Genomic DNA, 144,179 nt, shown 5'->3' on the forward strand with positions numbered 1-144,179 from the left:
GAGTTTTTCTGCAGGAACATTTTTAACACGTCTGGGGAATAATCTGAAGTGGCCCTATGAGGCCAATGCAGGGAAAACTGGTGGAGAAAGCTTACCTTTTTCCTTTCATATTTGTAAAACAAACTCTTTCCACTGCTAACATTCTAGTGCCCATCTTCCTGGCAGCTGCAAAAGAAAGTAGAGGAGTGGGAGGGGGAGATGAGTGGGGAGGAGGAGTGGGAAGAGGAGAGAGGGGGAAGGAGAGGAGAACAAATGGGGCGAAACTCTAAATAAATAATAGGTAGGCAGGTTAACCCATGATAGGTTAAATAATACCTAAATCTATTAAATTAAAAACAAATTTTTAAAAATTGGATATAAATTATACTATTTTAAAATTAGACTTGAAATGGGATATATTAAAAGCTAAAAGCAGTAAGAAAAAAGGCAGTTAAGATTAGGGCTAACTATTCCAAAATCAAAATTAGGAGTTGAAAGCAAGTAAAACAAAATAAATATTTAGAATGTTTTAAATGGCTAAGGGCTAGTGAAGTAAGAGATGAAACTTTTGAAATGGAGAGCTATAAAATTAAGATGGAGCTAAAGCCCAAATGATAAAAAGAAACAATTTAAGGTAAATATAATTTTAAAAATGAAAGAAGGCAAGAAAAAAGGGAACATTGTAAAAGCTAAAACTAAAACAACAACCTTCCTGCCAGGCTAAGCAAAGAAAACTAAGAATGAGGAAGTTGTTTGGGCAGCCAGGCTTTTCTTACCCTTATGAAAGTCTCCCCCTGAGGTACATTCCTGGGAGCAGCTTTTTTAGTTTAGATATTTATTCATTTATGCATCTCCATTCATTTATTCCACAAATATTTATTTATTTGTGTCAAGACCTGGGAATTCAGTGGTGTGAGTCAAATAGATAAGGACTTTGCCCTCAAGAAGTTTACATTCCAGTGGCAGTAGACTGAGGAGATTAAGGAGAAAATACAGACAATAAACGTATGATTACACAAATAAATAAATAACTACATGCTGTGATGAGAGATATAAAGAAAGAGTCGGGGGTGCTGTGTGGGCCTCCGAAAAGACCATTGTTAGGATGCTGAAAGATGGTCAAGTGGGTGGTCATCAGTGAAGTCTTCCCTGATTACATGATGCTTGCCCTGAGATCTGAAGGATAAATTAGGATTTAACTGAGTCAAAACCCGGGTGGAGGCAGCCAATGTAATTCAAGGCCCCCATACAGGAAAACTTTGGTACATTTGAGGAACTCAATTAAGGCTGAGGCTGGAGCAGACAGAGCCAGCAAGGGAGAAGTGTAAGATGCGGTGGAGAGGATGGGGAGGGCCAAATTAAGAATTCTGGTTCTTATCCTAGAAGCAAGGGGAAGCCATTTGTTCATTTGCTTCATGGCACTTAAAACAACTCAAAATTGTTTCCTCCATTTGTGTTAAAATTTTCTTTGTTTGTGGTGGTGGTGGTGGTGGGTCCTCTGCTTTCCCTTTTTTGCAGGGGCCATGACAGTCTTGTGTATTATTGTATTCTAGGGACCTACACAATTGAGAATCAAATATTTTGAATGAACGAATAGCTAATAATTCTGGTGGAGCCACACCCAAAGTTCAGGTCATCTCCAAAACCTATGTTTCTTCCAGGATGTGATATTACTCCAACAATTTGCTTTGAGATCTATTTGCTCATGAAAAATAGTAGTATTAGAGGTCTCTCAATGCTTTTGTTTTCCTTAACTTAGCAACTCAGCTTCTGGAGCGTTGGTTACATCGTATGATTTTGAGAATTGAGTTCTGGTTTCCTTCCATGATGGTAGATAAATGTCATTACTAGTTATAGGTGACAAATTGTGCCAGTGGAGTGAGGAGTTTATTATTGCACAACCATGTGTCCTGACAATTCTTTTCCTGCAGAACTAATACATGCAGTGACAAATTGCTTTCCCACTAGCAATTTTCACAAGTCTCAGAGAAATCTTAGTAACACCTAGATTCTTATTAAATTGTCCCCAAGCAGTGCCACACCTATTTGACACTTGGAGCAGGTAAGTTTTTAATGCCCCTCTCTTTTATAAGACAAGGTCATGATTAGTAATAGTCATGTAATGACCTGGAAAGTTAATTATTTTCTCAATTTATTTTGGAACAATTAACAATTTAAAAAGAATAAATTCCAAATTAAGAATATTATTTAAAATTCAGTGAATGTTTTCACTCATGAACTAAAATTTGCAGTAACTAAATAAAAATATTACACCTCACAGTTTGTATTCTTTATTACTAGGCTTTAAATTTTAAATACAAATATACCCTCAGAGTCACCCAGAATGTCAGAACTGAAGTAACTCAAATTTGATTTGTCTTTATAATCTCTGTGCTATGATTGCTTACTGCAAATCTATTGTTCAAATGCAGGCATATATATTACCACAAAGACTGGAAACACAAGATGAACTTGAAGGTTAACTTATTCAGAAATGTTTGGATTTTATTCTCACAAGACTTTCAATAGCTGAATCTACAATAAGTGGAGGGAGAGGGGCGCAACTGCATAACAGTGAGTTCTGTGAATTAACCTCCAAGGAAAATAGAATGTTTTTAAAGGATAAGTAGTAAAAAATGTGTTAATTTGAAGCTCACACTTATTTTCTTAAATTCAGCAGTAGCTACAGTAATTGTTTAGAACTTAAAACTAACAAAAGATTTCTTTGGAGAAGAGTATTTTATCACTGACGTTGCTTAGAATTGCCAGCACATGATAATAAAAAGCAGACCAACTTGTTGAATTTGTTAGTCAAATTATTATTGTTACTAAATTCTCTATTAAAAATGTACCCCTTTATTGGTTGCACCTCAGGAAGACTGTCCCCACAACTTTATTCTTGATATGCCACTACTCCCCAGGACTATAACAATTAAAACAACAATAAAACCCCATCAGAAATATTATGAGTTAGGTAAGAAACCAAGGGCTCAGAGACTCTGGAGCTTCCCTGTCATCCAACAATGTGTTTACTGGCCACCTGCTGTGAGCAGACTCAGTATTGAATGACAGGCATAGAAAAGCCTTACCTTCTTTCATGAAATGTACCCACAAGATTCCATACATCTTTTCAATACATTTTTAAGGTTTTTCCTCATCAATAACCTAAACTTTTTCTTGAAGTAGACATTGAATGAAGATAGAACATGAGATGGAACCTTATCCTAAGTGTGATGGTTAGGTTCATGTGTCAACTTGGCCAGGTAATGGTGACCAGTTGTTTGGTCAAGCAGGTACTAGCCTTGTGACAGTTTGAATTTGGTGAATCCCAAAAAGAGATTATGTTCTTAAACCAATCTATTCCTGCAGGTGTTGTACCCTTTGATTGCATTAGATTCACTTTAGATCACTTGATTATAATGCTTTGATTGGACTACGTTGGTAAGATATGACTCAGGTTGAGTCTCTATTCTCTTGTTAGGTCTTACATAACCCTGCAATGTGACAGAGGAATTTTTGGTCCTGCAATGTGAGAGACAAATCAAGGATTACTAGCAGCCAAAGCTTAAGCCCAAAGCCCTGAAAGGCTGGGCCCATGGAGCAGCTCAAGGCTGAAGAGATGAACCATATGCCTGATAGGTCACGGCTGAACTTGGGAAGAGAGCAGAGCAGCTGAGACTGAGAATGGAGGCCTGGAAAGAGACAAGCCATATGCCTGGTGGCCCACAGCTGAGCTCCAGGAGATGGTAGATTCTGGAGGGGAAGGCAGGGACCTTGACATTGATCTCCAGTCTTCTTTGCCATGTAGCAGGACCCCAGGATCACCAGTAGCTGGCTTTGGTGAGAAAATACCTCTGCTGATGCCTTGATTTGGACATTTTGTGGACTTTGGACTGTAAGTTTTACCCTAAATAAAATCCCCATTATAAAAGCCAACCCATTTCTGATGTTTTACAATGGAAGCCCTTTGGCAAACTAAGACAGGACTGATTTTTACTGTGAGGACATTCTGTGGACTTAATTCATCAGTATATTGATTGCATCTGTGGCTGATTATACCTACAATCAACTGAGGAGATTGCTGTGAGCCATGAGAGATGTCTCATCCAATCAGTTGAAGGCATTAAAAAGGGGAGCAATGATTTCAGCAGTCAGGAGAGAGAAATCCGTGTCAACCTCAGCGGCCAGCTTCTGGGGAATTCATCAAAAATCTTCATCAGAATTCCCAGCTTATAGTCTGCCTACAGAATTAGGATTTGTGCATCTCCACAGTCAGCATAGTCATGGGAGACCATTTTATAAAATCTCATAACATTTACAGGTATCTCCTTCTATTTCCCTAGAGAACCCTCAGTAATACAATGAGGATCCATGAGAGTTCAAACACTCAGGCACTAATATTTAGAAGAGAAATCAAAAGTAGAAATGAGAAATGGTTTTCAGAACTGTGCTGAGAAGAGTAATTGAGGGTAATCACATCACCCCAGTTGCTTCTAGGATCAGAGGAAAGGGAGATGGTACCACCATGTAATATGGTTTACATGGAAAAAGACATTATATGGTCTATGTAACTAATTTATTAATAAACAAATAACTGAATAGCCAAATAAATGCCATAACCCATATAAAATGCTTAGAACAGCACCATACACAGAGTAGGACAGCTGAGTAAACATTAACTGTTAGTACAATGGGTTATCATCATCATCATTATTACCATTATTATGAGTCTCATTGGAAAGGGCATGGGCACAAGGAAGCCATAAATTGGGACCCACAATGCATTTGACCACACTGGTAGACAGCAGTTCTTTAGTGCTGTCACCTTGAATAAATATGGATTTTCTTGCTAAGGAGGGGAGGGAGAATGGGTGCTAGGGTGATCAACTAGCCACATCTGCCACATCAGGGATTACACCACCGGTGAGGACAAACATTTCACCCCCAGGGACAGGGAGAGCTGCTCTGAATCAGACTCTACTTCTCACCAGTGGTATGCACTTGTTTAGATTATTTTACTTTTCTAAGTCTCAATTTCCACACATGAAAATGGAGATAATATAATAATAATGCTTAGCTGGTAGAGTTGTTTTGAGAATTAAATAAGATATAATGCAGGTACCATGACACCTGGCCCTTGGTAGGCACCCATTAAATATTGGTTATTACTATGCACTCAACCTGGTTGAATTTTTTTTTTAATGTAAAAAACTTTATTTTTAAAGAGGTTTTGAATTACAAAAAATGTTACATTGAAATTATAAGGGATTCCTGTGTACCCCCCTCCCTCTCACACATCATCCCCTATTTTTTAAAAATGTCTGGCCGAACTTTTTGGTGTTTGTTTTTTGTCCGGATTAAATGATTCATCTTTTCCAAAATTTAGCAAAAAGAATCATACCCTAGAAAACAAAAGTCATTTCATAGTGAGGTACAATTATCTAAGAAGGTCACTTTTAAAGATATTTCAGTATAACTTTTTATCCAAAGGTGCAGAAACAAATTTTTGTCATCTGTCTCAGTGCTGTCACTTACTTTTCTCCCTTTTGTACAACTGGGCTATTGCACCCAAATTAATGCCACTAAAAGGAACAGCTGACAAGTGCCACTGTTGTTTCACATGGTATTTGACAACATCGTGGTTTCATTTTTCCACCTCCTGCCAAGCTGAAAAATCCTCAGAATTCTTCCTTTGTTTTATTCCAACTTTGGTATTTATAAATATGAGAAGAGACCTAGTGAAGATTCAAGGTGTTTTCAGTTTCCTAAGGCTGCTGCAATGCAGTACCACAAACTGGATGTTTCAAAACACCAGAATTTATTGTTTCATAGTTCTGACGGCACGAAGCCTGAAATCAAGATGTCACCAGGACCATTCTCCATTACTTCTGGACCAGGGGGTACTTTTAGGCCCTGGAACCCTACCAAGTCCCAATATTGACATAGGCTTCCACCCAAGTCTATCACTAGCCATATGACTTCCATCACTGAGAAAGCACAACCCCGGTAACCTGTAGGGACCAGGTGGGTCTATAGATCAGTAAAACTGGTCAGGTATTGCACGGGGCAAATTAAATAACCATCACCCTGCAGCCCTGAATGGTTATTGCTCTGCCAAACTATCGACTCCAGGTTTCCAGCTCTCCACTTTCCCAAAAGAAGCTAGAAGTCCTGATTGTTTTTTATGTTTGTGAGATCTCCTTGTTTTTGTTTGTTTGTTTGTTTGTTTTTTTCAATCTTTATAACTAACTCGTATTTTAACCAAGACCATGCAGGCCAGGTTTGGCCTGTGAGGTGCCAGTCTGCAAGTGATTCATAGCAATCTCTCTGTGCCATACATGTACACAAAATGATACTGAAATACTGTTCCATCAGCAGAAGGAGGAAGCTTTTCTAGACAGAGCCTAGGGTCCCTTCAGACTCTAACATCTTTGTGAGTCAATGAAGGGAGAACTTGGTGCAGAAATGGGCCATGGACTATTTCCTGTCTTTCAAGTAAGAATGAGGAAGTTGTTTTAAGGGGGGAAAAAAGAGGAAGAAATGGACATGAGAAACCAGCTTGTACTATCAGCTCCCCCTGTTACCCTTCACCCAAGTTTAAATCCAGATCTTTTGCAGTTCCCCTGGAATGGAGGTTCACCATCTCCCAAGCTCTCTAAGGTATTGGTAAAATACTCCTGCCTCTTCTCCCGCTTCTCCTCTCCCTAGAGCTCCTGAGTGTCTCCATAAGAGTTCCAGAAAGCTGATCTTGCCCCAGATTAGTTGAGAATACTCTAAAAGTCATCCTCTATGGTGTGTTAGTCCAATTTATTTAATGCACTTGCTTTTTCGTGAGGAAGTCATGGGTTTGTTCCAGTTGACAATGCCCTGTTTCATGGACACAGAAAGCTCACCTCTCTCACCAGCCATGTCTAAAGTAGGGTCTATCCAGAGAAAGTGCATGAAGACACAAATCCATCATCACTACCAGGGAAACCACTAGACATGGCTTTGTCACCATTCTGATCTCTGTCCTTTGGAGCTGAGCTCTGTGTCACTGGTTAAAAGAAAAACCCTAATCACTTCTCAAAGTATGAGGATGTTAGAATGAAACTCTCTCTGACTCTGTTCAAATGAGAGAACATTAGGATAGACATCAGATAGCAAACTGTACCCCACACTAGTACATTTAAAAGCAAATGTTGGGGAGCCAGTATAGCTCAGTGGTTAAGCACTGCCTTCCCACATACAATGTCCTGGGTTGAATCCCTGGCCCCAGTATATCAAAAAGAAACAAATGTTAAAAAAATAATAAATAGTAGATGAATTGTATGCTTTAGTAATACATATCAATAAAATTGATTTGTTTAAAAAAAATAAACAGTAGATGAGTTGTATGATTTATTAATAATATGAGTATCAATAAAATTGATTTGTTTAAAATAAATAAATAAAAAGCCAATGTCTCCAAGAATCTGTTCTAAAATCCTTGAATGGCTCCAATAGATCAAGAATACAACAGGAGCAAGAGAGCATAGAAGGGTGAGATTGGGGGGGAAGATATCTTTAGATGGGGGTGAGTGGGTGTAGTGGATATGATTTAATGCCCCTTCGCACTCGCTTGACCAGCTCTGCATCTGTCCTCTCCCCTTCCAGCAGCTAAGAGGTTTGTCCAGTAACAATGGTCAGCTGGCCCCTTTTCTGGAGAGTTGCCCTCAACCAGACAGCACCTGGGAGGCAACACGACTTTGTTCCTGTAGCCTAGCAAACTTTGGCCCAACTGCAAGGATATTTAAAAAACTGAACTCCTTGCCTTGAAGGTGGGACTATCTTTGTGGTGCAATTTGGGCTGTAGAGTTTTGCCTCTGGGATCAGATTGAAGCTAATCTCCAGCTCGAGTTATATTTTTGCCTAACTCCATCCTCCCAGTTTGTCCTGTTTTCTTCACTCCTTGTCTAATGAGAACACTTCCCCAATAAATCACTTAAACAAGAGTGCCCATTTCAGGCTCTTCTTCTAGGGAGACTGATCTAATACAGTGGAGATGCTCCTTTTAGCCAGTGTGTGATGATGGAAACTTGAAGCAACTACATGGAGAACTATGAAATGTGCTTCCTGCAATCAGGAGACTCAGAGGACTGGGGAAGATAAAGAGGACTGTGGTTGGTTTCTGGCTCTCACCCTGGAGATGGAGAGGCAACTGCATCACTGGTGAAGACAGGAGGGTCTGCCATGTACAGATGGGTCTGAATGTTTCCTTTGGACCAATGTGGGCCAAGAAGAAGAGCAGTGTGGGGTCTTCTTGGTTCAATAGAGCTGCTGGAAGTGGCACAGAAACCTCAACTAAAAGAAGCCAGAGTGTACTTTGGGATAAGAAAGTTGTCACAAATGACTACCCAGAGCAGAGATCAGTCCCCCTAGGTCAAGGGAATTGCAAATGCAAGAGATCTAGCAAGGAACCTCTGGGGAAACCATGAAAATCTCCAACCAGAGAAAGAATCAACTGCTACCTCCTGCTAGCCCCAATCTGGGACCACAGCTTTAACCTTTGCCAGTCTCAGCCAGGTAACACTTGTCATATTCCCTTCCTTTTCTTACTTCTTCCTTCTTTGATCCCAATCAGAGAGAAGAGACAAGTAGAACAAGTGAGCTGGGATAAAAGAGAGAACAGAAGACCCCCTAATCCTTCCCCAGTTTTCACAAATTAACCCTGACTTCAAGTGTGACATTTCAACTATTAAGTGATACTGAATATATTAAGTTTGTAAAATAAGACTGTTTTACAACTGAAAATGACTAACGCTGAGAGGAACCAGAAGATTCATGGGTCTACCCAAGACTTTATAAAAGGACATGGGAAGTTTATCCCTACTGAAGAGAGTTTAAAGTAAAGGTGGGGGAATGGGTATAGCTCAGTGGCTGAGAGCCTGCTTCTCATATACGAGGTCCCTGGTTCAATCCCTGATACTGCCTAAAAAAGTGAAGGAGGGAGACAGAAATAATGTTTGGATCCCATCCCATTCCACAGGCCATGCTTTTATAACATATGGTTCCATAACACAGAGCAGCAGTGACTTCCCACTGCTTCCCTAAGAGAAGCCCTGAGCCCATTGTCAGCTGCATCATCAGCCCTGGTTCCTAAGATAAAAATGTCTATTGGACAAGGATCTGAAACACCACATTCTCAAACTTTTTGACTGGCAAAATGCCAGATGACTCAGAGCTGTATAATATAACTAAATGAGTCATATCACCTCTCTATGTGCTCTGTATTAATTTGATTTCTTAAAATGGTGGTGACCTTCGTCCATGGTCCAGGTTGGAAATGAGTGTTCATTCATTCATTGCATTACTAAACACCTACCAGGTACTGAAAATTAAAAAATAGTGAGTGAAACACTGACAGCTTGCAATGATACAATTTGCTATATACTCTTCTTTTAGTACAGAGCAGCTAATGATTCTAATAGAGGTGATTGACAAACTAAGGCTTGATCAGGGACTGCTTAAATGGGTGGCTCTCAACTTCAAAGACACACTGGAATCACCTGGGAGGCTTTAAAAATACCATGTTCCAACCCTGAGAGATTCTGACTTATTGGTCTAGGCTGCTGCCTGGATATAAGGATTTTTTTTAAAACTCCCCAGATAATTCTAATGTGCAGCCTAGATTGTGTAACATCAGCCTTAGAGAAACATAACAATGCTAAGTACTAAGGTATTAAGAGGATAATAAGTATATCAAAATTTTATTTTTATATGAATATTTTAGTAGAAATTCTCATTTTTTGAAATGAAAGTCAATGGTGTTTTATCATATACGCATGAGCCTTTTGCAGTCTTCTGTATTTCAAGTGGAATTAATTAAAAAACATGACATATGTTATCACCCATCAGAGAACAAAACTTTTTTCAATTATCATTATAGTGGATTACCTACTTGCACTTTTATGTAAAATCTATTTCTGCCAAGTTGCTTCGGTTTTGGCCTAGTCTATAAAAACTTATTTCCTGCATTAAAATGCTGAGTAGAAACGAAATGACATATCTAGTAATAAGTAATAACTAGTCCCTTGATTTTTCTTAGGAACTTCAAAATCCCTGATTCAATAGCAAAGGATATTTTCAAAAATCAAATCAATAACATACAAGATGCCAAAACATTCAGATTAATTCCTCAGACAGCTTTTGGTGTCAGTAAAGGAAAGGAAAGTGGAAAAAATTCCAACAAGATTTTATATGGATTCACTATATGTTTTTGTTTTTAAAACTTTACTTGTATTAGAGCTAATGGTGGAATGTTATTCAGTAATAACTTCTGGGTCCGTCATTAGTCATTAATTTATTTTACTATCTAGAGACAAATGTTCAGTGTGGAACAGAACCAGATACTTTATGTTATCTCATGAAGCAAATTGTTTAAGTTAAGACATGCACAAAGGCTGTCATATACGAGTGATTTTTGCCTATTCCATCGGTTAAATTTAGAAGTGAGGGTGGAGTAGGAAATGAGCATAGACTGTTTTCCTTTTTATACCATTACATGCTTTGTTTTCAGTCTATTTTCTTAAATTCCCTACATCAATTCCTACCCTCCCATCTCTCTCTCTTTTTAAAGTAGTCTTTTTTTATATTTTTGGGGGGATTCACAGCCTTTCCCTTTATTAATCAATCTGCCTTCTCATAATAACAGGCCTATCAATCTACTTAGTTCATTTATCCATTCCTTAATCCACCATTTGTGCTATGGCAATTAATTCTATTCTAGTTAATTGTTATACCACAGATAATGGCTTGTGTCATCAGAACTTTGAAAAGAAAGGACACCTTGATTTCCTTATTGATAGATTGAGTGGGTTGTTTCATATTTCAACTTTCTTTGAGCAACATCTCATCATCAACAGGATAACTTCTTAGTTGTAATAAAACGAAAATCTTGTGTCTCTGGGTGGTCCCTCTTCATCTCCTTCCTTCCTCTCCTCATCCCCCATCAGTCTCTTTCACCAGGTGTCTGGGAACCTGCTCTAAAGCAGAGTCAAATACTGAGCCACATTCGGAGGCTGGAGAATCAGAGTCATAAACTCAGATTCTAATACTATATTTTCTATTCCTTCCATTCTTCTAATTTGCCTTTTCTTCTTTTTTACTCCCATTGTCTTGCTCTTTTCCTTATTTTTCTCCTCTTTCTTCCTCTTTCACCCTTCCCCTGTGCTTAACCTGTGTTCATGACCAGATGTCCCTAAGCATTGTTGATTGTCACCAGTAGCGTTCTGAATGGCCCCAATGCCCTCTGGAGAGGTGCTAAGCCAGTGAGTGTCTCTCAGCTCAGAACAGTGGAGGGCTGTGATGGTTAAAGAGGGAAGTCCTGAAAGTGTCAGGGGTTCCAGGTGAGTCCTATACTGTGGATTTTCTTTATGGTGGTCTGTAAGCCAGTTTCAAAAATGAATACCCCAAAATGTTTGGGGCATTGGAGATGAAGAGTAGAGCCACTCGAGTTAACTATTTTGAAATGGACAAAATTAAATCGGATGTGTATCAGAACAAAAATAACATACGGAGTTTCCCTGTCTTTTCCTTTTACCTCCTGCGCCAAAGAAAATTCTAGGTTGATATATTTGTCTTCCCACTCTTCCTCCCTGGTGGGTCCTCACCTTTTCAATGGAGAACAGGAAAAGGAGAAAGGAGAAGAGCAACAGAAACACAGGGAAGAATTTTCTCAAGACTTAATAGGATGAGATGCAGCAGTAGCAGCTGCAAGTTGGGAGAAATGTGTACAGGAAAGTCAGAGGAGTTTAATACCCGTCTTTGTGGTTTCGACATTTTCTTCAAAGTATTCATGACATGCAATGAAAGAACTTGAATTACTTAAAAATTATCATTTGTTTGCTGGACTAGATTTCTTTGATCCTGACACTGCCCTGCAGCTGCATAGGGTGACGTCTCTATAAGCTTAACAAAGTTTGTTAAAACAACTAAAGGACTCTGACTTCTGGTCTCGTTGTTGAAACTCAGTCTTGTTCCATTATCATTACACCTTGAATAATCCATAGTGTCATCAGGCCTGGGACAAGGAGATATTTACAGGAAAATAAATGGTTCTTTGGTTGACTCTTATCCATGAGGCCTTCAGCACACAGGGTTCTAGTTGTTTCTTATTCATCAAAAGTGGAAACAGTTTTTTTTAAATGATTCCTCCAGAAAAATCTAATGATCCTACAGTGAAAGAGCTATTTTCATACAACTTCACTCATCTATCATTATACAAGTTAAAAATCAGAGGAAAAAAAAATGTTTTTAAACATGGCTGGCTGTCACAAATCTTTTTTTTGGTCATTAAATGTTATAAAAATTGATATTGTATATTATGTTCTTTAGTCAAATGTTTTGTCATTGAAAGGCCAATTTCCAAATATTTTCCATGGTGTGGCTTCAAAAGAATGCAACTATCTTCTACCTTGGGAATAAGTTGGGATAACTAATATCGGTGAATTAGGTCTTCCAGATTGACCCTAACAGTTGTTCCCCTTCACACCCCAGGTTTAGGCAAGTCTAGAGCCCTGGTGGGAGCCTAGTTTCATGAGTGACCACAGAGCTTCTTAGAAAATAACTTATCCTAAGGCCTGAAGGAGCAGATGTGTTTGGATTTGCAGAAAGTGGACAAATTCAGAGGGGAGGGGTGATTCTGAGTTTCACTCAGTATCTATTACTAATATTTAACTTTGGGCTCCAGCCTGAGTCCTAGAGCAAGAGGAAATTTAAAAAGAAAAGAATATGAATTTTGGTGATCTAAGACTCTTCTGAAACTGACATTATGTTGGGATTCACTTTACGGGAAGTTTTGGATCACAGAGTGGTTCAACAATGGCAGCGGAGGAATACTGATATGGGATGTTATTGACAGGATATATATGGTTGACAGGGAGTTATACAGGGCATATGCCAAGGGTATATGGTAATGTCTATATATACTCATAGTGGAAACAATTAATAAGAACAGCTAGGGGGGTACTGGGCTCCTGGCCGGGGGGTCACTGTTGTGGGCCCTGGGAGAGCAGCGGCAATCCTCCAGGTGCAACGGCAAGAACCAGGAAGGAAGGAGGGCCCAACAGTGGGCTCTTGATACTAATGGCTACACTTTTGAGCCTATGCACCTGCAATAAGAACAAGGCCTAGAGTAGCATTGTGCCTGGGGGTTTCCTCCTGACAGCCTTCATGTTACTCAAATGTGGCCACTCTCACAGCCAAACTCAGCGTGTAGATGTGATGCATTCCCCCCAGCGTGGGACACGACACCCGGGGATGAGCCTCCCTGGCACCGAGGGATCACTACCACATACCAGCTGAAGAAGCAACTAGAAAATGACCTTGAATTAAAGATTCAATGCGGAACAGCAGAATATACCTGTCTACATATAATAACATGACTTCGGGAAGCGGTTTGACCTAATGTAAGGGGGAAATGGAAAGGAGAAATGAGATTATAAGGCTGTGAGTCTCTAAAAAAGAGTCTGGAGGTTGTCAGAAGGAATACCCCTATGTACAACTGAACAGAGTCTAAGAGACAGATAAGGTAGATACAACCCCAGGTATTGGTTCTTTTGAGGGATAAAGAGACCCACGGGTTCTATGGTCATGGCAGAAGGGGTTCACTGCCATGACAGATGGCCCTTCTTTGGAGCTGGTGTTTCTGCATGATGGAAATGGACTCAGAGGGGATCTCTTTTCACAAGACTTGCATGCTACTTTATTGGAATTGTAGTTGGTGCTGGGTTTAAGATATATGTAGGGGATTTGAATCTCTGGACTGATAATATGACACCCAGGCCCAGAGCCTCAACAGACTTCAGCTCCTACACTTTGACTTATTGGACTTACTCCACTCAGCTAACATGGAGTTGAAGAAGGTCAACCACCACAACATGGAGCCTAGAGTGTCTACAACTAGAAGCAGGAAGAGTGCATCCAGTATCCATGTGCAATCTAAGCCATCACTTGACATAGGTGTGCAATGGACACAACCAATCCAATGTCCACAGAGAAAATGTGGAATGGGTGTGGGAACGGTAGCCATGGTGGCTGCTGGGTGTGGGGAACGGGAGGAAGAGATGAGATGTGGAGGCGTTTTCGGGACGTGGAGTCGTCCTGGATAGTGCTTCACGGACAATTACGGGACACTGTAGATCCCCCCAGGGCCCACTGGATGGAACGTGAGAGAGTCTGGGCTATGATGTGGACCATTGACTATGGGGTGCAGTGATGCTCAGAGATGAACTTACCAGGTGCAATGGATGTATCACGATGATGGGAGAGAGTGTTGCTGTGGGGGGAGTGGGGGGCGGGGGCGGTGGGGTTGAATGGGACCTCATATATTTTTTTAATTGTAATTAAAAATAATAATAATAAATAAATATTAAAAAAAAAAAAAAAAAGAAAAGAAAAGAAATGAGTCATCAACTGAAAGAACTTTAGAAGAGTTATCAGCACTCTTGTGCACTATCCATTGCATTAACAATAACAGGAGGCAGTACCTGTGGCTCACACATCACAGCCCTTGACAACTGGCACCTGGAAATTCACTACAGACATTGATGGAGGTCAGAAGCAGTGGCGACACCTTTGGTTCTTTGGTAGAGGTAGCAAAGAAGGGAGACATCACACAGCAAGCCATTGGAGAAGAGAAAGAAAATGGTGGATGAAATGAGTAGCAGAAGGAGTGAGTCCTCTCAGAGCAACAATTTAAAAAATACTGGCATCATCCCATACTCTTTGTCTCTTGCACCCTAAATCCAATCCACCAACATATACTGTTGCTTTTCTTTAAAACATATCCAGAATCTGAACAGTCAGTGCGACAGTGTTAAAACATGTCAGACCAATTTACTCCTCTATTGCAAATGCACCAATGGATTCCTGTCTCACTGAGGAAGGGCAAATTTAGTAATGGTCTTCAAGTCAGTGCAGTGGACTTTAAGGGCTTACTGAATCTACTTACACCCCCACTACCCTACTTTAACGCTCAGAACTCCAGCCCCAGTGCATTTACAGTTCCCTCTGCCAGAACACTTCCCTGTTAAATAGCCACATAACTCACTCCTACTATCATTTTTAGACCTTTGTTCAAGAACTACCTTTTTTGTGAAATCTTTCTTGGCCACACTATTTAAAATCACAAAACCCTCCAAATCACACACTGTCCCCTTTCCTTGGTTTTTCTTTAGACTTTTATTTTGAAAGACTGAGTCACAGCTGGAACCCAGCAGAAAACAGGCCGTGAGACCCCGACCAAACCCCCCCCCCCCCCCCCCCCCCCCCGGAGGGAAAGCTGCTACTAAGCACAAAGCTGGAAAGACTCCACCGAGACCCTGGGCTCAAGAGGAAGCCCCAAATAACTCTAAACAAAGGCCTCCTGATTGGTCCCCTGAGATCTAACAGATGGGAATTATCAGGCAAACCAATCAAAACAGTCCCTCCCCAACATTAGGAAAGGGGAGGAGGAAAGGGCTTAAAAAGGCCAAACCTAGGGCCCCACACACGTTCTCAACTTGTAGCACTCCCGAACCTGTGTCTGGGGTGTGTACTTTTTTCTTTTCCCTTGTTTCTCAATAAAGAGTTTATTGCTACCCTATCGCGTGTCCTTAAATTCCTTTATATGACATAGCCAAGAACCCAGAACCCAGAGAACTCTGCTAACACTTTCAAAGTTACAGGACAGCTACAAAAATAATACAAACCCCATACGGAGAATTCCAACATACCCTTATCCCCCAAATATCCAGACCCACCGATTTTAATATTCTGCATTTGCCATATCATTGTACGTATCTATCCATTAATCTATCCATCTAGCTCTGTCCATCTATTTATCAATCCATTGATTAAGTATAGGTTGTATACATCTTGTTCCTTGAACAGTTAATACAGCCATGTACATTTCCTGAGACCAAGGATATTCAATTTTGTAAGTGCAGTTAAGAGTTTCATGAAATTTAACAGTGGTATAAAATTTACAGTCTATATTCCAATTTTTACTTATGTCCCCAAAATATTCTTTTAGACATTTTCTCCTTAATTATAAGATCCTGTCCAGTATCATGATTGTATTTAAATTACCTTTATCTCTTTAGTTGTTCCTTCTTTTCTGTTTTTTTTAAATTATGGGAACATATGTACAGCAAAAACTTTCCCATCTCAACAGCTTCCAAAAAGCATTCAGTGGGATTAGTCACATTCACAATTTTGCAGTACCCTCACCATCTTCTAATACTTTAATACCACTTCCCATCACCTCAAACAAAAACCATATACCTAGTATGCATTACATGACCATACCCTCTAATTTCTGTCTCTGTGAGCTTGCATTGAAGATTCTCCAGGGTGGTCCTCAGCTAGGTTCATTTGTGCTGTGTGGCAGAATAGATAGTCATACTGAACTAGGATAGGAAAGAAAAGAGGATTTATTTGCAGGTGGGATACCAGAGATGTATCTCAAATCAGACTCCTTGAACTGCAGAAATTCTAATATTTTATGCCATCGGGGTGCTAATGAGTAATTGGGTTCCTTCATTAATAAACATTAAGGGGTTGGACATGGCGGGGTAGATACCAAACCAGAGTGAGTTACAAAGTTACAATCATTATCAGAGATCAAGGTTCTGGGATAGGAAAATACAGAGTAGAGGTTGATCCTAAGATTTTCCATATGGATATTAAACAGGAGGATGGCGTGGTTATCACAATGGCAACTATACACAAGGGTGAGCCTAGTTCTGAAATAATCGTAAACAACGGTAAGTTCAGTCTAGAATAACCATCCCAATAATACACAAAGGAGAGGCTAAGCTTTGAAAAACCATAAACAAGGGTGAGGCCTGTTCAGTATGATGATCATAATAGCAGGTCCAGGCTAAATCCAACCAGTTTCAGTGATTCTAGATATTAACCTTTGACTATTCTATAAATTACTGGAAGTAAAAGGCACCTAAATAATGATTTAGTAATCATAATTATTTGTTAATTCTTAACCATTGGTCACAAAGTTTCAGTGCAATGCCTAATATTTAAGCTATACTAGGTTTTTCTAGCTCTACAGCATATTCTCCAGTATTTTCTTCGCAGTTACCATGGGCCTTAGATTTAACATCCTAAATCTCATTTGCTTAGATACCAACTTCAGCAGTGTGCACAAACCATGTTTCTATACCCTTCCATCCCCCCCACCTTTAGTTATTTGTCAATGTTTTCCTTTAGTTCTTTGAACATATTTAGGACCATTTTTAAAAAGACTTATTTATTTATTTATTCCCCCTCCGCCCCCCTCTTGTCTGCTCTCTGTGTCCATTCACTGTGTGTTCTTTCTGTGTCTGCTTGTATTTTCATTAGGCAGCTCCAGGAACTGATCCTGGGACCTTCAGGAATAGGAGGGAGGCGATTATTCTCTTACACCACCTCAGCTCCCTGTTCTGATACATCTTCTTATTGTCTTTCCTCTGTATCTATTGTTGCATCATCTTGCTGCGCCAACTCTCTGCATCGGCCGGCATTCCTGCATGGGGTGGCATTCCCGTGGGCCAGCATTCCACATGGGCCAGCTTGGTGTATGGGCCAGCTTGCCTTCACCAGGAGGCCCTGGGCATCAATCCTGGACCTCCTATATGGTAAATGGGAGCCCAACTGCTTGAGTCACATCCATTTCCCAGGACCATTTTTTAAAAGTCTTTGTCTGGTGTATCCTAGGTCTGGTCCTCCTCATTGGTGGTTTTTAATGCTTTAATATTCTTTGCTGGGTTATTACTTATTGTTTCTTCGTATGTGTTTTAACATTTTGTTTAAACCTGGATATTTTGATATTTTAATGTGTTATCACTGGAATTTGGATACTGAGACTCTGTTCCTACTAGTGTTATGACAGAGGTTTCTCTGTCTTTGCAGATTGACCTGTGCAAATGCTCTCTTTCAGAGTTTATCCATACCAGGAGTTCAGAGAATAGCTCCAGGCCAAAGTGCAGAGGTCATCCTGATCATTTCTACACATGTGTCTTCTTGTAGATGGTACTAGGAATTTCCCCTTTTACAGAGATAGGAATGTCTTCTGCTCTCTAGGAAACAGTTTCCTCATAGTCCTGGACCTGTACTGTATATACTACAGCCAGAAATCCCTTGTCCCAGGCAGTCACTTGACTGCTCTTCCACAGTGTCCTGTAGGAGAATTCTGTGAACTACCTACCCTTCATGTGCAAGGCAAGTTCCAGAATGGCAAGTCCTTCAGGTCACCACCAGACAGATTGGGCCAGACACACATGCTCCCACTACATGTACAAGGGTTGCTCTGCTCTCTCCATAGCCGTGACCAGGGATCTACACAGGAACATAGGCCAGCTCCAGACTGAGCCAGCAAGAGCTGAGTGAGGCTCCAGCCAGGGAACCATGAGATCTGACCTCTTTTAGGTAGTCTTTTTGTAGACTTTGTGCTCACATTGTTAATGCAGTCCTTTAACTGTTTTCTGGAGCTTTGAGAAAGGTATTTATGCCACTTCTTGTTTGTTCAAAGCTTCTATGAGGACATGAAGCCCTGAATTATCCTACTTTGGGGGTAGGACATCCCTGCTTTATTTTTATCCTTAGCATTCATCTTATAATGTTCTATATATTTGGCTTATTTGTTTGTTTATTCCTGTTTCTCTGCACACTTAAATGAAAGCTGCATGATGGGAAGGATGTTTGTATGTTTACTGTTGTTGCCCTTGTACTGGAATATCATATGGCATATAGTTGGCTCTCAATATTTGTTTAATGAATAATAATGATGATGTTAATTGAGCTCTTACTCTGTAGCAGGCACTCTTATCATTCACATATTATTTCATTTAATCCTTACAACAGCTTTTCAAAGTTGGGGTTTCAGGGGTCCCTAAGACCATGCCTAGATTCAGTGATTCACTCGGAGGACTCAAAGGTTGTAGCATATAGTCTAACTCAAGGCTAACATTTATCACAGTGAAAGGATACAAAGCAAAATCAGCAAAGGGAAAAGGCACATGGGGTGAAGTCTAGAGAAAACCAGGTACAAGCTTCTAAGAGTCCTCTCCTAGTGCAGTCACACAGAATGTGCTTAATTCTAGGAAAGCAGGTTTTCAGTAAATTTTTTTATTGGAACAGTTTAGGCACAGTGAGGCACTTTTATCATTTAAGGAATAGTAGTAACCCTTCCAAAAGCCAAGTTCCCAGAAACTGGTCAATGGCCAACCTTGCAAATAGAACTTTGTAATGATAGTCATCTCAGAGCTGCTGTATTAACTCTTCTGCAAAACAGGTATGCTTTTATAACCACTTTACATATGAGGAAAAAGAGTCTTAAATGAGTCAGCTGGTTACTCAGGTTGCAAGGGGTGGAAGTGAGATTTGAACACAGGTCTCTTTTGACTCTTGAGTCTGTGAATTAGCCTGTGCATTACAATATTCTGGGAGTTTTACAAAAGAAATTTGAGACAGACTATAGTTCTAGAACAACAGGTAGATATATTCTGAGAAGTGTTTGTTGTGCTTTTTTATTTATTTATTTTTTAATTTTGTTGTGTAGCTCTTTTACCTTGGTCTTGGGCAGCCTGGGCAATGAAGATCATATTAAATGAATGTAGGAAACTTTGTCATGAATGAGGAGAAAATGAAGGAACCAGTGTGTCATAGGTATAAATCCTCAGAAAATATCTAAAACTTAGAAGAGACCTTGGAGCCTTGATTTGTCCCAGATCTTGGAAGTAACAAAGTAAGTACAGGAAAACAGAACCTACTTTAAGGTGTTTTAAAGAGAAAGAAAGAAATCCAGGGAAATAGGAGTATGCAAAATGGTTGGTAGGACTGGAGAAGCCAAAGTCAAGAAGCTACCACTCACTGACTTTCAGATCATAAGGCACAATTGCAACCCACAGATCAGGAAACTACCAGAAATGCCTGCCAACTCCCAGTTGCCCAAAAGCCCTGAGGCTCTGAGGCTGGTGGTTATCAAAGGAAAGAGTTTGGCTGCTGCAAAAGTCCTATCTTCCAAACTTGCTGCTACTCCAATAGAGAAAGAATGCCCTTTGCCCCTCTTCACCTTCTACATTTTGCACAAATATAATTTGTTGGCAGAATATAATCATATTCAGAACTCTGGAGGCAAAGAAATCTGAAGAATATAGGTCCCAGGTTTCTAGCATCGTTGATACACGGGCCAGCATAGAAAGTGAGGGAATGAATACTGATGCCAGCAATGTTCAGTATGGTGGAGTTATATCACCAGAGTGATTTAAGAAGCCACATTAAGTTTTTCTGTTTGTTTCATTCTTTTCAACTCTTACCCATTGTCTCCTACAGGCTTCAGTTAAAGTTTGTGATAATTATCAGAAATGGGACAATTCCTGGTTTGGCTCCCACCATAACTGCCTTATCTGTCTCATGCCCTGGGCCTCCATGCACACATTTTCAAGGTCACATCATTTCACATTCTTGGGGGAAAAAACTTCTGATTTCCCTGATGCTCTATCTCCATCTTGGTTACAATGCTGACCAAGGCCATTTCTACTCAGACATCCCTCCACAAAAGTGCCAAATTGACTACAGGTTTCTTTCTTCTCTTGCTTGTGGATTCTGGCTTGAATGGTACATATTTTGAGGGCAGACGAGCAGGAATGTTAGCAGAAATATGGACTACACTGCCTTCCTCCTGAGTTTTGTCTGTAAAAGTTAGCTTGGACTCAGATAAAATGAAACAAAGGACAAGAGACTCACAGAGCACAAAAGCACATCTGTGTTTTCAAGTTACAGATTTAAAAAAAATCTGTTCTGACAAAAGAGATTCCTGAAAAAAAAAACAAAAAAAACCCAGCTCTTAGACTCTAAAAAGATTTCACTGGATTCACTTTGTGCTATCTGACAGCCCCACAATATGATGCTTCACTCATCATAGTCAACAAAGGAGATTGTGGGAACTGATTTTCCTGGTCTTGAGCTCCTCCTCCTCTTCATACTGGCTGTCTTTTGTTCACTTTGCTGTTTTTAGGTACAAAGTAGCTCAAATCCCTTACATTTTCTAAATGCAGACCACAAAATTGTGAGCAACACAAAGTTATGTAAGAAAAGAAAGTAAAAAGCAAATTATAAAGTTAAAGTGCAGGGCATCTGTGGATTTAATGTATTTCTTAATATGTAAAAACAATATGTCAAAATTGATTAAATATTTGTGTAATAACTGTCTCTAGGACCACATTTTAGGGTGAGTGGGTGACATTCTTAATGATACTCAAGCCCTCAAACTGTTCCTTTCCCTCCATCTTTCTTGGTGTAGAGGGTCGAAATGTGTCTCCTAAAAAGATATGCCCAATTCCTAACCCCCAGAACCTGTGAATGTGACCTTCTTTGGAAATAGGAACTTTGCAGATGTAATTAAGGATCTCAAGATGAGATTATGCCAGATACAGGGAGGGCTCTAAATCTAAGGACTGATGTCCTCCTAAAATTCAGAAAAGGAAAAGACACAGAGACACAGGAGAGGAGATGATGAAGACAGAGGCAGAGCCTGGATGGATATGTCTACAAGCCAAAGAATGCCAAGGACTGCCAGGCAGCCTTCCGAAGCCGAGACTAGGAGAGGAGCTCGGAATGGCTTCTCCCTCAGAACCTCCGAAAGGATCTGGCCCTTTCCACAAGTTGATTTTGGACTGTTAGCCTCCTCAACTGTGGGAGAAGAAATTGCTGTTGTTTTAACCACCCAGTCGGTGGTAATTTGTTACAGCAGCCGTGGGGAACTAGCACCCTTAGTGATTTTGCTCTTCTCCCATTGCTTGAGTTGACTCTGCTATACGCAGTACTGCTGCCTGCCGGGTCATTATAACAGGGGTTACCACACTTTCTCTGTAAAGGCCCAGATAGTAAAAAGATATTTTAGGATTTGTGCCTATGCGGTCTCTGTCACAACCATCTAGCTGCCCTTGTAGTACAAAGTTAGTGGGGGATAATATGTAAACAAACGGGTGTAGCTGTATTCTACTAAAACTTAATTTACAAAAACAGGTGGCAGGCCAAATTTGACCTATAGACCGCAGTCTGCTTCTGTGTGTTGTTATAAATTTGCATGACGGCTAGCTGGGATTTAGGGTTCTGCAAACAAGGGTAAAACATTCTTCCACCACCCTTTTCCCCTTATATAGGGGTACGTGTCCAGGATCATTTATAAAAGTAAGGTTTTGGCCTCTAGGAAGAATTTTGTCCTTGAGAACAAGGAATTAAAGTCCCCGATGAATAGTTTTTGTGTGTCTAAGGATTATGCTGATATATCAACATACACCTAACAGACTTTCACATGCTTTTTCCATTCTTGGAATATTTGCCCCCACCTCCTGCAACTGTGCCTAATTCACCTGTCGAATCTCAGCTTAACCATTACTTCCTGAAGAAAGACTTCTCTGACCAACACTCCTGAGAAAAGACCACAGAGTCAAATTTTAAAATATGGATTTGTTGTTTATTGAAATGTCCAGGAAATGACAAGAAAGAAGATTTACAAAGGGCTGGAAGCTGGGGACTGCCACGCCTTGACTGTAACACTCAGAACAATTAAAACAACCCCAATTTTTTCTCAAACCTCATCTTTAAGATCCACAGGGAAGGGAGTGCTTGTACTCAGCAGGAAACAAACTCAGTAGGAAACAAACTCAGTAGGGTATTACATTTGCAAAGAGATTCAAATGGACATTTTGAAAACAGAAGGAAGTCACAGTTGATAAAATTATATAGTATAAACCCTGGGGACCCTTCAGAGCCAAGAAAACGGTGCCCTACTTCCTCTTTAAGCTCCCTCTTGAATTTCCTCTTGGTACCTTTTGAAATTTGGTCCCAAGAGCCAGCTGACCCTGATAGCCAATCATGCCCCTAGTTCATTATATTTGATCCAATACAAAATAAAGCCCACCTACACTAATCCCACCCCTGCAAGATGGACAAACTCCTGTCCAATCAGTAGTAGTCAAGTGAACTTCCTTTTTATGGCTATAAAAATTGTCTGCCATTGCTGGAAGATGAAAGCTACTTTCGTTTTCACAAGTGATCAGGCTTGCTTGCTGCAGCAAAATAAAATGCCTTTGTCTACAAACTCAGCATTTTCTGTTTTTTGACACAGTGCACTTTCTGAAGTCTAAGAAAGACTCAAGAGACTATGTCATTAAAGAATGGTCATGGTGAATGTTCAAGGGAATAAAACATTAAGGATTTTTTTCATTGATTTTTAATTTTTAGAAAATATAACAAAAAGTTCTCTTGTTTATGGAGGAGCTAGCTTTACCCTCATAATGCATTCTTATATCACCCCATATTTTGTGTTCATAGTACTTATCAAAATTATGAATAAACAATACACATATAATTTTATGTTAATGACTTTCTTTTGAATTGTCTGTAAGCTCTGTAGGGGCAGGGACTGTCTTGCTCATTGCTTAGCAGTACCAGGCACATAGAGATGTTCAGTAAATATTTGATAGAGGAATAGATTAATTAATTATTAATTGATTAATTAGGAATTGTGATGGTTTCTCTTGCCCTATTGCAACTGAGTTAAGAATTAAGTGATTATGATTATGGAATCATTATATAGATTTTTAAAATTCTCCAGTATATTATAGAATAGCCAAAATTTAATACTGAAATTACTGAAACTGACTAGACTGACCTCACCCTGTTTATGGTCATTTCAAACTAGGCTCACAGCAGCCTAAATTAGCCTAAGCTGGGTTAGGTGGTGGCACTCAGCATGGCTCTGTCTCTGGCAGGATCTTGTTCTGGCTGGAGTCCAGACCAAAGAGCTTGACGCTAAGGCCATTCACGGGGTACAGGACTGGAACCAGGATGATGCGAGGGAAGGTACAGTTCACCAGCTCGAAGCGGCTCCACTGCCAGCACCTCCAGGAACATTGTGGCCAGCGCTTGCCCAGGCAGGTCCAAATGCTGCCACCAAATGGGAGGCAGCAGAAGCAGACGCCCTTGTCTTCACTCCCAGCCTGACTGAAGTAGCCTGGTCAACCATGTCTTCCAACGCTGGCACCATGTGGTGGGTATCCCAGATGCTGTATGGGACTCTGCAGTCTTTGGGGATCTGGCACACCCTCATGTATATCTGTTATTGTGATGATTATTCTAGACTGATCTTACGTTTGTAATATGGTCATTTCAAACTAGGACCTGCTATTTTGATGATTATTCCAGACTGGTCTTACCTTTGTTTATGATTGTTTCTATTGAAATGGTAACCACTCCACCCTCCTCTACTTGAAATCTATAAAAACCCTAACCTCCTCAAACTCGAGGTGACAGATTTTTAGGGCCTTAGGTCTTCTGAACTCCTTGCACTTTGTGCTAACAAATAAAACTCATATTTTGAAACCCTGGTGTCTCAGGAATTGGTCTTTGAAGTGCATTGGGTAAGAACCACTTTTGCTCCGCATCACTGTGACAACTAAGCAGTTAACTCTCTTATTGGATCTGATTCTTGAAATGGAATTGTTTTTAAAGACTCCCCTTTTTTTTTTTTTTTTAAAGATTTATTTTTATTTTTTATTTAATTCCCCTCCCCTCCCCCGGTTGTCTGTTTTCTGTGTCTTTTTGCTGCGTCTTGTTTCTTTGTCCGCTTCTGTTGTCGTCAGCGGCAGGGGAAGTGTGGGCGGCGCCATTCCTCGGCAGGCTGCTCCCTCCTTCGCGCTGGGCGGCTCTCCTTATGGGTGCACTCCTTGCGCATGGGTCTCCCCTACGCGGGGGACACCCCTGTGTAGCAGGGCACTCCTTGCACACATCAGCACTGCGCATGGGCCCGCTCCACATGGGTCAAGGAGGCCCGGGGCTTGAACCGCGGACCTCCCATGTGGTAGACGGATGCCCTAACCACTGGGCCAAATTCTGTTTCCCTAAAGACTCCCCTTAAAGCAGGGGTTCTTAACCTTTTTTGTTGTGCAGACCCCTTTGCCAGTCAAGTGAAACCACAGACCCCTTACTAAGTTCACACTATTCTGTATATTATTTAATAAATATATCACATCTGCACTAGCACATTGTCACAAGAATAATGCTTTTTTTTTCATTGTGGCGCATTCATTGCATTTGGTGAACACATTTTGGAGCACTGCTGCACCACATGGATTATAGTTTACATTGTAGTTTACACTCTCTCCCAGTATATTCAATGGGTTATGGTAGGATATATAATGCCCAGCATCTGTACCTGCAATATCATTTAGGACAACTCCAGGTCCCGGAAATACCCCCACATCGCATTTCCTCTCCCCTCTCCCTGCCCTCAGGAACTACTGTGGGCACTTTCTCCACATCAGTGCTACAATTTCTTCCATTCCTAGTCACAATAGTTCTATAGTAGAATACCAGTAAGTCTACTCTAATCCATATTTTATTCTTCCATCCTGTGGACCCTAGTGGTGATTGTCCGCTCCACCTCTAAATTGAGAGGGGGCTTAGATCCTACATGGTTGATGGATACAATTCTCCTCCTTGCAGTTGTAGGCACTCTTGGTTCCCTAGTGTGGTGGTTGACCATCTTCACATCCCTGTTAGCTGACCTGGGTAAGTCCAATGAACCGGAGAGTAGGAGTTGCAATTCTGCTGAGGCTCAGGGCCCGACTGGCACATGGCCAGTCCAGAGAGTCAAGTCTCCTGAGTATATACCAACCCCAACACCAACCACAGGTTCAGTAAAAGTGACAGAAGAAGCATATGTAGAAAGGTCGCATCTGAGTCCAACTCCATTATACACAGGAACTCAAATTCCAAAGTAGGGCCCACTAACAAAGCACTGAACTCCAGAGCTATCTGCCATGACTGTAGAACCTGTGTGTCTCTGTAGCCCTCAGCAGCACCAGTACCTGGGGTTGTATCTATTTTGGCTGTCTCTAGGATCCTGCTGAGATGTGCATAAGCATGACCCCTCTGATGTCCTCCCAACTCTTTTTTGAAGACTCTTAGCCATATAAACTCATTTGTCTTTACTATTTCCCCTTTTATTCAAGGTCTTTTTCTAGTTGCATCACCAGCTGGTCATTGATAGTAATCCCTCAGCCCCAGGGAGGCTCCTCCCTGGGAGTCATGTCCCACACTGGGGGGAAGATAATGCATTTACATTCTGAGTTTGGCTTAGAGAATGGCCACATTTGAGCATCATGGAGGCTCTCAGGAGGTAACTCTTAGGCACCCTGCAGCTCTAGGCCTAGTTGAAATTTCAGGCACAAAGGCTCATAAGCATAGTCATCAGTATCAAGGGCTCATCATTGGATTATCCTTCTTCACTGGTCTCTGCCTTTGCATTTGGGGAATTGTTGCTCTTTCATTGGGGAATGTGACAGAGCTTGCCTGGCTAGGAACTCAGCACTCCCTTAGTTGTTGTTTGTAACTGTAACTACTATGAAAATACCCAATGAATATCTGAAAATTTCTATATACCCTATATACGTGCCCTGGAGAATTCCCTCCCAACCATGCATCCCCCATCAATAACACCCCACACCTGTGTTCCTCTCCTGCCATAGTTGAACTCTGTGGTCCAAAACTTCTTTAAAAATTAAGCCTAATATATTGACAAATTCAATTAGTAGGAAAATGAAATAGTAATGATAGGTTTAAAGATGAGAAATAGAGTACATACCAATTTAGAAAAACTAAAATAAGTAAGAAAGAAATTGGGGTATTAAAAGATGAAAAATATCCTAAAACTTTGTTTTTGACATTTTGCCTTTCATCACTGTAATGGGTGCTGCCCTGTATGTGTAGTGGCAAGGCAATTTCTTTCAAGGAATAATGCTTTTTTGAATTTCAATTCAAGCTCACAGACCCCTTGTTAAGAACTCCTGCCTTAAAGCATCGTTTCTCAATTTTGGCACTACTGATGTTTTGGACCCTATAATCCTTAATTGTGGGGGCTGATCTGTGCATTGCAAGCTATTTAGGAGCATCCCTGGTCTCTAGGCACTACGTGCTATAGCATTCCTCTCCCACAGTTGTGACAACCAAAAATATCGCCAGACATTGCCAAATATCCCCTGGGGAACAAAACCACCCTCCATCCCCCCATACTTAAAAGAAGAAAAGAATCACAGGAGGTATTTCTTAATCTGGAACAAAAGACCCCTGTCAGAATAAAGACAAAAAGGAAACCATGGCTGAATGCTCTCAAAGCTATGTATCTGAGACAATCTTTGCTACACATTAAGAAAAAAAAATTACTATAATTAACCTATACTCTAAAAAAATTCTTGGTTCCTATACTTTGGTATTTTTATTATCTCTTGGTTCTTACTGAAAATACCTTTTACAAAATTCCAACACTATCTTGAACTAAGAGGAAAAGAAATTTTATTTTTGTGGTTCATCAGGATAGTTACCTCAGACAAGGACAGATGGGAACCCAGAAAAAAATCAGAAATGTGTCAGCTGAGCATGAGGCTCCTAGTTCACTTGGTTATCTTGATTCCTTGTGTTCAGGGGGAGATTCTGACCACCCCCTTCAGACGAGTAACAAACCAAGGTGACTGGAGCTACTGAGGTTAAGTTCTTCAGAAGGTAGGTGCTAGAAATTGCTTAGTAATTGGGTCAAGATTGATGTTTTCTCATTTTTGGGTCTTTTTAAATAAAGCATCAGGGAAAAGGGGTGTCTAGAAGGAATAGTGGTTTCTGATAAAGTGGGAAGATATATTTTTGCTTTAAAAATTAATTGCAGCACTTTCTACACCCTGGAGTAGCTGCAGAATTCATTTCTGTAGGAAACCTCCTCATTTGTTAAGAAATAGTGATGAATGAAGTTGCAAATTGGACATAAGCTAACACTCAAATGTACAAAGAACATGTAACTGTTTTTCATTGCAGACCTAATCCAAGGCATGAGCTCCTAGCCCACTGCATAGCAGTCGCATGTGGATGGGTGTGTATGGGGCAAATTAACTTCATAAATTTATGGTAATTTGACTTCAAATATTGTGTAAGCTAAACTTTCTGTCAATTAAAAATTTTACTTCCTATGAAAGCTGGAGTTCTCCTCTTCCTCCTTTCCCGCCAAATGACATCTGGTTGTAGAGGAAGGGTGGCATCTTCATGGCACTGGAGAAATGGGACTGGGGCTGGTCTGGTGCCTGCCCTTGTGCTGTCTCTACTGCAGGGCACCTGGCCCTGTCCTGGGGTGGCTGCTGGCTGGTGCCCGGAGAGGTAGGGTGGGTCTCATCTTCTGAGGGACCTGCTGGCAATGTCTGCAGAAGTCCTCAAATGGAGAACTCATGGTCTGTTCTCTTGGCTTGGTTAGGATTTTCCCCATGACTTGGCTCCACCTGCCCCTTGCTGGTTGCTGCCCAGCCATTGAAAGCCAAGCCACTAAGTCTATTTGTGCCCCACCCCACCTGAGTCCCCAGCAGCCACAGGGCTTCTTTCCCTCACAGCACACAGTGACTTCTTCTGGCAAGTTCCCCAGCCTGACCTTCAGCTGGTCCCTCTGGGCATTAGAGAACTTACAGATTCCTTATCTGCTATCATACACAGACCCTGAGGAGCCAAGAGCTCCACTTCAGGAGTGTATACCACCCTGCCTGGCAGTCTCCCTTAAGGGTTTCAATTAGAGAAAGAACAAAAGCCCTTTTATTTTCTTCTCTCCTCTTACCCATTGGATACACTTCCTTCCTCCAGGACTTTGGCAGGACATGCGTCTCACAGCCTCCTTTCACCACCTGCATTCACAATCTTTATCTCCCTTCTTTTTTCTATACCTCCCCTAGTTAGAGATGGGCTTTCAAGGCTTACTCACTTTCCACCCCCTTTGTAGCAGGGGCTTTTCTTATCCAAATTCCCCCACCTTAACTCCCCCCCCCAGAATAATTTAATTTTAGCCCACTGGGCTCTGTTCTTGATATGTTAATGATAGCTCAAGGAATTTAGAAAATCATATCCTCTCTGGGCAAAGACTGGCTTTAAAATGGATTATTTAGTTTGAGATAGCTTTGGAAGTCAAAAGTTGACTATTGAGTTCCCTTTGATCTTTGAATTCCTATTTCTACAAACGAAATCTGCCCAATGGCAAGCAGATGCCACTGGCAGAACACAGGCAAAGTCATGTATAAAAATTATAAAAGATAAAAGTGAGGTTATTAAATTCACTTAAAATGAGCACAAAATCAATCTCGTATGAAAGATGAGGCCCAGGGCCAGTGCTGTGGAATGGGAGATTGAGACAAGGAAGTAAGAGTGCTCAGCATTGTAAAGGGCTTTCTGTGGGGATAAGGGAATTTCTCTAAAGTAAAATGACTTCTGACCTCATCTGGACATACGTAAAACCTGGAACTTGTAGAAGAGAGGAAATGGGAAAAGGACCTAAGTCTTTGGGCGGCTTTGCAGCTCCTGCTTCTGAGATTTTCTGAGCTTTATCCCACATTGTCGCTATGCTGCAAGTGTGACCATTTGGAGAAAGCACATGAAGAGACCTGGAGGGAACGGAGAGACCCTGAGATGAAGCAAGAGGCCCAGCCAAACCCAGCCCTCCAGCCATCCCTGTCAAGGTGCCAGACCTGTGAGTGAGTCATTGGTTATTGCAGCCCTAGCCACATTGTGAGTGTGAAACCAAGTGAAATCGGGGTTCTCTGTCCAATGCACTTCAAAGTCCAATTCCTAAGACACCGTGGTTTCAAAGAGAGAAAGAATTTTTATTGCTAGCACATAACAAGAAGCTAAGATGCTCTAGCAGCCTAAAAATATGTCTCCCCGAACTACAGTAATTCTGGTAGTTTTATAGCATACAGGTTTAGTAGATTTATGCTTATGAGTAATTGGAATGGGGTTGACTCAGGTTCATTCATTAATAAACATTAAGGACTGTCTAGTGATCAAAAGACTTTAAAATTGTAAAACTTTAGGGGTGGGTACAAAACAGGGGTCAATGATAAGATCTTAAGATAAAGGTTATATTGCTTTATAATCATTATCAGCAATCAAGGAATCTGGATTCTAGTTCAGCAAGCTTCAGTAATTTCAGTTATTTACATTTACTTGTACTAGAAAGTAAAAAGTCATCTATATAATGAGTCATTAATCATTATCATTTGCTAATTCTTACCCCAGGTTACACCTGTACCTACGTTACAGAACCCAAGGCAGATTAGCCAAAGGAACTCCCCATTGAGCCCAGTCAACCCACAGAAGAATGAGATGGTGATTTAAGCCACTAATATTTGGTTATACAACAATTGATGTTTGAAACAGTAGGATATGGCCCAGGTTAGTTTAGTTGGCTCATTGTGTCAGGAAAAGATAGAAGTAGGATTGTGCACCAGCTGTTACAGCCTCCACCCAGCAGTGATGTGAAATTTCCACACATTTCTTTAGCCAAAGCTAGTCACACTGCCATTCCGAACCTCAGGAAGTTTTGTCCAAGAAGGCAAGGACATGGTGGGCATTAGTGATATCTACCACTCCACCTCTAGTCATAAGGGAGGCTGGGGGAATGGAGCAGGTTTGAATGGTTTGCTGAGCCCAATCATGAATCACTTTCTAGAGCTGGGCACACTGCAGCTCCCAACACAATCAGAATCCTATTGTCAGGGATGAAGGTGGACTAGATATTGGGCTTGGTACAGGTTGGAATGCATGAGTTTCAGAGAGATTGCAACAGCTGCCATCTGTACGCTCAAGCCCCATTAAGCCTGGCCTCACCCACCAAACTTTAGCTCTCTCAGCCCTCTCACTTTCAATCCATCTATTTGGAATTAGGGGTTGGGACACAGCTGGATAGGGAAAAGATGGAAAGAGAGGAGATTAGGAAAAGGAAAGAAAGAAGAGAAGGAATGGAGATAAAAGGTGACAGCTTGGTGTTCAGGAGTAAAACTAAAGAAAAAGCTTGAGTGATCTTGACTCTGACTTGAGCACTTTCAGAACCACTTAGAGGAAAAATAATTAATGCTCACACAAAAATGTCAAACAGAAAGACAAAATGAAAGGGAGCATTTCAAAGAAGTGTGAAGTGTGTGGCAGTCTGGACGGCCTGGTTGAAAGAGGAGAAACAAAGGTCTTGTCAAGTTGTGTTTTGAAGAACTCTTGGAGGAACAAATGGAACATTCTGATCTAAGACTGGCTTTAATTGATCTGCCATGTCCCTCTGCCTCTGCAGGACTCTAACGTAGGTGAGCTGCATGTCTCGCCTACCCCACTTCCTTCTGACATTCCCAACTCGGTTCACAGGTTCTTCCTTTTTGGTCAGAATTAAGTCCAAAATAGCAGCAACTCCGCTATTTCTAAACTAAGCAGAAGATGAAATTCTGGGAAAAAGTTTAACCATTTTCTAAGGACTTTTTTTCCCACATATTCCCCTTGTAAAAACTTTATTGTCCTCATTTTACTTAGTAGGAAACTGAAGCTTCTGAAGGTTAATTTATCCAAGGCCACATAGCACATCTGAAACCAGATATCTGTTTACTTTCAAGGTTCATTCAGTTAATCTCCAGGATACTCTGACTCTCAAGGATTTATTTGATGCATTGCTGTTATCTGAAACCAAGATGTCATAATTTTCTGGATAGCTCGGTCAGCATTTGTTGTCTGATTCAGGGATACAACCTCTATTTCCTACTTCTAATGGAACCGTCTTTAGTATCCTCCCACAATTGTATCATTTTTGCCTTCACTCTACTTATATTCTTATCCAAATGTTCTCCACTGTACACCCACTTAACAGTTACGGGTTTCTACATATGTGACTATCGGCTTGATATACAGCATTAATCTGTCTTCCTCCATCCTTGTCTGCTTCTCTTGGCAAGTTATGCCCATTCTTGGCCACAACCACTTATGATGATTTCCATTTTGCTAATCTTTGTGATACCTATAAGATGTTCTCCTCCCTTGAGTTGAGGCCTCAAGTTCACCTTGTTTTAACCCCTTCTGTGAAGTCTTTCTCTCTCCGTCCCCTCTAAATAGATCAGATTACTAGAAGCTCGATGGGAGACACCATGACCTCTCCCTGATTATTAGAGTCATTGCTCTTATATTTCCTGGTTCCTACACTCTCAACCTAGCTCCTGTTTCCTGCCTAGCCCTGTTGGTTGGTGATTTGGAGTTGTTCTCCCAATTTTATCTGTGTCTATGCTAATGACTGTTTTACTGAAGCATCTTTTGATAATGAGAACTGTTTGTTATGGGCCCAACAGGTGTCAGCTTCTGGGCTAAGTACTTCATACTTCTTACTGCACTTACTCCTTATGAGAACTCTTCCACATAAATGCTACTGCTGTTTTTGTTTTCCAAGAGGAAAGAGAGGCAGTAACAGTACTATGGATGCACTTAACACTCTAATTAAAGCTCTTACCTGGATACTTGAAGCTGGGCCAGGTGTTTTCCTTTTATTATTTAATCTGGTCCTCACAATAATCCCACAATTTATCTAGGAGCTAGATTCAAACTCAAGTCTCCTTTCCATCTACCCTGGCCTGCTTGCTGGTCCCACTTCGGGACCATTGTCCTAACTGTTCCCTCTGCCTAGAACAGTCTTTGCCTTATATCTACAAGGCTCCTCGCCTCACCTCTTCTGCTTCTTAGCTCTAATGTCCCTTGCCAGGGAGGTCTTCCCTAACATCCTATTTATTTATTTATTTACTTATTTACTTATTTTTAAAGATTTATTTATTTCTCTCCCCTTCTCCCCCCCACCACAGTTGTCTGTTTTCTGTGTTCATTTGCTGCATGTTCTTTGTCTGCTTCTGTTGTCAGCGGCATGGGAATCTGTGTTTCTTTTTGTTGTGTCATCTTGTGTCAGGTCTCTGTGTGTGCGGCACCATTCCTGGGCAGGCTGCACTTTATTTCGCGCTGGGCGGCTCTCCTTACGGGGCGCACTCCTTGCGTGTGGGGCTCCCCTGCGCAGGGACACCCCAGCGTGGCAGGGCACTCCTTGCGCGCATCAGCACTGCTCATGGGCCAGCTCCACAAGGGTCAAGGAGGCCTGGGGTTTGAACCGTGGACCTTCCATGTGGTAGACGGATGCCCTAACCACTGGGCCAACTCCGCTTCCCCCAACATCCTATTTAAATTGCACCCCACCCTCTGCTCTACCTCACCTCTTCCCAGCTTTATTTTTCTCTGTAGCACTTACTACTCTCTGACGTAATGACAGGACTTTTTGTCAGGTTTGCTCACTAATACATACAGATGCTCCATAAATATTAATTAAATGAATGAAAATCTGTCTGATTCCAAAGCCTATTCCCTTTTTACCACAATATGCTCAGATCCTTTGTATCTATCATAACTTCTTTTGCCTCTGGGTGACTTTATAATGCTAAAGAATTTTTAAAAATCAAGGTCTATATTCAGGATTATCTAGGAAAAGGGAAAATAAGCTTTCCTTATGCTGAATATTACAGAAGTATTAAAAATACAAACACACTGAAGTATCATGGTTGCCAGCAACCAATTGGCCACCAAAAATCTGGCTCTAGGGCCTTTTAACTCTATACCAGTGTCATGAGGCCAACCATATGAAAAGGTAAATTATGCCAATTAACAACTTTCATGCATAATTTTAAAATTAATTATAAAGATTTTAAGCTCCTTTAGAGGTAGAATCATATTTTCCTCATTTTACTATTTCACATAGCACATATTTCAGTGGTTGGCAAATATATTCTTTCCCCATTGGACTATAGCATGCATTAGGAAAGGGATTATTTCTCTTACGCTAAATAAAGTACCACAATCTAATATGTGCTTGGCACAAAATAGCATTCAACATCTATTTTTGGGGAAATATAAAAAGAACATTGACTTGAATGAATATTGACCTATGATCATTGAATTTAACGCAACATTTGGGTTCTTTAACTTTATTGTGAAATTATTATAAACAAGATATTGTGGATTAAAATTTTTTAATAAAAAGTTATCGATGACCCTAAGATGAAATTTTGAATTGGCTTTTTCCCCCCTATTCTATCTGTTTTAGTTCCCCAGAGTTACTATGACTAATACCAAACAATGGGTTGGCTTTAAGAATGAGCATTTATTGTCTCAGAGTTTCTGCAGCTATAAGTCTAAAATCAAGGTGCAGCAAGGCTGTGCTTTGTATCAGGAGACTGTGCTGAGAGACTGGTGTTCTGGTGCCGGCTTGCCACCATCCTTTGGTGTTCCTCAACTTGCATCTTTGTCCCGCATCCCATGTCCCTCTCTTTCCCCTTATGTCTCTCTAATGGTTTCCTCTGACTTCCTGCTTCTGGCATCTGTGTGGCCATCTCTGACTCTTGGCTTTTATAAGGCCTTCAGTAAGATGGATTAAATTTCACCTGATTCACTTGGGCCACAACTTAACTAAAAATAACGTCTTCAGGAAGTCCTGTTTGCAGTGAGTCCACACAGGAATATAGATTAAGATTAAGAACATGACTTTTGGGCACATAATTTAGGGTACCTACTTCGATCTACCACACCATCCTAATAAATCTTAGCAGAAAATGAGGGGATGGGCTAGAAGATCTTCTTTATATCCCTTTTAGTTTCATGTTCCTGTGGTTATCATTTGTGTGAGACAAAAGAATTCAGCCCAAATGGCTGGCCCAAATGACTTTTAATGAGAATAAACCACAAATAAAGGAAACTTTCTGTGATAGCCAGCTCACCAATGGCTTCCAGGGATCCCCCCTCCTGAGAGTCACACTCTGTGTAGTCTCCTTCCACTTTGTACCGGAGTTGGTCTGTGTGACCAATAATCTACAGCAGAAGTGATGGTATGCCACTTTCAAGATTAGGTTGTAAAAGTCACTAAAGACACTTGGGTACTTACATTCTCTCTTTCTCAGATCACTTGATCTGGGGGGAAAAAAGCTACTATGTCATGACCAACCCTGTGAAGAGAAGCCCACATATTGAGGAATTGAGAAATCTTGCCAACAGCCATGTGAATGAGCCTGAAAATAGATCTTCCAGCCTCCATCAAATTTCCATAAGACTGTAAGCCTGGCTGACAGTTTGATCATAACCTCCTGTACCAGAACCACCCAGCTAATCTACTCCTGGATTCCTGAACCTCAGAAACAACCTAAGATAATACATTTTTTGTTGTTTTACGTTGCTAAATTTTGGGATAATTTGTTACATAGCAATAGATAACTAATGGATTTTTTATTTTCCCCCCTCCTAGGGCACATGGCCAGTGTTAATTTTACCATTCCTGAAAATTATATAATTTGTTTGGTGACATATATTTGATAAGAAAAAACTAGTTAGTACAAGTATTTGCTTAGCCACCTGGTTTTAAAACTCAGCTTCACTAAAGCCACAACTTCAAAAAAATAAACAGGCTCGTTATTGCATGTAGTAGTGGTCACATTGTGATTTCCATCCCTACTGTTTTGAGGTTACATCTTGCCTTTGCCAAAGCTCCCTCCTTTCATGACTGTTCAATTGCTGTCATAGCCCCTGTTATGCTTTCTTACTTGGCCTATCTGTTAGCCAACTGATTGCTTTAATGGAAACATATTCATAATGCTTGTTTCTCTTTCAATACTTCATTAGTTCATGCTTTTTTTTTTTAGGATATCCTAGGGATTGAACCTAGGACCTGGTATGTGGGAAGCAGGCACTCAACCACTTGAGCTACATCTGCTCCCCCATTTATTCTTTATTTCATGACTTTGAAGACTGTTTTTATGTCTAAGAATTTTTAAAAATTAAAACTTTTGTGGAATTCAAGTGCTTTGGGCATTCTATGCCCCCTTAGAAGGTAACGTGCATAAAGTTCTTAGAATAGTTCCTGGCATATAAGTATACAATAAAACTGTTTCTCATATAGAAGCACAAATTGACATCCTATTATATAGATAAGGTGATGCTTAATGTGAGAATCTAATACCTGGAGAATAAATGGAGAAGAGCCATCCACTAATGCAGACTGGACTCCAGGATCCTCTGCTCTGAATGCCAAGTTCAGAATAGCTTCCTAATTTTAATCTAGGTCTTTCCATGGAAAGTATTTCCTCATCATCTGCCACATAGAATTGTGAATAGTTGTTCTCTCTTAAAAGCTTCCTGGTATGCCGAGAAAGGTCATCTCATAATGATATATTAGAAAATGGGGAAACGGACTTTGGCCCAGTGGTTAGGGCGTCCGTCTACCATATGGGAGGTCCGCGATTCAAACCCCGGGCCTCCTTGACCCGTGTGGAGCTGGCCATGCGCAGCGCTGATGCGCGCAAGGAGTGCCGTGCCATGCAAGGGTGTCCCCCGCGTGGGGGAGCCCCACGCGCAAGGAGTGCGCCCGTGAGGAAAGCCGCCCAGCGTGAAAAGAAAGTGCAGCCTGCCCAGGAATGGCGCCGCCCACACTTCCCGTGCCGCTGACGACAACAGAAGTGGACAAAGAAACAAGAAGCAGCAAATAGACACCAAGAACAGACAACCAGGGGAGGGGGGAAATTAAATAAATAAATAAATCTTTAAAAAAAAAAAAAAAAGGAAAATGACTCAAAACACCTCTGTGGACAGGAAAGATGATTAACATATTGCTGTGTCTTTGGGCAAACGTATTTTCTTGATTTAAAATTGCAAATTGCCACCCCATGCCTATAGGAAACCGTGTACATATCTTACCTGACATGAAAAGACATCAAACTGCATGTCAGAAGTTTCTTACAGTGAAGGGTCACAGGGACTGGTGGTGCAATCTAATCAATAACATAAATTCTGGTAAAACTAGAAATTTCTAGATTTACACAAAGCAAGCATGAGCAACAGCATAATTCTTCCTGATTTCTCTGATTCCAGGATTTTGAGGATTATACAAGAGGAGAGAGAAAGGAGAGAAACTGTATTGCCTTTAATCCCACACTTAGACAAGTCACGGGTATTAGGAACCCAAGAAGAACCAGGGTCCTTACCCTACAGGAAAAAGGAAAGAGAAGTGAACACAAAGCAAGAAGTCCTATATTTCAGGACTCACCAAGGAATAAGATGCTGAATAATATTTTCTGCTCCTAGCTTCCTTATACACCTTGTGTCTCTGATATGGATTCTTTCAGAAAAGGAATGGATTCACCCAGAAGAAATTTATTCCTAGATTCTATTTCTAGATTTTAACAGTTACAGCCAAATCTGATGCATTTATGGCCATTACCAGTTTTCTTGTACCAAAGGCATAATACTTCAAAAGTGAGTGTGCACAGTTATTTGTGGGTCAGACCTAGAGCCAATTAAGGCTTTGAAAAATGATACTTTCATGAATTGCAAACTATTTCCTCATGGTTTTACAAAGGAAATGGTAACATACAAAAAATTTAAATTTCATCATAATATTAGGGCAAGCTAAAGCAGTTATTGAGTGTTGTCCATCACACACTGAGAGAACAGTGATGGTGTTATTTATTCTTATTTTACCACCCATGAGAGAAAGATGTATCAATTTTCATGCTTTAAATAAGTCATTGAAAGTGATTACATTCCCATTTTTTCCTAGTGAAAAAGAAATAAGATTACTACTCCCATGCTAAATGTCAATAATAAGAGAGCATAAGGGTATAGGTCTTTTCTTTTTGAGGTAATGAATACGTTCTGAAATGTTTGTGGTGATGAATGTACAACTCTGTGATTATACTGAGAGCTATGATTGTAAACTTTGGATAGATTGAATGGTATGCGAATATATTTCAATAAAACTGCTTTAAAAAAGGAAAAAAGAAACAGACCTTTAAGAGCAAAAGATCTCTCCCAACTTCATAACAAGGAAACAAATAATGCCTCTTTCATAAATTAGCAGTTATCAAACTGTTTCTACTTGTACCCAAAACACATGTGACTTGTTTGATTCGGTTATCAGTTTCCTTTTTTTGATTTTCATAACAAGCCACCCATAAACGTAGTGGCTTAAGTCAATAACTGTTTTAAACTGGTAATTCTGTGGGTCCTGAGTCAGCAATTTGGGTTAGGCTCGCTGAGCAATACTTCTGGTCTTGGCTGGGCTCACTGTACTGGTTTGTGTCTTTTGTCCAGAAAATCCTGTTCTTAAAGTGAAACCATCCCTGTACCTGTAAACATACTCTAGATGGGACCTTTGATTAGATCACTTCAGTTAAGGGCCGTGGATTAGATTGCAGGACCCAGGATGGGTCTTAATCCTCTTACTAGAGTCCTTTAAAAATGGTGGACTAAAAAGCCACAGACACAGGAACAAAGCTGCAGAGACAGAGGCCAGAGGCTGGAACAGAAAGAGACCCCAACAGGCTGAGAGAGAGGGCTGTGGAGAGCAAGAAGCTGAAGAACAAGACCCAGAGGAGAGGAGAGAGACAAGCAGGCAGTGCCATGTGCCTGCTCACCCAGAGCTGAGCTTGGGGAGAATGTGAGCCTGGAAGAGAAGGCAGAGACCAGCAGAGCTGCCACTCTGTCTTACCACATGGCAGGAGTTCAGCATCACCAGCAGTGGAACTTTGGTGAGACAGCATCTCTGATGATGCCTTGATTTGGACATTTTCCCAGTCTCAGAATTGTAAGCTTTTAACTTAATATAGTCCTATTGTAAAAGTCAACCTATTTCTAGTATATTGATCCCAGCAGCTTTTAGCAAACTAAAACACTCACTAATGAGTCTATGGTCAGCTGCTGGATAGGTTAACTGGCTCTGCTTCTGGAGGTGCACTTGACTATGATGAGCTCAGGGACAACTTGTCACTGCTCCATGAGGTCATGTGACCTTAAGCAAGTTATCTAACCTCTCTGATCCTCTCTACTGGATCATTCTTATCAGCATATTCTCTAGAATCTACTCCAAAAGACTTCAGGCCACACCACTTTGCCCAAATTGTTCTTGTCAAGGTCACCAGTGATCTTTATATTGCTAAATCCAATGATCCATTTCCAATCCTTATCTTACCTACAGCTTTTGACATGTATCATCATCTACTTCTCCTTGAAACACTTCCTGTACTTGGCTTTCAGGCAGCATACTTTGCTGGTTGTCCACCTACCCAATTTGCTTCTCCTTATAAGTCTCCTTTACTGCCTCCTTCTCATCTTTTTAACATCTTACTACCAGAGTCCCTAAAGTTCAGTTCTTAGACCTCTTCTCTTCTCTATCTATACTGACCCCTTGGTGATCTCATCCAGTCTTTTGGTTTTATGTATCATTAATATGCTGATAACTCCCAAGTTTATATTACCAGTCTGGTCTTCCTCCCAAAAAGCCAGGCTTGTATATCCATCTGCCTTCCAACTATCTCCACTTGGATACTGGATTAGTTTACTATGGAGTCAGTTGCTACAACACTGTGTCATGGAACCACAAGCTCATAGACTCAACAGAAATTTTCAGCAAGTTGCCTAATTATTACATGCACAGCATAAAGTGTCCAGAAGGACAAATACCTTCTTTGTCATTATACGTCACAAAGCATCCAAAAGGGCAGAGGAGGAAGGCCTATCACAGCTGGTCTCCCAGGGTGGCTGAAACTGTTCCAGGTCAGGGTTGAGGGATGACAGCTCTCCATGCCTCACTTCACGCCAGAGAAGATAGACAAAAATATATCCCGTTTGAGTGTGCTTTTATCCACCTCAAGGGGTACTGTGAGGGCCCTGCCACTGAGAATTCCTGCCTTGATGAGCATCTGGGAGTACTTATTCCCAGTTTCCAGGTTTAAGGTCTGGCTCTTTTTCATTAGACTTAACATCTCCCCTGGCTGTTGAATGACATGCAATAGAAAAGAGCTGGAGGATGGCTGCTTGGAATGTGATCATGACTTCCCCAGAGAAGGAGGTAGGGGTAGGTGAGGTCTGGGTGACAACTGCTTAACAGGAGCTGGTGATTTCCCTAACATTTCCTATTACTGCTGTAACAAAGTACCACAGACTTGGTGGCTTGAAACTGGAGGTCTTAAGTCCAAAACGGGTCTCACTAGGCTAAAATCAAGGTGTCAGCTGGGTTGCATTTCCTTTTAGAGATTCTAGGGAAGAATCCATTTTCTTGCCTTTTCCAGCTTCTGGAGGCTATCCACATTTTTTGTCTTATGGCCCTCTTCTATCTCCAAATCCAGCAATGGCCTGTCAAGTCTTTCTCACATCACATCACTCTGACACTGATTCTTCTGTGTCTCTCTTCCACATTTAAAGACTCTTATAATTATTAAACCCATCCAAACAACCCAAGAAAATTACCCTAATTTAAGATTAGCTGATTAACAGCCTTAATTTCATCTGCTACCTTGATTCTTTCCTTTGCCTTTTTAATGTAACACATTCACAGGTTCCAGGGATTAGGACATTGACATTTTTGGGAGGCCAATTTCTGTCTAGCACAGTTGACTTAAACTTAACATATCAAAACTGAACTCTTGATCCTATTCTATTCCCAAGATTGCTCCTCTCCAAGTCTTCCCCACCTCAGTTAAAGCCAACTTCAACATTCCAGGTGGAAAGGCCAAAAAATCTGGAGTCCTCCTTACCCTTTTACTCTATTAGCAAATCCTTGGACTCCACCTTCGAAATAAACCAGACTCTGGCAATTCTTACCACCTCCACTGCAACCACTTTAGTTTAAATCTCACTCATTACTCTCCCAGGTTATTATGGCATAGGGAAAGCATTTAATAGGTGTTTCCTATTTTAAAAAAAAATTTATTGAAGTCTATCACTCATACATAAACATACATAAACAGTAAGTGTATAGTAATAGTTGTGAACTTACAAAACAAACACAAATAACATCATACAGGACTCTCATAACTCATCCTACCACCAATACCTTGTATTGTTGTTAAATATTTTTAACTAATGATTAATGAGCATTGTCAAAATATTACTACTAACCAAAGTATTTTCCCCCAACCCACCCCATTATTATTATCTTTATATTTTTTAAATATGACATACACAAACAATAAGTGTATACTAAAAGTTGTGAACTTATAAAGCAAATATGCATAACATTATACAAGGATCCCATATATCAACTGCCCACTAATGTCTTGTATTGTCGTGAGATTTTGTTACAAATTATTAAAGAATATTGTCAAAATCTTACTACTAATTATAGTCCTTCCTTACATTTGGTGTATTTCCCCCCAATCTACCCTATTATTATTTTTGAAATATATTTTTTTATGACAGAAGTTGTAAACTTATGAAACAACCATGCACGTGTGCAGAATTCCCAAACAACACCCCTCTATCAACACACCACACTGTGGTGGAACATATGTTAAAGATAAGATAATATTTTCTGCTTGTTGCCATGTCCATAGTGTTAATAGTACAATTTTAATATCCTTTCATTAATTGTAATGAAGGTACCACAAAATGCAAAGTGTTAACAGTAGGGGGGTATGGGAACACTAATTTTTCACATGATTTTTTGTAAACCTACAACTTCTCTAATTTAAAAAATATATATTTTTAAGTAGTCAACCCAAATCCCTACAATCCAAATGAATTGGGGCAAAGTATTTCAGTGTGTGTCACACACATGAGCTTGGTTCTGTGTTGAAGAGAACATTCCTGCCATTCCACTTAAGATTCACTTGGAGTAACTGCGATTGCTAACCACATATTTGATAAGGGTTTAATACACAGACTATATAAAAAGCTATTAAAACTCAATAGCAAAATTACAAGTAACCCAATTTAAAAATGGAAAAAGACTTGAATATACATTCCTCTGAAGAAGATTTACAAATGACCAATAAGCATATGAAAAGATAGTCAGCATCATTTGTCATCAGGCAAATGCAACTCAAAGTCACACAGAGAGGGAAACAGATGTGACTCAAGCAAGTGGGCTCCCATCTACCATATGGCCCATGCTGCATAGAGCAGGTGGCCTGTGCCATGGAGAGCTAGCACAGCAAGATGATGCAGAGGAGAAACAGTGATAGATGCAGCAGACCAGAGAGAGGTAGTGGCTCAAGCAATTGAGTACCTCTCTCCTATATGGGAGGTCCCGCTATTGGATCCTGATGCCTCCTAAAGAGAAAGATGAAAAGACAAGCAGACACTGAAGAACACACAGTGAGTGGACACAGAGCAGACAGCAAGCACAAACAACAACAGTGGGGAGGGGAAGTGGGGGTAGGGGAGTAAAAAGAAGTTTTTATAAACCAAAGATTTCTTAAGAAAAATCACAAAGATATCACTTCACATCCTCTAAGATGGTTATTATTATTTAAAAAATGTAAAATAACAAGTGAAATTAGAGAGAAATTGTAACCCTTATATATTGTTGGTGGCATTGTCAAGTGGTAACACTAGTGTGGAAACCAGTTTGGCAGCTCCTCAGAAGGTTGAACATAGAAATTACCATATGACCCAGCAATCTCACTTAGTATATACCCAAAGAATTGAAAGCAGGGACTTGAACAGATATTTCTATACCAGTGCTTATAACTGCATTATTCACAATAGCCAAAAGGTGGGAGCAACCCAAGTGTCCATCAGTGAATGAGCGGATAAACAAAATGTGGTATAAACACATAATGGGATACTATTCAGCAATAAGAAGGAATGAAGTTCTGATCCATGCCTCAACATGGATAAACCTCGAAGACACCAAGTTGAGTGAAATAAGCCAGACAAAAAAGAGAAGTATTTATGATCTGATTTACATGAAATAAATAAAATAAGAAAATTCATAGAGATAGATAGTAAATTACATCTTACCAAGAGACAGGGGTGGGTGAGGGGAGGGGGTGATTGCTTAATAGGTATAAAGTTTCTGTTTGAGGTGATAAAAAAAAGTACTGGGTATTGTTGATGGTAGCACAATATTGTGAATGTAATTAATACTACTGCCTTTTACAAAGGAAAGTTGGTAAGATAGGAAATTCTGAATTGTGTGTATTTTACTACAATAAAAAGTTTTAAAAAGAAAAAAGACCCACTTGGAAATGATTTCTTTTTTTCTGGAAAGTCATGTAATGTTTTCTGTTTCTGTTTTGTGTTTTGTTTTTTTTTAAATTCCTTTACCAAATGGTTCTGGGACAGCTTCACTGTTTTCTGGAGAAAAACAATAATGTTATTGCTTCTTGAACTGGAATGACCCACAGCAAAGAAAACCCACCTCAGTTGCCGTCACCACTAGACATAAAAAGGCTGCTTTGAAACTCTCCTGATGACAGTATTCATGTTGTTTCTAAGAAGCCTGACACAGGAAACCTTTTTTATTTTTAATTTTTAAATTTTAAACTTTTTATTTTGAAATACTTTCAAACTTACAGGATAGTTACAAAAATAAAGTACGGTGCATATGTAGAACTGCAATGTACCCTTTCCTTCCAGATACCCAGATCCATCAATTTTAACATTTTGCCACATTTGCCGTATCATTCCATCTATCTATACATCAATCTATAGATCTATTTATTTATCTATCCATCTGTCTATTTATCAATTCATTTTCTGAACTCTTGAGTGTAAGCTGAATACATCATATTCCTTGTACATTTAATACAGCCATGTCCATTTCCTAGGAAGAAGGATATTCACTTACATATCCCCCTTAAATGCAGTTATCAAGCTCTAGAAACTTAACATTGATATAAAGATTATAGCCTATATTCCAATTTTTTCATATGTCCCAATAATGTCCTTTCAAACCTTAGCTTCTCCCTTGTTAGAGCCACCCAGGATCATGCATTGCCTTTAATTGTCATTGTCCCTTTAGTTGCCCTCCCTCCCTGCTCGTAGCATCAGCTCGCTGTCTTGCTCGTCTTCTTTAGGAGGCACTGGGAACCTTCATTCTGTGCTTTGTTGTATCTTTCCTTATGTATTTCTTCTTGTGTAAAAAGTTTTATTTTAAAGAAAATTTTAAGAGTTGGAGGTCATAATGAGACAGCTGATTACATTTGATGATGGAAATTATTTCTTACGTTCTCAGTTCTGAATGTCTGAATTATTACATCTCAGAAAATCTTGTTCAAATGTTAAATTTCTTGCTAAGAGGATAAAGAAATAATGGATTTGGTATGAGGAGCTATGATTAGACTTTGAAACTTAAATCCTTTTCTATGAAATGTAAAACTTAGAACTTCTTCCCATCCCAATCTAAAGTCATTTTTTTACCACTAATCAACCACTTCTGAAACAGCCATGAAGTTCATTATCTTGTGTGGTGGACAACGTCCCAAGGACAGTATCTTTATGCCCCTAAATGATTCCCTAAGTCTGGCCATTCCACAATGTATTTCTATTGGTAGATTTCCTTAAGACCTTCCCACCAACTGTGGTACCTTCAGCACAGCACACCTTCAGCACAGGTTCATTCTATACTCAAATTTTTCAATCATAATGCTCATGTTATCATTTTTGTTAGGATAATAATAACAGGTATGGACAGTTCTCTTTCTCCAGTTTAAAACCAACTAAGTAAAGAAGAATGTAGATACAGATATACCAAAATATTTTATGAATAAAGGCAAATGTATTCAGTTCCTGTCCATGCAACCTATAATAACAAGGTATCTATGTTCTTGTTATTTCTTTTTCCAAATCAACAGTTTGGGACAAACATTGAGGATTCATTCATCCTCCATGGTGAGCCATCTTGTGATGCATTCTTATGAGTGTCGTGTATAGGAAGGAAAGAAGCATTCTTGCAGACCTGCAGATTAGCCACGTAGGGAGTGTACAGTGATGTCTATTGTCTTTTCCATCACCATGAAACTCAACTTAGGGCCATAACAGTTAATCTATACCAAAATATGCCTACAGAAAACCATTCGGATCTGCCACTGCAGGGAGGAAGTTATGAGAGAAGAGGAGGGGAAAGACTCAATGTCCTATGACAGAGTGTAGAGACTGTTGGCTGGAAAGACACAAGTGACACTTTCTGATAAATAATGAAAGGAAAACAAGAAAACAGGAACAATGCAAATGAAGCCATCCTTCTTAGGATGCCATGCCAAGCAGAAAGCCTCCAAAAGCTCCCCCAGTCATGAGAACATTCTTCTTCACAAATGAAGCTTTGCTTTTGACTTCAGTAGGTATTTGGTTGCTCTTATGGATTTTCAGCTGCTCCTTGGCTTTTTTCATACCCATCTCTACTCACTACTAGTCAAATTTGATGCACCCAGTATGGTTTACAAGACAGAGGAAAAAGAAATTCCACCTTCCAGAGCTGTTGCAGCCAACCTTCCAACCTTCTGGAATATGAAACCTGTGTACCATCCAGTGATACCTCCATATAACAGTTGTGTTGCCATGCTATACCTTTTTGGCAAAAGGACCAGATTCCTGCCCGAAGAGTTGCACCACCCTGGATGCTTTTTAGCCAATTCTACGAGGTCCAGTGATTCAAAGTTTTCTTGACTAGACGTGGCAATTTTGGAGAGCTCATCTCTCGAGGACAACTTCAGAGGTTTGGCATGGAGGCATGACACTGGAAATCTTTTAAGGGAGAAGCAGTTTGTGTCCTGTACTCAGGATCAATTAACTAAAATATTGCATATGCTACCTGCCCTGAAGTTTCCAGAAGCTAAAAGCTGAAGATCTACAAAAGTGATTTCACTGGAGATATAGAAGGAAACCAAAATGAATTGTAATGATGTCAGGTCAAGCCTGGCCCCCAAAAAATGTGGAACAACCAAAAGGAGGCTCCATTTCAGGGACCTACAGACAAAGGCCTGGCTAGAATTTGGTGGAGGAAGGGGAGGGAAGGCAGAGAGTTATAGCCAGAACAAAGGCAGGACTTACTCCACTGGTTGATGGAGTAAGTTAATAAAAAAGGGTGTTTGTAGTCCTGTGTCTCCCCCAATCATTGAAAAGGTACCACTTTGGAGAATTGCTTAGATTTGCCCCTATTATCCACTTTCTCCCTTCTACCATCAGCCCTCCTGCAAGGCCCCGTCAAGTGGAGACAAACAGGCCATAAACTAGAGAAGCCAAAAATTACTTGTTAAGACAAAAAGAAAACAAAGCAAAAAACCCCCTAAAGGTGCACCTAAAAAGTGAGTGGGCACATTCCTGAGCAGGATCGCTGTCTGTCCTGGAACTACTCCTCCTACATATCAGTAACTTCAAAGGAACATGTTTACAACCTTGCAAATCCCTACTTGGCTCTGTGCCTTCCTTGTCCTTACTCCACATACCCCCTTGAGTTCCCTGGGAGATGCAGAGCACTCTCTGAATGATCTGCAGCTGCTCAGGACCGACTCCTGGTTTGTAAATTTCCTAATAAACTATTACTATTGTGCTACATGGAATGGCCTTCTTCCTTTTTTGATTTTAAGCACCTTTGAAATTTGGGCGAATTTATCTGTAGGTTCATGGCCAGACAATGGATAAGTCAGCCAGGAGATGAGGAAAAAAACAAGCAAACAGGTTAATGGGAATCTGTGGGGCAAATCCCAGGGTGGCCAACTTCAAGTACAAAAGTAACCAGAGACCCCAATGACCCTTAGGAAGAGATCATTGCTCAGAAGTAAACAGTAATGAGGGGGTCTATAATTAGCACTATACTCACAAATATGTGTCCCAGAAACTTAAATCTTTGGTCTGTTCATATGCTGGTTGAGCCCTGAATCTCAGCAGAGTTGCAGCACCTACTCTCCCACTCATTGGACTCTCCCAGGTCAACTAACAATGCGACAATGATGGACAACACACATTCCAAAAAACAGAGTGTCTACAACTGCAAGCAAAACAGTTCCCTCCATGTGCCCCATAAGATCTCAGCTCCCCACTCAATCTGAAACAAAGTTGGCGTCACTACCCATAATCCTCAAGACTGAAGAATGAACGGATATAGGGGAAATGCCACCGTGGACCAAGACATTATTATAGTAGTAACAGAAGAGGTTTTATCATTGATATAAAGACAGTGGTTGCCAGATGTCCAGAGGGAAGGAAGAGGGAAGAATAGGTGGCACGTAGGGCACTTTTAAGGCATTGAAATTGTTCTGCATGATATTACAACGAGGAATACAGGCTTCTGTACATTTTGTCAAAACCTATAAAATTGTACGGTGTAAATTGTAAACCATAATGTAAACTACAGACCTTGGTTAGTAGCAATACTTCAATATCTGTTCCTTAAATATAACAAATAGACCACACTAATGTAAGATGTTATTAATAGGGGAAATGTGGGAGGGAGGGAGAGTGGGAATCCCCTATATTTTTTATGTAACTTTTCTGTAATCTAAAACTTCTTTTAAAATAGGGTTTATTATATACACATATATTTTTTAAAAACAGTAATGAGGGAGTATACCCCCTCAGAATTAGAATTAACAGAAAAGTTTAAATAAAAGAGCTGAGAGAGCATAGCCACTTGGTTACTAGATTGTGGGACATAGCGGGAGACAGTATTATGCTTCCAGGTGTGGAAATGGCACAAATGGCTGCCATAACTACACATCCCTCTCTTTGTCAGCATCTTTAGCAGGCACAGCAAAGACCAGCTGGCATTATAAGTTATTAGTGTGGTGCATTTTAGCTACAAAATTGGCTCGACAATGGGCAAATGGTCATCTATGGAAGAAGTATAGGACTTAGTCAGAGAACTGGGTATGAAGCATGCAGTATATGCTGAACACTTCTGTGGACCTGATGATGAACTGTTCATGTCCAGTATGAGGTGTAAAGTCCTCCAAACCGTGCCTCTAGCTGGCATGGGACAGAAGTATCTATTCTCAGCCTATTGGTTGGCAAGGCCATTCACAGGGTGGCACAGGCAATAGCAGACAGAAAGGATACAGTTGAAAGAAGTTAGGAAAGTATGCAAAGAGACCTCCCGAGGAAAGGGGCAGAGGGGGCCTGCATGTTCAACTGTAACAATTATGGACTAATTTAATTGCTTCAGGCACCCCAATAGAAAAAAACAACAACATAATGCTGTAGTAGGACTCTGGTAAAAGCTGCCTGAGGAGAAAAAATAACATGATACAGGGCTCTCATAACTCACCCTACGACCAATACCTTGCATAGTTGTTCAACCTTTTTAACTATTAAAGAGCATTGTCAAAATACTACTAACCAAAATATTTTCTCCCAAACCACCCTTTTTTATTATCTTTTTATCATTTATATATGAACATAAATAAACAATGAGTGCATGGTAAAAGTTGTGAACTTACAAAGCAGTTATGCAGAACATCATACAGGGGTCCCATGCATCAACCCTCCACCAACACCTTGCATTGTCATGAGACATTTGTTACAAATTATGAAAGAATATTGTCAAAATCTTACTACTAATTAAAGTTCTTTTTTACATTTGGTGTGTTTTCCCCCCTTCCTACCCTATTATTATTTTTAAAATATAATTTTTATGACAGAAGTTGTAAACTTATAAAACAATCATGTACATATACAGAATTCCCAAACAACACCCCTCAATCAACACACCACACTGTGGTGGAACATTTGTTACAGGTAAGATAATATCATTTGAGTGTTACCATGTCCATAATGTACATTTGACTCACATTTTCCATACTGCCCCATTATCAACACAGTGCATCTTTCACTTAGATGCAGGAATATTATTATATTATTACTTCTAACTACAGTCCATAGGTCACTCCAGTTGTATTTTTCCCATGCTTCTCCACATTCCCATGACCCTGCAGTAGTTTTGTGCATTTGCTCTAGCTCACAAAGGACACTCTTGCATCTGTCCAATCAACCACATTTCTGATCCACCTCTTGATTTATTGTGCTATTCAGTTCCTAGATTATTTTCTAACATTCTGTCAGTTGGCATTTACATACCTAGAGTACCATTTTCAGCCACATCCCCATTTATAAAATAGCTGTTAAATCACTGTTTGTTACCATCCACTATATACATTTCCACACTTTTACAGTAAAGCTAAAAGATCTACATACATTAAATATTAGGAGTCTATCTCAGTCCTCCCCCTTATCTCCTTTAAGAATCCACCATCTACCACCAGGTCTTGAAGATATTTTCCTACAGGTTCTTCTATAAGCTTTACGGTTTCTTGCTTTTATTTTTAGGTTTTTAATCCATTTTGAGTCAATTTTTGGATAAGGTGTGAGATAGGGGTGCTCTTTCCTTCTTTCAGCTATGGATATCCAGTTCCTTCAGCACCATTTGTTGAGTAGACTGTTCTGCCCGAGCTATGTGTTTGACAGGCTAGTCAAAAATCACTTGACTGTATATGTGAGGGTCTGTTTCTGAACCATCAATTTAGTTTCATTGGTCTATGTGCCTGTCTCTATGCCAGTACCATGCTATTTTTACCACCATTGCCAGGTAATATGATTTAAAGTCTGGAGATGAGGATTCACTTTTCATGATGTTTCTGGCTGTTCAGGACCCCTTCCCCTTCCCCTTCCCCTTCCAAATAAGTTTTATAATCATGTTTTCAATTTAAAAAATGCTGGTGGAATTTTTATTGGGATTGCATTGAATCTGTTTATCAATTTGAGTAGAATTGACATTTTTTATTTTAATTTATTTTTTAATTTATTTCTCTCCCCTCCCCCCCCCCACAGTTGTCTGCTCTCTGTGTCCATTTGCTGTGTGTTCTTCTGTGTTCACTTGTACTCTTGTCAGCGGCACCCAAAATCTGTGTCTCTTTTTTTTGTTGCGTCATCTTGCTGTGTCAGCTCTCCATGTGTGCGGTGCCATTTCTGGGCAGGCTGCACTTTTTTTGTGCTGGGCAGCTCTCCTTACGGGGTGCACTCCTTGCGTTTGGGGCTCCCCTATGTGGGGGACACCCCTGTGTGGCATGGCACTCCTTGCACACATCAGCACTGTGCATTGGCCAGCTCATCACAGAGGTCAGGCGGCCCTGGGTTTGAACCTTGGACCTCCCATGTGGTAGGTGGACAACCTATCCGTTGCGCCAAATTCACTTCCCGAATTGACATCTTAATGATATTTAGTCTTCTAATCCATGAGCTTGGAATGTTCTTCCAATTATTTAGGACTTTTTTTATTTCTTTTAACACTGAGTTGCAGTTTTCTGAATATAAGTGCTTTACATCATTGATTAAGTTTATTCTTGACTATTTGAGTTTTATCTGTCATATTTTTGTTTTCACCACTCTTTTGACACTTTTAGTTACTTTTATTGATACAATCTTCATTTTTAGACTCTCTTCCAGGCCTTTTTCTCCTGTCTTTTCTTTTCAGGCTCTAGCAAACCCTTTAGTATTTCCTGAAAATCTGGTCTCTTGCTTAGAAATTCTTTCAGTTTCTGTTTATCTGTGAATAGTCTAATATAGCCCTCATTTTTGAAAGACAGTCTTGCTGGAAATACGATTCTTGGCTGGAAGTTTTTCTCTTGTAGTATCTTAAATATATCAGACCACAGTCTTCTTGCCCCCTTGGTTTCTGGTGACAAATTGGCCCTTATTCTTATTGGGTATCTCTTATATGTTATGCATTACTTTTCTCTTGCTCTTCTCAGAATTCTCTCTTTTTCTTTTGGCATTTGACATTCTAATTAGTATGTGTCTCAGAGTTGGTCTATTTGGATTTTTTCAGATGGGAGTACATTGTGCTTCTTGGACATGGATATCTATGTCCTTCAATAGGGTTGGGAAATTTTCTACCATTATTTCTTCAAATATTTCTTCTGCCCCTTTTCCCTTCTCTTTTCCTTCTGGGACACCCATGACATGTATGTTTGCATGCCTTTTGTTGTCATTTAGTTCCCTGAGAACTTGCTCAATTTTTTCCATTCTTTTCTTCATCTGTTCTTTTGTATGCTCACTTTCAGAGGCCAGTTCTTCAAGCTTGCCAATCCTTTCTTCTACCTCCTCAAATCTCCTATTATATGATTCCAAATTTTTGCAATTTTATTTTATTGTACTTTTCATTCCCATAAAATTTGCTATTTTTCTATGTATGCTTTCAAATTTTTCTTTGTGCTCATCCAGTGTCTTCTTAATATCCTTAACCTCTTTATCCATCTCACTGAATTTATCAAAGAGATTTGTTTGAACATCTATGATTAGTTGACTCAACTCCTTTATGCCATCTGGAGGCTTGTCTTGTTCCTTTAACTGGACCATATCTTTCTGTTTCATGGTGTGGATTGTAATTTTTTGTTGATGTCTTGGCATCTGGCTTACTAGAGAATTTATTCTGGGTGCAGTTTTCTCTTTAGTTTAGGACTTGCTGCCCTTTCTCCTTTGCTGGTTGTGCAGTAGGAACCAAGGATGTAGTTGGTGGTGTAAGCTGTGGAGGTTCAAGCTGCCTTCATTGCCCCAGGGACTGATGAAGCTTCTCCCAACTTTCTCCTTTGTCAGGGGTACAGACAGAGTCACAGCTGTGTGGAATAATTCAAGTCATGCAGGTCTAGATTGTCATTGCCCAGAGAGACCAATGAAGCTTCATACCCCTTTCTCCCCTGCCTGGGACGGGGATGTAGCTACAGGTGTGGGCAGCAATCTATGCAGTGTGGGACCAGATGACTGCAGTTGCCCCAGTAGACTTCTAATTATTCAGCCTGTGCCAGCCAAAGGGACCTGCAGTTACCTGGATAGTCTGGTGCAGGGTCTGCCAGCCTCTTCCCTTTCAGAGGTAGGGCTGAAGCCTAGCCTAGGGCTGCAGGCAGATCTGGGTGAAAGAAACCAGTCCTACCATCATTGTGATTTACAATCAGCCCGGCTTTCCCTCATGCTGGGGGCAGAGTCAAAATGGTGGCCACTGGCCTCTTTCTGATTTGAACAGATTCACACCCTAACTGTTCCTAGGGTTATACCTCAGCCAGCTGAGTCTACTAATCTGTAGCCAAAATTGGTGTCCAACCATCTCCTCCTACCCTGTTTTTGGGAAATGGAGCTTCCAATTCCAGCCACAGAATAGCTCCTGGGGCAGCTTGCACTGCCAGAGTTGGATGATCACTGGCCTCCAAGGCTTGGTCAGTAATTTCCTGGATAGGCTGATATAGGTCCCCCTGGCTTCCTCCCTGCTGGAGGTGGGGCTAGGGCCTAGGCTAGAGCTGCAAGTTGACCTGGATGGAAAGAAGCCAGTCCCTACCAGCACTGTGATTTTCAGTCTGCCCCACTTCCCCTCATGTCAGGTGTGGTGTTAAGATGGTGGCTACCAGCCTCCTTCTGACTTGGACAGGTTCAAACTTTAGTTGTTCTTAGGAGCATACTTTAGCCTGCTAAAATTTACTCATCAGTAGCTGAAGTTGGTGCCTAACTATCTCTTCCTCCCCCATTTTTGGGAAGTGGAGCTTTCAATTCCAGCTGCATAACAGCTCCTGAGGTGGCTTGTGCCTCCAGTGGAGTATGGGCACTGGCCTCTGTGGCGTGTAGTGCTCTACTTATGAATCTTCTCTGCAGATGGGTAGTCTCCTCCTTCCATCCCTCAAGTATGTTACAGGATGCTCTTCTGGTCTCCTGGAGCCCCCAAACAAGTGCTTTAGATAGCTCCAGATAGCTCTGGTAGTTTACTAACTGCCCTGTTACTGGCTGATTCTAGGAGTTCCTTACTCGACCGCCATCTTGGTGATTGTCCAGGTGTTTCCTATTTTAATTCTTTACCATTAATGCTGGTTCTTCTCATGTTACTCAGTAAGCACCAACCACTATTTCTCTATAGGTAATAATATTAATACATTAAGAGTACTTTGGGAGTAGTGAATGTGGCTCAAGTGGCTGAGAATCTGCTTCCCACATGGGAGGTCCCAGGTTTGGTTCCTGTTGCTTCCCCAAAACAGATAAACAACAAGCAAACAAATGAAAATGCCAAGTCATGGGAGCCAATGTGGCTCAGTGGTTGAATGCCAACTTTCTCAGCTTAAAACTAACCACAAAGAGCAGGGCATAGATTAACTAAATCCTTCTGACTGCCATGGTTTCATATTCCTTGTTATAAGTTGTTGGATTTCAAGGATGACTTTCAATGCAGAATAGGTACCATTCTTTCCTATTAAGCATTTTCCCAACCTCCTGGCCATATTAATCTTATTTCAAAATGTCAAAATTCCAATATTAAGGGCATTTGAAACTGTGCAAACCTCCTTACAGAACATATTCTAAAAATCAAAGTATTATCATTGGTTTTATTCCCTCACTCCCTTACAGCATGTACCAAACTGAATCCCAGAGATTCCAACAAACGTATTTCCATTTTCATATCTATGAGGCCAAAGAAGAGAAAGTATTATTACCTAGAAGCAGAATTTCAATGGAAAGTCATATCTCAAGTTTATACAATGAAAATTGAAGTCTATCCTACAACATAAGTCAAATGCCACTGATGTACAGCTGTTCGGCTCAGTCTTATTCAGTCCCCAATAAATATGAAGCACACAAAAGTCAATTTTGAAAGAGATAGGATCGTATCTGATTGTTTTCCATTGATTAAATGTTACCTCTTCTATTTATTCAATTACTTCAGGAAGAGCTCTATGACATTTTGCACCAAATAATACATTTTATCTTCAAGTTGTGAAGTTTGTTGTGCATGGTTGTACATATAATTTGCTATGCATGGGTACCCAGCTAAGGGGCAAGTGGGGCTGAAGAATTTTTTTCTTTTGTTTGTTTATTTTTATTCTAAAAACTTGACTGTGAATATTAAGAATAAAACCTAGAAGACTCAGATCATACAGTGCATGTCAAAAACCACAGGACAGGAAAAAAATACGATAATGTCACAGAGGAAGACAGAGGATGGGAGTGAATCAGATACTATCAATGCCTAAATAATTCATAAGATCCTCCGAGAAACTTAGATCAGGCCTGGAAAGAAGAGAAGGAGGTAGAAGGGAAAACTGAAGTTGGAGGTTTATCTAAAAATGAAGCTTTCAGAAATGACCAAGTAACAATGATTTGGCAAGATTATGTTTTCTACAAGCAGTTCAGCAGAAATTCAGAATTGAGATCCAAACTCAGTTATTAATAATTTTTAAAAGAGCTGTATATGTGCACATCTGAATAATAAGGTCTGGGCATGTAAATTTTATACCCAGCACACTATCATATTGAGCTTCTAATGTATACCAGACATTATGCTATGAGCCTTATATACATTACCTCATTTAGTCATTCCAGAGGAATAAGTAGTCAGAAAGCCTGGTAGGATATTTTCTATTTGCCTGTCCAGATCATTCTCCACCTTGTTCTCCTGCTTCTTTTTGGGTTTGGCCAATGGGAAGGTTAAAAGAGATCAGGGTTGTAGCAGTTTGATATTGTTCATGAATTCCAAAAATAGATACTGGATTATGTTTGTGAAATGGTCTTTTCCTCTGGGCATATTAGATTATATTGGATTCAAAGGTTTCACTTTTCTTGATTAAATAATGATTAAGGCTTTGATTGGGCTACTTCAGTAGGATATTAAGTCTCTGTCCCCTTGGTGGGTGGGTACTCACAGAAAACCCACACTGCAGACAGAGGAGGTTAGAGTTTTGAGCTGGAGCTCCAGGAAGTAAACATGTAGGAGAAGAACACAGAAGAATAGAGACAGCTTCATAGACACAGTCGAGGCCCTGGGAAGAGAGATGAGCCTAATAGCCTACAGATGCAGCTGAGCCCAGAGAGGAATGAGCCTCCTGAGAGAGATGAGACTTATCCCAGCCTACAAGAGGAAGAGGAAGCCTGAACCTTTGCAGATGTCAGCAGCCATCTTGCTCTAACACATAGCAAAAGACTTTGCTGAGGGAAGTAACTTACACTTTATGGCCTGGTAACTACCCCAAATAAATACCCTTTATAAAAACCAACTAATTTCTGGTATTTTAATTCAGCACCACTTTGGCTGACTAATACAAGGCTATTTATTCTTCTGGCTCCCTTCCTGTCAGATAGCCGTGGATCATTTTCATCCCTTTACTAAAGATTATAGCTTCTCTCAGGCAGCCCTCCATTTTTCTTCCCTCTTCTGAGAGGAATCACTCTCTCCCATTAACCCTTTAGGCACAAGGGTTATTGTTAGCCTCAAAGTACTGCATGATTCCTTACTAGTTTCCATAAAGTCTTTCCACAATTTGTAAATAATGCCTTTCCAGTTATCCAGTTTGAGCATGTCATCTATTTCCTGCTAGGACACTCATACACAGGGAATTCATAAGCAGAGACTGGATGACCACTTCCCAGAGGGGATTTACTTATCTTTGGGCTAAGTGGTTCTAATGTCCCTTCCAACTCTGAGAGTCTTCCTATGCTGCTTACCAATAAAGATATTCATTATGTTTTTATCTAATTTTCCTATAAAACTCTTTTTTTTCCATTGGTTTATGCAACTTTATTGAAGAAAAATAAATCAATTACTAGCAGAGCTATTAGTTGATTACTCATCCATTGACAACTTGCTTCATTTATTCAGTGCTATATTAAACAGTGTATTATTGGAAGATAGATTAACTAATAGTTCCAAGCTTCCTAACAATTTAAATGAAAATTACAAAATGTTTGAGACCCTATTTTGGAATACAAATGGTGTTTGACTTCCAATTTCCATTCTTTGTAGAACAAGAACAGGTCATTCCTTTATTGACATGCATAAAATACATCACATTTTCTGTTCTGTTGATGCTGTAAATTCAATAGCAATTCTCCAGCCACATCAGTTATGAGCATAAAGTATATCATGTAACCTCAAATCTCTAACAGTGGAAGGCTTAAAGAGTGGATGCTGCTATAGAGTAATGCTGCTTCCTTTGATGTGACACTGAACCTCCATCTCCCTCCCCCTCAGATGACATCTTCAGCATGTTAGAGCAGTGAGGAATGGTTTTAGTCTCATAACCAAGTTAGAGTAAAGACATTGGCCACATAATACACATGCTCCATTTTTTTAAAAAAGTGCTGAATCTTGGGCAACTGTTCTTTTGTAACTACTTTACAGTTTCTAAAAGCAGTTATTGTCCAAAGCTGGAAGAACTTAAGTCTTCTCAGATGAGCATGTGAATGAATGGAGGGAGGTAAACAAAAAAATAAAATTTAAAAAGATGAGCTCTGATAGGGGAGCAGCCAGATAAGAAAATTAAAAAAAAGAACAGTAATTTAAAGTTTATTCCAGCTATAATGCAGGTTATTCTGACTTTAAGATAGCATCACATGGCATACTTCTGAGTCCATTCCCGAGATATTCTATTGTACTTATCTCTCTCTGTTTTATAAATCCATGCAATCTCTGGCACTAAGGGGTCATCTGGGTTCGGATCACATAGCAGTGAATAAATGGATAAAAGAACTTTAGAAATAGTTAAAGCAGGAGACCACTGTGATCTTAGAATAGCGAGACAAATGCTACCATTACTGTTAATATTTGGATGATAAATTCTTGTTGTAAATGCAACCTTAGGTGGTTTGAAGGGGTAGTCTTTAGGAAAATAAAATGTCAAAAAGAATACACCGCCTTGATATGGGCTGTCAGTAGGTCCCATTAATTGTGGCTTGCCAATGAAACATATCATTCCCAACTGGACCTGCAGAACATTGTGCTGGGGGGTCAGGGGCCAAATCACTAAGTTACTTATTAATCCATTTCAGCGTCAATAGTCTGTGCTTTTCGTCGGGCTCCGCACTATCTCCGTGTGCACTCAAAGGTCAGGCCAAAACTCTTGATTATCAGGGCGGCGGGGAAGGATTCTATCTTGGTCTCACACCAGTTCTGCCAGACGCAGGCGCAGAGGGGCCGGGGCCTCCCTCAAGCTGCGGCCTCGGCCTCCTGCCCGCGCGGCAGCTGGTGCCTCCCTGGCCCTTCGGGGCGCACGCACACCCCTATAAAACTCTTTATGCTCTGTTGAGGAAAACCATTTTGCCTGTCCTCCCAGAATCTGTTATTTTGTGATCATTGCATTTAATTTAAAAGAACCAGCACTGTAGAAAAGGGAATTGACCATCCAGTGCCAATGCTGGAGGGTAACCATCCATTCACAATATCTCGGGTGGCAGAGGCCCCAGCCCCTGTGGAGAACACGGAGTCCTCTCTGACTGGGGTGGCTGGTTTTCCAATTAGACATCGGATTCAGAACTAAAGAATGCCGCCTACCAGATGAGGAAGAATTCCAGCGAGTCCTCCCAGCTAGTCACAGAGGGGAGGTGTGTTTGAGGCCCTTGAATGAAGCAGTGTTTTCCTGGTGTTTCCTGCATCATTGTCTTCCCTGTAGGGACAGAATCTGCAAATGATATGGTAACGTATACTGAGAAAAAAATGAGAGAAAAGGTCTAGTGCATCTCAAGCACCTTCAACTCACTACCTTCCTTTGTTTTAAAGATCGTAATAATGCCCAGATTATTGTTGTAATTATTACTACCTATACCTACAGCTATACATATTTTTTTAGGTGGTACCAGGACGTTGCACATGCAAAGCAGGTGTTCAACCACTGAGCTACACCCACTCCCCTGTTTATGGTTTTATAACTCATGGAGTCTCTCATTTTCATTCTTACAAGAATTTCACTCTCTCTTTCACCCACACATATATGTAACTGTGAAAAATAGGGAAGGTATTACCTTTTATTTTTTTGTTATTGTTGCTTTTAAACAAAAAGTTCTGTTGATGCCTACCTTTTCCCATTCCAGCTCTCTGGTGTTCTAAAAAATAAGATTTCATAAATGTGACTTTTTCTGATCTTAGTAGGAGTCATCTTATTACTAATACTAGGTGTTCTATGTGAGTTATTACATATACATTTGCCAACTATTCTCTGTAAACAGAAAAGTATGATAAGGGAGTGCCAGAAGAGTGCTGTCTTCTAGAATTTTCTGCCATCATGGAAATGTTCAACGTCTATGTTGTTCTGTATAAGCCAGGAGCCACATGTGGCTGTTAAACACTTAAAATGTGGTTAGTCAACTGAGAACTTAAATTTTTATTTATTTAATGTTAATTATTTAAAATTTTAATTTAAAATATCCAGATGTGGCTAATAGCTACCATAGCGGGCAGTGAAGCTTTAGAACAAGCATATCCACCCCTTTCTGCAGGAGCTTAGTATCCAAAGGATTGTGTTGCAGAAATGGGTGGTTGTCAGGGGACATGACTTAAGAGCAATCACAAGGTATTGCATCAATCATCCCATTTATATCTAAACATTGACATCATCTAATGGAGTGATCTAAACCGGGTGAGGTAATGGAAGGAAGGTTTCCAGGAGAAAATAGGCTTCAAGCAACTGATAAGATAGAGAAAGGAGGAGAAGAAGGAAATGAAGGAACAAGGACTATGTCTGCCGGGGGAGTGAAAACAATGGGCCAATAATGAAACGTTCACAAGAGGGAGGTAGTTGATTCACAGTCATCTGGATGAAAGACTTAGAAGCAAAAGTGAAACGAATGTGGATATTGACACATATTAATAACATGGGAGCCATTTTTAAATAGTGTGGATACTGTGAGGGGAAAAATGAGTATAGAGGAAGAAAATAAACTAGAAAGAAAAAATGCTATAGAATACAATGGTCAAGTGCCCTGTCATCTTAGCACATCTTTTGCTGTTTCATTTGTTTCCTCAAAATAGTTTCAAATAATAATATTAATAAAAGATTAGATAACCCATTTGCCAGCATGTGAGTTTATCTGCAACATATAGGGAATTAGTAAAAACAGCTCCTAAACTATGTACTGTTCTTTATTTAAAAACAATCTCTTAAAAAAAAAAAACCTATTTCATGAATGATATTTCCTTTGATTTCATTTTATCTTTTTGCTTCACCCCTCTAGTTCTTTCTTTTCAACCTGCACAAACACATGCACACCCACACACATACACTACACAATCCTGCTAAACCTTTTTCAGTCCAGTGCTCCTCAAACTGAGGTGAACGACCAGTTTTTCTTTTTCCAATTGATCATGACTCATGCTTTTGTAAAATACAAAAAATGAATTAGAATAAATAGAAAATGAAAAATGAAGAAAGAATACAAAAATGAAATAAAAAACATACAAAATACAAGCCAAGTTTTCTACTTTTAGAATCAACATATATATAAAATTACTCTCTATCATATTGCTATAAAAATTTCAAAATGCTTACATTCAATTTATTACTTATGCCCTTGTGGACTGTTAAATAATTTGCTGTTTGCCACCAGTACTTGAATCACATTTTGAATAGCATTGACTTAGTAGACATGAAAATTCATCTATTCATTGTATGTATATAGAGAGTTATTTATTGTTTTGTCATATTATCTTTCTAATCTTCAACTATTTATAGCTTCTTTAGAAAAAGCAAATAATTTGAAGTTAATCTCCAAGGATACAAGATTTTGTTTAAAAAAGGCTTTTACTTCTTTTCTTATTTCCTTTCATTCTTAAAAATATTAAAAAATGTCAAGTTTTCAAATGGACTTGAGTTCAAACAAAAAATATATTGGAGACTCTAAATGAATATCTAGGCGTATTTTAGTTTCCTGGTACCAAAATCTGTGTTAGTTTCCTGACTGCAAAAGCAACTACCATGTAATGGATTGGCATATATGATGGGCATTTATTGGTACATAATTTGAGTCTAGGAGAAATCCAGAATCAAGCCATCCTCAAGGTGATGCTTTCTTGCAGAAGACTGTGGTGTCTGGGGCTGGCTGCCAGAGATTCTTTGTCCTTAGCATCTTTGGCTCATGGGAATTAACACAGCAGCCTTTCCTGGGCTCTCCCTTCTTTCCGAGTTCCATTGACTTTCAGCTTTTAGCTGCTCCCTCTGACTTTCTCTCTGAATTTCATTCTGCTTACAAAGGGCTCCAGTAATAAGATTAATACTCAATCAAAATGAGAGAGGCCAGGAGAGGATGCCTTGATTCTGGAAGTAACCTCATCAAAAGGCCCTTTTTACAATGGGTTCACACCCACAGGAATGGATTAAGTATAAGAACCTATTTTTCTAGGGGTACCTAGCTCCAAACCACCACAAGGAGTATTGATATCTAACACCAAATATTTGTTTGTCTGATACATTTCCTGTCAAGAATATTCATTTTATTCTTGAATCAAGTATTACAAGATGGATATAATCGTATGCTTATAACATTACAATTCATTGCCACAAAAAAGGGTAAGCCATCAGGGCATGAATGAATTTTCACAAACATTAATCTTTTACTGTCACGCATGAGGACATGGAAAAAGGAATCTGGCCAAGAGTAAGGTGAGGATATCAACATCTAATGCTGTAAGGATTTGCAAATTAGCAAAAGTGCAAATTAATGTTTTAAAAGCATGTGAACACAACCAGGCTTCAATTTTCATTTACTTAAAAAATCCACTCATCTGAATTTCCTTTGATTCCTCCTATATTTCAGGATGAAGGTAATGTTCTAGCAGAAGCCTAGGAAAGGAAAAGCAGGTATGAATCCTTTAGGAATAATAATGTTGGAAAATGTGAAATTAAAGCTTGAAGTCTCTTAGCATTTATTCTCCCTTAATCTCCTTAAAATTTTGAAGAATTTGCATTCTATTTTCATAAAATTTATGTAGTGTTTTATCATTTCATCCGATTACACCAAGCAATCTAACTTGACCTCCGTTTGAGAGAAAGGCTTTCTTGTTTTTTTTTTTCATAAATTCTGCACAAACATGACAAACAAATAACTGGTGATCTTTGATTGGATTCCAAATTGTGAAAAACAAAAAATCCGAGACAGGGTATTTTTAAGAGAGTGGAAGGAATGTGTATGGGGTATATAATAGATAATTTAATTCTATCAATATCTAACTTCTTCAGTGTGATAAATGGTATCATGGTTATATTGGAGAATGTCTTCATTCTTTCCAAAATCACATGGTGATTTAGGGATGATGTGTCATGAAGTCTATAATACACGTCAAATGGTGCAGCATTTTTAAAAAGGCACAAAGATCCAATAAATGACAGAGTGATAGATGGAATGTAGATAGAAAGATAGATAGATAGACAGATATATGATAGATACATGATAGGTAGATATAGATAGAGCAAGGAAATTTTGCCATTTCAAAAATGTTAGATAAACAGAACCACACAATATATAACATTTCAGGATTGGCTTTTTTTTCACTTGGCATAATTCCCTGGAGATTTATCCAACTTGTGCGTATTAATAGTTTTTTCCTTTTTATTGCTAAGTAGTATCCCAAGGTATTTGCTGTGGAAAAGACAGACACACAAGTTCAGTGACCATCTCCCAGCCCTAGTCTCCCCTACTTTCCTATTATATGCAGATGTTTTCATTACACAGCCTGGGACATTAGGCCTAATGAAAAGGCCCACCATACCTTGAACCCAGAAGCCAGGAACAATCAGCTCCAGATGCTTATTAGGGCAGAAACTTTCAATGGTAGGTAGTCCCTTCACTTGGGTCCTATACAGGTGTCTCTCCTCTCCAAGACAAAGCCGGGCAGGGCAGAAAGGGCTGCCATTTTGTCTTCCCCAGGAGACTGGCTATGAAGGGATCTCTTCTGCAGCTCTTTTGGACCCTTTGTGTTGTGTAACTAATAATACAGTCATTTGCTGAAAGTTTTTGTTGTGCCTGAGCCTGTGTTCCCAGGAGGCACCTGTGTTCCCAGGAGGCACCTTGTAGTACCTTGTCCTACAGTGTTTTCATTCTGTAGTTTGTTCAACCAAACACCTGTTGAAGGATATTTGGGCTGACTCTAGTTTTGGGTTATTACAAAAAAAGCCACATGAACATTTGGTACAGGTTTTTACTATTTGTGTAATTCTCCATTTTAGAGAAATATTGTGACCCCCTGTCTACCCTCACAGTCTATAAAAGGTCATGGTGAGGAAGCGGATGTGGCTCAGGCAATGGAGCTCCCATCTACCTCATGGGAGGCCCATGGTTTGGTTCCTGGTGCCTCCTGGAGAAGACAGTGAGCTAGTATGACAGGCAAGAGCAGCAAGCTGACACAACAAGATGATGCAACAAGAGACTCAAGAAGAAAAAACACAATGAGAGACACAACAAAGCAGGGAATGGAGTTGGCTCAAGCAATTATGTGCCTCACTCCCACATCGGAGGTACCAGGTTCAGTTCCCAGTGCCTCTTAAAGGCACAGCACACAGCAAATGCAAACAATGAGGGGTTGGAGGAGAAATAAATAAAATCTTAAAAAAGTCATGGTGCCTCTTAATGCTACCTCTACTCCCACTTTTTTTTCAGCACCTTCACTCTTCCCAGCATATAGTTTCACCTCTGAATTATGCAGGGTTTGTCTCCTTTCTATGTCTTCTGTTGCCAGATATTTACTTAGGAATCCAATTTCACTCTGCCTGATATCTTTGGACTCAAGTTTTATATCTTCTTTTTCTTAATGGCTTCTGGTTATTAGCTGTTTCCATAACAGGTAAGAAAATGAAAATAAACTAGCTCTTGAACTGAGGAGTCCCTGAATTTGTGGAAATGATTTCCCAGTGATTTCTCTGCATTTTCTAAAATGATGAATTTCTGTCAAAGGAGGTCCAAGTTACTTTTTTAAAACTCACAATGTTTTCTTTATAGCTGAAACAGAGAATGACTGTGTGCTCATTCATTAATATTTCCAGAAAATCCGAGGCCTCGATGGATTTATATTTCAGAACTTTTGACTTACTTTTTTCCTTTCTCTTGCATCGATTTTAGGTATTGTTTGAACTTATAATCAAGTTGAATGTCAGAGTTGGGGAGCACTCAGTTGCTGTCATGCTAAAGGCCTTAACCTGGAGTAGGGAAGATCTAAAAGATGATCGAAGGGCGAAGGTTCATAAAACAACTCTGAGAAATGCTTTAAAACACCCCAATCCATGAAGCACATGTGGCTCAGGTGATAGGGCTTCCACCTACCATATGGGAGAACCCAGGTTTGATCCCTGGGGCCTCCTGGTAAAAAAGAAGAGAAAGTGTGCCTGTGCCACAATCCAGTGCCCGCATGGTGAGCTGACAGCCCGCATGGAGAGCCGAGTGCCTACACGATGAGCTGAGTGCCCACATGAGTGGCTGTGTGAGTCAGGCCCATGTGGCAAACTGAATACACATGCAGCAAACTAAGTGTCCACATGGTGAGCCAGTGACCATGCAAGTGAGTCATGCAGCAAGATGATGATGCAACAAAAGAGAGAAGGGGAGAGTCAAGGTGAAGTGTAGCAGAGACCAGGACCTGTGGTGGCACAATTGACAGGGAACCTCTCTCCACATCAGAGGTCCCCAGAATTGAATCCTGGTGAATCCTAGAGGAGAAAGACAAGAAGAGAACACAAAAAGAGAGAAATAGATACAGAAGATCACACAGTGAATGGACACAGACAGCAAAAACAGCAGGGTGGGGGAGGGGGAGAAAAAAAAAAGCAAAACCCAATCTGGATTATCCCTACTAAGGAAGCCTCATTGGAAGTGATTGTAGCTAGTGGACCTTCACATAAATTAGTTGTCAAATGCCATGAGCAAGGAGGTTAAAAAGTTGACTTCAAGCGATTTATCAGTGATTGACACACACACACAGGGATCTGCCAAAGAATTCTTTCAGAAACAGCAAGTCACATGGATGTGGAAAACCTCATCCAAAATTCTTAAAATATTAGTGAAATACACTAAGAAGACTAGTGAAGATACTACTTATGTTCCTTAAAGGCAACATTAATTCTGAAATTGTATTTTTTCTGTTGCTTTAGGAAAAGGCCAAAATGAAAGAGATGCCAGAGATGTTTTGCAGTAAATAATCCCTTACTTTTGGCTAAATAATCAGGTATTTACATTTACCAAGCATTTATTAAGCCCTGTTAATACTAGAGTAAGCCAAAGTTTCTGCCCTTAAGATGCTCACAACCTAGAACAGGAGGCAATCATTGCAAAGCAACACTACAGAGACTGTAAGTGAGTCATGCTTAAGGTGTGAAGGAGGCATCAAGAAGAAGCCAACTGGAGAGGGTATTTTGGAAGAGATTTACAGAAAAGATCCTTGGGCAGCATCTGGAAGGAAGAATAGGAGTTTGCCAGTGTAAGCAGGTTTTCTTGACAGAGGAAGAAGCATATCAAAGCATAAAGGCATGCAACAACTTTCATATCAATTCAGTTCTTAAGAGCCCTTGTTGCAGAATTTTTTTTAATTTCAAGATATTTCCTTTTAATTTGCTTTTCTTGATGTTTTAGAGATAGGGCTGGGGTGATATCTGATGGATAGCTAAAGCAATTGTAAAGAATTGTTAAGTCTAAAATAAAGTGCCCATGATGAGATCTTCTAAATCTACTCTGCCAACCTATTTTCCCAAAAGAAGTCCCTGGCAGGAACATATGGATGAGATCATGACCATTAGAATAATAGCATTTTTCTATTATCAAAGAAAAAGAAAAGAAAACACTCTTTTCTAAGGTCACAAAGTGTCAACTTTTGATTATTCAGAGAAATTGTGATGAAATTTAAGACGACCAAACCAGGAAAAATCAGGAAAAGGAAAAAGGAAAGAACTGTTAAGTTGAAATTTTTTAAAAAAGTTCAGACTTAAATGGAAGAATTAAAATGAAGCTTATTTGCTAATGGACTAAATTTATCCATTACAAGTTAGAAATGTGAGATTGGATTTTAAAATAACAAAAATGACTCAAATGCTTTTTATAAGAAACACGTAAAACAGAATGACCAAAAAAGAAATAAGATTTAAATCTGTAAATTATTTCAAAATCCACAGTGGTTCATATTTTAACTTCTTTCCTTCATTAGAGCTCTTGCTTCAATATAGGTATAAAAGCCAGACTGACAGCTGAAATTACACTGATTCTCTGATAGAAATATAAAGAAAGAGCATGTCTCAAAGTCAGTTGTATGTGTTAAGATCCAGTCAGGAAAACAGATATTGAAGAAGGTATTTTAACATACAAAATTAAATATAGGAATTACTTTTCCATATTAGGAAGATGAAAGAGTAAAGGACATCACTGAGGTAACACAGAGTTCATAGCTACAGGAAACAACCACCACTGAGGTTGAGGGGAAACAAAAGGACAGTTGGGATTATCAGAACATGAAAGTTTTGAGAAGACATCCCATGGCCTTGGGCTCAGACCCCTGAAGAAGGGGAGCTTGCCAGCTGACACCTCTGAAGAGGGTGAAATGTGGCTTGCTCTGGGAGTCCCAGCAAGGAGCTGGAATTTGGAATCAGCTGCCACTCCTGGGGTAGAGTCCTGTTGCTAGAGTGATGCTGACAGAAACAGCAAACATGCAAGAAGGAAGTAACGTTTTCCCTTTTCTTGCCTTTTTTCTATTGCCTTCTATTGGCAGAACCTAACAGGAAATCACCTGGTAAAGAAGGGTAGATTTAGAGCTCAGTGATAATAGGTAAGTGACCACCCCTTTGAATAGTCAGTATTCACACATGAACACACACACACATTCGTACACTCCTGTGTATATATTTGAACTTCAACACCTCAACAATAACATCTAGTACTTTGGCCTGAAAAGATGAAAGTTTCTTTCATACAAATGAAAATGCTATAACCCTGTGGCCCCCAAAAGAGAGCACAAGGTCCCAAGAGTCATGATATCCATTTACAGCAGATGATGATAGTACCCATTTCTGGATGATGACTTCTCTTACAGTTAAGTCATAATCTTCCCTGAAATTCTATAATCTAAAGACTGTATTATAAAATTAACCAAGAAGGGGAAAGGAGGAAGGATGGAAAAAGAAATTAGCCAGGTAAAAACTATGCAGAGCTGTTGTGGTCTTCATTTCTGTATCTGGTCAAGATCCATAATGATATTTATAAATTTCTTATTCCAATATGCATCCATTTTTTACCTAGGGAGATGGACGAAATCTTTATTCACAGAGGTCTGAATCCTCAACTGTCCATTTATTTGGTTGCTTTTGTTTCCCATTAACACTATTGGACAAGGAGTACTAAAAGGTACCCTGAAGACTTTCCTGGGTCCCAGACATAGTTCTCTCTGCCCAACTATATAGCAGCAACTCAGTTTCCCCTTGATAATCAGGGTCTTTCACCCCATCCAGTGAGGCAGCCTCTTCTCTGTCTGTTGAACTAAGATTTTTGAAAATTCAACCAGCTTCTTATCAAGAATTAAATGTTCGAAATTTCACTCTAATTTGCAAAAAATGAGTTAGCCTGCTATGAGTTTTGTGGATACTAGCAGAAGATGGTCTCCTGGATCAGAGATGAAGGACTGTTTATTACTCACAACAATAGCCATAACCAGAGTATCAGCATTTTTCTCCAACTCCTTTAACTCCAGTTCTCCACAGAGCAACATGAAGAAGGTCAGATGACATCTGCACACAGAGCGTGTTATATTTCAGGAGAGAAAGTCTGAGCTTAGGTAACCCAAATCTTCTATAACAGCCAGTGAGTATATTTTTTGTTCCAAAGGGAGACACTACCTTTGTTTTCCAAAACTTTCTGCAAACCTGATGTTTGCTCTAGAGAAAGAGAAGATATTCCAATGCTGTTCACTATATAAACATCCTTAAATGATAGTCCAAAACAAAGGGCAGTTGGTAACTGATTTGCAATATTTGCGGATACTAAGAGACCCCTGGAGAACTGTCTCCCAATATTGCTTATTTCACCTCAGGTTAGAAAAGAGACGTATAGGAGGCATGCTCCAGGAAAAATCCCTGTTGATTAACATAAGTTTTTCCTTAACCCCAATTATTTCCTGTTGAAGAGGATGGACCACGTGGGACCACTGGGTCTCAATTTATCTAGAGAAGGTAATGCTAAGTCTTACAACCCTGAGAGGAGTAGACTTGACCTTCTTTCTATAGCCCAGAGCAGAGCTGATCTAAGCCACTCCTGCTCATTCCCTAGAAATCAACCACCATAAACTTCAAGAACATGGTCCTCAGCACTGTCTAATCCCAAGAGAAGACATTTGTGATTTCTGCACACTTGAATGCTAGATAATAGAAAACAGATTCCATCAATCCAAATCAAGGAGGGAAGTCACTCTATAGAAAGATAAATGCTTCTATGTTAAGGTATTTTTCACCTTGTAGTCCAGGGATCTTCACTAGAAAAGGGGCTTCTCTGATTTTCCTGAGAGAACAAACTGGAAAGATAATTCAACACTGGGACTGTCAAAATATCACTGCCAGTGTGTGCACTATCTTGGACAGGGTATTAATTCATTATAGCCAGTCTGTTTCCAATGGGACCTTAGTTCTGTGCTTAAAGTCATAATAAGATTACTTGGTTGAGGAAGTCACATAAAAGGCATAAAATAATCAGACAAGGCTTTAATGCAGTGATGACCCAAAGCATAGGCCCAGTACAAATTGATGTCTTTGCTTAGAAGTTAGAGCTAGAAAAGCTTGTGAAATTAGGATATTGTCATTCAATATCAGTATTTATGATTTTATAACTAAGCACTGGATTACAGACATTTTATAAGGCAAATATTATGAAAACCTCAGGATTTATGGTTACTTTAAACATTATCTAGTTGCAGGGATCACAAATAGATCATGGGCCTAATCTAGTGTACAGGCATATTTTGTGTGCCCTCTGTGCTTTTTCAAAATGGTGTTTGAAGGGATACTGAAAAGTCAAGAGGTTTCACATAAAAATAACTGTCTTGAAAAATATGAAGATTTTGCAACACAGGGCCCACATTCCTTCATGAAAACTACCTATTGGCGTTAAATAATAATTGTGCCCTTTTGAGGCATGTAAGGAATACGCACTCTCCAATGGGCATGTTGCCGAAAAGTGGGCTTACTGCCCGATGCGCACAAAGAGCAATTCTGTAACACCAGGCTTTCAAAGACAGAAAGAGCTTTTTTTACGAGGCAACCATGTAAGGAGACAGAAGGCTAGCTTAAATCTGTCTCTCCAAGTTGGAAGTGCTTAGGGTTTTTATGGGATTAAACAAAGGGAGATGGGGATAGTGGTGTGATTGGTTGCATATATATTTAGATTAGGGATTCAAATTAGTTTGTACTGATTGGTTGTGTCTTTCAGTTACTGTCAGTAGGGAACAAGCATGGGCCTGACTTAAAGAGCTGTAAAGAAGGGCCTGGGAGCAGGTTATAAATCATTCAGCTAATACACAATAACAACTACAACAGAAGAGTAACTAGTAAAGGAATAAGCTAAAATAGCTACAGTTACAAGGAGAACCACTATAGTCAGTGGTTTCAGACACAGACCCTACCACTCCTTATTGTATGTCCAATTTAGAGGCTCAATACCAGCCACTATTTATCATGCTCTAACTATTGTGTACTTAAAGTTAAAGGTGAAGGGAAGTACTTCTTATACTTGGTGCTTCTCTCATTTGTGGTTTTTTTTGCTTAGCCTTGGTGGGTATCTGAGTGTGGGACCCTGATGTGGCTGACAATCCCCTTCTGGCCCCCAAATGTCTGGGTTCCCATATAACACCTCCAATTTATGCTTATTAAGAGAAAATTCAACTTTCCTGAAGCAGCCCACTCCCTTTTTAGTCAGCTCTGAATATTAGAAAGTTCCTCATATTGATATTGAACTTGAACGTATCTTTTTGTAGTTTCTACTTGTCCTAGTGCTATTCCTGAACCCACATAGCACACAGAACACTAACAAATAAATAATGCAATAAAGTTTGCAAAGCACTTCACACAGTGCCTGGCATGTAGCAGGCGCTCAATAATGTTTGCTTCCTCCTCTGATCCTTTCTTTTTTTTGCATTTAACAATTTTTCGACAGATATTTGTTAAAGTCCATTGTGTGCAAGGCACTAAACTGGGAGCTAAAAATAAAACGATGAGGAAGTGGACTTGGCCCAGTGGTTAGGGCATCTGTCTACCACATGGGAGGTCCACGGTTCAAATCCCGGGCCTCCTTGACCCATGTGGAACTGGCCCACACGCAATGCTGATGTGCTCAAGGAGTGCCCTGCCACACAGGTGTGTCCCCTGTGTAGGGGAGCCCCATGTGCAAGGAGTGCACCCCATAAGGAGAGCCGCCCAGTGCAAAAGAAAATGCAGCCTGCCCAGGAATGGTGCCGCACACATGGAGAGCTGACACAACAAGATGACACAACAAAAAGAAACATAGATTGCCATGCTGCTGACAACAAAAGAAGCAGACAAAGAAGAACACGCAGCAGATAGACACAGAGAACAGACAACTGATGTGGGGGGGGGAGGGGAGAAAAATAAAATAAATAAATAAATCTTTAAAAAAAAAAATGATGAATAAAAAACAGTCCCTGAATTCTAGAAAATTACAATCTAATGGGTAGAGATTAATTAAAAATAAGTGTGCCTTCTGGTATAATGCTGTGATAGAAATATATACAGGAGTCCCCAAAATACAGTGAGAAATTCTACTTGATTTTTATTTATTTTTTCTTCTCTCCCCTCCCCCCAGTTGTCTGTTCTCTGTGTCTATCTGCTACATGTTCTTCTTTGTCCACTTCTGTTGTTGTCAGTGGCACCGGAATCTGTGTTTCTTTTTGTTGTGTCATCTTGTTGTGTCAGCTCTCCATGTGTGTGGCGCCATTCCTGGGCAGGCTGCACTTTCTTTTGCACTGGGCAGCTCTCCTTATGGGGTGCACTCCTTGCACATGGGGCTCCCCTGCACGGGGGACACCCCTGCATGGCAGGGCACTCCTTGCACGCATCAGCACTGCGCATGGGCCAGCTCCACACGGGTCAAGGAGGCCCGAGGTTTGAACCGTGGACCTCCCATGTGGTAGACGGACGCTCTAACCACTGGGCCAAGTCCGCTTCCCCTACTTGATTTTTAAAAACTTATTTTTTTTGTACTTTTGTGGAGGAGCAGGAGAGTCTAGGTGTGCAGCTTGAAAATTATTTTTATAGTGCCTAAAGGCAGAATTGCCCTGCCCATAGCTCAGTGAAGATATTTAGTAAATATGGCTTTGTACTTAAGAATTAAGACCAAAAGAGTCTAGGCATCAGTTGGAATGTGCCTTTGCTAAGACTTTCATTTGAAAAATTTGCTACAAATGTAATAAATTTTGATAGTAGTAAGCATTGTGGGCCAGGAACAAAGACAAAGGCACCTGTTCATATCTTTACAAATAGCACAGAAGATGGTGTCAAGGGTGGAGAGGCAAAGGGGACAGGGAGAAGTGAGGACTCCCTCCCCCTTCCCCCCTCAGAACTTGGTCTCCATAGGCATTTCACAGCTTAAGGATTTCCTTATTTGCCCCCCTGCCTGACTCTGTTTCTTGTAAGCAGGGGCTTCAAAGATGAGTTCTGACAAGTGGATGGGATGAGCGTCTTTATACTTAAGAAACTCCCTGTAGAGAAACCCCCTGCTCCACTGTGCTAATGGAGGGGGAGCGCCTGCTTTACGTCACTTGAATGTCCTTGCCAAATTGCCTAGCAAAGGATGCAGGAGAGCACAAGGGCAAACAACTTGGGGAGAGACCCGAGGCAGGCAGCCTCCTGGGAAACCCTAGATCTGGTTAGGGGCCACAGCTGCAAACTGCACCCAAGACTGCCCACCGAGTGGTCGCCCACAAGGCCACTGGTCCTGACTGGGCTGTGCCGTTGAACTACATTGATGCCCAGATTGATCTTCTATTGTCAGACATGGGGGCAGGGATGGACTGCGTGTCTGTGTACTTACATGATATCTCCAGCATGCCACGTTTCCCTCCTGAATATCTGCACCATATAAACAATTGACCATGCCCTTGAACCTAAAATTTTTAAAGATTATTTATGCTGTGTCATTTAGGGGTAGATAAATTTCCCAGGTTTTGTATTTGGACCATTATGAAAAACTTTTCTCAGACATCTTTGAAATAATGTTTGTGATGGTTAGGCTCATGTGTCAACTTGACCAGGTAATGATGTCCAGTTGTTTGGTAAAGCAAACACTGGCCCAATTGTTACTGTGAGGACTTTTTGTAGACTTCAGTCATTAGTAAGTTGATTGCATCTATGGCTGATTGCATCTAGAGTCAACTGAGGAAATTGCCTTCAGCAACTCATCCAATCAGTTGAAGGTCTTAAAAGGAGAGTGATGATTCTAGTAGCAGAATTACCATCTCTGCTTCAGCCAGCCAGCTTCTTCTGGGAATTCACTGAAAACCTTCACTAGAGTTCTCAGCTTGTAGCCTGCAGTACTGAATTTGGACTCTGCATCCCCATAGTCACGTGAGGCATTTTTGTAAAATCTTATGATATTTATAGATATCTCCAGTCTGTTCTGTTGCCATAGAGAATCCTGACTAATACAATGTCTATTATTTAAAGAGCCAGGATTAATAGTTAATAAGATTTATGACAACAAAGGAAATGCTAGTATTAGCCAGCCCTAAATAAAAATATAGGATCTATTCTAGAACAAGGTAAGTTATTATTCAGATCAACAATGTCCTGCTTAAATTCCCCCAGGAATTCTGTGTTCAGTTCCAAGTGCTACACATGAAGAGGAATTTTAATTATTTTTAATTTTTTTATATCTTTAATTTTTCCAAATAGGATTTAAGTTATTAGCCAAACTGAAACATGTTCAAAATCAGTTAAATAGATGAGTGAATTCACTCCAGACCATGTCATATGAAGAAGGAACAGAAACTTGTTTTTTCCTACCTAGCCTACCCTATAAATCTTTCATACAGAAATATAAGCACCAGCATATGCTAATGTATGGATGTACAAGGATATTTTTTGAAGCATTAATTTTTTTCTTTTGAAAATTTTATTACATATGTACCTATCCATAACCTATATATAGTTTTATTTTATATGGTTAACATTTTATGCAATAGGTAATTTTGCTCTTCAAATCACTTTTTCCCACACCAGATTATGTTTTCCAGATCTAAACGTGTTGTTGCATACACATCTAGTCCATTTATTTTAATTACTATATTTCATTCCATCATATGCCTATACCACAGTTTGTTTATTGATGTCCATGTTATAAAGCATTATTCTTAATAGCAAAATGGAAATAAAAAGCATATCTGCAGGAAAGCGGATGTGGCTCAACCAAATGAGCTCCCATCTAACATATAGGAGGTCCAGGGTTCGATGCCCGGGGCCTCCTGGTGAGAGCAAGCTGGCCCACGTGGTGACCCGGCCCACACAGAGTGCCAACCCACACGGGAATGCCACCCCATGCAGGAGTGTGGCCCTATGTAGGAATGCTGCCCAGCATGGGAAAGCCACCCCACACAGGAGTGCTAGCCAATGCACAGAGCTGGTGCAGCAAGATAACACAACAAGAGACACAGAGAAGAGAAAATAAGAAGACACTGCAGAACAGAGAGTTGAGGTGGTGCAAGAGAATAATTGCCTCTCTCCCAGGATCCATCCCCAGAGCTGCCTAGAGAATACAGGCAGACACAGAAGAACACACAGTGAATGGACTCAGAGAGCAGACAATGGGGGGAAAGGGGTGGGGGTGGGGGGAGGGAGAAATAAAAAAAAATCTTGAAAATGAAAGCATATCTACAAATAGGGAAATTGTTGAATAAATAACTATATGCCTAGATGACAGAATATATGCAGCTTTTATAAAGAATGAGATAAAGTTATTACTTGGAAAGATGCTTGTGATAAATTACTAAGCGTATAGAGTAATCTTGTTTCTGTACAAAATAATCTAAAAATTAAAGAAGCTATATGTATATATATATAACTATACATGCATATACATGTTCTTATAAACATGGAAACAGAAAAAAAAATGCTGGAAAGAAACCCTAAAAGCAAAATGTTTACAATGATTCACATGGAGGTAGAACTGGATGAGGGAAGGAGAGATTATAAATTTTTACTTTATATTCTTCAATATTATTTGATTTTTTATATGCACTTTTATACTTTAAAACAGCAACAATAATAAAGCATTAAAGGAAAAAAATGTTAGCACTTTTGCTTCAGACTCTACTTTCTGAATGATCTGGGTTAAAACACTATTTCCCAAATACCATTTCCCTTCCCACCTTCCTCAAAGGTTGTCCTTCAAAATCTCTATTTCATTGCTAATTCTTCATTTTAGTGCCAGATAATAAACCAATCCAAAATAGACCAAACTATTGTATAACTGATTGATGAGATCTTAAATGGCACTCTTCCTGGAGGTATTTGAATTTTTAAAGGCCTGTGGACAAGCTATAAACTGTAATTTCATTGATCTTAATGCTTTTTTAATTTCAAGCAGAGTAGGGTTGTGAGTAGCATTAGGGAAGGAAATCTCCCTCCAGGGCATGTCAGTGAGCACCCAATCCAATTATGTAGAACCCAGTGGGGAGAGAGGTGCTCTACAACTTCTTGCACTTACAACTTCAGGAAGCCCCTTTTCGTTCCATCTTGAAAAAATTGAAAGAAGTTTCCACAGTCAACATCATTCTAAGGAACTGAATCATCCAAACAGATTGTAAGAGAACATATTTCATTTTCTGGGTAGTAAAGGTGAGGAGAGGATTTTATTGCTGGTTTTTTCTCTCTTACTAGAGATAAATTTCCTGAATCTACAGAGAAATCAATGGTCATATTTTTCCAAGTAGACTGGCCACCTGGATTTATGCTGTGTGGATAGAACTGCTTGGATCAGTCTCAAGAGCCCCAGGCAAACTGTTGACTAATAATATTGGCAATATCTCCTGACTCCTCTTACCCTGTAGTCCTGGGTCCTGCTGACAGAAACGATATTTAAGTGCATGTGTGAGAGCAAATGCACATTCCCAATGCCTAAGAGCTTCTCTGGGAAATGTTCCTATTGACAAGTTGATGTTTTCAATGGTCTAATTTGGAGAACTTTCACTTGTGCTGGAGGAGGGTGGGAATAATTCCATCTACATTTCAGAGTCACTTTAAACACGGGAAAAGGTAGCTAGTAAAGATATGGCTCCTCACCCCCACCCCTTTGAACTCTCACTTGATGTCAGAAGGTGCCTGGCGGGTGGGAGGAGGATCCAGGTGTTTGCTCGTATTTAATCTGAACTCAGTGCTGCTTTAGCTAGCGCTCCTAGCTGGATTCAGCTGCTTTGTATATTTTCCCATAACATAAAACCATTTACTAAAAGGAAGAAAAGCAAGAAAAAGGGCTTGGGCATCACAGGGTGCTTTGTTGATTTCTTAAAGCAGTGGTTCTGAAGTGGAGCAGATTTTTGTCCCCCAGGGGACATGTGGCAATATTTGGAGACATTTTGGGTTGTCATGACTTGTGCTGTTTGTGTGTATGTGTGTGTGTGTGTGTGTGTGTGGTGGGTGGTTACTACTGGCATCTAGAGGCCAGGGATGTTGGTAAACATCCCACAGTGCAGAGGACAGCTCCTGACATGAAAGAATTGTACAGTCTGAAATGTCAATAGTGCAGAGATTGAGAAGCCCCACTTTAGATATTTGGTTTACTGCTGGGGTATAATCCTTGGCAAAGTCTATGGGGGTGCTAGAATTTTTTAAGTACTTCTTCAGTCTTCATTTCAGAAACCAGATTGGCCTGTGACCTCTGGAGTTCTGTGAGACCATGATTAGCATTAGAATAAAGTCTCTGGCAAACATTAGATTTATTAGCTTTAGGGTGTATACATTAGACATTCGAATTAAATTAAAACATCCCTTTTGGTCTTATTGCAATGATGGACTAAAGCTAGAATGTCAAAACTTCTTCAGAGGGTATTTTTTCTCTCTTCAAGGAGTGACCTATGGACCACTTGAAGTAGAATTACCTGGAATGATTATTAAAATGCTGATTCCTATGCCCCACCCTCTACCTACCACATCAGAGTCTTGAGAGTTACACATTCCCCCCATTTTCACCACTGTCAGCTCCTACCACATGACAAAGAACAGCTCTCAACCTATGTAGCTCTCAAAACAATACCTGACATCCAAAAATATGTTAATGATTAATATTATTGGCTGCAGACTTGGCCCAGTGGTCAGGGCATCCGTCTACCACATGGGAGGTCCGAGGTTCAAACCCGGGCCTCCTTGACCCGTGTGGAGCTGGCCCATGTGCAGTGCTGATGCGCACAAGGAGTGCCCTGCCATGCAGGGGTGTCCCCCGTGTAGGGGAGCCCCACGTGCAGGAGAGCCAACCAGCGCGAAAGAAAGAGCAGCCTGCCCAGGAATGGTGCCACACACATGAAGACCTGATGCAACAAGATGACACAACAAAAAGAAACACAGGTTCCTGTGCCGCTCGCAACAACAGAAGCAGACAAAGAAGACACAGCAAATAGACACAGACACAGAGAGCAGATAACTGGGGTGGAGAGGAGGGGAAGGGGAGAGAAATAATTAAATAAATAAATCTTAAAAAAAAAAAAAAGAAAATAGCTTTAAAAAATATATATTATTTTATTTATTATCATCATTATCTTACCCTAAAATGACAATGATACCATGGGAAAAGAGGGGAAATAATTAAGAAAATAATAGTCTTAAGATCTTAATATAACTTTTTAATGATCAAGAAGTTAAAATATTCTAGACATTTTCTCCTAGTTTCTGATTCCACATTTGTATTATGCTTAGATATATCAACTGTAAAGCTCCTATATTCAAAACAAGATATTTTTTAAAATGTTCACCTGTTCCAAAATGTTCCAAGATATTACACTAGACATTTATTAACTCAAAATCTGCAGTTTATTTAGGAAGACTTCTTTATAAAAGAACTAGTTATAATAACTCCCAAGAGATGCCAGTGACAGAATACTAGCATTGTACATCTGTAGATATGAATGAATGACTCATTTTTAGATGTTGTTATCTGCACAGTATTTGTGGGAGGACATGGAGCATGTCTTGACTTTTTACTGACAAAATGTCTTATGAATAGCAAGAGAGAAAATTTAAGATTCGTTGCTTTAAGAAAATAACCTCTGGGACTTCAACTTTGCCACTGGGAACAAATCTTAGTGAACAGCCTGTTCATCACCCATCAGAAAAAGGCCATGGTCATCTTTTTACTCTGCTTTGTTCTCTGTGGATGGAGGTCCCATAACTTCCTTCTCACTACCTTGACTTTCTCAGGATCCCATTGACTCAGACTGAGATCATTGGCTCTAACTAATACAGGTCACAGAGTGTGAGCAAACACTCTTTATTTAATATTTGTTTTCACCATTCTGAGGAGCCAGTTGCCCTGGACCCCATATCACAATTCCTGCCAAAGGCGACTTGATTTCCTAACCCAAAGTTTCCCATCCTCCTAGTAGACAGACTGGAGAGAGATTAGAAGGGATATAATAGGATTCAAAAGTAAACTTATTTTCTTCCCTTTCACATTACAAAGTACGATTTGGTCAACTCATTTCCCAGCAAATGACAAGGACACTGCTGATAGGGATTCTCTCCCTTTCTCCAACCCACTTTCATTCTTAGTCCTCAAAACATTTGTCTATTTGGCCTTCAGTAAATTAAGGAGTAATATAAGCTGTTTACAGAGAGACATTGAGGCTTAGGGGAAAGGATGTAGGTTGATAGTAACCCCCAAAAGTTTAAGCATTTTCTAATTTTATATACACATTTCATAAAAAAAGAAAAATAAGACAAGACTCCTTTTAGGCAACTTTGTCTAACAGAAACATACTGCGAGTATGTAATTTAAAATTTTCTAGTAGCTACATCAAAATAAATAAAAAGAATGGGTGAATTTAATTTTAATAATATATTTTATCTGACCCAATATATCCAAAATATTACTGTTTTGAGATGTAATAATACTTAATATTTTAAAAATTAATGAAATATTTTACATTCTTTTTTCATACTAAATCTTTGAAATCAGCACATCTCACTTTGAACTAGCCATATTTCAAGTGCCTAATAGACACATGTGTCTTGTAGTTACAGTACCGGACAGCCAAAATCTAAGGTATTATGAAAACATTGTGCTTTCAAACTACCTCCTTTCTATTCAACCCAGTTTAAAATCTTGTGTAACTTTCACAATGGGAATGAAATACATAAATTTAGGTAGAGAAGGTGGAGTAGACAATTGATGATGTGACCCATAAGGGCTTAGAAGTTATAGCAGAGATCCTTTCAGGTTGTTCACAACACACCTTGAGTCAGAGGCTTCTGTAGGACAGACTGGATGGTTGTAGGCCTTATTTTTACAGAAATGACTCTTGCTCACATCTGTTCCATAACAAACAGGAAAAGAAATAGCTGGAGCTCTAGAAAAACAGTTGATGAAAACTCCTTACTCCCCCTTAAGAAAATCTGCCCTCAAGGTATGATTTTATAATTTGTTTGAACCTTAGTGTGAATTTAAACACCATCTCAGGAATGCTTACATTTAGATAATAAACTGTGATTGTGTATCTGGTGACTTAGTACCATCCAAGAAATTTACCTGTGAACAAACGAGGAACTGATATTTGGGGAAGAGTTTCCCTGTTTGCCCCAGTAAGATGTCATGAAGGTAAGTGCATAAGACAGATACTAACGTAGGGGCACATGCAATTCCTTTAGTTTTAGATAACAATGAAGAGGGATAAGGAAGGAGTATCGTACTAGACACAGGTGATAGGTATAGGTGGTGATGTTGGTGGGCAAATACCAAAGGACCTCATGCATTTTCTGGAAATTCTTTAGGCATTCATCTATGGGAAAAGAGAGAAGGATTATTATCATCAGGAAAACAACCACCTAAAAGCTGCTTTTGGGAAGCAGATGTGGTTCAAGAGATTGGGATCTTGTCTACCATATGGGAGGTCCCGGGTTCAATTTCCTGGGCCTCCTGATAAAGGCAAGCTGGCCCACATGGAAAGCTGGCACAGCAGGATGATGCAACAAAAAAAAGAGGCACAGAAGAGAGACAATAAGAGACACAGCAGACCAGGGAGCTGAGGTGGTGCAAGAGATTGAGCACCTCTCTCCCACTCTGGAAGGTCCCAGGATTGGTTCCTGGAGTTGCCTAAAAAGAAGACAAGAAGACACAGAACATGGGAAACAGACTTTGGCCCAGCAGTTAGGGCGTCCGTCTACCATATGGGAGGTCCGCGGTTCAAACCCCGGGCCTCCTTGACCCGTGTGGAGCTGGCCATGCGCAGTGCTGATGCGCGCAAGGAGTGCCGTGCCACACAAGGGTGTCCCCCGCGTGGGGGAGCCCCCATGCGCAAGGAGTGCGCCCGTGAGGAAAGCCGCCCAGCGTGAAAAGAAAGAGCAGCCTGCCGAGGAATGGCGCCGCCCACACTTCCTGTGCCGCTGACGACAACAGAAGCGGACAAAGAAACAAGACGCAGCAAATAGACACCAAGAACAGACAACCAGGGGAGGGGGGAAATTAAATAAATAAATCTTTAAAAAAAAAAAAAAAGAAGACACAGAACACACAGTGAATGGACACAGAAAGTAGACAGGGAGCACAAAACTATGAGGTGGGTAGTTGGTGGAGAAATAACTAAAATTAATCTTAAAAATAAAAAAATAAATAAATGCTACCTCTGAGAAGTGTTGCTCTTTATTACCCTGCTATCCTTACTAGAGCTGGTGACTATGAAGTGCTTTGAGAGACACAGATGCAGTAGAAGATGAAAGAAGAAAAGTTATCATTCAACTCTGAGAGGGTAGAAGCAAAACATCTGTGAAAGAAGCAGGCAGGAAGACTTTTGCTTAGAGAGTTTCCATCTTCCCAGAAACACCTTTACCTTAGTGGATAAGACCTAAGTAACTTCTACTCTTCTGGATCCTTTATTAGTTATAACAAAAGGATAGTTAGCAACAGCTAAATCCTTCTTGAGAGCTCACTATGTGGAAGACACCATGCTAACACTTCATGGGATCATTACATAAAATTATCACAAAAACTGTTAAGGTAAGTCCTGTTATTATTGTCAATTTGGAGATGCGTCTCCCCAAAGCCACTCTGCCAGTAAGAGGAAGAGCTGAATTGGAGAAGAGTGTTCTACCCATTAAGACTGTATTCAGGAGGAAAGTTCACAGTCCTGCCTTGTTCCTGAGTAGTGAGCTGAGACTCTTGCATGATTTTACATGGAAGTACAGAGTAGGTTGGGGGCTGACCTACAAAGATGGCTGAGATACTCTAGACTCCTTTCATCTAGTTCCTAAAAGCCCCACTCCTCCTTAGAAAAACAGGAGTTCAAAGGGGAAAACAAGCCCTGAAATACACTTTTATTTTTCTAAAATTGTATTATTTTCTGCATCAGTAGTTCTATAATCCCAACTCTTAGAGAAAGAAGTTATATGATTTTTTTCCTAAGTCAACAATCTGTTGTCAGAAACCTTTGCAGCCAGAACTCATAATTTAGAATTTTAGAAATTTTTAGAAAGGTTATGTATTCATATACTATATAGAATATAATACCTCTAGTGGAGTCTGGAGAGAACTTCCATGTCAAATATACTAATATTTTTGTGGTGAAACATATGACTATTCAAACTAAGTGTGGTAAAAGTTATAAATCACATTTCAATTTATTTATATAATAATAAATTAGTAAATGAAATATTGGAATAAACATAGACCATAAAAATACTCTGGTATTTCTTATTTCTAAGGGAAATAATCAGGAAATTTGCAATCATATATAGGTTAAAACTAAGTTAAATAAATGTCATATATATATATAGAGAGAGAGAGGCAGTAAATGTTTCTTAGTTGAACATCACGAAGCAGGAAGAGAAGAATACATTAGTTTTGCTGTCATTGTGATTAGGTTACAACTGGATATCAGATGATGGGTCAGGAGTAAGATTCTCAAGTGATGAAGCAACAGCACAATTCATGGCCTTTAAATAATTTCCTCCAACTTCTGCTTCTGGCCATGATGCAGTATCTGAGTCCAGATTTGCCTTTCTGCTATAAATAATGAAAACTAGACAAAAGTATAAAACAACTGTTTTTGGACTTTGGATAGCATTTGGTGCAAGACTATGATCTCTGAGGGAAGGAAAACAAGTGAAGTGAGCCCTCCAATCACCTTTATTTTCCTTCTTGAGGCAATTTCCAAACCACAGTACAGGGAGTGGGAATCCCAACCAGAGTATGGTGGTCTTACTGAGTTGAGTAGATAGCAATTAGAGCTCAGGGAGGTGAAAATGGCTGAAATTTGTTGCAGGTATATCAGAAAGGAGGGAACAATGCAGAAAAAGAATTCTAGCAGTCTAATTTGGAACCCCATGGGTCTGTTGCAAGCTGCACATGCGTAGGATGAAACTCCATGGGCAGAGAATAACCGTAGCTCACACAGGGCTAGGAGACTTTCCAGTTCTGAACAAAAGTCCTTGATAAACATCTAGGGCATTCAGTAGGATCCCTAAAAGGATCACACATTAGTAGAAGGACTAAACTCATTTTAGGATATCTAGAGTAAAGGCTGCTCTAAACCTGTCCTAACAAGTCTTTTAAAAAAAATAATCCTTGAAGTGTATAAGCCTAGAAATAATCAAGCCTACTTGTCATTTTTTAAAAAAAAATCCAGAGGACAGCAAGTTAAAATGACCATGTCTGGCATCTAGTAGAAGTTACTAGACATTTTAAGAAGTGGGACCACAGGATTCATGCATTGGAGAAAAGCAACAAGTAGAAACAGACCCAGAAATGACAGGGATGAAGGAATTAGCATATGGGACTTTAAAACAACTATCATTAATATGCTCAAGTATTTAAAAGAAAACATCAACATAATGAGAAAAGTAATGAAAGATAGGAAAACTTCACTGGATGGAATTAACAGAAGATTAGATACTGCAGAAAAGGAAAGGAGTGAAATAAGACATAATAATAAAAATGATCTAAAATGAAGCACAGAGTGAAAAAAGACAAAATAAAAAGAGAAACGAAGAGAGCCTCAGAGTCTGTGGGATAATATTAACATATGTGTAATTCATGTCCCAGAAAGAAGTGGCAGGGGCAACAGGAAAATATTTAAAGAAATAATAGCTGAAAAATTCCCATATTTAATGAAAACTGTAAATCCATGTATATTAGTTTTGTATTTCTACAAGTTACCACAAACTTAGTGGCATAAGACAACCATTTAATTATCTCACAATTTCCATAGGTCAGAAGTCCAGGTATAGGTTAGCTGAATTGGCATCTCACATTCCAGGTGTGGGCTGGGGTACTTTCTTAGCTGGAGGCTCTGTGGAATAATCTGCTTCCAAGCTCATTTAGGTTGTTGGAAGAATTTATTTCTTTGAGATTATAGGACCAAGGTTCCTATTTTCTTTCTGGCTGTCAATTGGGGACTGCTCTCAACCTTTAGACAAAGTGTTTAGGTCCATCAGGGAGAAGAAATCTTGGGAGACATCAGATAATTATTTCTATCACACTATGAATCCAAGAAGTTCAAAGAATCCAAAACTGGGCATATACACACACCACATCAAGGCATAGCATAATCAAATTGTTGGACACTAGTGATAAAAAGTAAATCTTAAAAGCAGTCAGAGGAAAAAAGACACATCATATACAGAGCAACAAGTTAAGAATTATTACAGACTTCTTATTAGAAACTACCAGCCAGAAGATAATGGAAAGGCATCTTTAAAGTGATGGAAGAAAAAATTGTTATCCTACAATTTTATACCCAGTGAAAATATCCTTCAAAAAATAAAAGCAACATAGTCATTTTTAGACTAACAAAAGCTGAAAGAATTTATCACCAGCAGAATGAACTAAAAGAAAAGTTAAAGAAAGTTCTTTAGGCAGAAGAAATATGATACTAGATAGAATCTTGGATCTATATAAAGGAATGAAAAGTTCTAGAAATGAGGACATTGTGGTAGATAATTTGCAAATCTTTAGCCATAAAAATTTCTCTTGTGCACCTTTTCAATGTGACATTGCTTCTCTTTCCATCAGGAGGTGGAGTCTATTTTTCTACACTCTTTGAGTTTTGGGTGGCATTGTGACTTGCTTTGGTCAATTAATGTGGTGGAAATGATGCTGTGTATCACTTCCACCTGTACCATCTTGAAACTCTGAGACCACCATATTATGAGACAGCTCAGTCTTGCCTACAGGAGGAAGAGAGGTTACATGGATGAAAGTTGAGACCCTCTTGCTTAGAGCCAGCACCAACTTCTCTGACATGTGAATGATAAAATCTTGAACATTTCTGCTTCACTTAAAATCTCATCTAACTGAAATTGCACAGTGAGCTCAGGTGAGATAATTAGAGGCCAGGTGAGATAAGTAAAACAACTGCCACAGAATCTAAAAAATGATGTTGATTTTAAAATTTTTTAATAAAAATAATTGTCTTTTCATGTTGTTCAAAGATGTATTCACTAACCACACCTCTTACTTTATAATCTGTGGTGATCTTTTTACCTACATTCATAATTTCATCATCATTATCATCACTATTATCCTCATATGTATTTTACGTTTAAGCAATTTCCCTATCACTCAAGAAACACACAACAACTGCATCACTGTCAGTGATAAGTATTTCTTTAATAGCAGCATCTTCTAAAATATTCAACCAACAAATATTTGTTGTAAATAATAAAGATTGATGCAACTGTTTTCTCATTAGTGACCTCAAACTGTTCTATGTCTTTATCAGTAGTTACATTTTCCAATATCAGGGTAGCTAAAAGTCTGTGCTAAACTATTGTTAAAGTTGATTTAACAATATCAGCCTAAGCATTGACAGCACCAACAAGGGCATTTAAAAAAAAAAAAAAGATTTATTTATTTATATTTACTTTTCCCCCTTCCCCTCCTCCTGCCCTGCTGTTTTTGCTGTCTGTGTTGTCTCTCTTCTCTTTTTCTCTCCTCTAGTATTCACCAGGATTTGATTCTGGAGACCCCTGATGTGGACAGAGTTTCCCTGTCAATTGTGCCACCTCAGTTCCTGGTTTTTGCTGCACTTCACCTTGACTCTCCTCTTGTCTCTTTATTGATGCATCATCATCTTACTGGGTGACTCACTTGTGCAGGCACTGACTCACCACGTGAGCACTTGTGTGGGCACTGACTTGCCACATGGGCATATTTTCTCTTCTTTTTCACCAGAATTCCCCAGGGATCAAACCTGTGTCCTCCCATATGGTAGGCAGAAACTCTATCACTGTATCATCTTGAAACTCTGAGACCACCATACTATGAGACAGCTCAGTCTTGCCTACAGGAGGAAGAGCCACATCCACTTCCCCCAAAAAAGTGACATTTTAAACACTGAATTCTTTAAGGAAGACAAATTACTGGGCCTCTGTTCACTGAAACAAGCATATGGTTTGAAAAGAAGTAGTTATATTTAATCTTCATCGTGTGTAAATTTTTTGGTCCAAAGGCTGTACCACAGATGTCAAATTGGGAGGAAAAGAAAAACTGAAAACATTATATAAGAAGTCCAGAATGAGGGTGTGAAAAGCCGTGGTTCAGGAGCAATAAAATTTTAGAATTTTCTTCCAGTCCATGTTGTTGGTACGAAGTGGTTACTGAATTCATTGTAAGTTATTTCTGTAATTATTCATACTTTTTAGAAATTTGTTTTTATTACAGAAATTGTGAATTTACAAAACAATCATACACATGTATGGAATTCCCATACAACACCCCTTCACCAATATATCATACTGTTGTGGAACATTTGTTACAGATTATGAGATGATATCATCATACTATTGCCATTAACTATGGTCCATAGAGTACATTTGGCATATTTTTTCCATACCCACTATTATTAACATAGTACATCTTTGGCATTGATGTAAGAACATTAGAGTATTGCCGTTAATTATAGTCCATAGGTTACATTAATTGTATTTTCCCCATGCTTCTCCCCATACCCACCACCTTGCAGTAGTGAGGTATATTCATTCTAGTTCACAGAAGGACATCCTTGTATTTGTATTATTAACCACAATTCTCATCCATCTCTGGGTTCACTATGTTATTCATTCCTAGATTTTCTCTAGCTTTCTTTCAATTGACATTTATATCCCTAGACTACCCTTTTTAACCACAACCCCATTTATAAGTCAGTTGCTTTAATTTTACTCATTATGTTACCATCAACTCTATTTCCACACTTTTACAGTCAAATTAATTAAAATTTCTACATACATTAAGCATCGGTACTCCTTCTCAGCCCTCCTCTTATCTCTGAATAACCTATACTTTAGGTTTTAACTCCATGCATTTATTCTCTGTATTTATTTCATATTAATGAGACCATGCTATATTTGTACCTTTGTATCTGGCTTATTTCACTTAGCATAATGTCTTCAAGATTCATCCATGTTATGTTCCAATTTCATTTCTTCTTACTGCGGATAGTTTTCCATTGTGTGTATATAATATGTATATACCACATTTTGTTAATTCATTCATTGGTTGATGGACATTTGGTGTAGCAGTTTGATATTTTTTATGAATTCCAAAAAAGGATGTTTGTAAACTGGTCTGTTTCTCTGGGCATGATCCCCTTTGATTGTACTAGATTCAGCTGAGATGTCTTGAATTAAATTATCTGTTAAGATTAGGGATTTGATTTGACCATGTCAGTAGGGTCTAAGTTTAAGTCCCTGCCCCCTTGGTGGGCTATATAAATGTACACTTACTCAAGGAGACACACAGAAGAAGATACACAGGAAGAGAGAACACTGTCATGACATGGAAAGGAGGGAACTTTGATCCTGTGGCCCCAAGAAGAGACAAGCTCTTTGTCAGCCTGTAACTTAGAGAGAGGAAAGCTGAACCCTCACAGAGATTGGCAACCATCTTGCTTCAACAAGTGGCAACTGAATTTGGTGAGAAACCAACCTTGAGTTGGACTTTCTAGGGCCATGCAACTGTAACCTTTTACCCCAAATAAATACCCTTTATACAAGCAAACAGATTTCTGGTACCTTGCATCAGCACCCTTTTGCCTGACTAGTACATTTGCATTGTTTCCATCTTTTGACAATTGTGAATATCGTCACCATGAACATCAGTGTGCAAATGTGTGTTTGCATCACAGTTTTCAATTCTTCTGTATATATTCCTAGTAAAGGAATTGCTAGATCATATGGCAGTATTATATTTAGCTTCCTGAGGAAGAACCAACTTTTGGTTTTGCTGATTCTCTCTGTATCAGGGGTTCTTAACAAGGGGTCCATGAGCTTGAATTATTTAAATTTTAAAAAAACCATATGTCTTGAGCATGTGTTGGTACAGTTGTGAAATATTTATTAAATAATAGACAGTATAGTATGGACTTAGTAAAGGGTCTGTGATTTTCACCTGACTGGCAAAGGGGTCCGTGGAACACAAAGGTTAGGAACCCCTGCTCTATAGCAATTTATGAATATATGGAATTTATCTCTGTTCAGATCTTTGTTATTTCATTTTTTCTACTTGCTTTGGGAATAGTGTGCTGTTCTTTTTCTAGTTCATCCAGCTGTGCAGTTAGGTTATTGATTTTAGCTCTTTCTTCTTTTTTAGTGTAAGCAGTGATTTCTATAAATTTCCCTCTCAGCACTGCCTTCATTGCATCCCATAGGTGTCGATATGTTGTGTCCCCTTATTCACCATTTTGAAATATTATTGCCTTCTCTAGAAATTTCTTCTTTGACCCCGATTATTTAACAGTGTGTTTAATGTCCATATATTTGTGAATTTTCCTTTTTTCTGCCTCTTGTTGATTTCCAACTTAATTCCACTATGATCAGAGAAAGTGCTTTGTATAACTTTGAACTTGTTGAATTTTTTGAGATGTGCTTTTCAACCCAACATATAGTCTATCCTGGAGAAAGATCCATGAGCACTTGAGAATATATAGCCTGCTGTTTTAGGGTGTTCAATGTTCTATATATGTCTTTTAGGTTTAGTCCATTTATCATACTATTCAATCTCTGTTTCTTTAGTGATCCTCTGCCCATGTGTTTATCCAATGCTGATAGTGGTGTATTATTATAGAGACATCTATTTCTCCGTTCAGTTTTGCCAGTGTTTGCCTCATGCATTTTGGGACATCCTGATTAGGTACTTACACATTTATGATTGTTATTTCTTCCTGGTGAATTGCCCCTTTTATTAATCTGCAAACAGTTTTGCTTTTAAAGTCTATTTCATCTGATATAAGTATAGCTACTCCAGCTTTTTTTTAAAAGATTTATTTATTCTATTTAATTCCGCCCCCCCACCCCACCCCTGGTTGTCTGCTCTCTGTGTCCACTCACTGCGTCTTGTTTCTTTGTCCACTTCTGTTGTTGTCAGCAGCACGGGAAGTGTGGGCAGTGCCATTCCTGGGCAGGCTGCACCCTCCTTCGTGCTAGGTGGCTCTCTCCATGGGTGCACTCCTTGCACGTGGGGCTCCCCCATGTGGGGGACACCCCTGTGTGGGGCGGCACTCCTTGAGTGCACCAGCACTGCGCATGGGCCAGCTCCACACAGGTCAAGGAGGCCTGGGGTTTGAACCACGGACCTCCCATGTGGTAGACGGACGCCCTAACCACTGGACCAAGTCCGTTTCCCTCTACTCCAGCTTTTTGTTGTTGTTCTTACTGCATATATGAAATATCTTTTCCCAATCTTTCTCTTTCAATCTATTGATATCCTTGGGTCTAAGGTGTGTTTCTTGTAGACAGCATATAAATAGCCCAATTTTTTGTATCCATTCCACCAACCTCTGTCTTTTGGTTGGGGTGTTTAAAGTAAGAATGGTAAAGGCAGTTCTTATTTTACCATATTGATCTTTGGGTTTTATACGTCATATTTTATTTTCACCACTCTTTTTACACTTTTAGTTACTTTTATTGATATAATCTTCATTTCTCAACTCTCTTCCAAGCCTCTCTCTCCTGTCTATTCTTTTCAGGTTGTAGCACTTCCTTTAGCATTTCCTACAAAGTCATTATCTCTTGGCTACAAACTCTCTCAGTTTCTGTGTATCTGTGAATATTCTAAACTTGCCCTCATTTTTGAAAGACAATCTTGCTGAAATAAGATTCTAGGCTAGCAGTTTTCCTCTTGCATTATCTTAAATATATCATACCACTGTCTTCTTGACTCCATGGTTTCTACTGAGAAATTAGCACTTAATCTTATTGAATATCCCTTGCATGTTATGCACCACTTTTCTCCTGCTGCTATCAGAATTCTCTTTTTCTATGGCATTTGACATCCTCATTAGTATGTGTCTTGGAGATAGTCTATTTGCATTTATTCAGATGGGAGTACTTTGTGCTTCTTGGACACAGGTATCTATGTCCCTCAGTAGGGTTGGGAAATTTTCTACCATTATTCCTTCAAATATTCCTTCTGCCCCATTTCCCTTCTCTTCTCCTCCTGGGACACCCATGACACACGTTTTTGCATGTCCCTTGCTGTCATTTATTTGCTTGATAACATCTTCAATTTTTTTTCATTCTTTTCTTCATCTGTCCTTTTGTATGTTTGCTTTCGGAATCCATGTCTTCAAGTTCACTGGTCCTTTCTTATGTCTCCTCAAATCTGCTGTTATATACCTCCAGTGTATTTTTTATTTCATTATTATGCCTTTCATTCTCATAAGATCTGCTGTTTATCTATGTATGCTTTCAAATTCTTCTTTGTGCTCACCCAGTGTCTTTTTTAAAAAACTTAAAAAATTTTAAAAAATACTTTAGATTACATAAATATTACTTAAAAAAATATAGGGGATTCCCATATGCCCAGCTCCCTACCCTCCCACATGTTCCCATATTAACAATATCCTTCATTAGTCTGGTACATTTATTAAAATTGATGAACACATATTGGAGCATTGGCACTAAGTGGGGATTATAGTTTACATTATAGTTTACACTCTGCCCCACACAATTTTCCAAGTTATGACAAAATATATATTATCCTGTATCCATCATTTCAACATCATTCAGGACAATTCCAAAGTCCCCAAAATGCCCCCTGTTTTTATTACACCTGTTTTTTTTTTTCTCTCCTTCCCCTCAGAACCTCCAGTGGCCACTGCCTCCACATCAGTGGTAAAAGTTCTCCTATTGCTAGAATTACAATTAGTCTATAGTAGAATAACAGTAAGTCTACTCTAGTGTATCATTCATTCCCCAGTCCTGAGGATTCTGGAATGGTGATGCCTTCTCCATCTCTAATTGAGAAGGGACTTAGATCCCATGGGGCATAAGGATGGAACCATCTTGCTTGCTGTTGCAGTCTTTCTCTCTTCCTTGGGATGGGCAGTGTTCATCATCTTCTTTTTAGTTACCCTGTTAGTGTCTTTTAAAAAAAAATTTTATGAGGTATGGGGGATTGAACCCAGAACCTTGCACATGGGAAGCAGGTGCTGAACCACTGAGGTACACCACTCCCCAATGAGAGTTTTTGCTTGTTTTTTTTTGTTGTTGTTGTTTTGTTTGTTTTTAGGATGTACTGAGGATCAAACCTGGGATCTTGTACATAGGAAGTCGGTGTTCAATCACTTTAGTTACATCTACTTCCAAGTGTCTTCTTAATATCCTTAATCTCTTTAGCCATCTCATTGAATTTATTAGGGAGATGTGTTTGAATATCTATGATTAGTTGTTTCAATTCCTTTATGTCAACTGGAGTATTATTTGGTTTGATATGATTGGACTATATCATCCATGAAATGGATTGTAATTTTTTGTTAGTGTCTTAGCATCTGGCTAACTAGATGTATTTATTCTCTGGGCACAGTTTCTCTCTTTAGTTTAGGGCTTTCTTGCCCTTTCTCCCTTGCTGGTTGTGTAATAGGAGCTGAGGATTTAGTTGGTTATGTAAGTTGCTGAAGTTGCCTATGTTATTTCAGGAACCAGTGAAGCTTCTCCCACCTTTCTCCTCTGCCAGGGGTAGGGACATAGCCAGAGCCGTGTGTAGTAATTCAAGTTATTCAGGCCAAGGTTGTCTGTAGTTTCCCTGAGAGACTGATGAAGCACCACACTCCTTCCTCCCCTACCTCAGGTGGGGATGGATCTGCAGGCATGGACAGTAATCTGTGACATATGAGTCCAAAATAGCTGCAGTTTCCCAGGTAGACTGATATAGCACCAGCCCCCCTCCTCTCCTGCCAGTGTTGGAAATAGACCCTCTGGAATGTCCAACAATCTTATCAATGTGGGCCAGATGTGCTTGTAGTTGCCCTGAGAGGCTGAGAGAGTACTGTTCCTTCTGTTCTTTAGAGGGTGGGGATGAGACCACAGGCACCCAACAGTTCAGTTCACATAGGCCCAAAGTGCCAGCGATTGCCTGGAGAGGCTGAAGAAACACCCTTCCCTCCTCTTCCTATCCTTTTGGGGGGTGGGGGCAGTTCCACAGACACCCAACCATCCAGTCTGTGTAAGCCAAAAGTGCCTGTCATTGCCTGGAAAGGCTGAGGAAACACAGCTACCCTTCTAACCTACTTGAAGGCAGGAATGGAGCTACAAATGTCCAGCTATTCTATATATATTACGCATGGGCCAAAACCACCTGCAGTTGTGCTGAGAGGCTAAGGAAACACCAGTCCCCTCCTATCTTATGGGGAGGACAGAATTGGAGATGGAATCAAAGGCACTCAACAAACCAGTTCATGTGGGTTGAAAGTGCCCACAGTTACCCAGAAGGCTGAGGAAACATAGCTCCACTTCTATTGGGGGCAGTGACAGCTACAGGTGTCCTAGCATCCAGTGCAACCTGCAGTTGCCCTAAGAGGCTGAAGACACACCAGCCCCATCCTATCCTATGGGGATAGGGGGTGGAGATAGAATCAAAGGCATTCAACAAACTGGTCTGGGTGGGCTGAAAATGCCTGCAGTTACCCAGAGAGGCTGGTGCACATCCCCTTAGCTTCTTCTCTGCCCGAGGTGGAGCTGGAGCCTAGGCTAGGACTGCAATCTGATCTGAATGGAAAGAAGTTGGTCCCTACTGTCACTGTGGTTTTCAATTAGCCCCACTTCCCCTCATTCTAGGGGGTGTAGTTAAAATAGGGGCTACTAGCCCTTTTTCTGACTTATACAAGTTCAAACTTTAGTTTTTCTTAGGATTATACTTTAGCTATCTGAATTTACTAATCAGAAGCTGGAGTTAGTGTCCAACCAACATTTACTCCCAGTTTTTGGGAAATGGAACTTCCAACTCCAGCCATGGAAGAACTCCTGAGGTGGGTTGCACTGCCCATGGAGGATGGGTAAATGTCTCCACCATGTGGTGTGCTCTACTCATGAATATTCACTGCTGATGGACAGTCTCCTCCTGTCATTCTTTTAAGGATGTTGCAGGATACACTTCTGGTCTCCTGGACTCCCAAATAAATGTTCAACTAGCTCTGTTTAGATTACTAATTGCCCTGTAGGACAAGCTGATTCTTAAAGCACCTTACTCAGCTGGATCTTGCCCATGTCCCTTCATAATTTTTAAAAATAAACTTTATTTCTAATTCAGAAATTAAAATAGATAAAATAGATAAAAGACAGTTTAACAAGTTATGGAATCATTGCTCCAAAATATTCTGTCCAGGCACTTTTATCATATCAAAAGCTTAATCATCTCTATAGCTCATAAAACTAAACCCATTTTCTTTTCTTTTACCTTTAGCATTCATATAGGAACTTCTTTGCTTTTGCTACAAAAGTACTACAATATTATTAACTATAGTCTTTAGATTACATTATACTTTTTCCATGTGTCACTATATTTTTAACATCTTGTAGTAGAAGAACATACCTGTATTTATATTAACCACAATCCTCAACTACCACTAAAATCATTATTATACAGTCCCTAGACTATCGTCCAGCTGTTCTCCAACTAACATTAATCTCTCTAGACTATCCATTTCAATCACAATCCCATCCATAAACCAGCTGTATTTGTTGTACTCTCTATAATGTGTATAAAAGCTAGCCCAGCTTTTGGCCAGTGAATTTGTTCTGCTGGGTCCCTTGGTTTCCATCTGTCCTGGAAGGATGTAACCAACCATTGTTCACACCTGGGAGCCAACAGAAAGCTAAAGATATCCCAAAGATATCTCAAATACCCTCTTTACTGAGCAGGACTGGTTGCCATGGATACAGAGGGTCATGGTGATATGTTACCTCCCTGGGAAAAGAGAGGGTGCAGCTTAGAGATGATTGGTGAGTTTGAACTGTGAATAGCCCATATGGAGAGTTGATTCAATTGCAAAGAGGACTCCTTGCTTAAGGGCTTCTGTCTTTTTATTATTATTATTATTATTTGTTTCAGTCTTGTCTTTCCATCCTCCTCATCCCCCCACCCCCTTTTTAAATCTTTTTTTTTCTATTAGGTGCTGCTGGAAGTGTTTCTCGTTTGCAGTGCTTCCTCATCCTCAATTTCTTCTTTTCTGTGTGTACTGATTTTGGCTACTGTAGCAATCTGATATTATTGAAGAATTCCAAAAAGAAATATTGGATTATGTTTGCAAACTGATATTTACCTCTAGGCATATTAGATTATGCCAGTAGGGTGTTGAGCCCCTACCCTTGGTGGGAGGATAACTCACAGATAAAGGCATGGCAAAGGACAGAGTTGGGGGATGTTAATGTTGGAGTTTGATGCTGAAGCTGGAGGCCCAGGGAGAGAGACAGAGCTGTTTGCCTGATAGTCTACAGCTGACCTTGTGGAGAGAGGCAAGGCCTAGAGAGCCTCAGAGTCTACAGCTGACCTTGTGGAGAAAACAGATGCACTGAACCCAGAGGAACCCAGGAAGCTTGAACTCTCACAGCTGTCAGCAGCCATCTTGCTCCAACACATGAGAATAGGCTTTGGTGAGGGAAGTAACTTGTGCTTTATGGCCTGGTATCTGTAAGCTTGTATCCCAAATAAATACCCTTTATAAAAACCAACCAATTACTGGTATTTTGCATCAGCACCCCTTTGGCTGACTAACATAGCTAACAATATCTCCTTTCCTTTCTACATCTGTCTATCTTTCACTTTCTGTTGCTGCTATTACCTTCTACCTCTCTTTGTTTAGCCCCCAATTTTTCTGGCTTTTTATTTCTAACACTTCTATTCTGTTTTCTATCTTTTATTAACTCTTTATGTTATTGTCCTCTCTTTTCTCTTTCCCTGTCTCCTGATTATGCTTACCTTTTAATTCATACTATATTCTTCTCCATATTCAGTTTCCCATCTCATTTTAGGTACTCTACTTTTTTATTCCTATAACTCTACACAGCTTGCATGAGTTTAATAGTCCTTCTCCTAAGTCTTATATAGTTCTTCTGCTAACATTTACTATCAATACTACTATTATACTATTTTTTCTTACCTCTTTTGCTTTCCCTGGCCCTAATCTTTTTCCTTCAAAGGAACTAAGGCAACAACAAGGAAACAGAATAAGAAGAAGAAAGTGTCAAAGAGAAAACTTAACACACATACAAAAACAGCACCTAAATAAAACCTGAGACTAGATGGAGAAGTTAATCAACTGAACAAACCCATCAAGATAAAATGATGATCAGACAGGAACAAAAAATTACAAACCATACCAATAATCAGGAAGACATGGCCCAATCTAATGAGCAAACTGAAAACCAGGAAGAGAAGCAGAACACTGAACACTGATCAAAGTCTCCAAACAAATATTATGGACCAACTTAATGAACTGAAGGACCAGATTAAGGATATTAAAGAAACACTTGGAGAGCATACTGAAGAAATTGTAAACATACACAAAAAGGTAACAGACATGATGGTGATAAATGGTACAATCCAAGAAATAAAAAATACACTCTCAGCAAATAACAGATTTGAAGAGGCAGAGAAAGAATTAGTGATGTGGAAGAAAGTACATCTGAAATGAATCAGATAGTAGAACTGATCAATAAAAAGATAGGAAAAAATCCACCAGTGACTTAGGGATTTGAATGACAACACAAAATTCATAAACATATGCATCACAGACATTCCAGAAGGAGAAAAGAAGAGAAAGGGGACAGAAAGGGTGTGGGAGGAAATAATGGGTGAAAACTTCCCTAAACTATTGAGGGAGATGGATGTACATGTCCAGGAAGCACAATACAGCCCAAACAGTATAAGCTGCAACAGGCCTACCCCAAGACATATACATGTCAAATTATCCAATGCTCAAGATAAAGAGAAAATGCTGAAGGCAGCAAGAGAAAAGAGAACCATAGCATACAAGGGAAGCTCAATAAGATTAAGTGCTGATTTCTCATCTGAAACCATGGAGGCAAGAAGGTAGCAGTATGGCATAGTCAAGGTACTAAAAGAAAAAAATTTCCAGACAAGAATACTCTATCCAGCAAAGCTGGCATTCAAAAATGATGGAGGGTTCAAAACATTCATAGATAAATGGAATATAAGAGAGTATGACAATAGGAAACCTGCCCTTCAAGAAATACTAAAGGGAGTTCTGCAGAAGGAAAGAAAAAAACAAGAGAGAGTTGGAGGAGAATGTAAGAACAGCTAAAAAGACAAAAGAGAAATAAAAACAACATATGACATACACAAATCCAAAGAAAATATGGCTAATGTAAGTAATTCCTTGAGAGTAATAACACTGAATGTTAATGGATTAAACTCACCTGTCAAGAGACACAAATTGGCAAAATTGATAAGGAAATATGACCCATCTATATCCTATCTACAAGAAACCCACATTAGACCCAGGGATTCAAGGAGGTTGAAAATGAACAGCTGGAAAACAATCTTACAAGCAAACAGTAACCAAAAAAAAGGGGGGGGCAGGAGTAGCTATAACAATATTGGACAAAATAGACTTTAAATGCAAAGCTATTGTGAGAGACAAAGATGAGCATTACATATTAGTAAAAGAGGTAATCTTTCAAGATCAAAGAACAATCATAAACATTTATGCACCTAACCAAGGTGTCTCAAAATACATGGGGCAAACACTGGAAAAGCTAAGTGGAGGAATAGATGCCTCTATACAATTATAGGGGGACTTTAATACACCATTATGACTATTAGTCAGAATATCTCAACAGAGAATCAATAAAGAAACAAAGACTTTGAATAATATATTAGAGGATCTGGACCTAATAGACATATACAGAACTCTACACCCAAATACAGCAGGTATACATTCTTCTCAAATGCACATGGATCATTCTCCAAGATAGACCACATGCTAGGCCACAGAGAAAGTCTCAGTGAATTTGGAAAGATTGAAATCATACAAAATAATTTCTCTGACCATAGTGGAATGAAGCTGGAATTCTGCAAGGGCCAGAGAACCAGATTAGGCAAAAAGATATGGAAGTTAAGCAACACACTCTTAGAATAAGAGTGGGTCAAGGAAAATATCTCAAAAGAAATAAGTAACTACCTTGAAACCAATGAAAGTGACAACACAACATATCAAAACTTATGGGATGCAGAAAGAGCTGTGCTAAGAGGAAAATTCATAGCCATAAAATCATATAGCATAAAAGAAGAAAGAGATAAAATAGAAAACCTAAGTGCACACTTGGAGGAATTAGTAAAAAAAACAAAAACAACAAACTAACCCCAAAGAAGGAAGGAAGGAAGGAAGGAAGGAAGGAAGGAAGGAAGGAAGGAAGGAAGGAAGGAAGGAAGGAAGGAAGGAAGGAAGGAAGGAAGGAAGGAAGGAAGGAAGACCAAAGATCAGAGCAGAACTAAATGAAATAGGAAACAAGAAAGCAGTAAAAAAAATAAACAAAGCAAAGAGCTGGTTCTTTGAGAAAATCAATAAAATTAACAAATCCTTAGCTAGACTAACAAAGTAAAAAAGAGTGAAGCAGCAAATACACAAAATAAGAAATGCAAAAGTGTATATCACTACTGACCCCACAGAAATTAAGACCATCATAAGAGGATACTTTGAAAAATATATGCCAACAAGAAGGACAATTTAGAGGAAATGGAAAAACTCCTAGAAACACATGAGCAGCCTACATTGATGAAAGAAGAAATTGATGATCTCAGCAAACAAATCACAAGTAAAGAGATAGAATCAATCATTAAAAACCTCCCAACTAAGAAGAGCCCCAGGCCAGAGGAGTTCACAGGTGAATCCTACCAAACATTCCAGAAAGAACTAACACCTATCTTGCATAAACTCTTCCAAAAAATTGAAACAGAAGGAACATTGCCTAACTCATTCCATCATGCCAACATTACCCTAATACCAAAGCCAAAGACACCATGAAAAAGGAAAATTACAGAACAATCTCTCTAATGAAAAATGAACCTAGAAGCTAAAATCCTCAACAAAATACTTGCTAATTGTATTCCACAACATATTCAATGATTTATACACCATGACAAAGTGGGTTTCATCCCTGGTATGCAAAGATGGTTCAACATAAGAAAATCAATCAATGTAATACACCACATAAATAGATTGAAGGGGAAAAAATCACATGATCATTTCTGTAGATGCAGAAAAAGCATTTGACAAAATACAGCACCCTTTCCTGATTAAAAAACACTGCAAAAAATAGGAATAGAAGGAAACTTCTGAACATGATAAAGGGTATATATGAAAAACCCACAGCTAACATCATTTACATTGGTGAAATCCTAAAATCTTTCCCTCTAAGATCAGGAACAAGACAAGGATGCCCACTATCTCCCCTCCTATTTAACATTGTGTTAGAAGTATTTGCTCGATCACTGAGGCAAGAACCAGATCTAAAAGACATCCAAATTGGTAAGGAAGAAGTTAAAATTTTACTATTTGCAGATGACATGATCCTATACATAGAAAGCCCTGAGAAACCTACAAAAAAGCTTCTAGAATTATAAATGAGGTCAGTAAAGTTGCAAGTTATAAGATCAATGTGCAAAAATCTGTAGCATTTCTGTACAACTATAATAAGCAATCTGAAGAGGAAATCAAGAAACAAATACCATTTACAATAGTAAATATAAAAATCAAATTCTTAGGAATGAACTTAACTAAAGATGTAAAAGACTTATACACAGAAAATTACAAAACACTGCTGAAGGAAATCAGAGAAGACTTAAACAAATGGAAGAATATTCCCTGTTCATGGATAGGAAGACTAAATATCATCAAGATGTCTACCCTACCCAAACAGATCTACAGATTTAATGCAATCCCAATAAAAATCTACACAGCATTTTTTTTTAATGAACTGGAGAAACTAACTATGAAATGTATTTGGAAGGGAAAGAGGCCCAAAATAGCCAAAGACTTTTTGAAAAGGAAAAATGAAATCAGAGGAATAACACTACCTGACTTTAAAGCATACTACAAAGCTATAGTGGTTAAAATGGCATGGTATTGGCACAGGGATAGACATACTGACCACCAAAACCCAATTGAGAGTCCTGATATAGATCCTCACATATACAGTTATCTGATATTCGACAAGGCTACTAAGCCCACTCAACTGGGAGAGAATGGCCTCTTCAACAAATTGTGCTTGGAGAATTGGATATCCATATGCAAAAGAAAGAGGATTACCATCTTACACCTTATGCAAAAATCAATTCAACATGGATCAAAGATCTAAATATAAGAGCCAAGACTGTAAAGACATTGGAAGACAATGTAGGGAAGCATCTACAGGACCTTGTAATAGGAAATGGCTTCATGAATTTCACACCCAAAGCACGAACAGTGAAAGAAAAAATAGATAAATGGAACCTCCTCAAAATTAAAGTCTTTTGCACCTCAAAGGAGTTTATCATGAAAGTGAAAAGACAGCCTACCCAATGGAGAAAATATTTGGTAACCATATTCTGATAGGAGCCTAATATCCAACATATATAAAGAAATCTTGTATCTTGAAAATAAAAAGGCAAACAGCCCACTGAAAAAAATGGGCAAGAGATTTGAACAGATGCTTCTCCAAAGAAGAAATACAAATGGCTAAAAAGCACATGGAAAGATGCTCAACGTCACTAGCTATGAGGGAAATGCAGATCAAAATTATAATGAGATACCATCTTACTCCCATTAGACTGGCAGCTGTTAAAAAAACAGAGGACTAGGATAGTTGGGGAGGATGTGGAGGAATGGCAACCCTCATCTACTGCTGGTGAGAATATAGAAGGATCCAGCCATTCTGGAGGACAGTTTGTCAGTTCTTCAAAAATCTAGCTATAGATTTGTCATATGACCAAGCAATTCCACTGCTAGGTATATACCCATAAAAACTGAAAACAAGGACACAAACCAATATATGCACACTAATGTTCATAGTGACACTATTCACTATCGCCAAAAGTTGGAATCAATGCAAATGCCCATCAACAGATGAATGGATAAACAAAATGTGACATATACATACAATGGAATACTACTCAGCTATAAGCAGGAATACAGTACTAACACATGGGATAACACGGACGAATCTTGAGGACCTTATGTTGAGTGAAGCAAGCCAGACACTGAAGGACAAATACTATAAGATGTCTCTGATATGAATTTAAAAAATTAAGCTGTCTCAGAGAACTAGAGACTGAAAGACAGGCTTACAGGAAATAGGGGGAGAAAGGAAGGTTGTGAGCCAAGGCCTACACGGTTGAAACCTATGATAAAGTGGAGGTAAGTAGTTGTGCAGTGAAAGGATAAGATGGGGGCATAGGAATACTATCGGGTTGGGCTTTGCAGGCTTGAGGGAGGTCTGGGTTGGGAGGATAGTTCAGATGGTCCGAGGAATGGGGGTGGAGGGTTGGGGGTAACAAGTGAACACAGGCTATTGTTGGATATGTGGTTGAAACTATAATGTTGAGAAAACTCTTTAGAAAATATAATAAGGAAGGGTTATTGGCTTAAGGTGTTTGATGGTAGGCATCTGGTACAGGGTGCACCTGGGGCAGGCTTCTAGGGAGTGTGAGTGCTCATCATGTCATAGTGTGTTGTATCAGTGGGTGGAGATGCATACAATGAGCAGGAAGGTGTTATGCCCCCATCCTGGGGAGGCCTGATATTCTCAAACAGAGGGGTGGGTATTTCTAAAGAGCATGGGTGACTCCCAATGGGGGATGACAGACTAGTGTGTTAAGCCCTCATCATTGTTGCAAGTATCTATGATTCTTGTCTTTCAAGCAGTGAAGCTTTGTTGTCACTGAGTGCCTTAAGAGGAGGGGAAAAAAAGAATAGAATAGTTGGAAGAAGGGGTAACTGGGGGCAATGGAAGTGTTCTGCATGATCCTGCAATGATGGATAAAGGCCATTTTAAATATCACCAAAATTTAAGAACATGTATAGTCTAAAATGTAAACCATAATGTAAGCAAAAATTTATAAAAGTGTACAGTCCAAAATATAAACCATAATGTAAACTGTAATGGAACTGTGGTTAGGAGCTGTGTTTCAATATCTATACATCAGTTACAGCAAATATAACATCCACATGTAAAAAGATCATTGCTGGGGAAGGGAGAAAAGAGTTTGATATTGGGTATATGGGAGCTCCCTATGTTCTATATGTGACTTTACTGTGATCTAAAACTTTTTTGAAGATATTAAAAAAAAAAAGAGGTTGTAGATACTGAGGAAGAAACAGAAGAGATTGCCTTGCCACTGGACATACAGGGCAACACCTATTGCAGTTATGAAAGGCAAAACATCAAAAAAATTTTTAGGTTTTCATTTTTTAATGCCCCAATTTACTTTTTACTTTATTTTAGTTGTTCTAAGTTATTATGTATTCTATTTCTAATCTTTAAACCTATCATCACTATTTCATTTTCCTATTAATTGAATTTAGCAATATATTAGACTCCAATTTTGAAGAAGTTTTGGATCACAGGGGAGTTCAACTATGGCAGGGGAGGAGCACTTATGTGGGGTGTCATTGATGGGATATGCATGGGTGGGAGGGATTTCTCCAGGGTGTGCATATAGGTTATATGGATATGTTCAGATATTCCTTGGGTATTGACATAGAGTATAGAGTATCACTCTACACAAGAGAGAGAGCTGATTCCCCATTCTGGGAAACTCTGTCATACTCCCCAGTGGAGCAGCAACAATCCCCAAGTACAAGGGCAAACACTAGAGAAGAAGGATGGTGCATTGACGGGCCTCTGATACCAATGACTATGCTTATGAGTCTGTGATTGAAATTTTGACTCGGCCTAGAGCTGCAGGGTGCCTAAAAGTTACTTCCTGAGAGCCTCCATGTTGCTTAAATGTGGCCACTCTCTAAGCCAAACTCAGCAGATAAATGCATTTCCTTCCCTCCAGCATGGGATATGACTCCCAGGGATGAGCCTCCCTGCCACCAAGGGATTACTACCAATCACTAGTTGATGATGCAACTAGAAAAAGACCTTGAATAAAGGGGGGAAATGGTAAAGACAAATGAGTTTATATGGCTAAGAGACTTCAAAATGAGTCTGGAGATCATCAGAGGCATCGTGCTTACACACATCTCAGCAGGATCTCAGAGACAGCCAAAGTAGATACAACACCATGTAGCAGTGCTCCTGAGGACTACTTTGACACCCAGGCCCTACAGTAATGCCAGATGGTTCTGGAGTTTGGTGCCTTGCCATTGGGCCCTACTTTGGAATTTGTGCTCCTGAGTGTGATGGAGTTGGACTCAGATGTGACCTCTCAACATATGCCTCTTCTGTCGCTTTTACTGAACCTGTGGTTAGTGCTGGGGTTGGTGTATACAAGGGAGACTTGAATCTCTGGACTGTCTATGTGCCAGCTGGGCCCTGGCCTTAGCAGGGTTGTAATACCTACTCATGGGTTTGTTGGACTTGCTCAGGTCAACTAACAGGGATGTGATGATGGTCAATCACCACATGAGGGATCTGAGAGAGTCTACAGCTGCAAGGAGGAGAATTCCATCCATCAGCCATATGGGATCTAAGCCCCTCTTAATTTAGAGGTGGAGTGGACATCACCATCCAGGGTCCTCAGGATGGAGGAATAAAATATGGATTAGAGTGGACTTTCTGGTATTCTAATATAGAATTATTGTGACTAACTAGCAATGGAAGAAATTGTATCATTGATGCAGAGACCATGGCTACGGCAGTTGCTGAAAGCAGGGAAAGGGAAAAAGAGGTGTGATATTGGGGCATTTTTGGAATTTGGCATTGTCCTGAATGATATTGCAGGACAGATGTAGGACATTATATATCTTGCCATAACCCACTGAATGGACTGGGAGAGAGTGTAAACTACAACATAAACTATAATCCATGCAGTGTAGCAATTCTCCAAAATGTCCTCATGAAATGCAATGAATATATCACAGTAATGAAAGAAGTTGTCAATGTGGGAGGAGTGGGGAATTTGGGGAGTGGGATATATAGGAAACTCTTATATTTTTATTGTAACATTTTGTGTTACTTATGTATCTTTAAAAAAGATAACAAAGATTTAAAAAAGAATTAAAAAATGGTTTAAGTAAGTAACGCTTGTACAGTAATAACATTGAATGTTAATGGGTTAAATTCCCCAATCAAAAAACACAGGCTGATAGAACAAATAAAAAAAATTAGCAATTCATTTGCTGTCTACAAAAGACTCACCTTAGACACAAGGATACAAATAGGCTAAAAGTAAAAGGTTAGAAAAGATATTTCATCCAGACAGTAATCAAAAAAGAGCAGGAGTAGCTATACTAATATGTACAAAACAGACTTTAAATGCAAAAATATTATGAGGTACAGAAGGCTGTCATGTAATAATAAAAGAGGCAATCTGCCAAGAAGAAATAACAATCATAAATATTTATGCACCTACCAACCCAGAGTGTCCCAAAATGCATGAGGTGAATGCTGGCAAACTGAACAGAGAAATAGATGTTTGTACAATAATAGTTGGAGATGTCAATATGCCACTCACTTCAACAGATAGAACAACTAGACAGAGAATCAACAAGGAAACAAAACTTGAACCATATGATAAATGAGCTAGACCTAACAGATATCTACAGAACACTGCACCTCAAAAGAGCTGGATACACCTTTTTTGCAAGTGCTTGTGGATCTTTCCCAAGGATAGCTCGCCTGTTAGGTCACAAAACAGATCTTCATAAATTTTTAAAGATTGAAACTACACAAAGCATTTTCTCTGATCATAATGGAAGGAAGCTGGAAATCAAAAATGGGTGGGAAACAGGAAAATTCACAAAAATATGGAGGCTAAACAATACGCTCTTAAACAGACTCAGTGGTAAAATTGCAAGAGACTTTAGTAAATATCTAGAGACAAACGAAAATGAGAACATGATTAATCAAAACTTATGTAATGCAGAGAAGACAGTGCTGAGAGGAAAATGTATAGCTTTAAATGACTATATTTAAAGGACAGAGCTAAAATCAAAGACATAACTGAACACCTGGAAGAATTAGGAAAAGAGCAACAAACTAACCCCAAAGCAAGCAGAAGGGAAGCAATAATGACTAGAGTAGATATAAATGAAATTGAGAACAAAAAAGTAGTTAATGGGAAGCAGAGGTGACTCACACAGTTGAGTGTCTGCTTCCCAAATGGGAGTTCCCAGGTTTGGTTCCTGGTGCCTGCTAAAAAAACAAAAAGGCAAACAACAAGCAAACAAATGAAAAAAACAACTCAGGGGAGCCAATGTGCCTCAGTGGTTGAGCATCAGTATCCCACATACAAGGTCCTGTGTTCAATCCCAAGCCCAGGTACCTAAAAATAAATAAATAAATAAATAAAAACAAACCCAAAAGCTGGCTCTTTGAGAAGATCAGTAAAACTGACAAACCCTCAGCTAGACTGGCAAAGAAAAAAGAAAGAAGATGCAAATAAATAAAATCAGGAATGAAAGAGGGGACATTACTACTGACCATATCCAACAAATTAGATGATTTGCAAAAATTCCTAGAAATGCACAACTTACACTGACTCTAGAAAAAATGCAAAACCTCAAGAAACCAATCACAAGTAAAGAAATAGAATCAGTTATCAAAACACTCCCAAGAAAGCAAAGCCCAGAACCAGATGACTTCACAGGTTAAGTCTACTAATCATTTCTAAAAGAATTAGTATTGATCCTGTTCAAACTCTTCCAAAAAATTGAAGAAGAGGAAAAATTACCTAACTCATTTTATGAAGCCAACATCACCCTAATACCAAAGCCATATAAAGACCCTACAAAAAAAGAAAAGTGCAGACCAATCTCTCTAATGAATATAAATGCAAAAGTCTCAACAAAATACTTGCCAATCAAATCCAATAGCACATTAAAAGAATTATACACTACAGTCAGGTGGGTTGTATTCCTCGTATGCAAGTATGGATCAACACAAGAAAGTCAATTAACATAATACACTACCTTAACAAATCAAAGGGAAAAAAAACACGTGATCATCTCAACTGATGCAGAAAAGGCATTTGACAAAATCTAGCATCCTTTCTTGATAAAAACACTTTGAAAGATAGGAATAGAAGGAAAATTCCTCCACTTGATAGAGGGTATATATGAAAAACCCACAACTAACATTGTACTCAATAGGGAAAGATCAGGAACAAGACAAGGATACCCACTGTCGCCACTTTTATTCAACATTGTGGTAGAAGTTCTAGCTGGAACAATTAGTCAAGAAAAAGAAATAAAAGGCATCCAAGTTGGAAAAGAAGAAGTAAAACTCTCACTATTCACTGATGACATGATCCTATATTTAGAGAAATTCTGAAATATCTATGACAAATCTACTAGAACTATTAAACAAGTTCAGCAAAGTGGCAGGATACAAGATCGACATGCAAAAATCAACAGTGTTTCTTTACACTCGTAATAAACAATCTGAGGAGAAAATCAATAAAATATTCTTTTTCAATAGAAACTAAAATAATCAAATATTTGGAAATTAATGTAACCAGGGATGTAGAAGACCTGTACACAGAAAACTACAAACAGTACTAAAAGAAATCAAAGCAGATGTAAACAAATGGAAGGACATTCTATGTTCAAGGATTAGAAGAGTAAATATTGTTATGGTGTTAATTCTACCCACATTTATTTCCAGACTCTGTACAATCCCAATCAAAATTCCAACTGCCTACTTCATAGAAATAGAAAAAGTCAAGTACCAAATTTATTTGGATGGGAAATGGGCCCCAAATACTCAAAAACATCCTAAAAAAGAACAAAGTCAGAGGACTCATACTTCCTGACCTTAAAGCATATTACAAAGCTATAGTGGTCCAAAGGGCATGATAATATTGGCATAAAGATAGATACATTGATCAATGGAATCAAACTGATATTTCAGAAATAGACCCTCACCCTCTAGGGCCAATTGGTTTTTGATAAGCTGCCCAGTCCACTTCACTAGGCCAGAACAGTCTCTTCAACTAATGGTGCTGGAAGAACAGGATATCCATAACCAAAAGAATGAAAGAGAAGCCCTGTCTCACTCCTTAAACAAAATTCAACTCAAAATGGATGAAAGACCTAAACGTAAAAACCAGGACCTTAAAACTCCTAGAAGGTAATGTAGGAAAGCATTTTTAAGACTAGGTAGTAGGAGATGGCTTCTTAGACCTCACACCCAAAACATGAACAACAAAAGAAAAATTAGCTAAGTGGGACCTCCTGGAAATTAAACATTTTTGCACTTCAAAGGACTTTGTCAAGAGGGTGAAAAGGCAGTCTACTCAATGGGAGAAAATATTTGTAAATCACATATCCAATAAGGTTTAATATCCATGTTATATAAGGAGGTATTATAACTCAATGACAAAAAGACAAACACCCTGATTAAAACATGGGCAAAAGACTTGAGTAGACAATTTTTCCAACAAGGAAATACAAAAGGCAGGGAAAAAAGATGCATGGAAAGATGTTCAATATCACTAGCTATTTGGGAAATGCAAATCAAAACTACAATGAGATATCATTTCACATCTATTAGAGTGGCCACTATTAAAAAAACAGAAAACACTTATTCACTGGTGATGGAAAGTAGAATGGTACAGCCACTATGGAGTATGGCAGTTCCTAAAGAAGTTGAATATAGACCTTCCATGTGATCAGGCAATACCACTACTAGGTATATACCAAGAAAAACTGAGAGCAGGGACACCAACAGTCATCTGCACACCAATGTTCACAGCAGCACTATTCACAATAGTCAAAGATGGAAACAACCCCGGTGTCTATCAATTGATGAATGGATAAACAAACTATGGTGTATACACATGATGTAATATTATTCAACTATAAGAAGAAATGAAGTCATTAGGCATATGACAACATAGATAAACCTTGAGGACATTATGTTGTGTAAAGCAAGCCAGATATCAAAGGACAAATATTATATGATTTCACTAATATGAACTAAATATGAGAAAACTCGTGGAGTTAATATCTAGAATATTGGTCACCAGAAGATAGGATGAGGATAGAGAATGGAAAGCTGAGGTTTAATGTGTGCAGAATTGGTAAAAATGTTTTTAAATATTTAGAAATGGATAGAAATGATGAAAGCACATTATACTGTTTGTAATTAGCAGCATCAATATATGGGTATGGTAATTGTTGAAAAGTTTAAGGTTGTGTATAGCACTAGAAGTAAAGCTAAAAGATGATACCTGGGTCTTTGTAGCACAGCAAACCCTCTTGTGGATGATAAATATGGTTAATAGTGCATACATAAGAATGTTTTTCTCTGTAACAGAACAAATGCATGTTCATGTTACAAGATGTCAATAATTAGGTGATATTTGGGCAAAATACAAACAAAGCAAACTATGGACTATAGGGAATAGTAATATATTAATATTCTTCCTTCAATGTTTAAACAAGGGAAAGTATGCTAAATGAAAGAAACCAGACACAAAGTACTATGTACTCTTTGACTCCATCTATACAAAATGTAAATACAAATAAATTTGTAGAGATGGAAATATATTAGCAGGAGAGGGATAGAGGGATTGAGAAGAGACTACAAAGGGGTAGTGGTTTTTCATTTTTGGAGAAATGAAAATGCTCTAACGTTGATTACATTGAAGAAAGCACAACTCTGTCTGTGATTATATCAAAAGCCATTGTTTATACACTGTAGATGGATTGTGTGGTTTATGAATATGTTTCAATAAAATTGATTTTTAAAAAACAAACAAAACTGTAGGTGCTTTCTCATCAGCCATTGTTAATGGTTTTTCTTTTACAGATGTGGGGGTATTAGTACCAAAACAGGCTTTATCATCAAAATTATGAATATGTTTAGGTTTACATCAGACTATTTTAGCAAGTTTAGTAGAATTTTACTTACTCCAAAACCAGCAGGAGCTCTTCCATTACAGATTTTTAGATATTTTACACCACATTGCTCTTATATTCTGTAGGCAGCCTTCTGAATATTCACACTGCTTTCAATGTTCCATTTTTTGGAATTTATTATAACCTGCTTCATTACCAATGAACTAGTGGTATATATTCATTTCTTGATTGTCAAGTACTCTAATTGACATAATCTGCATTTTTTGCCCTTTGCAGTTATTTCCTATTTTTTAAATTAGTTTCTAAAAGCTACAACAGTGAATCTTCTACAATTTCTTAAAATCCTGTGTGTTTTTTATTCTAATACTTTTATTTTTCATTCAGACACCATGATCTATCTTCTTTACCTACTGCATTAATTACAACAGATGCTTGCTTTTCTTCATTTCCTACACACTACTGTTGAGTACAGGGGTATCTTTAACTCTTTTTGAAGAGTGAAATTAGACAAAAATTTCAAAATACCAAAAATATAAGCAGCATATGTGATTGCAATGGGTAGGAGCTCTGAGAAATGACTGCAGTCAGATCTGTTTTTACCACCAAATGAGTTTTGGCTCCACACTTAAAAAAAGACTTTGGCTTTTTTTTTTTTTAAACAGCATTTTAAAAATTTTGTAGTTGCAGAGAAGGCATTGTGGACCTGTACCTGGCTCCTGCTGAAATGTCACACATTTTGAAATGTACTTGTCCTTATTTGACTAAGCAATAAAACAAATTGTTCTTTGGAAAGAGAACTCTCTCTGACACCCACTTTTGTTACATGTGGCGCATTAACAAGGCAAGGGTGATCTCATCCTCCTGGCCTGACTTTCTTGGCTGAAGTTCCAGAGGAGTGTCAGTCAGAGCCTCCAGATCCATTGGGCAGAGCTACTTGATGAGCTTGCCAGGCCTTCACAGTCCTTTGCTGGTCCAGCATTTTAAATCCTGGATAAGTTGGCATTCAAAAAGAATCCCTATTATTGCTAATACCTCTGCCCTTCAAATGTTGGCATTGCCAAAAATACCAGACCTTAACACGTCCTCTGTAACAGAGACTGCCTCTCAATAAGAAAGAACAACCCCCAAAATATTTATTCTCATTCACTCTCTGAATTAAAATCTTGTCCTGATGAATTTGTCTGTGTTTGTGCTGTTTTCAGAAGAGTTTAGACATGAACTCTTATTGAATATTTTAACACCAATATTGACATTATTCCAACACGCCTGATCTTCCTTTATAGGCTCCCTCCTTGGCATAGATTTGCCTTTGTTCATGTTGTTTGAGCCACCTTGAGGAACTGAATCAGAATGGGAGAAGGTTCATTCTGACTGGTGGTCAGAACCAGACCCTTTCTCAAGTCTCATTGGAAATACTGCTAATAAGCCAAATCCTTTGTTAATTGAAATCCTACCACTGATGGGCCAATGATATCTTTTTGTCAAATATCTTGGAACATGACAATAGTCTGAAACACCTTCTATACAGTTAATATAAAATCCACTTTTGGACAAAATGCCTTCCAGGCATTACAAGGTTCAAAAAATAAATGCTTTAATTATAACTCTTTACCTAGATACCAAGAAATTGCTGGAAATTATATTACTCAAGCCAAAATATTTGATTTTGAGATATATGTAAAAGATGGTATCAAAACTTAGGTTATTTGTTCATTCCTTTAACAAGTGTTTATGGATCATCTAGTACATAACACTACTAGGTATTGGGGGAGACAGTAGTGAACAATAGTAATAGCTAATACTTTTTAAATGCTTGTGAGATGTCAAATTTACTGTAAGTATGCCATGTGAATTACTTCATAACTCTCTAAGGTTGACATTATTATTAATCCCATTTTATAGGTAAGGAAATTGAGGCACAGAGATAATTTGCTCAAGGTCATATAAGTAGTGAAGCTGGGATTTGAATTCAGAGAACCTGCCAAAGGACTATGTTCTTAATCATCCTGTAAAACTGCCTTTAGTTAATACTCTATCTTACCAAGGCCCTGAAGCCTTCCATGATCTGGTCCAACACTTGTCTTGCCTCATTTTCTGCCATGCTCACTCCTCTCCAGTCACACTGGTGTCCTTGCTGTTCCTTGAATATTTCTAATTCTCACCTACCTCAAGGCCTCTGAAACTACTGCTCCCTTTGCCTGCAACTCTTAGACCCAAATATCCACATGAGACTTTAGTCTCCTCACTTCAGCCTTTGTCTTCAAATATCACCTCAACAGAGTGGCCTTCCCCCACCCACCTATCCATAAATAAGCCCCCCTTGCCCCGTCCCTCATTCTCTATTCCTTTAAGCTGCATTGCTTACTTTTCTAGCACTTATTATATTTTTCATATCTGTTGATTCACCAGAATGTAAGCTTTACCAGGGCAGATAATTTGACTGATGTGACTATAGGGTCATCAGCTTCTAGAACAGGCCCAGCCCACAGAATCACTTGAACATTTGCTGGATAAAAGGAGGAAGGAAGAGAAGGAGAGAGGGAGGAAGACTAATTAATTCACTAATATTATAATACTGGTTGTACAATCAGTATGTATTTCTAAGCCAAGCACACTAAAATATGACTTTCATAATTTCTCACTTGTAACTCCAAAGATTTCCTGTCATTTCTTAAGTAGCTAAAGATTCTAGCTCTAGCTTTCATAATGCCCAAGGATGCTTAAAAATAAGAATACAAATTAATTCTTTGATTACAATTGTACTCACAAACGCTAACATTTTATTAATCATTTTAATAGGCCCCAGGCACTGAGCTAAGCACTTCATACAGCTTAACTCATTTTCTTGTCACAAGAGTGCTTTTAATAAGAAACAAGTATGCAGTGTTGATCTGTGTGGGCTCTGGGGTCAGCCCAGATTTAAATCCTGGATCTACCACTGATTCCCTGGGTGACCCCTCACCTATAAAGAGAATAGGATATGAACCATAAGTAATATGGTCATTAGGAGACTCAAATGAGATCACTCATGTGAAGTGCTTGGATTAGAATCTGGCACAGAATAAACATTCAAAAATCTTAGCTATTATTATCCCCAATCTTCCTATAAGGGCCCAGACTGAAAACAATTATGTAGCTTGCCCAAGGTCACAAACAACTAAGAAGTAGGATTGGGCTGTTTGATGTCAAAGTTTTGTCCACTACACCACATTTTCTGTCTTTGTAAGTCTAGCTCCTTGCTCAAAGGGACTCCAGGGAAGTAAATGTAGTGTGGGAAATTGTATCGACTTTCTTGGCTAGTATTCTCTTTTAAGATATGAGAGTCAAGCGTTTATGAGCTTGCATAGGGAATTATTACATGTTTGTAAATAGAATTAGGCTGGATAATGGTGACCTTGAGAGCCATGTATATTTACACCTCTGGTCTCAAAAAACTATTCATTTTCTCATATGGCTTGATTATCTAAGTGTGAAAGGGAAAATAATAATGCTTCCTGAAGAAACTGTAGAGAATACCTTTATGATTTGAGGGTAGGCAAAAATTTCTTAGGATGCAAAGGGCACTAAGGATAAATAAAATGATAAATTGGAGTATATTAAAATTAGGAATTCTTTTCACTAAAAGACACCATTAATAGGATGAAAAGAGAAGCCACAGAATGGAAAAATATATTTGCAATACTTACAACCTACAAAGAATTCTTACAAATCAAATCAAAGAACCTTACAAATCAATAATAGAAAGCCAGTTGACCCAAAAGAAAAGTAAGAAAAGACAAAAAGAGGTATTTCACAAAAAAAGGTCATCAAAATGGCAATTAAACATGTTTCTTTGTCTTTTTATCTACCACAACTCTCAATTGACTTCCACAGGTTAGAAAATCCAGAAAAATCAAGAACTGTGCTACTGCAGTCAGAGAATCAAAGGTAAACAAGTCATAATTCATATCTACAAGGATCATCCTGTTGAAATCCATGCAAGGCATAATGTCTTAGACAAGGTGTAAAGCACGTGGTGGTAACTCAGCTGAATTCTCAACAAGGGCAAGAGTCTTCAGAGGAGGTGTCACTGAGCTGTGCCCCGTTGGTAACTGTCTGCAGAATATATTCCACCAAAGTTCCATGGGCACTTGAGACCAAAAAATGAAGCAGGCCACTATATGTATCATACTAGTAGCAGTTTACTAGGGGACTTACAAACCAGGAGCTGGTCCTGGGTGACTGCAGGATGTTCAGAGTAGCAATCAGCACCAGCCAGGGGATTACAGAGGGTTATATTGGTAAGAACAAAGAAGGCAGTGGGCTAGACAGGGATTTGCAAGGTCGTAAACATGTTTCTTTGAAGTTACTGATATGTAGCTGGAATGGTTGTAGTACAGGTAGCTATGGTGCCCAGAAATGTGCACACTTTAAGATGCACTTACAGAGGGATTTTTGTCTCAACTAGGAATTTATGACTTCTCTGTATTATGGCCTGGCATACCACCCCTCAAAAAACTCACTCTTGGGGTGGGGTTGAATGGGACCTTACATATATATTTTTAATGTAATATTATTACAAAGTCAATAAAAAATAAAAATTAAAAAAATTAAAAAACCCTCACTCTTAACATTCTATACGCTCTTCTTCTGTGAATATCCCTGATTCACAATTGAGGGGCACATCTGGAGGCAGAATCTACAACAATATGGAATATATATGCTAATACCTATGCCTGTTAATGCCAAGGGGAAAATTAGTAAAGCAGATCCCCAAATACCACTCTGTTTAGGTTAAGAGACAAAACTGTCCAAGGCATTCCATCTCTGCTGGAATTCAGCAACTGTTCAGACACCTAGTATTCAGTCTAATTAAGGGCTGCAGCTACTTTGGTTGCCCATTTCAGGAATTCATTTGTTGCCACCATAAAGATAAAGAACGTTTGACAAAATACAAGCTGTTTTGTAGGAACAAACATGGGAAGATCTTGACTGTTCAGTAAGATGCAAGTTATTGGCCCATATCCTGACACGATAGCTCCCAACATTGGCTTCTTCCCCGGGGAGGTAGAGCAAACTTTAGCCCCCAAGGATATGACATTATATAAAGGAGCCGTGTATTAAGTTGTAATAGGAGAGCAACTTCTGCCCCAACTTCTATAGAAAAGGCTGTCTGTAAACTAGAGCAACAGAGACCTTCTACATACAATACTGGGGTCAGAGTTATTTTTAATTCCTTTCTCTGTCTCCAAGGAATAAGAATACCTCTCCTCTTGGGTGGCAGTTTTCAGAGTAAGCCACACAAATTTGGTGGGTGCTTTGGATTATGTCCTGTGGCAATCTCAGTACTAGTCTGTGTTCTGTTACAATAGGAGGAATACCTTGTTCTGCTGTTACTTCTGTTCTTGTTGATGATGGATGGACACTGGGGCCCTGGAATGCTCCTGTGGTGAAGTCTGTCCAGTCATCGGTGCAGTATTTATTAGCCTATTTGCTACCTGAAAACATGCAATGAGGGCTTTGGAGACAACTGCTGCAGCTGTTGTTTTAACATACCATTCTTATTCTATCAGGCCAGGGGCCTGGGACCTGCATGGCAGGTGAACATGCCAGGCAACTTTTCTTTCTTGTGCCTAATCCTGGACTTGGTGGCCTATAAAATTCTTTGGTCACGGTCAACATGTTGTGGGTACCTACAGAAAAGTTTGTTGAGTCCTCATATTGTTGAAGCTTGGTTTGCTCATCAACACTCAAAAGCCTACAGAATGCCTGTGGCAGTATCTACCCAGGTCAGTACATGCTTTTGTCCATCTGAAAGAGGAAGGGGTCCTCTGTAATCTAGTTGCTGGCATTGCCTGGCCTGCATTCCCAATGGTGTCTGCACCATATTTTGGGGTAGGGGGCACCTCCGTCAGGCATATGTTGGACAGGGCTCACAGGCCATAAGCACAATGCTATATTTCAAAGGGAAATGTAACCTGTTATATAATTCCCTAAATCTTAAGATCTTTGTGTCCCAGTTTACAGTGTAGCCTATCTGCTTGGTTGTGGTTTTCATCAACCCATCTAATTTTAGCTAAGGTATTGAATTCCAAATTTCCCAGAGGCCTATGTAAAGTATGGGCTGGAACATATGGGTTTTGTGCCCTAACCTAGATATCTTCCCACAGGGCTTAACCCCACCTGTCCTTAACAGTTACGGTCCATTTCTCCTGCCTTCACTGTCCCATCCAGAGAGTCAGACTACAGTACAAGCTCAGCTCTTAGTGCATATGGAGATCGGCATAGGCTCATGGACTGTAACCCTCCAAGTGGTTCATAGCTCAGCCTATTGACTGCTGTGATGTTCTCCTTCATCCATCCATATGGTGGTCACAGTTATTTGAATGGCTATTGCTCACAATGGGGAAGGGGGGCTTCCTTCTTCAAGCATCATCAGTATACCAGGCAGTGGGAGCTCCTACACCTTCTATTATTGTTGCTACTTTCTCTATTGTTGGCATGGATGGTGTAGGGAAGTTCAGATTCTCTCTATATATAACTGGCCGCAATAATTTATGTAATTGCTCAGATAGTGGGCTAGTATAGAGAGAACTCCATTGCTGTAAATAAGTATGTCATTTTTGTAGTGTGCTAGCCTATACATAAGCACTTTTGCGTTAAATACAGTGTCTTCGACTCATCCACTTAATGGCAAAGATGTTTGCACAGTTATTGACAATGTCATCATTTTAGGCTCAGTTTGTATAAGTGCAAGATATGTCGCCAACAGTTGTTTTTCAGTAGGACTATATCGCTGTTCTATTCCTTTCTGTACCTGGGACCAGAACATGAGTGGTACTCACTTCCTATTTTGTTTTGCCACAGGCCCCTCCTGAACCCTTCTGGGTAGCTGGCAACATCCAATTCACAAGCTTGCCCTACGTTTAAAGTACCTAGTGACTGGATCTGTTTTACAGCTATTTTTGTTGTTGGAATGCTTGCTCAGCCTCAGTGTCCCAATGCTGCTGAGCACCACTCACCCCCCACCCCCTTTATATCAGTCTATATAATGGTTGAATTATTTGAGTTAGGTGGGATATGAAAGGTCTCCAGTAATTTATGGTGCAGGGAGATGGACACATTTGTATGACTGCTTTGACCACTGCCAGATGACATTTGTCTTACCCAACCAAACCACCCATAGGAATTTTTACAGACTTTCCCTGGATCTTGGCATCATTGATGGCCCATCCTCCATTTTAAAAGCTGCTGTTTGCAGAAATGAAAAACTTATATGGAGGGTAAAGAGGAACGAATTTGGAGGACTCACACATTTCTATTTTAAAATGTATTACAAAGCTAGGTAACCAAAAAAGCACAGTACTGGCAGAAGGTCAGACATAGATAGCAGAACTGAATTGAGAGCTCACTAATAACTTCCACATTCAGGACCAAGGATTGGTTTTAACAGGGTACAAAGTCCACTCGAAGTCCCCTGGGGAAAGAATAGTCTCTTCAACAAATGGTGTTGGGAAAACTGTACATCCACATGCAAAAGAATGAAATATTCCCCTACCTCACACCCTATATATAATGTAACTCAAAATGGATGAAAAACCTAAATATAAGTATCAAAACTATAAAACTCCTTAAAGAAAACATAGGGAAGCATATTCAGGACACTGTGTTAGGCAATGGTTTCTTAGACTTTATACCAAAGGCATAAATAACAAATGGAAAAATAAATGGGACTTTCTCAAAATTAAAAACTTTTGTTCATCAAAGCACTTCATCATGAAAATGAAAAGACAAGACAAAGAACAGGAAAAAATATTTGGAAACCACATATCCAATAAGTGTTTAGTATGCAGAATATATAAAGAAATTCTACAACTCAAAACAATAGGACAAAAGGACAAACAACCCAATTCAAAAATGGGCCAAAGACTTTAACAGACATTTCTCCAAAGAAGATATACAAATAGGCGACAGTACATGAAAAGATGCTCAACATCACTAGCCATTAGGGAAATGCGAATCAAAACCACAATGAGATACCATTTCATACTTACTAGAATGGCTACTATTTTTAAAAAAAAACAGAAAAGAACAAGTGTTGGAGAGGATGTGGAGAAATAGGAACACTCATTCATTGTTCATGAGAATGTAAAATGGTTCAGCTGCTGCAGAAGCCATGTGGTGGGTCCTCAGAAAGTTAAGTATAGAATTACCATATAACCCTTTATTCCCATTTCTAGTATGTACTTAAAAGAATTGAAAGCAGGGACTCAAACAGATATTTGCACATTGATGTTCATTGTGGAATTATTCACAATTGCCGAAAGGTTGAAGCAACCCAAATATCCATCAACAATGAATGGATAAATAGGTAGTACATACAATGGAATTTTATTTAGCTGTAAAAAGGAATCAAGTTCTGATACATGTGATAATATAGATGAACCCTGAGCACATCATGCTGAGTGAAATAAGCCAGACACAAAAGGACAAACATTGTTTGATCTAATTATGAAATAATTAGAATAAGCAAATTTATAGTCAGAAACTAGAATACAGTTTCCCAGGAGTTGGAGTGGAAGTAGGGAATGAGGAGTTAATGCTTAACTCGTAAAAGTTTCTGTTTGTGGTGATGGAAAAGTTCTAGTAATGGATGGTAATGTAAATGTAATTAACTCTGCTGAATTATATACTTGAATGTGTCTAAATGGGGAAATTTTAGATTGTATATATGCTACTGTTATTAGAATAAAAATTTTAAAAATGGTTGGACCATATGAACAATACAAACCATCAACCCTAATGTAAACTATGGACTATAATTAATAGTATAATTATAATAATATTGCTTCATTAACTGTAACAAAGTTACCACACTAATGCAAAATGATAATGGTAGGGAAATCTGTGTGTGTGAGGGGGGATATAAGGGAATTCTGTCTTTTCTGCATGATTTTTCTGTAAATCAACAACTTCTTCAATAGAATAGATTTTTAAAAGCCTATTATAAATCAACAGTAATAAAGTCATTGTCTTACTGGTATAGGGCTAAACATGTAGACCAATGGATGAGAATTGAAACTCCAGAAATAAACCCCATATATTTATGGTGAAAAAAATAAAAATAAAAATAAAAATAAAATAAATAAAAGGTGCTGTAATGGGGGGGGGGGGGAGCTGCCATTTCTAGAGATGTAATACCATCAGAAATCTGTATAATATTGTCAATTTAGTGAAACACAGCAACATTCGGTCGCTTTTCCCATCTTACTAGATCAACAGTCACCATTCTGTGGCAGATGATGGGGCTATGTAGGTACCCTTGTGGCAAAACCTGGAAAGCATGGCACTGCCCTCCTCACATAAATGCAAACTGATCTTGGATATCTTTGGCTAGTGGGATACTGAAAAAGGCATAAACCAGCTCTAATACATAATGGGACTCTCCTAATTGGGTTGATAAGTTATTAAGAAGCATTGTGATATTAGGCATAGCTGCATGCATAGAAGGAACAACCACATTTAATTCTCAGTAATCAACTGTCATTTTCCAATTACCATCAGGTTTTTCTACTAGCCATACAGGACTATTAAGTGGGTCTATGCTGGTCTTATAATCCCCATTCTGGCCAATTCTTTTAATGTCTCACTGATTACAGCATGTCTACCAGATGACAATTATTGTTTGGTATGGATGACCCTCCTGGGTGGAGGGAGGTGCACTGGGGACCAATGAACAGCACCCCATACCATTGATTCCATATTGCAAATACAAAAGCAAAATTCACTGGTGGCAGTGGTAAGGTCTAGGTTTTATAACACATCCACCCTTAGTATATATTTGGGTATGGAAGAAATATATGCAATATACCTTCAGGAGTGAGGTACCCAATTTGTAATGATAGGGTGGTTTGCACTTGTATATATTTTCTCCCATACCCTTCTATTACCTTTAGGGGCCCATTTTAATCTCTGGACAATCCTATAGATGAATGTGCATTCTGTCCCAGTATCAACAAGGGCTACAAAAATTGGGCAGACTATTTTTTGGAGACTAGCAGATAACTAGCTCTACCTGAGTCCTCCGATAGATAGGCTACTGTCACCCACATTTGCGGGTGACTATAGCCCCATCCCTACTCTTCAGGGGTATCCACCCCTTTATACCAGACACTATTCTCGGGGGATGCCGTGGGAGTGATAACTGGTGGCAAAGATTTAGACGTAGGCAAAGGCTGACGTTTATTCTCCTCAGGCAGCTTTTATCAGAGTCCTACTATAGCATTATGTTGTTTTTTTTCTATTGAGGTGCCTGAAGCAATTAAATTAGTCCATAATTGTTACAGTTACACGTGCAGGCCCCCTTTGCCCCTTTCCTTCGGACGTCACTTTGCATACTTTCCTAACCTCTTTCGACTATCTTTTATGCCTCACCCAGGTCTGCTATTGCCTGTGCCACCCGGTGAATGGCCTTGCCAACCAATAGGCTGAAAATAGCTACTGCTGTCCCATGCCAACTGGAGGCATGGTTTGGAGGACTTTACGCCTCATACTGGACATGAACAGTTCATCATCAGGTCCACAGAAGTGTTCAGCATATACTGCATGCTTCATATCCAGTTCTCTGACTAAGTCCTGTAATTCTTCCATAGATGACCATTTGCCCATTGTCGAGCCAATTTTGTAGCTAAAATGCACCACACATAACTTATAATGCCAGCTGGTCTTTGCTGTGCCTGCTAAAGATGCTGACAAAGAGAGGGATGTGTAGTTATGGCAGCCATTTGTGCCATTTCCACACCTGAAAGCATAATACTGTCTCCCACTATGTCTCACAATCTTAGTAACCAAGTGGCTGTGCTCTCTCAGGTCTTTTATTTAAACTTTCTGTTAATTCTAATTCTGAGGGGGTATACTCCCTCATTATTGTTTTTAAATATATATATATATAATAAAAAGTTACATAAAATATGTAGAGGATTCCCATATACTTCATCCCTTCCCCTTCCCACATTTCCCCTATTAATAACATCTTACATTAGTGTGGTACATTTGTTATATTTAATCAACAGATATTAAAGCATTGCTGCTAACCCAGGTGTATAGTTTACATTATGGTTTACACTTTGCACGGTGCAATTTTATAGATTTTGACAAAAGGTACAGGGGCCTGTATCCCTCATTGTAATATCAAAAAGAACCATTCCAATGCCTTAAAAATACCCTATGCCCCACCTATTTTTCCCTCCTCCTCCCTTCATGATATCTGGTAACCACTGTCTTTATATCAAAAACTCTTCTGTTACTACAATAATATTGTCTTCCTTGGTCCATGGTTGCATTTCCCCCTTTATATTTGCTCATTCCTTGCTCTTGAGGATTTTGGGTAGTGATGCCAACTCTGCTTCAGATTGAGTAGGGACTCATCTTATGGGGCACCTGGAGGGAACTGTTTTGCTTGCAGTTGCAGACACTGTTTTTTGGAATGTGTGTTGTCCATCATTATCACATTGTTATTTGTCCTGGGAGAGTCCAATGAGTGGGAGAGTAGATGCTGCAACTCTGCTGAGATTCAGGGCTCAACCAACATATGAACAGACTGAAGATTTAAGTTTCTGTGACATATATTTAGTGGGTATAGTGCTAATTATAGGTCCCCTCACTACTGTTTGCTTCTGAGCAATGATCTCTTCCCAAGGGTCGTTAGGACCTCTGGTTACTTTCGCACTTGAAGTTGGCCACCCTGGGATTTCCCCCACGGATTCCCATTTCCCTCTATTTATTTTTTTTTTTCTGGTCTCCTGGCTGGCTTGCCAATTGTCTGGCCATGAACCTACAGATAAGTTCTGCCAAAGTTCAATGGGTGCTTAAAATCAAAAAAAAAAGGAAGAATGTCACTCCATGTCGCACAATAGTAATAGTTTATTAGGAAATTTACAAACCAGGAGTCGGTCCTGAGCAGCTGCAGATCATTCAGAGAGCACTCTGCATCTCCCAGGGAACTCAAGGGGGTATGTGGAGTAAGGACAAGGAAGGCACAGAGCCAAGTAGGGATTTACAAGGTTGTAAACATGTTCCTTTGAAGTTACTGATATGTAGGAGGAGTAGTTCCAGGACAGACAGCGATCCTGCTCAGGAATGTGCCCACTCACTTTTTAGGTGCACCTATAGGAGGTTTTTTGTTTTATTTTCTTTTTGTCTTAACAAGTAATTTTTGGCTTCTCTAGTTTATGGCCTGTTTGTCTCCACTTGACGGGGCCTTGCAGGAGGGCTGATGGTAGAAGGGAGAAAGTGGGTGATAGGGGCAAATCTAAGCAATTCTCCAAAGTGGTACCTTTTCAATGATTGGGGAGACACAGGACTACAAACACCAGGAGTCACTCTGCTAGCTCTCAAAGAGAAAACTGATTGAAAGACAGTCCCTTTTTTATTAACTTACTCCATCAACCAGAGGAATAGGTACTGCCTTTGTTCTGGCTGTAACTCCCTGCCTTCCCTCCCCTTCCTCCACCAAATTCTAGCCAGGCCTTTGTCTGAAGGTCCCTCCTCTTGGTTGGGAGCCTCCTCTTGGTTGTTCCACATTTTTTTTCAGGCCAGGCTTGACCTGACATCATTACAATTCATTTTGGTTTCCTTTTTACATCTCCAGTGAAATCACTTTTGTAGGTCCTCAGCTTTTAGCTTCTGGAAACTGCAGGGCAGGTAGCATATGCAATATTTTAGTTAATTGATTATGAGTACAGGACACAAACTCCTTCTCCCTTGAAAGATTTCCAGTGTCATGCCTCTATGCCAAGCCTCTGAAGGTGTCCTCAAGAGATGAGCTCTCCAAAATTGCTGCATCTATTCAAGGAAACTTTGAATCACTGGACCTTGTAGAATTGGCTAAAAAGCAGCCAGGGTGGTGCAACTCTTCGGGCAGGAATCTGGTCCTTTTGCCGAAAAGTATAGCATGGCGACACAGCTGTTATACGGAGGTACCCCTAGATGTTACACAGGTTTCACATTCCAGAAGTTTGGAAAGTTGGCTGCAACAGCCATGGGAGGTAGATTTCTTTTCTCTTTCAGCTTGCAAACCCTACTGGGTGCATCAAATTTGAGTATAGAATGAACCGGTACTGAGGGTGTGCTGTGCTGAAGGTATTGTAGTTGGTGGGACGGTCTTAAGGAAGCCAACTGTAGCAGTTTGATATGGTTATGAATTCCAAAAACAGATATTGGATTATGTTTGTAATCTGCTCTTTACCTGGATGTGATTAAGTTTTGATTGGGCCATGTCATTAGGGTATCAATGACCTCATCAAATTGTGGGGACTCACAGATTAAAGGCATGGCAAAGGACAGGTTGAGGGTTTTTGATATTGGAGTTTTGATGTTGGAGTTCGATGCTGAAGCCTAAGCAGGAGCCCTGGGAAGTAAGCGCACGAGGAAACAGAAGCAAGCCCCAGGAAGAGATGAACCCTGAGCCCAGGAAGAAGCAAACCCTGGGAAGAGAGGAACCCTGAACACACAGAGAAGCAAGACCCTGGAAAAGAGGAACCCAGGAAGCCCGAACCCTTGCAGATTCCGGCAGCCATCTTACTCCAACACGTGAAAATATACTTTGGTGAGGGAAGAAACTTATGCTTTACGGCCTGGTATCTATAAGCTCCTATCCCAAATAAATACCCTTTATAAAAACCAACCAATTTCTGGTATTTTGCATCAACATCCCTTTGGCTGACTAATACAGATTGGTACCGAGCATTGGGGAAGGGTTTTTGCAGTTACAGAAATGCTGGAAAAGTTTTAAAATGGGTAAGGGGTATTTTTTGGAAGAATTGTGAGAAGCTTGATGGAGAAACTATAGATCACTTTGAAAAGACTGTTGATAGCAATATGAATGCTAAAGAGATGTTTTGTTGTTGTTGTTGTTTTTTGATTTTTGATTTTTGATTTCTCTCCCCTACCCCCCCGCCCAGTTGTCTGCTCTCTATGTCCATTTGCTGTGTGTTCTTCTGTGACCGCTTCTATCCTTATCAGTGGCACCAGGAATCTGTGTTTCTTTTTGTTGCATCATCTTGTTGTGTCAGCTCTCTGTGTGTGTGGTGCCATTCTTGGGCAGGCTGCACTTTCTTTCCCACTGGGTGGCTCTCCTTACGGGGCTCGCTCCTTGCGTATGGGACTCCCCTATGCGGGGGACACCCCTGCGTGGCAGGGCACTCCTTATGAGCATCAGCGCTGCATGTGGGCCAGCTCCACATGGGTTAAGGAGGCCCGGGGTTTGAACCACAGACCTCCCATGTGGTAGGCAGATGCCCTATCCATTGGGCCAAGTCCACTTCCCTAGGTAAATGATGAAACTATTATTAGAAACTGGAGGAAAGGCAAACCATGTTTTAAAGTTGCAGAGAACTTAGCAAGATTAAGCCTGGTGATTTATAGAAGGCAGACTTTGAAAATGGTGAGCCTGAGCATTTAGCTGAAGAACTTTCCAAAGAAAACACAGCTTGGCTTCTCCTTGGAGTTTATAGCAAAATGCTAGAAGAGAGAGTTATGCTGAGGACTGAACTGTCAGGCACAAAGAAAACAGAAACTGATTCTGGAAATTCCAAGCTTCTGGAAATTAGGCTCCCAGATGAAAGTGCCCCATTGGAGGACCTAACCAAACTTGGAACTTGTAAATCAGAATTGAATATGCAGTTATCTAGGAAAGACTTGTGGAAAGTCTTACTGTCTGATGGCTTGGACCTCTGTATTCTGCATGCCAAACCAACAAGCTTTTTGAGAGAGCTGTATGAACAAAATCACTGTCAGCTTGGACTAAAAGGACATGGAAAGGAGAGATTGAAGGAGAAACAGCTTTAAGAGGAAAACCATGGAAGCTGAGATCTAGAATTAAGACATCGCCTTGGGCCAAGAGAGGAACCCCACCTATGTGTACAGAGAGGGTGAGTTTGACCCAGCAGTCGAGTTTTGCCATTCTAGGGTACAGGGAGGGTGGAGCACATTCCCCAAAGATTATGTTGGTTAAGGTCAGCACCGCACAGGTCTGAGAGGGATGGACCTGTTCCCCATGGATTAGGGGAGGCTAGGTGGTCAACTTGTTGCTCTGAGAAGGTTGAGTCTCTATGCCAAAGGTTAGGGAAGGCCAAGTGGTCAACTCGTTGCTCTGAGAGGGTTGAGCCTGTATGCCAAAGGTTAGGGGGAATGTTGTCTTCCCATCACTGTACTAGGAAGGTTAAAACTCTAGACCAAAGATTGGGTAAGGTGTGGCAATCACCCCAGCACTCTTGGATGGTAAGATCTGGAGCTTGGTCAATGCCCAGATGCTTGATGAGGGTGGAACCAAGAAAATGGCCATTGGGCAGGCATGTGGAAAGGGTGGGTTCCCATAAGGCCCCAAGAAGAAACCATCATCTTAAGAATGACTCTCAGACTGAAATCAAATGGAGGATGCCCTATAGGTTTACTGAAATGTAGAGGACCCGTGACTCATGATTCCCTCCAATTTCTCCTTATTGTAATGAAAATATTTATCCTTTGTCTATCCATTTGTGTGTTGGAAACAGATAAATTGTTTTGTAAGTTTCAGAGGTCTATAATAGATAGGACTTTGCTCCAAGAAAAACTGTATTTCTTTAGATTGATTGTGATATGATTTAGTACTTGCATTGTTAATGATTTAGAGTTTTTTCAAATATTGTAATGTCTTTTTGGAATTCAGAGGGTGGAGTGTAGCAGTTTGATATGGTTATGAATTCCAAAAATAGATATTAGATTTTGTTTGTAATCTGATGTGTACTTGGGATTAATTTATGATTAGGGCTTTGTTTGGCCACATCATTAGGGCGTTGAATCCCCACCCCTTTTTGGTTGGAACTCACAGATAAAAGGCATGGCAAAGGACAGAGTTGAGGGGTTTTGATGTTGGAGTTTGATACTGAAGCCTTAAGCCGCAGTCCTGGTATGTAAGCTCACAGAGGAAACAGAAGAAAGCCCCAGGAAGAGATGAACCCTGAACCCAGGAAGAAGCAAACCCTGGGAAGAGAGGAACTCTGAACCTAGAAAGAAGCAAGACCCTAGAAGGGAGGAACCCAGGAAGCCTGAACCCTCGAAGACGTTGGAAGCCATCTTGCTCAAACACGTGAAAATAGACTTTGGTGAGGGCAATAACTTATGCTTTATGGCCTGGTATCTGTATGCTCCTACCCCAAGTAAATACCCTTTATAAGAATGAACCAATTTCTGGTATTTTGCATCAGCACTCTTTGGCTGACTAATACACAATAGCAAGTAAAGAAATTGAATCAGTACTCATAAACCTCCCATCAAAGGAAAGTGCAAGACCAGATGGCTTTACTGGTGAATTTTACCAAACATTCCAAGAATTAATACCAATTCTGTTCAAACTCTTCCAATAAATTTTAGAAGAGAGAACACTATTTAACTCACTCTATGAGACCAACATCACCTTAATACCAAAGCCAGATAAAGATACTACAAGAAAAGAAAATTACAAACTAAATTCTCTTATGAATGTAGATGTAAAAATCCTCAAGAAAATACTTGCAAATTGAATCCAACAGCATGTTAAAAGAATTACACACCATGATCAAATGGGATTTGTCTCAGTTATGCAAGGGTGTTTCATTGCAAAAAAAAAAAAAAATAACATAATACACCACATTAATGGAATGAAGAATGAAAACCACATGATCATCTCAATTGCTACAGAAAATGCATTTGACAAAATCTACCACTCTCCATTCCCATCTTGATAAAAATACTTAGAAAAATTGAAATAAAAGGAAACTTCCTCAACATGATAAAAGGCATATTTTTAAAAATGCACCACTAACACCATACTCAATAGTGAAAGATTCAAAGCTTTTCCTCTAAGACCAGGAACAAGACAAGGATATGCACTGTTACCATTGTTATTCAACATTGTACTGGAAGTTCTAGCCCAAGCAGTAAGGCAAGAAATAAATAAATAAAAGGCATTCCAACTGAAAGGGAAGAAGTAAATCTCTTTCCCTATTTACGATGACATGATCCTATATATAGAAAATCCTGAAAAATCCACAACAAAGCTCCTAGAGCTAATAAATGAATTCAGCAAAGTGGTGGGGTACAAGATCAACCCCACAAAAATCAGTGGTGTTTCTGTACACTGGTAATAAACAATTTGAAGAGGAATTCATGAAAAAATTCCATTAACAATAACAACTAAAAAAGTCAAATATCTCCAAATAAATTTAACCAAGTTTGTGAAGGACTCATACCCAGAACTACAAAACATTGTTAAAATAAATCAAAGAAGACCTAAGTAAATAAGATGTTCTATGTTCATGGACTAGAAAACTTAATTTCACTAAGATGTCACATCTACCCAAAGTGATTTACAGATTCAAGGCAATCCCAAACAAAACTCCAATAGCCTTCTTTGCAGAAGTGGAAAAACCAATCATCAAATTTTAATGGAAGGGTAAGTGGCCCTGAGTAGTCAAATCATCTTGAAAAGAAGAATGAAATTGGAGGCCTCATGTACTTCCCATACAGCGTGGTACTGGCACAAGGATAGGTCAGTGGGATAGAATTGAGAGTTCAGAATTGACCTTTACATCTATGGCCAAATGATTTTTTTTTTAAGGAGGTCCTCAAGATTGAACCCAGGCCCTCAGTGGGAAGCAAGAGCTCAATCTACTGAGCTATAACTGCTCCCTTCCAACTAATTTCTTTTAAGATTTATTTTTTAAAATTTATTCCCTCACCCCTCATTGTTTCATTTGTTGTCCACTCTCTGTGTCCATTTACTGTGTACTCTCTGTTTCTGCTCATCTTCTCTTCAGGAGGCACTGAGAACTGAACCTGGGATGTATCATGTGGAAGAGAGAAACTAAATTGCTTGAGCCATCTCCTCTCCCTGCTTTGTTGTCTCTCTTGTTGTGTTTCCTCTTCATGTCCCTTGTTGCATCATCTTGTTGGGTCAGCTCACCATGCCAGCCCATTGTGCCAGCTCTTTGTCTTGCTCATCTTCTCCAGGAAGCACTGGGAATCAAACTCAGAACCTCCCATGCTGTAGGTGGTAGCTCAGTCACTTGATCCACATCTGCTTCCCCCTCCAACTGATTTTTGAGATGCAAGTCAACTCAATGTGGAATAAATTACACCAAATACAAGAATTAATTCAAAATGGATCAGAGACCTAAATATGAGAACAAAATATAAAATTCCTAGAAGAAAACAAAGGGCAGCATCCTCAAGAACTTTTGCTAGGCAACTCTTTCTTAGACTTTATACCCAAAGCATGAGCAATAAAATAATAAATAGATAAATGGGACTTTATCAAAATTAAAAACTTTTGTGCATCAAAATACATCGTCATTAAAGTAAAAAGACAATCTACAGAATGGGAAACAAATTTGGACACCACATATCTGATAATAATTAATATCCAGAATATATAAAGAAATCCTACAACTCAAGAACAAAAAGACAAACAACTCAATTAAAGAATGGGAGAAACACTTGGGTAGATATTTCTCCAAAGAAGATATACAAATGGCCAATAAACACATGCAAAGATGTTTTCTCATTATACATTTCATAAGCACTTCAATAGCCATTAGAGAAATGCAAATAAAAACCATAAGGAGATATTATTTCACATCCACTAGAATGGCTACTATTAAAAAAAACAAAATAGCAAGTGTTAGAGAGAATGTGGAGAAATAGGAACACTCATTCATGTGTTGTTGGGAATGTAAAATGGTGCAGTAATGAGGAAAACAGTCCAGCAGTTCTTCAAAAAATTAAGTATAGAATTACACTATAACCAGCAATCCCAGAACAATTGAAGGCAGGGACTCAACCAAATATTTGCACACTAATGTTTATAATGGCATTATTAATAATTGCCAAAATGTGAGAGCAACCCAAGTGTCCATCAACAAATGAATGGATAAATAAAATGTGGTATATACATACAATGGAATATTATTCAGCTGTAAAAAGGAATGAAGTTTTGATACATGTGACAACATGGATGAACCTAGAAGACATCATGTTGAGTGAAATAAGCCAGGCACAAAAGGACAGTGTTTGTCATCTCACTGATATGAAAAATTATAATATAAGCAAATTCATGGAGTCAGAAAGTAGAATACTGGTTTACAGGGGCTGGTGTGAGGGTAGGGAATGGGAAGTTAATGCTCAGTTGGTACAGTTTGGGGTGATAGAAAAATTTTAGTAATGGATTAGGTAATGGTAGCACAACATTGTGAATGCAATTAATACCACTGAATTATATGTTTGAATATGTTTAAAAGGGAGAAATTTTAGGTTTATATATGTTACTAAAATAAAAACAAAAACAAAAACACTATGGAACATGTTTAACACCGTGACTCTATGTAAACCATGGACTATAGTTAACAGTATAGTTATAACATATAATCATCAACTGTAACAAATATACAACACTAATGCAAAGTGTTAATAGGGAAAACTGTGTTAGGGAGGGTAAATGAGAAACCTGTATTTTTTGTATGATTTTTCTGTGAACCTATAACTTCTCTTTTTAAAAAAAAAAAATGTTTTTCAAAGTTCATCTACCCTGCTGGAGAGGGCATGTGAAGATACATATGGGAAGGGAGAGGCCCAGGGCACCTAGGGAAAGCAGGAGGTCCAGCCTTCCTTCGGTAGTCCAGATGAGCTCAGCTTTCAGCTCTCCCTGCCAAGGGGTCATAAATGTGGATGAAGCATCTTTTGTGTTCCAGTCCCATGCACAGCAGTGTAAGATTTCCACATGGTATCCACCTCACAGAATCATGAGAAATAATTTAAAAATTCTACCAAGCCATCAAGTTAACCAGTAACTATAATTTTTCCAGCACTCAAAAGGTAAGAACGGATCTTGGCATCAAGCAGCTATGTGAGGCTGTTGGGTATGGAGTATGCAGCAACTACTATTAACAGCTTCCCATGGCTGGCCTTAGGAAGCAGGGCTTAGAGCCCTTGAGGGTCAGACAGGGTGTAATCCTAGGCATCCAGGAAGACTGAGCACATACCTTTTTTTGACCTTGCCAAACTTCCCACTACACGTTCTTTCTGATCAATACCCACACCTGATCAAGAAGGATGGTGCAAAAAAACAATTTCAGTATAATACCTATTGATAGCTAGGCAAGGTCACCATCCAGCTGGCAAGAAAGCTGAGAACAGGAAGCCAAGACCTGATTAGATGTTGTAACAGAAATGGCTGAAGCTGATTACCAGTTAGCCCTTTGCTCTTCTGGTCAAGGGCACAGATTCATTCCCAGTTAACATGGCTTTATTCCATGGCCTTAGACTAAGCCTTTAACCCCAGCCAGCTGTCCACACTGAATGCCCACCATTTGTCTTGGAAGAGACAGAACAAAATACCATGTCCAACTCACAGCTTTCCTCAGGAAGAAGCTATTCTATGAGTGAGTCCATCTGTAATAGTGGCATGATTTGAAAAATAACTGGCTCTAACATTGATCCAATCAGCTCCTTTCTCCCCATATCACAGCCCAAATTTGTTCCTCTATTTGAATTTCCTATTTCTGTTAATAGGACTGCCATTCTCCCCCAAGTCCATTGAGTTTAAAACTTTGGCGGGAAACGGACTTGGCCCAGTGGTTAGGGCGTCTGTCTACCACATGGGAGGTCCGCGGTTCAAACCCCGGGCCTCCTTGACCAGTGTGGAGCTGGCCCATGCGCAGTGCCGATGCGTGCAAGGAGTGCCGCGCCACGCAGGGGTGCCCCCCGCGTGGGGCAAGGAGTGCACCCGTAAGGAGAGCTGCCCAGCGCGAAAGAAAGTGCAGCCTGCCCAGGAATGGTGCCGCCCACATTTCCCGTGCCGCTGACAACAACAGAAGTGGACAAAGAAACAAGACGCAGCAAATAGACACAAAGAACAGACAACCGGGGGGTGGGGATTAAACAAAAATAGATAAATCTTTAAAATAAAATAAAATAAAATAAAACTTTGGCATCATTTTTTAAGTTTCTCTTCTCTCCACCCCCCTCCAGCCCACTTAAGCTTGCTATTACCTCTGCACTGTCTCTTAGCTCGTCCCCTCTTCTCTATTCCCACAGTTCTGGATGGTTTCAGGGACCTGTTAACTGGTATTGCAGCTTATACCCCTATTCCCTCCAATACAACTTCCACATTCCTGCAAGAATAATCTCCCTAAAATATTTTCAATTTTATTACTTTTCCAGTTCACAATCCATCAATAGTTCTCTATCTGCAACAGGATTGCAAACTCAAATAGCTGCAGGTGGTTTAAGTGTGAGACATGGCCCTGTGTAAGACAACATGGACCTATATAGATCCCACTAAAAGCATTTACATACCATATATATTTTTAGGAATACTCATCTGCCTAAACAAGTCAAAAAATTCCTCAAAATAAAGGTCAGACTCTACAGTATATCATTCAAAGCTTTCTGCGATTATATTACAACCTATTTTTCTAGACACAAAGCTTTCAAAGTTGGGGTATGGTTTAAAGATGATATGCATAGGACACATCTTCTACCACTCTTCCATCCCTGATCCATAGTACATATTGCCACTAATCATGGCTCTCTTGTCTATTGAGCTCAGATATAGACTGAGAATCCTCAACACAACACTCCAGAAAGCAACTACCAACCAAGTGGGCTCAGTTAAAGTCTACGGGCATTGCGGACTAGCTTATGTCTTATCAATTCCAGCCCAGGCCAAATCCCCTAGTTTACTCTAGTGTACTTATCATGAAGGCCAGAGAATGTCAGTGGTTTTGATATTAACAGCCTGGTTTAGTTGCTTTTCTCTGGTCTACATTGTACTGGGGCTATCTCATAGGCTGCTGTGCCCCAGCTTTGAACCCGTTTTAGGGGAGTTTCCCTGCAGGCCATTGCAGGTCATAGTAGAGACTGATCCTGATCCTGGTGAGCTATTCTAGAAAGAGGCTTGAATGAGTATATCATCTTAGCTAAAACAAATTTTCACATCCCACCCTTACCCTTGCTATGGCCATTGCAGGCAGCTGATCTCAGATTTACCCTTCTGCCACTTATGGGCTCACTTGTAATACAGCTGGCCCATAGAGTTCAGTATGGCTGTGAGTCATTTGTTAATGCTGTGTGTACTGGTTCAAACTCCCTAGAGCATCATAATTTAGGCTCTAGCTGAGTGTGGCTTAGTGGGGTATGGGACTTGTAGGAGATGTACATGTAACAATGCCCATACCAGATAGAGCTCAAGATGGGAAGCCTTTCAATTTATACCACCCTTTAACCATTGCTTCAGTGACTTGGGTCTGCTTTCACATTTCCCAATTTAATTGGGATCTGCACATTTACCTCTGTTTGGTAAGACTTTCATTCTTTCTTCTAAAGAGACTGATTTTATCCTTTGTCCTAAAAGACAAAGTAAGACAGATGCTAACAATATCACATAGACTAACTAAAAAACCCAAAGGAAGGAAAGTGGGAGAAGAGCCACAACATTTAATGGAGCCAGGAGGTCTTCATTTGTGATCCTCTTGAGAGGTCCTCAGACAAGAGCCTGCTATGGAGGATGTCACATCTGCTCGGTATGGATGTCGTGCCCTGAAAACAGCCTTCAGTACAGCAAAATGTGATATGAGAAAGGGGGTCTGCTTCACATGTAACCCTAATGGATACAGGTAGACATGCCTCCTTCAGTGCCTTAGAATGATTTTGTTCCCAGGACAACTACAGCTAGTGACACAGCAGGGAAGGAACAAAGGGTCATGCAGCAAACACTGCCCAGGGGCTGGGAGCCAGGACCTCACCGACCCCCACTCTCCCAACCTCCCTTATCCCCCAACCTCCCACCCCAGCTTACCTGACTCAGGATCTTGTTTCTGTTTAGATTTCCTATTTATTCGTTGTTGTTTGTTTTTTAATTTAGGAATAATCTCCCACAATAATTAGTTATGTTTGAAGAGAAGGAAAGAAATAAAATCCTGTTAAGGGCCTCTTGCTGCAAGTATCTTTCCCAGGGAGAGAGAGATTTCCATCTATCCAAAAGCTGGAAGGAGGGCATTATACATGTGAGAATCCCCTGCAGAGTGTGAATGTGTTAAAGCTGGATTTTTTTCTCTTAATAATCACAAAGACACTATGTTGTATGAGAACTGTGTTTGTACCTGAATGTGTAATTCTGTCTCACAGACAGTCAATGAGACCAACTTTCAGAGAAGGGGTGACCACAGACAGCGGAGGTGTTGGGGTAGCTTGATGGAAAAGTCAGGACTTGATGGCCTCTGGGGAAATGAACCCCCAGAATCACGCCCATTGTTTCATCAAAGCTTGTTCATCACTGAGCATTTGCCCCACCTGAGGCTGCAGAGCCAGCCTTTTTCCCCCATCTGGCCCCTGCCCTGGCTCAGGGGACCCACACTTTCCTCTAGGCCTGATGGCTAGAACGAAAGCACCCTGCAGCCTCATGGTGCCCAGACACATGCTGTTGCATTTTATGAAACTGCATGAATGATTTTAAAATACATTTTTTCTTGTTATTAACCATTTTTCTCCATTTAATTGATGTGTGTCACTAATCATTTTTTATGGAGAAGAAAATACAGTTTTAGGGAAGAAAATGACTATGTGTTTTCCCCCACCCTTGTAGCTCACAACGGTTTATTTAATCATTCATAGGGTAATTCCAGATGAGTTAGGGTTAAGCACCACCCAGTAAAAAGTCATGCCTGTATTAGCTTCCCAGCTGAAGACCCAAGGGTTAAGGGTGAATGCAATGGCTGACAAAGAGAGACAGGGACCCAAGAGATTCGCAAAATGTTTGCAAAACACAAAACTATGTTGGAAAACTGATAAAATATTGCCCCCTCCGGATTATCTTCATAAGGATTTTAGGTTTTTTAAAAATATATATCATTAAAATTTTATTAGGAAATAGGAATAATCAGAAAGACTAAAAAATCACAAGGTAGCATGAAAAATTAATTAAGAAAGGGCATAGAGAGAAGGCAGTAACAATGTACAATTTCTCTCATGGCATCGAAAATCAATACCTGGACACTTCTACTTTCTCAAAGCCACCTTTTATTTTCATCATAATTGAGTTTATTTTTCATAAATATTTAAGATTTTTATTTGTTACCTTACATAAAGTTACACTACATCTCCTGTGTTCTGTCTTGTCTTTTTTCTCTCTCTCTTTCTAAATGCTGCTTTAAATGGCAGGCCAGGGTGTAGGGTGTTTGATGTTCTCTGAGTTCTCTGAGTTCAGGGCTGTAAATAAATCATAAATGTACCACATCATTCATGAATTATTTATTTTCCCTCGTGCTGTCTATAGAACACCATGCATCAAAATCGAATCCAAAATGCTGTGATGTTAGCTGATTTCAGATCACTAAAATAGCTGGGGTATTCAGCCTGTAGAAAGCCTTTTTAAAAGTCTGTGTCTATGTAACAATTCTAACCATATGGAAAAAGTAGCAGCCGTCCCTATATTTACCAATGCCATTTAAGTGATGAGTCCAGCAACAGAGAAGAACATTAGGATCTTAAAGAAATTGACCCCTAATGTGTGCAGTATAGACTTCCTTTTATAAAATTCTTTTAAAATTTTTGATGGAAAATGATGCTTGCCCACAACATGCATACTTTTCATTCTTTAGGCCTCCAGCCCAATTCCATGGCTATCAAATAGGATAATTTTTCCTCTTTCACAAATGGAGCACAGGCTTTACCCTTTGGAAGTTATGAACCAGTTTCATCCATAAATTGGTTGGTTGGAACAGATTAAATCATTTTCCCAAAGAAACTAGGGAAGTTGGTCTATCCTCAAGGCAACCCACATCTTACTTACCCACAAAGCACTGGAAATATGGGACTAATCATTATCTAGGAAGTGATCAACAGATAGAAGCAAATTTCTGTGGAAAACCATGTTTGGAATTTCATCTTGATATAGGAAGAACAGCTGTCCTTTCATTTCTCCTCTGTGACTGCCTTCTGCTCTGAGGTGGTTGACCTGAGGCTGTCCCAGCCAGGCCAAGGCTGGGGGAAGTGGGCAAGTAACAAGGAGAGGACCTGTGCATGAGTGTGCACCATGTGGAAGGTGGATTTTAATTGAGGGGTCTATGAATTCAAAATCATGCTTCATGTAGTGTTTCATGTATGTTGTATGTGTGTGTGTGTTTTGGGAAGGTAGTCTATCAGGTATGAAAAAACTATAAATCACCAGTCTAAGGGTTATAAACAAGGAACGGGGATGGGGGCTTCTTGCCAGTTCCTAACTCAGCATCATTCCTCCCTTCTAGACAATCTCCCAAGACATTTAGGACAAGTGACAACATTCTCCTTGCTCTTTGAGCCTCACTACTACCTGATTTTTAAGACAAAGTTGTTCTCCTCTCTGATGCACTAAGGAACAGAATTTCCTGCCCCAGATGCACTTTCTAATAGATTTTGCTGCCTGTAAAAATGTGACAGCAGACCCAGAGTCAAAAGACTCCTGACTTTTTTGCCACCTTTTCTTTCCCTCTCTCTCTTCACCTCTCTCTCTCTTTCTCTGTCTAATTTGATCTAAAGGCAAACATCATAGGGAGACTTGATGGGGAACTCAGGTAAGACGCAACTCCATTTCAAGTCTCCTGTGATGTATGTATCTTGGTGCTTTTGTTTTGAAACATTTCTGTCTGTTCTGTAGGTGAGTCTGTGTGGTACCCTTGGAGTCTAAAGGGTGAACTGGGAAAGGAATTATCCCAGGCAGCCTGAATCAGTGCTGCAGAAGCAGAGACTTCAAACAAACTATTCATTCATTCACTTAGTCATTCTGTTTAGTCTTTGGATATCTGCTATATTCAGAGAATTATGCTGGGCCCTAAGGGATACAGAGACAAAAAGACCTAGTCTCGCCCTTAAGGAACAATTTCTTGGGAATCTAGACATGCAAATGAATAATACCAAATTAAAGGGACAATTGTTATGAAGTACGTATATATATTCAAGCAATGATTCTATTAATACTTCTCCAATGATGAAATTTTCAGACTAGCTGATGCTGAAAATCTCCCCTTTCTGTTCCCTCATATACCTTTTATTCATGTGTTTCTTAGCCAGTGTATTTGAAAACCAGGAATTCTTCCAGGGAGAGTAAGTGGCCCTTTCTTCAGACTTTTTACTCTGGGTTTTTGTGCAGATTATGTTTGCTAATATCAGGAGCATAAATCAGGGGAGATTTTTTTTTAAACAAGTATTTTATTGAATACTACACATGGATTTTTCTCCTTCAATCTCACAGCAGTCTTCTGAAGTAATTATTATTACTACCCCCATTTTGCAGATGTGGAAAATGAGATTAAGGTACTTACCTCACAGCATGTATTTGAAGGAGCTGGAGTCTGAAGCCGGACCGTCTGACTGAGAAGTCCCACACTAGGCCATCCTGTCTCTGTGACGGGATTTCCCCTGGCAGAGATGATTTCTTGCACATCTTTTCATCACTCCAGGTTCAGTGATGTCACATAGGGAGCTTGAGATCAGACATGGGGGCAAGATTTATACCATGGAAAATGGGCAAACCTACAAAAAAGAGCTTTTTTCCTTGAGAATTAGTTGTTAAACATTTACCAGCACACCCCTGGTAGGGACTATTATCATCCTCATTTTAAAGATAAGAAAACTCGTGCTCAGAATATATTAACCAGCTCTCATGAGGAGAATGAGGACCCTCCCTGCAGTACCTCATCCCTGCTGCTCCCTTCAGGACTCCTGAGCATGCTCCCTCCTCCTGGTACTTTGCTTCAAAAGCTGCTGTTTAGATGCTTTTTAAATAAGTGACTGCAGCTCTTTGTGCAACCTTGGATAGTGTGGCCTTTAAAGAAACATTGAAATATATGGGCCTCACAAAAGCCTTCTTGCTCTTTTAGGAGTCACTGAAAGGAAGGAACTAAAGACCTGGATTGGAGGAACTTTGAGTGACCCACTCCTGCATCATTCTCAAAGATATTCGTTGCTGCCGATCAAAGACTCCAGGCCTGGGTAGGGTGCTTGCCTTTCAAGTCTCATGTAACTTAGGATAAGTTCCCTGTCTCCTAGGAAACTCTCCCAGCTCCAGAATTCAAGAGGGTTCTTGTCACTACCATCTGAATCCCTGGGGATTTGACAGTTGGTGCCAGGGTTTTCTTTATCACCTCCTGGGGACACTTTGGGACACTCAAGTCAGTAGTTCCCTTGCTTAGCATTTCCAAGGTGCGTATGTAGACTGGATACTCCACTGTGACTCTGTTGCACTTCAATATTCAAATATTTATTGAATGTGTATTTGCTATAAGTACTGGACTGGGATAAGTGAGTCGATCATGAACAAATCATGTCCTTTCCAGAGAAAACACAGGACTGACAAGATGAGAATATAAGGAAATAGAATGTGGTGTTTGAGGCTGGTAAGGCTGGTAAGGTGTGGTGGAGCACAATTGAGGGTATCTTGGATTTCTCAGGCTGATTAGTTGAAATTTTATTTTATGAGTGATTTGAAAAGGATTGCTTGTTGATTAGAAAGCATGATAGACTGGTGTTCTAGATTACTCACCTAGAAATGTGCAGGCAAACTGGGAACTGAGATCAAGGATATCAGCTGTCTTGCTCATTAGACTAGGGGCAGTAGGATTTATGTGGAGGTTCTTGACAGGCTTCACTGCTGGTAATGCCAAGGATCCCTGTTCTTCCCAACCTGATTTCAATCTATATTCCTGTTTTATCTGATGGAGTCCTTGGTAAAGATTTTGTTTGAATGATGGGCTTCCATCTTTAAAAAGTGTAAGTGAAATGTGATGAGGATTTGAGCTAAAACAGTAGTAGGAATGAAAACATGATAGGGAAGGAACTGAGAAACGTTTCAGAAGAAATACTGGCAAGATTTAGAGATCTTTTGTGTGTATGGGGGTGGTAGAAATAGACATCAAAGAAGTGTCTGGAATTTTTAGAGAAGGAAATGGATTGAGCATGAGTTTAGAGAGAATGATTCGTCCCTTCAATTTCTGCCAAAGAAAGAATATGTTTGAAAGGATTAAGGAATAGGTTCAGCTTGAGATGTCTTCAGGACCTTCAGGAAATGATATACACATCTGATAGTTGTGTCTATTTTTCTCTGTTTCCCTGATCTTTGTCCTTAGCCCATGCTCTTCACAATACCTGAGAAGGGCAGAAAAAAGAAATCCCATGATCCTTCCAGGTAAATTTTGGTTTTATACTATTCTTCCTCTTTGCTAAAAATAACTCACCATTTTGTACTGTTCTTTCTTCCCAATTCTACTCGCTGAGCTTTTAGCCACAGTGGTGCTGGTACATATTTGGACAGGAGCTGGGAAAATGCAGAAAGTTATTGTAATAATTATGACAGATCATGGAATTTAAAACCTAACTTCTGATGAAACAAAAGTTTTTATGGTTTAAGTGGATCAAAAAAAGTATGTGTGAATTATTGCAAGTATACTGGCCCACAGTTCCTCGTATAAAACCTTTGAGGCCTGATGTGCTTCAAAATTTGGAATTATCTGGATTTCAGAAAGGTAGCATGGTACATATACTATGTTTTACGTAATATACTCATCCAGGCCCACCCCATAACACCCCATAACCAAACACATTTATTTTTCAAAAGCAAAACGTGATATTCAACTAAGTGGGATAAATAAAGACCATAGAGAACCTCATATTATTTCAGGTCAGAATTTGCTGCCACATGAGTTTTCTACAAACTTAAGAAAAATCTTTTCATTTCAGAGCTTTTCGTATTTTGGAATTGCAGATAAATAATAACAATTTGGTTAATAACATAATTTTACAGGAGAAACAACTCTTCCTTTTCATGTTTCCTTCTGAGCAAATGGGGTCCCATTAGTTATACTCCTGGCCTCTCTCCTTGTGGCCCTATACTCAACTACAAGAGCGGAGTAGTGATGAACCTCATGGGTAACCTTGGGAGAGATAAACTAACTGTGTATGCTCCACTCAGCTCCACCCACTTTACTTTTGGGAGGGAGCTGGTTCTCAGCCCCACTGGTACCCTCTGCCTAATTTCCTAATTTAGTTAGGGGTCCCATTGGATTCTCATATGAATCCCTATTTCTGATGCAGAATTTATCAATCATCATCATCATCATCATATTTTGGCTTCTATATGCTACTCTTTGTTTTATTTCTCATTTGCCTAACAACCCAGATGGGAAGAAGCCTGCCTCAGGAATCTAATGTTTGGTCCTTGACTAGGAACAGTGAGAAATTACAACAGTGGAAATTTGATTGAGAAAATATATCTGTGGAGAGGGTTTTTGTGAGTCTATGACCTGTCCCTTGGGGCATAGACTTGGATGTGTGGGCAGGGCCTTTGGAAGTTTGTAGAGGTTTACATTAGAGGCAGTTTTTACAATTGTGTATTTAACCATGATGGCCCGGATGAGAGGCTCTAAGGAAGCCACAAGGTATTTTGATATTGGTTCTAAGTGGTCTATGTGGGGTATCCAGGTACACAGACATTCAGTCCAGGCTGGTGTCTATATTGAATTCTTTCCCCTTTCACTTTCCTAGACCTGTAGTTTGCAGACATTTCTACAATGCTCAACACTGTTGCTCTAATTTGCTTCTTTATTTGTCTTTCTCTAAAATACTTTGGCCTTTTGAGACCTAGTACTATGTCGTATCCCAGTATCTGGCATAGTGACTGATACACAGTAGACACTCAAAACATGTTTGTTGAATGAATAAAGAAACCCTGCCTACAGTTGCCTAAACAAAAGCCTCTTTACTCCGGCCAGACACAACATTGTGCTTCATATTGTGAAGGTAGAAGAAAGAGAAGGGAAGGGGAGGGGAGGGGAAGAGAGGGGAAGGGAGAGGAAAAAGAGGAGGGGAGGGAAGAAAAGAAAAGACAAAGAATTAGGAGTATGGGAAGCAGATGTGGCTCAAGCAATAGGGCTCCTTTCTGCCATATAGGAGGTCCAGGGTTCGATGCCCAGGGCCTTGTGGTGAAGGCAAGCTGACCTATGTGGTAAGCTGGCCCACGCAGGGTGCTGGTCGGTGCAAAGCGCTGCCCCGCACAGGAGTGCTGGCCCACACAGGAGTGTTGGCCCATGTGGAGAGCTGGCGCAGCAAGATGATGCAACAAGAAGAGACACAGAGGAGAGATAATAAGAGACATAGCAGATCGGGGAGCTGAGGTGGCACAAGAGAATGATCACTTCTCTTCAACTCTGGAAGGTCACAGGATCAGTTCCCAGAGCTGCCTAATAAGAATACAAGCAGACACAGAAGAGCACACAGCAAATGGACGCAGAGAGCGGACAATGGAGGGAGGGGGGAGAAATAAATAAATAAATCTTTAAATAAGAAAAAAGAATTAGGGACAAAACATGCCAATATTTTGGAAAGATAGATTGTCAAGAAAGATAGGAAGTTGAAATCTGGGACTTCGGTGGTTTTGTTATATGAAGACGAACAGCCCTAGGACTGAAATCTCCCCTGAATGTCTGTGCCAGTGAAGAAAGTGTAACCTACGGGAATTGTCAAACTTGAGAGCTAGCTTGCTGAAAATGCAAATTCCAGAGTCCCAATGCCTTGGTCCTGATTTTAGCGTTACCTGGAGCCTAGGAGTCTGTATCTTAAACAAGTTTTTCTGCTGATTCTGATACAGATGACCCATGGGCCACATTCTGATAGGCACAGAAAGTCTGGATTCTTTTTTAATGAATAAAGGAAAAACATTTTGCAAATGCAAACACAAGCACTTCCTCCTGGAGCACAAGGTTAAATTCCAGGCCCCTGCAGAGTCTGCCTTTGAGTCCTACCCAAAACTTTCTGCCCATCCTGTAACCTGAGGTCCCAACCCTCTCCTTTTATGGGTTCCACAAGTCCAGAAGCTTTTTGGACAATAATGAAGCCTGTGTCTGAATCTAAAGTCCATTTTTCTATCATGCGAACAGTTCTTCTAGAACACTGTGTGATTGTTTTTTCCAGGGAGGAACAAAAAATACCTGAGATGTGGTAATTTCTGGGTTTAGAATGACAGAAAACAGTTGATCAGCACTTGAGTATAAGAAGCAGTTTCATTTTTGCACAGCCAAGGCAACTTTAAAAAAAAACCTTTCAAAAATACTTTCCCTAAATAGTCAAAGTGTAATTACTTGTAACAACATTTTCCATGTAATAGACAAAAATGGTCAAGGAAAGTCTTACAGTAATGGGTAAAGAAAAGCTATTGAAGAGGCTCTAAAACAAACAGCCCCTTTTCAATCCTAAAGGGAGTGGGAGACAATCTGTCTAATCCAATTCATGCTCAGAATAGTCTTATCAGGATGAAGTCTACTTTTCTGGTTTGTTTTTAAAAAGTCTTTTTTTTTTTTTTCTTTAATTACTATTCTGGGTTTATATGCCCAAAGAATGGTGGGTTTCAAGTTTAATTCAATAGTTATTCCTGTTGTTTCAGAATTTCAGCTGAAATCCAAAGCTGAGAACAATAACAAATGAATACCACAAACTTAAAAAGGCAGATGCTGGGCACATCTATGCAGAATTTACTAAAAGTGTCCAAAACTAATTATGTGACCATTAGCCTATCACCTAGCCCTGGCTTGTCTAAGAGAAGACTAGGGATTCAGTGATGGAAGGGCCTTTCTTTGAGGAAAATTTTCTTAGTAGAGTCATCTCTGGAATGTCTCCTCTACCCCAAGCCAAGTGAAGGGAATAGCCAGAGAACTCTTAGAACAGGGGCGTGGGGCCTACCACAAGGGGAAGAGACAACTCACCTTGTCCCCAGCTGTACACACACTGGGGTGCATTGCCTCTACTCCCAGAGCAGAGTCTTCATCTGAACACAGAGTTTGGGGATGTACACAATGAAGGTAAAGGTTGGCTTGAGCTACCCCTGATGGCAGGGCAAGGAGAGTGGCTTGATCATCTAAGGTTTCGGGTGAGGGGGCTCGGAAAGCGTGCATGATGTTTTTAAGGGTCCAATGGACACCAAGGAAATAAGCTGAACTTAAGAGAAAGAATTAAGTGGGAATTATTCAAAGAGGGCACTACATATATCCGACAAGAGAGCAGTGTGGAAGTCTGGGAATGGGCATTCTTCATAAGAAAAATGAGTCAGAATTTGTTTTCCCATGAAAGAGAAGGCATTCAACAGCCAAAAAAGATGTTCAAACAGCACTGACTAAAAAAATAACAGTTTGTCCCTTTTCCTATCATCCATGCATCCCTCTACTCCTTGCCTTGAACATGGAGTCAAAAGCATCCTGGGAGACAGGGAAGAACAGACCACAGCTACCTTCCTGAATCCATGATTCTGAACAAAGATTAGGCATGGCAGGGGAAAGGGAAGAAGTTATGACCTGGTGATAGCAATAGCCTTATTCATGTTTCTATCTTTTGCAGCCTTTGTACACTGCAAAGGTAGCTGGTTTAATGAATGGGCAGGACTGAGGAGAATTCAATTAGGAAATGTCCATTTTGTTTTGTTTTGATTTTCCCCTTCTACTATCTGCAAGCATTCACTTAGTTCCCCTTTCTCTGCCTTCAGACAATATCTCAGACAGATCCCTTTGTGCTTTCTGTCACTTCCAAAAGAGTGGTAGAATGCCCTTATATTTTGGGAATTAGGAAATCAAGACCAATCTAATGTCAAACTTTTAGAAAAAAAATCTGGCAGAGTTGTATGGGATGGGTGGAAGGGAAAAGTGATTGGCATGGGATTGGATAAGATGGGATGGGAAACAGAGATTATAGAGACAGTCCAGGTAAGAGGCCATGAATGCTTTGGAAGTGACCACGGATTACAGGGAATGTCTATGAAAGAGCTTAAGAAGGTAGATCCTACAGCGCTTAGACCTGCATGGATGTGAAAGAAAAGATACCTGCAAGTGCCAAGCCCAGGTGACTGGGAATATCATAATGCCCTTGTAGAAATGGGAAATAGTGGAAGAGGAGCTGGTTTGGAAATGAAAATGATAAATTCTGATCTTGAAGTTTAACCTAAAGTCTGAATTTACAACTAGATGCCAGGAGATAAGAAGTCCTAGAGCATAGCTAGTAGAGTCTTGATAGCAAAGTTGTCTATTACTCTAGCTAAGACTGTTCCTTAGTGGAAGACTTAGAATGGTTTGGGCTGAAGGAGGAAGAGAGGCTGGGTTGTAAACATAGAGAACTGAAGTGCAGAACTGGGCAAAGAATGTTGTTCAGCCCAGATATGGAACCTGAAAAGAACTGATTTTAAAGTAATTTATAGTTTATGCAGGACTTTCTCATATTTTCCCTACTGTTTTCTTTAGTCCTGGGCTCTTGTGTCTTTCCCAGCACCTTTCAACCTTCCTGTCTCATGGACTTTGCTCGAAAACATGAAGAGTATGCACTTGAGAATGAAACAGACCTCCTGGACTTGGAGAGGCTCTGCCATGTTTGATCTGGCCCATCTGGGAGTATTTCTTACCCTGCTTGGTCTTAGTTTCATTACCTTAAAAAAAAATGGAGGGAAAAGAGAGAGAGAGAGAGAGAGAGAGAGAGAGAGAGAGAGAGAGAGAGAGGAACTATTATGTCATAAGGGGCTTTTTGTGGAGAAGAGTGATTGGTAAATATTAAAGTGTCAACAAAGGTTAGTTCCTTTCCCTTCTGCCGTGCACATGTTAGCACACGTCAGTAGTTAATTCCTGGTGGAGATGAGAATCCCCCTGTAAAGCAACACTGAGCTGGAGCCCAGAGCCCCGCATTCTAGCCCTAGATCATCCGTTAAAGAGGACAAGATCCTGGGCTATCCCATAACTTCTCTGTGTCTGAGTTTTTGTCACTGTTAAAATGAGAGAACTGGCCTAGATCAACATGTCCTAATTTTTACCACCAAAGAAGATTTAATTCTTTCTTCATGCCCTCCATCTTTTGAAAGATTTTTCTATCATTCTCCAGTTGTTAAATAACAGATTTATTTCCTATGTGTTGCTCAACTAGATTGCTATCACTACTGCCCAAAGCAGCTTATATAACCTTAATATAAGAAAATGTACACCAGGTAATAGGCTCTTTTTTTTTTTAAGATTTATTTTATTTATTTCTCCCCCCCCCGCCACCGCCCCTGTCTGTTCTCTGTGTCCATTTGCTGTGTGTTGTTCTTTGTCTGCTTCTGTTGTTGTCAGCGGCATGGGAATCTGGGTCTCTTTTTTGTTACGTCATCTTGTTGCATCAGCTCTCCATGTGTGCAGCGCCATTCCTGGGGCAGGCTGCACTTTCTTTTGCACTGGGCAACTCTCCTTATGGGGCGCACTCCTTGCACGTGGGGGGCACCCATGCATGGCGCAGCACTCCTTGAGTGTTTCAGCACTGCTCAAGGGCCAGCTCCATTCGGGTCAAGGAGGCCTGGGGTTTGAACTGCGGACATCCCATGTGGTAGACGGTTGCCCTGTCCACTGGGCCACAAGGCTCTTAAAATAAGATAAACAGCATATGAGCACTATTACAACCTTCTTGGACTGCCAGCATTTCGTTTATACCACTAGACCAGTACGTCTCCAAGTTTCCCTCTGACACTATCTGAATTCAGAAGTAGTTTAGGGCTCCTGTTGTATGCTTCATGGAGGATTCAATCATTTGCTCTGCCCTTAATAACAACAATTTAGTGTAGTTAGGAAGATTAAACTAAGAAAGGAAGCAATTAGAGATATTTACCACTAGTATCCAAAGATTCAGGACATGGGACAATCAGTAAAAGGGGATATTAGTGTGGGTCAGAGTAGTCAGAAAAAGTCAATTTTTAGAGAGGGTAGAGTTTGCTCTGGTCCTTAATGATGGTAAGATTTAAATAGTCTGAAAAGGAGAGTGACAACATTCAAAGAATGAAGAAGAGACGAACATAATAGGATTCATAATAGGAGAGAGAATGAGAGAAAGAGAGAGAAAGGCCACCAGGATTGTGATTCCCCAATCTTTTTCCCTGACTGCATCCTTACTTCTGGATTCAGAGGATAAAATACAAAGTGTTCAGTGACTTACGTCATGTTTTTCTCCTCTCCAGTCTCATCCCTAGCTACTTCTTTCAAACTCCATCCTCCAGTCATCTCAGAAGATAGCACTCCATTCATCCAATTTTTCCAGCAAAATTCCAAAGGTTCATCTTGATTCCTTCTTTTTTCTTCCTCCTGCCCTTCCACCAAGTTGGTCTTCCAACAAGACTATTGATTCCTTCCCTAGAATTTCCACATTGTTAACAATATGCAAACCTGATCAAATTACTTCTCTGCTTAAAATATTTAATGACTCTCCATCAGCTACAGAATGAAGTCTAAACCTCTTATCCTGGCATAACAGATGGTTCATAATCTAGGCCCTGATTCCATTTCTAATCTCATCTGGATTGGCTCCCTTCCTCCCAGCCTTGATATAATGTGTTTTCTGCCAGGGAAGACACTGGGGGCAGGACAAAGTAGGAGGCTATTTGAAGAGATGATGAGAGGTTAAATTAAGACATAGTAATGGAGATAGAGAGGAGAGGATGGATTTAGTAGGTATTTAGTAGATATAACAGAGACAACTTAATAACTAGTGAGATTCAGGGATTCAGAGAGAGAGAGGAAGCTAGGACAGGTGGTGGTGATGATGATGATGATGATGCCAATAGTAATGATTGCAATGATAGCAAATATTTTCTGTATACATACAGAAAATACTGTATACTAAACTGTATATTCTGAGGGTTTACATGTGTTAACTTGAGTCCTAACAACAGCCATATGATATAGAAACTATTTTTATCCCCATTTTGCAGATAGGAAACCTGAGGCACAGAGAAATTAAATAATGTGTCCAAAGTCACACAGGAACTAAGTACGGTGGAGCCCACATCTGCACCCATAAAGTCTGGCTCTGACGTCTGCACATTTATGCACAGCATTTCCTTGGACATATTTCCATCTCCTGGACATTCCATGTATCTTTGAACTTTGTGCCTTCCCCATTCCTTCTGCCCTTATCTTTTCCTTTGAGAGGCCTTCTACTAATTCTTCAGGACACAGATTAACTGTTACCTCTTCTATAATGCCCTTCCTATGCCCTCCCCCAAGCAGAGATATTGACCCCTCTACCCTTATCATTAAACTGTGTGCATAAAACTATTAGTGAACATACACTGTGGTAATTACTTATTAGCACTTCCTCTCTCCCTTATCCAGGCTGTGCGTTCCATAAGCTCAGCATCTGTCACAATAATCTCTTTCCCCAGAATTTAACATAACTCCTGAGTCATAATGAGCACTCAACTAAGGTTTGTTAAATGAATGAATGAGTGTGTGGATAAATGAAGAAAAAATATGGAGGTGGGAATTATCCACATTGCCATGACACTGGATGGTGCTAGTGTGAGCCCTCAATGCAGGACTGGAGCAGAGATGAAATCAGTGGGTAGATCAGAATGCTAGAGTTGAGGGAAATGGACTTTGGCCCAGTGGTTAGGGCGTCCGTCTACCATATGGGAGGTCCGCGGTTCAAACCCCGGGCCTCGGCCCGTGTGGAGCTGGCCATGCACAGCGCTGATGCGCTCAAGGAGTGCCTTGCCACGCAAGGGTGTCCCCTGCGTGGGGGAGCCCCACGCGCAAGGAGTGCGCCCGTGAGGAAAGCCGCCCAGCGTGAAAAGAAAGAGCAGCCTGCCCAGGAATGGCACGGCCCACACTTCCCGTGCCGCTGATGACAACAGAAGCGGACAAAGAAACAAGACGCAGCAAATAGACACCAAGAACAGACAACCAGGGGAGGGGGGGAAATTAAATAAATAAATAAATCTTTAAAAAAAAAAAGAATGTTAGAGTTGAAAGGCCAAAGATGAACTTGAGATTGGAAGTCCATGAAGAAGTTAGCAAACTGATTCCCAAAACAGCCAAATGGGGGGTTCCAAAATCTAAGGAAGCAACTGCAGGATGCAGAATCAATGGGAGCATCTTAAGATTAAATCTGAAAGAGAAACAAACAGATGTTCATTTCTGAGCACTGGCTTGCATCAATTCCCCTGCCATTAAATTCCTGGAATTTGGCTGTCCTTGACTTATTCTCCTTTTCTCTGAACTTCTGTAAATATGTTTACTATGGAATAGATATCATTACCAAAGAGTTATCTGGAGAGGAAATCAATCAACCTTTGGAAGTAGATGTAACAAACATCAAGTCAATATTTCCCTGTGGGAGTCCAAATTACTTGAGCCCCAAAATGAAATATCTGAACATTCATTCTACTCACATGGCTGAGGGGGGCAGAATGCTCTCTGGGGTGGTCTTTTCCCTTCACATCTCCCACCACCATTGTGGACACCGTCTTACAGGCCCTTCTAAGATCTCAGATGAATATCATTTATGAACAGACCTCCCTTGTGTGCTTAGCAGCTGGAGGCATTTTGTAATCTGCTTCTCATACTAGCTTTCTAATAAATGGCAAGGGAGTGGGTTAATTCCTTTTCTCTCAGTGTGTCAACATCTTCCTTTCTTTCTATGGTTTTTCCTATGCTGGCCAGGAAGACACTTTGGGTCCCCATTTGGGACTCGCTTCTGTTGTTGGAATTCCAAGAACTTTTTGGTACAGTCCTCTAACCCATATACCCTTGTGTAATATACATCTCTGTGTTACAGTCTTATTGTAGGCAAAGTGCAAGAACTAGGGTTTAGATGAGGTCATTCCAAATTATTTTCAAGAGATGAGGTTTGTTTGTAAAGGTACTTGTTTCAGAGATTTCAAAGCTTGCCATCTTAAAGATGCATCTTGGCATCTTACAACATGATCTGTGATATATACTTTTTCATCCAGTGGTTAAAGAAAGACAATTTTTAAATTTTCTTGAGAAGGGAAGTGACATTATGGAAGTATAGAGTTGATGTTCACCTGGTTTACACTAGTATGGTGATAGCAGTTCAAATTTTGACATAGTTCTACAATGGTTGATGAGTAGGAACCTCACTTCCCAACCACTTCCATTCCAGATGCCCCAGAAACCCTGGATCTCCTATGATCCAACAACTAAAGGTTAGGGCCTGGCTCAGCAGGGAGCCTACAAGACCCAGCTTCTGCATGTCTGTACTGATTGGTCAAGGCCTTCCTTTACTGGTTGTTACATTTGAATGTGACCCTACAGAAGTGTCACATTAGGAAAATATTTCTAGCAGCAGTGCACAAGGGGCTGGAGAAGGGAAGAGCTCAGAGACAGGGAATTCACCGAATCTGTTGGATAATCAGGTCAGATGATAAGCACTTAGATCAGTGTGATGGAGGCGTCAGATCAAGAGGGACTCCTTCAGAACTTGTGTGTTGAGATTCAACCCCTGGGAAGCAAGGACAGGCCAAAACTCACTCACCCCCTCTCCCAGGTTTCCAAGGTGAGAGGACTGGTAGCAACATTAGCTTATTATTGAATCAGAAAATTTCTAAATTAGGAAAATTTGCTAATGTCCTAGGCTTGGTTCAGTCTTGGATGACTTTGAGCCAACAAATGAACCTTTGTAGGGTTAGAGGAATGTACAGGAAAAGATCACATATGACACAGAGTTATGAAGGTGAAAGAAAAGACACTGGCATGAGCAAAAGAGAAAAGCAGAAGAAAAATCAAGAAGTGTTACAGATGTTTCAAGATAAAAGTGAGTAGCCATCAGCTAAATTACTCTAGAATATAATAAAGAAGAATGAAGACTGAAAACAGATACAAAATTTTTGTTTGGGGGTCATCAGAAGTGAGACTCCAGGAATTAAAATGGGAATGGATGAAGAAGAAAAAGTAGATGGTGTTCATGCTGGACCAGTGAATCCCCCAATTTACTGGGCCTGGGAACATTTAACCCATGAACTTGCTGATGTTTGACAACATCCATGGTGTGGTTTAGTGGCCAGTGTTCTATGCAAACAAAAACAGTAGAATAAACCCATACTGGGCTGTGACTAGGCCTTCTGTTTTATAACAATGTCCTTCCTTATCAGCTGTTAAAATTAGTGTATGGACAGCTGCGGGTAGGGAAAGAATTCTTGCTTTTGTTTCAGACAGCATTAAACATCGAATAGTAGCAAAAGTTCATCTGGATGTTAGATGGTAATCTGTGGTTGAGGATTCCAGGCAGCAACCTGGCAGAATTCTGAATACATCCCAGAGGTAGATCTTGGACACTTCCCCTAAAAGAAATATCTAGTAAACAAGCATTCCATTACATTAGCTATCCCACTGGGACTTGGATCTCCAGCAGGAAGAGAATTCCTAAGGGATTATAGTGGAATTAGAGAAGTTTGAGTTATGACAGCCTTGAAGTTACTCCCCCTCATTTCTGGAAGATTTTAGTTCCAAGTTTATTAGTCTCTCTCTACAATTCTTGTCACAATTCTTGGAAGTCTTACTATCCCTGAAGA

General features: G+C 39.7%; 1 pseudogene; it reads right to left on the minus strand.

Moving 5' to 3' along the window:
* Positions 1-44,850: 44,850 nt before the first annotated feature.
* Positions 44,851-115,444, minus strand: LOC101447377 (FUN14 domain-containing protein 2 pseudogene; annotated as a pseudogene).
* Positions 115,445-144,179: the final 28,735 nt, after the last annotated feature.

This window comes from Dasypus novemcinctus, chromosome 12 (genome assembly GCF_030445035.2).
Source record: "Dasypus novemcinctus isolate mDasNov1 chromosome 12, mDasNov1.1.hap2, whole genome shotgun sequence".
Classification (NCBI taxonomy): domain Eukaryota; kingdom Metazoa; phylum Chordata; class Mammalia; order Cingulata; family Dasypodidae; genus Dasypus; species Dasypus novemcinctus.